The sequence below is a fragment of the Amblyraja radiata genome, chromosome 14, assembly GCF_010909765.2.
Source record: "Amblyraja radiata isolate CabotCenter1 chromosome 14, sAmbRad1.1.pri, whole genome shotgun sequence".
Lineage (NCBI taxonomy): Eukaryota > Metazoa > Chordata > Chondrichthyes > Rajiformes > Rajidae > Amblyraja > Amblyraja radiata.
Window position 1 is genome coordinate 19,759,002 of NC_045969.1, and position 144,179 is coordinate 19,903,180.

A 144,179-nucleotide genomic window follows, 5' to 3' on the forward strand; every position below is an offset into this window, starting at 1 on the left:
TGAGGACTGGAGTGATGTGATGCCAGGATTTGGTGTGGGTGATGAGTCGGGCGGCTGCGTTCTGGACCAGTTGGAGTCGGTTGATGTAGCTGGAGCTGATGCCAAGGAGAAGTGAGTTGCAGTAGTCCAGTCGGGAGGAGATGAAGGCATGGATGAGTCTTTCAGCAGTGTGAGAGAGGGCCTGATTTTGGCGATGTTGTGGAGGTGAAAGAAGGAGATTTTAATGACATGGCGGATGTGAGGCTCAAGGGAGAGGGTGGAATCAAAGATCATGCCAAGGTTGCGGACCTGGGGAGATGTGGAGAGTGACAATTAGATACAGAGTGAGGTGCCAGAGAACTGGAGAGTGACAATTTTACTTCGGAGTCACGTGAGTGACTACGTGAAGAACCCGCTTCCAACGCATGCGTGCCATATCGCTACACGCATTGCACGAGTCAACAGAAGGGTGGAGGACATCCCCCAGTAACGGGAGAAGGAAAAAAGGACCAGCAAAAGGCAGGTAAGGACTCTGCATTTTTATTCACAGAAAAATGGACAGAGTGAAAAGGAAGCGGTCTGCAAAAAAGCTGCCCGAGAAACGCGTTGTAAACGTGGATGAACGGCAGAGACAGCAGCCGTCGGCTCTAGAGGCCTCGGTAGAGGAATCAGCTGTGCCAGAAATCATTCTGGCACCGACGAAACTTACTCACCGGCCGGGAGGCAAAGTTCAAACAAAAACGCACCATCTAGCAGAGCCCGACTTGGAGCAGCAGCGGGCGACCAGCCCGTATCAATATCGGACCAGGGCTGAACGGGTGCGGCAGACGGAACAAACCCGTTATGAGTGGCTGCATATGGAGCAGCCAGGAGAAACAGACGTGGACCGACAGTCAGGACCGGTGTGGCCAGCGGCGGGACGAGGAAAGCCCGCAAACCAGCACCCGTGAGTACCGGGGACGGGAACAGCTGGGATACAAAGAGCAGCACACTGCTGAAAGGCTGCAGGAATGGGAGCAGCCAAAAATAGCAAGTGCAGCTCACCGTCTAAAGGAGCTGCTGGAGGAGCTCCTTCACAGTGGCAGTCCCATGAATGTGGAGACTAGCCACAGTGGGCAGACAAGCCCCATATGGGTACCCCGTGAGGGACCCCCTGAAATCTCGACCTCTTCGGAGGAGAGTGGGCAGGACCCTGATGGGCCAGACCCTGATCACACAGCTTCCCATGATCCTGAATCTGCAGAAAAACATACACTGCTGGACATGGTGGCTGATTACTTCAAACCAAGTCAAACAGGGGCAGACTTGGATTCCAGGATGGCAGCCAGTATTAACTACATGTCTGGCCATCAACTCCAACAACAAATATTCACAGAGACACTGGCCAGACATCTGCCACCTGGTAACTGTGATGTATTACAAATCCCCAGTGTCAACCAATGCATTTGGAAGCATATGGGGAAGGAAATCAGGAACCATGATCTCAAAATCCAGAAAGCCTTAAAGGGGCTTACGGCAGGGATCACAGCTTACATCCGCACCCTGGACAAAACAGAGCAAACTAAAGGCCACCAAGACGCACTAGCCCTGTTCTGTAATGTACAATATGAGCTGAATAGCATGCGGAGGGCGGCTATTCAGCCAGCACTGGATCCTAAATATGCAACAATTTGCAAACAAAGAGCCGTTAAAACCCCAACCCTTTTGTTTGGGGAAGCCAAGACACTGGGGCTCATCAAAACCAGCGCAAAGGCTTATTTTGGATCACGGTACCAGCCACATGGAAGACCGAAAAGTGTGGCTTATATCAGTGGCAGTGCCAGAACCCAATATAACCCGCAGCAGCCTTCTTTTAGGGTATGGCCAGGGACGGCCACCCTGCAAGATGCGGAAGCCTAAACCTCCAGTACAACCACGAACACGAATAAAAACAAAACCCCCTTTTTTCAAAAAACAAAGAAAATAATACAACCACCAGTAACCATGGAGGTAGGTGGGTGTGGTTCTTTTGTAAAAAAGGGACCCACGACGGTGGGAGGGAGGTTGCAATACTACAGTGACGAATGGTGTAAAATCACTACAGACTCGTATGTTCTAAGCAGTATTCAGGGTTATCTGATAGAATTTACTCATCCCAATAACCATCCAGTACAACATACACCAGAAAGGCATTTCGTCCTTACAAAAACCGAACAATCTAAAGCCCACATGGAGCTACAACGATTGTATACAAAAGGTGTGATTGAGCATACTACTCATGAACAATTAAAATTTGTATCAAACATATTTATTAAAAATAAAAAAGATGGGGGTTGCAGGATTATCATTGACCTTTCAACCCTAAACACATTCGTACAATATGTTCATTTTAAGATGGATACCTTTATCACTGCTAAAGAATTAGTATCAGCTGGTTTCTATATGACAAGCATTGACTTAAAAGATGCATACTATACAGTACCCATCAAAGGGGAACACAGACGGTAGTTAAGTGTAAATTGATACCAGAAACGAATATGGATTATCTAGGATTCACCATTAACACGGTCAATATGTTAGTAACTTTACCAATAAATAAAGCCGCAGCCCTACAGGAGGATTGCAGCGAGCTTCTTAACACCAACAGACCCTCCATTAGACGGGTAGGCCGGATAATTGGGAAGATTGTGGCTACATTCCCGGCCACACATTTTGGGCCATTACATTATAAAAATTTGCAAAGAGCAAAAATTAGAGCACTCAAATTTAACAAAGGTCATTTTGATAGACCTATGGAGCTGCCTACGGAAGCTATAATTGAACTACAGTGGTGGGAACAAAGCATTAGGTATTGCTCCAACCCCATCATTATTGACAACTCGTCTATGGTATTACAAAATGGTGTATCCAAAGAAACATTTGGATATCGGCAACATAAAGGTAAGCTAAATTCAGTGGCAGACACCAGGTCATGCAAATTTAATGAAAACACGGAATGGATGTTAAATAAAATGTATTTGCTGAAATTACAGCAAAATATGGTAGACCAGATATTGATAATTTTGCGTCCAGGTTGAATCACCAATTACCAAGGTATGTGTCCTGGGAACCAGACCCTGGGGTAGAAGCTACAGATGCTTTCTCACTGCATTGGGGGAAATGGCGTTTTTTATGCTTTTCCCCCATTCTGCATCATCAATCGGGTACAAAGGAAAATTCAACAATATTCGGCATCTGGGATTCTCATAGTACCCGATTGGCCTACTCAACCGTGGTATTCGGTCATACAGGGGATGGTGTTAGAACCATGTTCCATTATTGGACATAGCCCGAATTTATTAATTCATCCAGTAACTGGAGGGGGGCAGTCACCCATGCCATAAGACTATGGATTTGTTGATTTGTAGAGTCTGAAAGATCCACTACACGGCATGGGGCTGTCAGACAGGACGATGAATCTCATCACATCCGCACAAAGACTGTCAACACGGAAGCAGTACCTCGGACACATCAAGAAATGGGGCATATACTGCTTTGACAACAACCTAGACCAAAGGGCCAAGAATATTCCGGCCGTATTGGAATTCTTAACAAACCTCCATTATGATAAACGATTGGGCTACAGTGCCATCAATAGTGCCAGAAGTGCACTCTCCAATTACCTATCACAAGGAACGGAGCGGCACACGGTGGGAACGCACCCCCTGGTAACAAAACTTATGAGGGGCATATTCAATGCAAATCCCCCTAAAACCAGGTACTCCAAAATCTGGGATGTGGGTGTCGTTTTAAACATGCTGAGGAGCTGGTAGCCCATAAACAGCATTATCACTGCAGAAACTGACCATGAAGATGGTTATGCTCATGGCGTTAGTTACTGCACAACGAGTCCAGTCATTAAGCAAACTGAGCCTGGACTCCTTGATCATCTCACGAGAGAAACTGGTGTTTGTCATACATGAGTTAATAAAACAAACAGACCAGGTTCATCGGGTCAAGTGATTGAATTTATGGCATATCCATATGACGAACGTCTGTGTATAGCAAGACATATCCAATTATACATGGAATATACTAAGAGCATTCGAGGTCAGGAAATGGCTTTGTTAATTTCTTACAAGAAACCGCACAAAAGGGTCACGACCCAAACTATCTCAAGGTGGCTCAAATGTGTCCTAAAGATGGCAGGAATAAACACTAATGGTTTTAAATCTCATTCCACCAGGGCTGCAGCAAAATCCGCAGCAAAAATTCTGAGGTACCCACGGACCAAATCCTCAGAATAGCAGGATGGTCATCCGAAAGGACTTTCCAAAGGTTTTATAATAAACCAGTTTTTTGGAGCCATCATCATTTTCGGAAAGCATTTTACGTTCAATATTATAATTTGCCCGAAGGGTTACAGGGCTATGATTTCAATTAATAAATGTATTTTCTCGTTATATCACACAAGTCTTTGTATAAGTGTGTCTAAAATTGCTAATGATACTCTCTCCCGATACCCAAGGCAGTTGTGAAGCATGGACTCGTTCCACGGCATGAGGTCACAGAGCTTTGAAATCTTCACGTAGTCACTCACGTGACTCCGAAGTAAAATAGTAAGATTAAACGAGAACTTACCAGTTTGAAGTTTGATCTGTATTTTATGAGGAGGAACGTTGAGGGAATACGTGCCCTCCGCTCCCACCCTCCTATGATCATATCAAAACTGGTATCTCTTTGATAATCTTACTATGTTAGGTCATTATAGTTTCTGTGACCTCACACCGCTGCTTTGAAGAATGGCACGCATGCGTTGGAAGCGGGTTCTTCACGTATTCCCTCAACGTTCCTCCTCATAAAATACAGATCAAACTTCAAACTGGTAAGTTCTCGTTTAATCTTACTATTTTCACTCTGTTGTTCAAAGGATACGACCAACAACTACAGACCAGTCAGTTTACTCTGTGAGGTGGGAAAGTTTGTCGAAATATTGAGGTCACTTAGAGGTAACAGTCACTGAGATGAAAATGGATAAATTATGGCAAGGCAGCTTGGACTTGTTAAGGCCAAATCACATTTAATTAATTTAATGTCCCGTTTTGATGAGCTGATGGACAGAGTGAATGGATATAGTCTGGTACTGGGAATTTCAGGAGGTTTTAGATGAGGTACAGCAAGACTCACTGATCAGCAATCTTCAAGCTCTGGCATAATTTATGACATGAATCAAAAGTTGGCGAAGTAACAGACCACAGAGAGATGTAGTGAGTGGATTTCTTTCAGGCTGGACAAAAATGAATTCTGGCATTCTCCAGGGATCAGTATTAAGGTTATTGCTTTTCTTGATCTATATTAATAACCAAGGCTTGGGGTATAAGCCACAATTTCTGTATAGGAACATTGTGAGCTGAAAAGAGAACAATTATACTGCACATTGCCACATGATATAATGAAGCTGATGGAAGGGCAGACATGTGGCAGCTGAAGTTTTATGTGGATAAATGTGAGGTGATCTACTTTGGTAAGAAGATTGAGCAAAGCCAAGTAGAACAAAGGGGCTGTTCTAAAATGTGTGCTGGAGCAAACATACCATGGCAATTGAAATTGGTAGGGCAGGATGAGAAATTGGTTGATAGCCATATATTATCCTGGACTTTATAACAGAGACATGGAGTATGAAGGTAGGGAAATCATGCTGAACCTTTTTAAAGGATGACTGGAATATTGTGTTTAATTCTGGTCTGCTCATTGTGGGAGGGATGTGGAGGCATTAGAGAGTGTTCAGAGGAGATTTAAGAAAATGTTTTCTGACATGAAGGATTACAGATGTCCATTATTGTTTCCATTATGGTGTTCAGTTTAGTTTATTCAGTTCAGTTCAGAAAAGAATTGCAGGGTTGTGACAGAGTGGGACCAGAGGAGTGGAACTACTGAGTTGCTCTGATGGAGAGATAGTATGGACACCCATGGGCTGAATGGTCTCTTTCAGTGCTGTTAATTTACCAGGGCTTCTTCAAAAGCACTTTCCAAATCTGGAGCCTCTACCGTCGATAAAGAACAGCCAGCATGAGGTTTCAGAACACCACCATATTTAACTGCCCATCAAGGTATGAAGGTATGAAATCATTTTTTACGCAGAGAGTGGTGAATCTGTGGAATTCTCTGCCACAGAAGGTAGTTGAGGCCAGTTCATTGGCTATATTTAAGAGGGAGTTAGATGTGACCCTTGTGGCTAAAGGGATCAGGGGGTATGGAGAGAAGGCAGGGATGGGATACTGAGTTGGATGATCAGCCATGATCATATTGAATGGCGGTGCAGGCTCAAAGGGCCGAATGGCCTACTCCTGCACCTATTTTCTATGTTTCTATGTTCCTATGAACTATATATAATTGTTTCTGGGTTGGTATCCAAGAGATGCATCTCCAACCTCACAGTGTAATTCCCTTCACCAGATGGATTGCATCATTCAAGAGGGCAGCATATAAAGTCCTTCCCAAGGGCAATAGAGATGTTTCCCCATGGCAATGTAAATACTGGCCTTTCTAGCAACACCCACATAAGAATGAATTAAAGAAAATAAACTTCATAAACGTTTGTCTAAATCTATGCCCTATAAGAAAATGGACATTCTTTTAACCTTGTTACTTTTATTGGATTGAAAACTATATTCTTCATCTACAATTACTTAAAAATGTCAATGAGGAAATAAAAGGATGATGGGAGAAGAAGGCTAATGAATAGAATTTAATCCAATGTACTTTGCATATTGTTTGTGTTTTAGATGATTTTAATTACAATTTGAATTAAACATCCCTCCTGATTTTAGGCTAGTTTAATTTGTTATTGCAGAGAGTGGGTGTAGATGGCTTTCGGCTTTGTAGTGAGGTAATGTTCTTGCTTCTGTAAATTAACAGTTCTGTGCTTTCCATATTTCCTAAGGATCCTCTAACTCTGTGCTTGGTAGGAATGAATCAGAAAACGCAACAGACATTGCACTAGCTCTCAGTGCATCAGCTGGAAGCAGGGTTGGCTTCATGAGCAAACCCAGGTAGGGATCCAATTGCTTATTTGGATCCTGAAACATTATCACTGAGCTGCTCAGCGGTAGCCCAGTCAGATATAAAATCGAAGGAATACAGCTTTGCAAACTGACAGAAGCTGCATAAATGAAGCTCTGACCTTGCTGGAGTCCAGCCATTAGAACATGTGCTGTTTTTCTTTCCCATTTCTGCTCACCATGAACGTTTACAAGACTGATGCAGCTCCTCCTGAATCTCCTCTTTAGGATACCAGCTTTAGGACGTCAGAGGGACTGATCTGTTTAATCTGTTTCGGAATGGGATTGTTGTTTGTACTTTACTACGGGTACCTCAGAACAGCAAAAAACAAACTGAAGGTTTGCCTTGTGTACCCGTGATGTACTCCAACCCCAGAGCCCCACCTCTCACCAATGGCAGAAGTGAACTTGTGGAAGCCATATACTCAATGTAAGGAAAAGGAATATAGATGTTGGTTTATACCAAAGATAGATTCTAAATGCTGCAGCAACTCGGTAGGTCAGGCAGCATCTCTGGAGAAAATAGATAGGTGAAGTTTTGGGTCATATTTCATCTTTCCCATCCTGAAACATCACAAATCCATTTTCTCCAGAGATGCTGCCTGACCCATTGAGTTGCTCCAGCATTTTGTGTCTATCTTTAGTATAAACCAGCATCTGCAGTTCCTTTTTAATATATTTCAATCTTCTCAAGGTAGGCCTACTTTAAAGATGTTTTTTTCCTCTCTGCGATGGGAGTTCTGCAAGACCCTTCTCTCACTGCTCCCTCTCTGTAATTCCTGCTGATCTCCGGCTCTACGACCACTTTTTAACCCGGACTTACTACCACAGCCACATGATTTCCTTGGCGCGTTTGCCTGGACCTCCACCTTGTGCCTCGTGGTTTCCAACTCCGGTTCCAGACCTCCCAGTATGGGCCTAACCTGGATTACAGGTACCGATGGTCAATCCACCGCTTCTCACAACAGTTCTCCTTCCATGCCCTGTGTTCCACACTGGCCGTCATATGCTGGCACCAGCAGGCCTTCGCTCTAACTCTCCCGCAGCTCCGGGCCTCACTCACGCACACTGTAATGGACCCCAACTTTACTCCATGACAGATCCACACCTTCAATAAATGCTTCCTCACCTACCTGGACTCCACTAAGTATCAACATTTTATCTAAAAGAAGAAGGGTTCCAACCCAAAACGTCATCTATCCATTTTTTCCACAGATGCTGCCGGACACACTGAGTTATTCCAGCATTTTGCATCTCTCCATATACTCTCTTTCTCCAGATGCATCAGGCAGCAGCGCTACCTTAGTGGATGTCATGGCAATAGAGGATTACAGTTTGTCATCAACCCTCTGTCAATAGCTGCATACGGCTACTTTGGAAAAACCCAGGAACAGATTGACAAGTGGTGACTCAGTCCTCTCCTCAGTAAATGCCCGAAGATTAGGAATGTGGAGCTGGAGAATATCCAGAACTTGAGAAGCAACCTCATCAAGTAAGTGGAACACAGATTCTCCAAGGCTGCAAAAATGGCACACAACATGGAGGACCATGAACGTGCATGGGGTTACTTTGTGCACCACTCTCCCATCCAAGGTGGTGGATTTCCATGTAGAAAGACCTCAACTCAGCTCTTTAGCTAATGGAATCCAGAAAGGTCCCTTGGATACAGCACCAGACCCAGTGGCATCAAATCTTAAAAAAAACAACCCACTAACCATTTTCTGATTCCTTCTCCAAGTCAATTTGTATCCAATTTGTTAGCTCAACCTGGATTCAATGTTATCTGGCCTTCTGGACCAGCCAACCACAAAGGACCTTGTCAAAGGCCATGTAGACAATGTCTATTGACCTGCCCTTGTCAAGTCTCTTGGTCATCTCTTTTAAAAACTTAATCAAATTCATGAGAATCATTAGTAAAGAAGTAAGAAGTGATGATTGTTATGATATTGATAAATTGAGCATTCATATTAGAAATAAAATGTAAAGTTGCAGAGTTGGAGGGTTAGTTATTTGATTATTAACTAAAGTCCAACATGGACAGGAGTTTTATATTGTCAGTATGAAATGCTTAGTGGAGATTAAGGATTAGCAACCCTTAATGAGAAAGGATTTAGGAGTAATAAAAACAAATATGTTCTAAAATGAGATGGGATGTAAATCTATTTCAAATGGAAATAACCCATTGAGATCAAGATGAGGACAGAGGTATTACTGATGGAAAGCCAAGGATAAACACTGGGAAATAAACTTATTTGGAAACTAGGACCGACCCAAGACAGGAGTTTCCCACAAAGGCTGACCACTGATCAAATGTAAGATCTATAAATGAATTTAGAAATGTTCTGTAATTTTACAAACTAAATATTACTGAATAGTAGCATATAGAATAGGGAGGAGGCAGGCAGTGAAATAACTCTTATCCCTGGAGGAGAAAACCTTTCCCGTTTGGACAGGAATAGAGAGAAAAGGGCAGCTCAAGGACAAGCAAGATAGATAGGCACTTTTGGATACAATCAGAGTGTGGTTGATGCCATGTGGGGTACAGGAAAATAAGTTGGGGAATGGGATTGGCAGGAATGGTCTGAGACCAAGCATGGATTTGAAGGGCTGAGTACCCTCTTTCTATGGAGTAATGAAATATAATATGAAATGTCATATTGGAAGAGAGAATGTGTAGCAGTGGCAGTAAAATGCAGACAACAAACTGAAGTGTAATCTGAAATATGACATTGATATATGTTGAGAGTAAGAGGCAGGACCTCGACCTGAAATGTTGTTTCTATTTGGACTTTAGACTTTAGACTTAAGAGATACAGCGTGGAAACAGGCTCTTCGGCCCAATGAGTCCACGCCGACTGGCGATCGCTAGCACTAGTACACTATTACTATCCTACCCACTAGGGACCATTTTCAACGTTACTGAAGCCAATTAACCTGCAAATCTGTACGCCTTTGGAATGTGGGAGGAAACCAGAACACCTGGAGAAAACCCACGCGATCACAGGGAGAATGTACAAACTCCATACAGATAGCACCCGTGGTAAGAATCGGACTCGGGTCTCTGGAGCTGTAAAGCAGCAACTCTACCACTGTGCCATTTAGCTGCCCTTACAATAAAGGAACAATTTATCTCAATATCCTTGAGGTATTCCATATTGATTTTATGCTTGCAGATAAAACATACTATCTGTTAAGGTAAAAAAAGCAGAGCTGCACAATATGTACAGCTGGGTCCCCCATGTAGCCACCCTTTGATCCAATGAGGGGCTCATGGATTGAAGGCACATCAGATGGTTGGATGAGCCATAAGTGAAGTTATATGAAGGACTGGCGTATCGTAGAAGGTATTTTTCCCATTAATTATGGATGTAGTTCAGTGAAGGTTTACTGGACTGACATCTGGAATAGGCAGGTTGACATAACAAAAGATTGAATGGATTAGATTTGTATCCGTTGGAGAATAGAAAAGTGAAATGAGAGGATTAAAACATGTAAGATGCTGGCGTGTCTTGATAGGGTAGATGTGGAGAGAATATGGCAGAATCTAGAAGCAGGTAATGAAAGCAGAAATTTCAGATCCATAAATCTGAAAGAAAATCAGAAAATGATGGAGACACTCAGTAGGACAGATGAAATATCATAAATCTAAATTGATAACTGTTTCGCTCTCCAGAGAGACTGCCTGATTTGTTGCTTATCTCAAGTACTTTCTGATTTTAGAACTGGGAGTCACTGCTAAAAATAAGTGTTCATCCATTTAAAATAGAGATAGAGGATTTTATTTTTTCTCTCAGACATCACGAGCCTTTTGAAAGCTAATTCTTAAAGACAACATAAACCAAGTCTGAATATTTCTCAAGGCAGAGATTAACAGATTCTGATAAATAATGGGACAAAATGTTTATGGGGGCGGGGCAGAGGGGGGGGGGGGGTGAAAATCACAATCACAGAGCTTGGAAACGAAGCTCCCACTGATCATCAAGCATTGTTTCATACTCATCCTGTACCAGTCCCATTGCATTCTTCCCACCTTCCCATCAACAGCCCATTTGTGCCCCACTCCAGATTGCACCAGTCCATTAAGCACTAGAGGCTGATTGCTGTGACCAATCTGGCCTACTAACACATAGCTTAGTTTGTGTTTTGATCACTGCAAAACAACTGGTGCAAACTTTAATAATTCTCTTTGGAAGAAATGAAAAAAAAGAATCAACAATTTCTCAACAGCGGTTATAATTACTCTGAGAATGAATTATATTCAGTGTTGTACACTGGCACAAAATCAAAACATTACACTTTGTTTCTGCAAAATAGCAAAATTAGCTTTGAATATTGATAAATTATTCTTGAATGTGTATTAACCAAGAAAACAGTGCAGTAGAGGCACAATTCCTTTTTATTAATATGTTTACCAGTTATCTTCAGACTCAGGAAGTAGAAGATAGTATATATAAATATAAATATATAACTAGTTAAAAAAAATCAAGGCTGCGGAGAAAATTATGGGAGATGGAAATAGATAGCTGTTCTTGTAGAGGGCCGGAATGGGAATGATGGGCTCAATGGCCTGTACTATTAGCGTTCTATGTTTCAATTATAGTTTTTGCCACCAACCCAGCATGAACACAATGGAAGGTACACAAAAATGCTGGAGAAACTCAGCGGGTGCAGCAGCATCTATGGAGCGAAGGAAATAGGCGGCGTTTCGGGCCGAAACCCTTCTTGAACACAATGGAACCTTGTATACAAAGTCATGGATCCAAGGATGAATTGAAATTGAACTTCATTTGAATAATTAAGAGAAACCAGGAGTTTCAAATCTTTCAATGGCATCTTGCCCACTTTGAATGGCACAAATGATCACCAGCCCTCAGGCACATGCAGGATAGGAGGTAGTGACAGAACATAGAACATAGCACAAGAAGAGGTCATTTGGCCAACAATGCCTATGTCGAACATGATGCCAAGACCATCTCTTACCTACATGCACATAAACCATACCCCTCCAATCCCTCCATATGCCTATCCTAAAGTCTCTAAAATCCAATCGGATCTGACTGAACCACCAAACTCAGCAACATGTTCCAGGCATTCAGTACCCTCCTTGTAAAAAGGTTGACCTGTATACCTCCTTTAAACTTTGCCCTTCTCACCTTAATGCCTTCTTTCTTTCTCTGTCCTTGACGTTCTAAATGCCAACTCTTTTAAAGCAACACTTTGCACAACACTTAAAGAGACATCTTTGTGGACATCTTACACTGTCAACCCTACACATCTTTGCATCCTCTCCAGTGCAATCGTTCTTTCTATAGCGTGGTGAGCAGGACTGCACATAGTATTCCAGATGTGGCATAACCAAATGTTTATTAAAATTGTATCATGACCTCCCTGCTCTTATTTACTTTGTCACAGCTAATGACAGCCACTATCTTGCATGAGTGGTGGATGGAGATGTGTGACCATTTTGCAAGGTGTCCTTTACAGACGACCTCAGCCAGAGTCCAATGCGAAAGGCAAACTTGCCTTTCAAGTCAGGTCCCATTAGATATAGTCTGGCCTCAAGTAACCTTCTATCCAGAATAATTTCACTTATTCGGTTAAAATAATTAGACTTCAAGAAAATAATTCATTAAGTGAAGAAAGAAACAAAATGGTGGAGTAACCCAGCGGGTCAGGCAGCATCTCTGGAGAACATGGATAGGTGACATTTCAGGTTGGGACCCTTCATCAGACTAATTGCAGGGGGTGGGGAAAGAAAGCTGGAAGAGAGAAGAGGCAAGATAGAGCATGGCCGGTAATAGGTGAACACAGATAATGTTTTTTTCTCTATTAAGTGACCTGATTCCGGGTTCCCTGCATGGAAACAGTTCTGGCTGATCTATCTGAACAACTCCGCATTCTCTTGTTACATCCTATGATCAGGAAATGAAAGTAATATGTGCCAATTTTGATGTTCATTATGATTAATCTGGAGGGTTATTTTGGAAGTTTAAAGCAGTGCAGTGCCTTATCCCAAATGGCTTTTCAATGAAAGTAAATTACAATCCACTCTGCCTGCTTCATTTTTCAGAATGTCAAAACGATACTGGACAGCTGAAGATGAGAAAGCCAAGCGAGGACATCCTAATTTGCTTTTTGTTTTAGCAAAATTAGACGCAGATTACTGGCATGTGTGTGGACAGCGAAAAAATATTCACTGTTAGTTAATATCAGATGGGATAAAAAACATGAAATTGCTCTGACTGTGAAAGAATAATGATTTATTAATAGTGTGCCGTTGTGATTAAATTTCCAAGAAATAATGGAGTGAATCATGCCGATTCATGTGTTTTGCCATAATTTTTTGGCACATTCACCCCACAGTCAACTTCTGTGATAATTTTTCTTCATTATCTCTTCTCTGCCAATAATTTGTGAGGTATTGCTGCATTTACCAATTTATTGGACTGGCATCCATTCCAAGCATCTATCATAGATCAGTGAATTAAGCCAGAGTATTGAACTTAAACACCACGCTCAATTAACGATCTGCACTACCAAATATATTTGAAAGGAGTATTTTTCAATGGGAATTATTTTCCATACATGTGATTTTATTTTTTAGTGATGTGTATTAGCGATGAATGCGATGCTGTTACTATGATGTATGTTCGTCAAATATTCAGTGTCAACAATTAATTGCAGTAAATCTAAATCAAGGATAAATTTCAGTTTAGATGGGTGGAGAGTAAAATACCGTCTTGAGAAGAATAGTCAAAGTTCTGGTTACTTTAAATATTCTGTACATGTCATTTTCATAGTTTAATGCCCAGTGAGTTTGATGGTGTTTTAATAGCCTAAGTTGCAAAGGGACCCATTTACCCTTCTCAAGTAAAGGACTTCACATAGCAACTCATAATCTATTCCAGTAAGCGTGCGTATGGGGGAAAGGTTATCTGTGTGGTTTTGTGTTTATCTTCAGATGGGGGCTAAGAAGGATGTATCTAGAGAATATGAGGCTGAATTACAGGAATAGCCAGAGCACTTAAGTCCAGGGAGAATATATAGTGCAAAATATTTTGTAAAATGTATTTCTTATTCTTTTTTCAGTATCTACACACTGTAGGCATTATTACCAATTCTTAGTCGCTCTTAAGAAAGTGATGATGACCTGTCTTTTTGAACCACTGCTGTCTTCTTGTTAAGGTATTTTCACATTCCCTGTGTGAAGTGAGTTCCAAGATTTAGACCCAACAACAATGATAGACCCGCGATATATTTCTAAGTCTGGATGTGATTCGGATGGGATCTGGCATCCATCCACTTGCTGCTCTTGCCCTTCATGGTGGCAGCATTTGCAGGTTTGCGAGGTGTGTCAGAGTAACCTAGGCTGGCAAATGTAATGCATTTTGCTAATGCTACATACTGCAGCAGCTTCACATTAATGATGGATAAAAGGAATATTTGAGTGGCTACACTAAATGCCAACCATGCAGGCTGCTTTAGTTTGGATGGTATGAACTTAGTCATAGTCATAAAGTGATACATTGTGGAAACAGGCCCTTCGGCCCAACTTTCCCACACCATCCAACATGTCCCAGCTATACTAGTCCCAACTGCCATCATTTAGTCCATATCCCTCCAAACCTGTCCTATCCATGTACCTGTCTAACTGCTTCTTAAATGTTGGGATAGTCCCTGCCTCAACTACCTCCTCTGGCAGCTTGTTCCATACATCCACCACCCTTTGCGTGAACTCCTGAGAGCTGTTGGAACTGCATGTATTCAGGCAAGTGAAGAGTACTCCCCCACACTCCTGCTTTTGGAGCATCAGGAGGTGAGTCACTCACCACAGGATACCCACTCTCTGACCTGCACTTGTTTTGGTGGGGTCTCAACAATGCCTTTGGATGTCAAGATATTTTGTTGGAATCACTCTTGTTGGAGAGATCATTGTGGCATGGCATTTTTGTGGCATTAATGTTATTTGCCTCTCATCAGGTCATGCCTGAATGTTGTCTAAGTCTTGTTATGTGAGGCATGAACTGCAATTGTGGAAACATAAGTAGACATCTCCACTTCTGACCCTATGATGGAAAGAAGATTGTAGATGAAACAGATAAAGATAGTTAAGCCTAAAACAACTACCTGCTGTAATCAGCTGGTGCTGGGATGCTTGGCCTCTGACAACTAAATATGCTTTCCTTTGTGCGATGTATAATCCAACCATAAGAATATTTTCCCTTTGATGCCTATTGACGAGTTTTACCAAGATCTGTTGACCTATTTATACCTGTCTGAAGAAGGGTCTCAACCCGAAACGTCACCCATTCCTTTTCTCCAGAGATGCTGCCTGACCCGCTGAGTTACTCCAGCATTTTGTGTCAACCCGTTTACACCAATTATATATATTATCCCACTTTCATCTCCTCCCTAAGCACTCAGGACAATTTACAGAGGCCAATTAACCTACAAGCCCACATGTCTTTGAGATGTGGGAGGAAACTAGAAACCCACATGGCCACAGAGAGAATGTGCAAACTCCACACAGACAGCACCAGAGGTCAGGATTGAACCCAGGTCTCTGGGGCTGTAAGGCAACATCTCTAGCAACTGCATCACTGTGCCGTCCTTGTATGTATGGGACTGTACGGGATAGATTGTAATGAGACTAATTTAAGGCAAAAACAAAATGGAACTTAGTGGCTGTGTAAAATAGTTTGCACTGTATTTCTAAATCTGCTAAATATTTTAAAATCAATCCTAGGATGCTTCATAACAAATGGCTGAACAAACAGAATTAAATCTGTTCCTGGTGTCAGTTTGTGAAGTTGAAAACATGCAAAATAAATAGACTTGTACATTTAATGCACTCAGCAAAATGTGTTTTTTTGTACAATAGACATTGTGCCATCTGTGCAAAGCTATTTATGATCTTCATAACATGAAGGAATGTAGCTGATGCTCTATTTAATGTACATTTATTTCCACCCAGGTTTGATTTTAATTATACACTTTGGTTTTAACATGCACTATATGATCCAGATATCCTACAAAGCTTTTGCAAGTCTTATTTATTTCCACATCCCACACAATAGTGCTTGGGTGCTAGGGGGTAGAGACAGATTATGAAAATGTGTAATATAATTGCCACGGGGAATATGCAGTCAACAATGGGTTGCTCAAACTTTCAGCTCATAAATTCAGACATACATGAGGGATGATCCCAGTGGGAATTTCTGAAAATCATTGGGAAGAATTCTTTGTGACAAAGCCATGCAAGCTAAAAGGGGCATGCAGGTTGCAATAGAATCGCCTGGAGAGACCAAAGCAAGGCGAGGAAAATGTTTGTGTGTCAGCCAAGCGACACCCCCTTACTGGTAATCAAATCTGTCAAGTATTTAAAAGACTAAATATCTCTGAATGTCTATGTCAACATTTAACAATTTGGAGGAAACAACTCTGAACTTAACTCAAAAAAACTCTTAAGGGCCTGTTCCACTTAGGCAATTTTTTAGGCGATTGTCATAGTCATAGCAGGTCGCCGAAAAACCGCGACTGGACCTCCCACGACAATGTCTACGACAATGACTACGACAATGTCTACGACAAGCCACAACAACCTACCACCTAGTCGATGCCAAGCTACGGCAAGCTAACCACAACCCATTAGGACATCCACCTATGACCACACCTACGACAACCTACCACCACATAGGCAACAACCTACATCAACCGAAGTCAACCTATGTTCACCCGCAACAAGCTACGAAAAGCTACGACCCTGTCGGCGACAACTGAAGACAATTCAGTCGCCCGTACCTGTCGCCGGTTGACGTAGGTTGACGTAGGTAGTCGCCAATGGAATTCACCGAAGCCAGCGCTGGCGACAACCTACGTCACCTGGCGACAACCTACGACAGCACCTACATCAGGAGAAGTCAAGCTACGCTCATTGGCGTCAACCCACTGTCGCCAACTGTCGCCAACATTTTTTGAATATGTTGAAAAACCAGCGGTGACCAGAAAGACGCTACGACTCTTTGGGCGACTGAGGAGACTTCTCACGACCAAACAGGCGACACCCCAGCGACCATGCGGCGACCTGTAGTCTCCTAAAAAATAGCCTAAGTAGGACAGGCCTTTCAGACTTCTAAATACTATTCGTCATCTTTTAAGAATCTGTTATTATTCTAATAGAGGTCTTATGAATATTGGAAAGAGCAAAAAAGAGATTGTATATTGAAAACCTAAAAATAATCTAATATTGCAAAAAAACACATTTGCTGCACAGTTTGAAAAATAGAAATCTTTCCACTGCAACATTATCGATTTCCAGTTTTATTTGTTGAAAACATTTGCAAGAATTAAACTTCCTAACCTCAACAAAAACCAAAAGGATTATAACTAGTGGATTCCCACAAGCAACAAGGACGGACTGTCAGGTTTTTATAGTCTATATTTATGAGTTAGTTGAAAATACTTTAAGTTTGCTGATGATGTAAAGCTGAGTGGGAAAGTAAACAGTGAGGACACATGATGATTATAAAATGTTGAGGCAGGGAATAGAAGTTGAAACTAATATGATAAGTTATTACGTTTTGTGGGAAGGATATATAATAGTAAGATTAAACGAGAACTTACCAGTTTGAAGTTTGATCTGTATTTTATGAGGAGTTACGATGAGGGATTACGTGAAGAACCCGCTCAGCACGCATGCGCGGCATACTTCAAAGCAGCGGTGTGGAATCACAGATAGACACAGTTATTGAAGTAAACATAGATCCAAGATGGCGGCGCGCACAGTCGCAGCGGCTCGAAGCTCTCCCTTTCGGTGCTTTTTTTGTATGTCTGTTTGACAATGTTACGTTTTGTCGTGCGAATCTCACCTTCAGCCGACAGGATCTTCTGATTATCGGATTACAGTGTAAACAGGCAGTTAAGTGTGTTTTTCTGCATTCACGCAAAATACCTGAGGAGATAGCCAGGACACCGGGCTCTCCGTGGATTGTTGTCGGCCCCAGCAAACGCCGGAGACGGAGGAGGCACAGGAAGCAAAAGCGTGGTCGCCGGTCCGGACTACTCGCTAGGCTAAGGCAACAACCACATAAACCACCGCTAACCAGCATCATTCTCACCAACGCCAGATCTATCACCAACAAAATGGACGAACTAAGACTACAGGTCGCCGCAAATAAATTCATCGCGGACAGTTGCATTCTGCTAATAACAGAGTCGTGGCTACACGCACTTGTACCGGATGGAGCCATTGAGCTAGCAGGCCGCACAACATTTCGCTGGGATAGAAACAAAGACTCCGGTAAGAGCAAAGGACGGGGGTTATGCATCTACGTTCACAACAACTGGTGCACAAATACCACAATCATTGACAGACACTGTTCTGCTGGTTTGGAGTACCTGATAGTTAGATGCAGGCCTTTCTACCTTCCACGTGAGTTTACCGTGGTCATAGTTACAGCTGTGTATATCCCACCGGATGCTAATGCTAGCATAGCCCTAGGCTACCTCCATAGCGCTATCAGCAAACAAGAGAACACCTACCCCAAAGCAGCCCATATCATAGCTGGTGATTTCAATCACGCAGATTTAAAATCAGTTCTCCCCAAGTTTGAACAACACATCAAATGTGCAACCAGGGGAGAAAATACATTAGACAAGGCCTACTCAAACATCAAGAAGGGGTTTAGAGCCACACCACTACCACACTTAGGCCAGTCGGATCACCTATCCATTCACTTAGCACCAGCATACACCCCCCTCAGGAGAAAAGCTCAACCCACCACCAGGACTGTTAAAACTTGGCCTGAAGGAGCTTCCTCACAGCTACAGGACTGCTTTGAAAGGACAAACTGGGACATTTTTGGAAATCAGGACTTGGAGGAGTACACATCCACGGTACTCTTTTACATCCAGAACTGTGTTGACAACGTCACCGTCGACAAACTCATCCGGGTGTACCCCAACCAGAAGCCGTGGATGACAAAAGAGGTCCAAACTCTCCTCAAGGACCGCAACACCGTCTTCAGGTCTGGCGACAGAGCCCTGTAGAGCGCTGCTAGAGCCAACCTGAAGAAAGGCATCAGGGATGCTAAAGCGGCCCACAAGAGGAAGATAGAGGACCACTGTAACAACAACGATCCACGGCGGGTGTGGCAGGGCATCCAGCACATCACCAACTACAAGCCCAGCAACAGCACGATGGCCAACGGCGACGCCTCACTGGCAGAGGAGCTGAACTGCTTCTTTGCTCGCTTCGAGGCAGAACCAGAAGAGCTCGTCACCATTCTCCCACCAGCCCCTAACAACAACAACTACACCCTCACTGTGCAGGAGCATGAAGTGAGGCGGGTGCTCAGGGCAGTGAATCCGAGGAAGGCTGCCGGCCTGGATGGCGTGACAGGAAGGGTTCTGAAGGAATGTGCAGACCAGCTCTCCGACTTCTTCACGAAAATCTTCAACCTGTCCCTGTCCAAATCCATCATCCCACCGTGCCTGAAGTCTGCCACAATCATCCCACTACCAAAAAAGCCTGTTATCAGCGGCCTTAACGACTACCGACCGGTCGCTCTCACACCAGTCATCATGAAGTGTTTCGAGAGGCTGGTCCAGCAGCACATCAAAGCCAGCCTCCCGCCCACCTTCGATCCACACCAGTTTGCCTACAGAGCAAATAGGTCCACTGACGATGCCATCGCCACTGCTCTTCACACTGCACTGACCCACCTCGAACACCAGGGGAGCTATGTGAGGATGCTTTTTATTGACTTTAGCTCCGCCTTCAATACCATCATCCCCAGCAGACTGGTCACCAAACTCATGGATTTAGGACTCTCCCAACCCATCTGCCTCTGGATCAAGGACTTTCTGTCTAACCGCCCCCAGACCGTCAGACTGGACCATCACCTCTCCACCCCCATCACACTCAGCACCGGCTCCCCACAGGGCTGTGTGTTGAGCCCCCTCCTCTACGCCCTCTACACCCACGATTGTGCCCCCGCCCACTCCACCAACACCATCGTCAAGTTTGCGGACGACACGACTGTGGTTGGACGTATCTCAGGAGGAGATGAGACAGCCTACAGGGAGGAAGTCCAAAGACTGGCAGCATGGTGTTCAGACAGTCACACAGCAGTCATCCTAAACACCACAAAAACAAAGGAAATTATTATAGACTTCCGTAAGAACAGTGCAGCCCCCAAACCCCTATTCATCAATGGGGACTGTGTGGAAAGGGTCTCAGACTTCAGATTCCTGGGCACACAAATTACGGAGGATCTCTCCTGGACTACAAACACCACCACAGCAGTCAAGAAGGCCCAGCAGCGACTCTACTTTCTGAGGATCCTCAGGAAAAACAACCTGGAGGAGAAGCTGCTGGTGTCCTTCTACTGCTGCTCCATCGAGAGTGTGCTGGCGTACTATATAACCACATGGTATGCCAGCTTCTCTGCAGCGGACAGGAGAGCCCTTCAAAGGGTCATCAACACCGCACAAAAAATCACTGGCTGCCCACTGCCCTCCCTGAAGGACATCTTCAGCTCTCGCTGCCTTGGCAGGGCAGCCAACATCCTGAAGGACCCTTCCCACCCTGGACACAACCTGTTCCACCCGCTGCCCTCTGGCAGACGGTACAGGTCTTTCAAAACTCACACAAACAGACTCAGAGACAGCTTCTACCCCATAGCCATACGTGAACTTAACAATGCAAAATAAGAAATAACACTCACATTCAACTGAATGGTTCTACCTCAGCTGCTATTGTTATTTATCTGTAATTTTTTTTTTTTATATGTATATATTTCTACCTTTTCTTATATATTTAAAATTGCTCTTGTGAATCGCACCGTGGGATTGACTTTTAAATTTCATTGTACCATGTGCAATGACAATAAAGAGATTCATTCATTCATAGTAAAGGCAAGGAGACATCAGTTTATGAATTTGACCCATATTATTGAGGGTGGGAGCAGAGGGCACGTAATCCCTCATCGTAACACCTCATAAAATACAGATCAAACTTCAAACTGGTAAGTTCTCGTTTAATCTTACTATTTTACTTCGGAGTCACGTGAGTGACTACGTGAAGATTTCAAAGCTCTGTGATTTCAAACCGTGTAACAGTTATTACTACATCACTGCCGAAGTCTTTGAGGAAGTGTGTTATCGTACCAATGAATCTATTTATGAAAAACAAAACGGTATTTATTAATAATAACAACAAAAAAGAAAATTGCTCCCCCGGGCTTAAATTAAATATTTGCAGACTGTAAAATTGTTTCTGCATATAACACAGGTTTTGCCAACAGCTTGTGATAAAAAGTCCTGAACGTGGTTTCCCTTGCCCATCCTGCTGTAGCCAGGATGTGGTCCATCGGCACGTTCATTCTTTCCACCGTTGACGTGGATGCTGCCCTGGTGGAGTGAGATTTATACAAGTTAGTGTCAATCCCGGCAGCTTTTAGCACCTGCTTGAGCCATCTCGAAATGGTTTGGCTCGTCACCCGACCATGAGGTGTTTTATGACTGACCCACAAGGTGTTTTCACTCCCTCGAATATTGTTAGTTGTGTCTATATAAGATAGTAGGTGGGTCATGACACATAACCGTGGTTCTGGTGGGTAAGCCCGGAATACCACGACTGGACTTGGCGTTCCTGGCCTGCTCTGTTTGATCAGTCCCTGGATCATAAACGAGATCTGGTCTGGAGCTGTAATCATGTTGTCCAGTCGTAACCGATGTAGAGACTGGACCCTCTGTGCGGATACAAGTGCCATTAACATGAGCGTTTTGAGTGTCAATTGTTCCAGGCTGAGGGATCTGGCTGGTGGCCATCCCCTGAGGTAAGTCAGGACCTCACTGACATCCCATATATGGGTGTACCTTGGTCTAGGGGGGTTGGTATTGTAAATGCCTTTCATTAATTTTACCACCAGCGGGTGAGATCCCATGGCCTGTTGTCCTGGTGCTAGTGTTAAGTAGGCAGACAGGGCACTTCTCGCTGTGTTGATGGCACTGTAGCTGAGTCCTTCTTCATAGTGAAGTTTGGCCAGGAATTCCAGTACGTTGGTGACTGATGCAGTTGTGTAGGTGGTTCCTGTATCCAGTACTTTTCCCATTTTTTAATATCGGTCAAGTACTGTTTTTTTAGTGGATGTTCGGAGGGATGCTGACATGGTGTCGACAGTTTGTTCTGATAATCCCAGTCCCAGCAACCCAGAATCTGCAACCCAGGAGTTTGATTTTTTTCATGGCATGGATGGCTTATGCCTGACACTGGGTGTTTTAATAATTCTGGGTCACTGGGAAATGTCATCGGAGTTCCAACAACTATGTCATGGAGTATCGGGAACCATGGCTGCGTAGGCCAGTCAGGTACTATCAAAATACCTGAAGCAGAGTCCATTTGTATTTTGCGTAATGAGGCAGAAGGGAGGAAATGCATAGAAGAAGAAATTTCCCCAATCCAGCGCGAACGCATCTACCGCTGCTGCCTCAGGGTCTGGTTCCCAGGCGACATACATAGGTACCTGGTGATTTAGCCTTGATGCGAATAAATCGATATCTGGCGTGCCATATTGCTTGACAATTTTTGCAAATATTTTGGGGTTTAACATCCATTCGATGTTGTCATTAAATTTACGTGACCTGGTGTCTGCCACTGTATTTAGCTTACCTGGTAGGTAAGTTACTGATAGCCAAATATGTCTTTCGACACACCATTGCCAAATTGTGTTAACCAACTTGTCGCATGATAACGATTTTATGCCGCCCATATGGTTAATGTAGGCCACCACCGTAGTATTATCTATTTGTAACCGAACATGCAAGTGATGCATATTTGATGCATATGCTTTTAAACCATAGAAGGCACCCAACATCTCTAGATAATTTATGCCCAGTGTAAGTAGTAATGACGACTCAGGGTTAGTCCATCTACCACCTGTGCTGGATATGGCGTTAGTTGCTCCCCAGCCTTGAGCACTGGCATCTGTTTGGATAACTAGCATAGGGTTAGTGATGATAATAGGGCTGAAACTATGCCAAACGTTTTTTGCCCACCACTGTAGTTCTGATATTGCTTCAGTGGGTAACTTCATGACACGATCATAATGACCTGCATGTCGTTTTAGTGCCTGTACCTTTGCTCTTTGTAAGTTTTGATAGTGCAAAGGTCCGAATTGCGTAGCCGGAAATGCTGCTACCATTTTCCCAATTACTCTTGCTACTTGTCGAATAGTTGGTCGTTCGTTGACCATTAGATTGTTGCATGATTGTGCCAATGCAACTGTTTTGTCTCTTGGCAAAGTTACAGTCATATGGACTGAATTAATTGTGAAGCCCAAGTAGTCCATAGTTGTGGATAGCTTCAACTTAGATTTATCTGGATGTAAGACAAATCCCAAGGTTTCGAACAACTGTTTGGTAGCTGATACAGCTGACATAGTCAATTCCATGGTTTTGCCTACTATTAAGATATCATCAAGATATGCCATGACAATATGTTTTTGTCTTCTTAATATTGCCAAGGCTTGTTTTAGTATCTTGGTGAATAATCTTGGGGCTGATGTTAATCCATTGGGTAACGCTTTAAACTGCCATTATTGCCCCATCCAGGTAAACTTCAAGTATCTGCGCTGATCCTTGTGAATAGGTACTGAATAGTAAGCATCTTTAAGATCAATGCTTGTCATGTAGTATCCTTTGGAAATTAGTTGTTTGGCAGTAACAAACGTTTCCATTTTGAAATGTATATACTTAACAAACATATTTAGTGATGTTAAGTCAATGATGATGCGACATCCATCTTTTTTGGTTTTAGTGAATATATTTGATACAAATTCCAAGGGTTCATGTTTTGTTTTTTCAATGATACCCTTTGTAATTAGTCTCATCAGTTCAACTTGCCCCTCTCATTTTTCTTTCACTGAGAGGGAAAATACCCTTTGGGGTAAATGTTGAACTGGTGGCAATTTACCTGTTATGAATTGTATTTTGTATCCACTAATGCCATTGAGTATATACTGATCACTTGTGATAGACTCCCATGCTTCTTTAAACTGGTGTAATCTCCCCCCTGTTAGTATTAAGCCCCTTCTTTCTATATGCTGGTAGGAACCAGATCCACCTACCTCCATGGTTATGGTTATTTCCTCTGGTTCCCGCCTGTCCCACGAGGCTTGCGTGTTGTCTGATGTGGCGTTGACGTTGGGGGGTGGCGCATTTTCCATGGGATCCGCTCTGGGCCCTGGTCTAAAAAAGACTTACGGTGATAGAATGCGGACCCCGAGCTTTCATCAGTCCTATATGGTGGACGTCGACTGGTGGACGCGACGGGGTGCTGCCACTTGGTGTTTATTGCTCTAGGTTTGCTCGTCCCGTGCCCTGCCTTCATGAGACCGAAAGTTTTTGAGGCCTCGGCCATATCCTTCATTCGCTTAGGGAGGTCATTGCCAAAGAGCAGTATGTCTGGCTCAGAGGCACAACCCCGCAAATTTAGGATTGATGGCAGGTTTTATTATTTCTTTACGCAGGTTGTTAATCTCAATTTGCGTATTACACAACAGCGCGAGAGTATCCTGTTGAGTGGTGGTCATCTTGGTGTTGTCCACGGAACGAGCAAACGAAGTGATGGCTGACGTCAGGAGCCTGAGGATCCGCTGCAGTTTTAGCTCGTGGTGTCGGATGTTTGTCCCAACGTGCCCCCAGATTTGGCTGTTCACAGCTGGCACTTTGAGGGACTCACAGTTCTCAGGCGCTATATATGTTTCTAAAGCATCATTGACCACCTGCTCCTGTGGAGCCCTGTTGGAAAGGTGGTTGATGCTGGCCGCTAGTTTGGCTTCTAACGGTCTTCCTGCACGTGGGGTTGCCACGTAGTGGTCCACTACACCAAGCAGCTCTTCCTGTTCCTGCACCCCTTGCATACTCCCGAGATCTTCAGCCATCGTCCCCTCTTCTTAACCAGCCCAGTCCTGGTCACCAAAGCTACCCTCGGGTAAGGAGGAAGCAATGGACAGTGCACAAGGCACTGTGGAGGGAGTGCCTGACCTCCCTCTGCGAGAGCGCCCCTCCTGGGGCGCACCTTGCTGGAGCACCTGCTCCAGGAGCCGCTCCATGCGGCTCACGCGGCTGTCTCTCCCCCGCCCAGGTGGAGAGACGTCCCCAGTCCGACGTGTCGGAAACCACCGGCCGGGCGCTTTTCCTGGTAGCTTTACCTCCAGCCCGCTGCTCAGGCGCTAGCGGGGCTGGGCTCGGCACGGTGTCGGGGATAGCGGAGCGCTCGGTTAGCGTTCCTACCGCCAGTTGCTGCCCCCCCCTGATGGAACGCTCGTCTGGTGGAGTCGAACGGGGGACAGATTTCTTTGAGTGCCTTGTCTTTGGTGTACTCATTCTGAAAGAGAAATCAGACGGCTCTTCTTTGGTAAGTAAAGCCGACCTCAGTCCACTTACCTGACGGTCCGTCTTTTAAATTGCAGCCGGAGCGCCTGACTCCCGCTGTAGCCGCTTGTTGCACTGCTGGCGTAATGCCGCGCATGCGTGCTGAGCGGGTTCTTCACTTAGTCACTCACGTGACTCCGAAGTAAAATTGAATTATTTTAACTTGTGAGGAGCTAGCAAATTTGGATGTCTGGAGGAATTTGACCGTACAGAGAAGCTAAGGAAAGGTTCCCAATAAGGTTGGCAATTATCATGTTGGTCTTTATTGTAATAGGGTGGAGTACAAGAGCAAGGCAGAATTAAAGGATGTTGTGAGACCTCATCTGGAATACCGTGCAGTTTCGGTCTCTGAGCCTTAGAGAGGACATAGTTTCCTTGAAGACCACACAGGAAATCAATTAAGTTGAGATGGGGGGTTGGTCCCGTGGGAAGACGGATTCAAGATTGAAAGTGGGTGTCATTTCTTTACTTAGAAAGTTGTGCACTTTGGATTATCTAACCCAGAGGATGGTAGATACTAAATCATTAAGTATATTCATGACTGAGGTAGATAGATTTTTGGAATCGATGGATATAGCGATCAGGCTGAAAAGTAAATGAGGTCCTGATAATAAATCCTGATAGGAAAGAGGAACAAATGATGTACTATATGTAGGTACACAAAAATGCTGGAGAAACTCAGCGGGTGCAGCAGCATCTATGGAGCGAAGGAAATAGGCAACATTTTGGGCCGAAACCCTTCTTCAGACTGATGGGGGGTTGCGGGGAGAAGAAAGGAAAAAGGAGGAGGAGGAGCCCGAGGGCTGAGGGATGGGAGGAGACAGCCCGAGGGCTGAGGAAGGGGAGGAGACAGCAAGGCTATCAAAATTGGGAGAATTCAATGTTCATGCCCGCAGGATGCAGACTCCCCAAGCGGAATATGAGGTGCTGTTCCTCCAATTTCCGGTGTTTCTCACTCTGGCCATGGAGGAGACCCAGGACAGAGAGGTCGGACGGGAGAGTTGAAGTGCTGAGCCACTGGGAGGTCAGGTAGGTTCTTGCGGACCGAGCGGAGGTGTTCGGCGAAACGATCGCCCAGCCTTCGCTTAGACTCACGGATGAAGATCAGCTGACATCTAGATGAGGTTGGAGGAGATACAGGTGAACCTCTGTCGCACACGGAATGACTGCTTGGGTCCTTGAATGGAGTCGAGGGGGGAGGTAAAGGGACAGATGTTGCATCTCTTGCGGTTGCAACGGAAAGTGCCCGGGGAGGGGGTTGTACGGGAGGGAAGGGAAGAATTGACAAGGGAGTTACGGAGGGAGCGGTCTTTGTGGAAGGCAGACATGGGGGGAGATGGGAAGATGTGGCGAGTGGTGGGGTCACGTTGGAGGTGGCGAAACTGACGGAGGATTACTTGTTGTATGTGACGGCTGGTGGGGTGAAAGGTGAGGACTAGGGGGACTCTGCCCTTGTTGCGTGTGCGGGGATGGGGAGAGAGAGCAGTGTTGCGGGGTATGGAAGAGACCCTGGTGCGATCCTCATCTCTCACCCCCAATCAGTCTGAAGAAGGGTTTCGGCCCGAAACGTTGCTTATTTCCTTCGCTCCATAGATGCTGCTGCACCCGCTGAGTTTCTCCAGCATTTTTGTGTACCTTCGATTTTCCAGCATCTGCAGTTCCTTCTTAAACACGATGTACTATATGTGATGGGCTTATAGTGTGATGATATAATGTTCAATGACAGTTCACAGAAGCACCATCAAACAAACTCTGATGCCAAGTCACATAGGAAATAAAAGTTTGTTCAAAAATATGGATTTGAAGGAGCACCTTAAAAAAAAAGAAGCAGAGAGGCATAGATATTCAGAAATGGATATGAAACTTTGGTGGCAGATGGCTCAGCTCAGGTGATGATCAAGAGGCCAAAATCAGAGGAACACAGATCTTTGAATATTTAGCAAGAGGAAGCTACAAAGGCAGAGCAGGCATGGTGGAAATGAATACAAGAATGAGAATCTTAAACTGGGGTGCTGCTGAAACAAAAGTCAATATAGGCCAGCAAGCACAATGTTGATGGATGAGTGGCATTCACAGAAGGCTAGTACACATGTATGAGATAAATGGCCTCACAGTTATTAAAGGCCAAAGACAGTTGTCTGGCAAGCGATGGAATTGTGAAACCTTGAGGTAGCAAAGGCATGGAAAAGTGTTCCAACAACAGATAAAGTGGTGCTAAGGGACTGGGAGGCAAAGTTAGGGAGGTGGAAGGAAACAGTGCATAAATAGTACTGCTAGTGTGGTTCAAAGTTGAAATCAAGGTCAAAAAACACATCAGGGTTGAAAACAAGAACAGCTTCACAGTTGCCAGGGAGAAAGATGGAGTGAATAGCTAGGGAACAGAGTCTGCGAAACCACAGCAAAGCTGGTCTTACATCATGTGTCAACAATCAAGTCCTGATCCTGCAAGCTGAATATCTCCAGCAATTCCCAAACCGTGCTCTAAAGTTAAACTCCACATAGAATTCAAAAGCCCAGTACAAACACAGCAATACCTCAGCTTGGAAACTTTGCCAGCTGAAATTCAATCACGTTGATTTGTGCACAAGTAGAGGGAGGTGCAAGTACAATGGAAATTGTACTTGCAACAGCATCACAGGCACATAAATGCAGATAACATGCAAAAACATAAATCATATATAAATTACACATAAATTCTACATGCCAGTGAAAAGAAAAAAAAGAATGTGCAAAGACAAAAAAGACAATAGTGCAAAATACAATTGGAAAACAAGTCCATGGTGGTACAAGAGATTTAGTTTTCTTTTGTTTATTGTCACATGTACCAAGATACAGTGATAGCTTTTTGTTGTGTGCTTTGCACTTAGCGAAAAGACTGCACATGATTACAATCGAGCCATCCACAGTGTACAGATACAGAATAAAGGAAATAATGTTTGGTGTAAGATAAAGTCCAGTAAAGTTTGATTACTGATGAGGGGCTGCCCCACTGCGGCGACCTAATCCGCGAGCTCAGAAGAGTGTCTTCGACCTTCAAGCTCGAGGGCACTCGCCTGAAAAACCTTGAGCTTGATCGACTGTCAGCGGTGAAACCGCGAGCTGGATCGAACGACTGCACACACACACACACACACACACACACACACACACATCGCAAAGGCGGGAGCCACGGAAAGCAGGGGAGCGCTGTCTGAAATTCACACCCACGATGAAGAGGAAGATAAGTCCTTTAGAGAGCGCGGGGGGGGGGATAGAAGGGGAGAGAGGGGGAGAGAGAAGGAGTGGTGACACTTTTAAGAAGTATAATAAAGTTTAGCGGGCATTTAACATTACCGGTTGGTTTTCCTTGGTCCTGAAAACTCCAATGAGCCAATTAAAATGCCCAGTCAGCGAAGGAGATTGCCTACGACTGCCCTCGACTGCCTGAAACTAAATAGTGACCCCACTCCACTGCACTACGAGTTAAAAAGAACCATGACAACCAATTTTTTTTCGCAGAAAAATTTTCAACATGCTGAAAATTTTCCGCGACCTAGCTGCAGTGGGACAGCCCCTATAGTCCATGGGTCTCCAATGAGGTAGGTCCATACGACTACAAGAGGTGTGCAAATGTGCCCCCCCCCCCCCCCACAGGCAGAGATAGTAACATATGTAAAAGGGAATAGGGAAATAGCAAAGACATTGTTTCTACCCGCAGACGCTGTTTAACAAGTTGAGTTCTTCCAGCAAAACACAAAGTGCTGGAATAGCTCAGCAAGTCGCCCTGTCACTGAGCTATTGAGTTACTCCAGCACTTTGCCTTCAGCTCAAGATTCCAACATCTGCAGTTCATTGTATCTCCAACAAGTTTTTTTCAGCTCAGATTCCAACATCTGCATTCTCTTACAGATCCATCGGTAACATGTTTCTGCTTTATTTATCACCTGCATTTAACACTGACCACTCCTCGTTTTCTTTTTAGAATGCAACTGGAGATGGAAAGCTCCACATTTATCGAGGAAACTGAAAATAAATAAACTCTAAGATGCTGGAAATTCGAATAAATGAATGAAGTTCCTTCTGATGACCTGAGCCGTGAACTTGACGTCCTTTTCGACAGGGGCTGTCGGATTCCGCTAAGTGTTAGACACAAAATGCTGGAGTAACTCAGCGGGTCAGGCAGTAGAAAGGATGGGTAGGAAGGAACTGCAGGTGCTGGTTCAAACCGAAGATAGACACAAAATGCTGGAGTTGCTCAGCGGAATAGGCAGCATCTCTGGAGAGAAGTAATGGGCGACGTTTCGGGTCCAGACCCTTCTTCAGACTATCAGGGGAGAGGGAGATCCAGAGATAAAGAAGTGTAAGGTGTGGAAACGAGACAAAGGAGATGGCAAATGTAGAATAGATCGTTGTTAGCTAGGAGAAGGTAACAACAAAGCAAAATGATAGGGTGACGTTTTGGGTCGAAACCCTTCTTCAGACTAGAATCCAGCATGTTTTGTCTATCTTCGGTGTAAGCCAGCATTTGCGTTTCCTTCCTTCCCGTTCCGCTGAGTGTTGCCCGCATTGGCCGCTGGCAGGGATGGGTGTGTGTGTGGAAGGGGCGGCGGGTTTCTCCAGCAGGTGGCCGTGTGTCCGGGTGTTACCAGCGGCAGTGGCTGCTGTTGGAGCAGCCTATGTGTGGGTGCGCGCTGCGAGTGACGCCAGTGCGGGGACGCACGCTGAGAGCTCGCACTTTAAATGTTGCCGCGGCCGCAGCTGGATGGCAGCGCAGCAGAGAGGCGATGGGACCGAGTCCAACGGGCCCTCGGGGGAGCCCGCTTTAAAGTAGGGGGACACCCCACATGGGCGGGTGGCAGGGAGCGGCAGCCATCTCTCAGCCCGCGGCAGCATGAGCGCGGGCGACCTGTCCACATCGGACTGGGAGTTGCTGGAGTTCAACCAGTCGTACAACGAGAGCTGGCCAGCGGCCGAGCCCGGCTTCCCGTTCCTCTACGCCATCCCGGCCGTGTACGGGCTCATCATCCTGGTGGGGCTAGTCGGAAATGTGACCCTCATCAAGATCTTCTGCACGGTGAAGTCCATGAGGAACGTGCCCAACATCTTCATCACCAGCCTGGCGCTGGGTGACCTGCTGCTTTTGCTCACCTGCGCTCCCGTGGACGCCAGCAAGTACATTAGCGCCGAGTGGCTGTTCGGCCGGGTGGGTTGCAAACTCATCGCCTTCATCCAGCTGACCTCGGTCGGGGTGTCGGTCTTTACACTGACGGCGCTCAGTGCGGACAGGTTAGTGCCAGCGCACCTTATCTATTCTCCCCCCTCCCCCTCCCCCCTCCCTCCTCTCTTTCCACTCCGGGTGTGGTTTGAGTCAGGGGCAAGTCAAAGGGTTATCTGCCCGCGTCCGTCCCGGTTCCTCTGTCTGCGCTCAGCGCCGGATCCAAGCACACTGTGCTGTAGTAACTCAGCGGGTCAGGCAGCATTTGTGGAGGGAATGGACAGGGACGGACAGCGTTTCGGATCGGGACCCTTCTACTCAAGACTCCAGCATCTGCCGTTCCCCTCGTCTTTGTTCTGGATGTCTGTTGCACATGAACCCATCTGCATTGTACTTCTCGTTGAGTGTGATATGTGTGCATGCTTTAAATTTGTTTTGCTGACTTCGCGCGTTACAATATAAGAGACAAGTGGTTGGCAAACTCACCGTGACTATCCAAGTCTTATTAAATCTTGTAAGGAGCCCAGGCGGTGAGGCGCAAGGAGGTGCTGTTGTAGAAGGGGGTGGTAAATATGTTACAAAACTCGGACTGTGACCACTAATAGCCCTCGGTGACAGAGGCGAGGGCAGAAGCGGCGACAGCCGTTCAGATCATACTTTCGCCTCTTTAAAAATATATATTACAATCCAGTATCACAGCGCGTTATCTTCGCATGTCAGATGGGAGAGTTTAACTGCGCCGCGAGAGTTTTAGCGTTACGCCGTCTCTCTCCTGGTACGTGTGTTCCACTCTTTAAAAAACTCCAGAGTCGTTTTTCATCCACTCCCGCCATGAATGTCTTTTTAACGAGTCGTGCGCGCCCGCTGCAGTCCCGAATAGGAGCGAAATGCAACCGATGTAAAACGTATTGTGACCCCCCCCCCCCCCCCCTCCCCCCCTCGATGACCAAAGAAAGGTGCCCACCTTTCTCAGCCTGTCCGCCAGCCGGCTCGTTTTATTTCATACTGTTTGTGCTGGGAACACACCGTCCCGTCAGCTAACAAGAGAAAAAAACACAGCCGCAGTCTGCCGGTCTGTCTCACTGTAACTGCGCGAATCTACGGTCTCAATTCTATCAACCTGGATATATTAGAACTGTCAATGGCAGGACTTTCATATGAAGAAAGACTGGATAGACTCGGCTTGTACTCGCTAGAATTTAGAAGATTGAGGGGGGATCTTATAGATACTTACAAAATTCTTAAGGGGTTGGACAGGCTAGATGCAAGAAGATTGTTCCCGATGTTGGGGAAGTCCAGAACAAGGGGTCACAGTTTAAGGATAAGGGGGAAGTCTTTTTGGACCGAGATGAGAAAAAAAATTCACACAGAGAGTGGTGAATCTGTGGAATTCTCTGCCACAGAAAGTAGTTGAGGCCAGTTCATTGGCTATATTTAAGAGGGAGTTAGATGTGTCCCTTGTGGCTAAAGGGATCAGGGGGTATGGAGAGAAGGCAGGTACAGGATACTGAGTTGGATGATCAGCCATGATCATATTGAATGGCGGTGCAGGCTCGAAGGGCCGAATGGCCTACTCCTGCACCTATTTTCTATGTTTCAACCATATGACACGCTGGATATCTTTGGGTGAGCTTCGTGAACATGTTTAAGTGATTACTTTGTGGCCGCACGGAACAGGCTCATGCAGCTTAAACTTGTGTTTTGATTCTGTCAATGAACCTCGCAGTGTACTGTTATATTAGCAAAGATTCCCATCTGTTAGCCATCTAGCAACAGATGGGGAAAGAGCCCTTGGTCAGGTTGGTAAAGTGAAGGCTCCTGCAGGGGTTCCTGCTGTGGCATCGGGGAATTAGTGGGGGCGTCTGCTGCTGTTGGGATCTCCGTGAGAACCGGATCGAAATATGGTGGACATACATTAATTCTCCAGATAGTAAGCTCTCGTCCCGGCTGAAAACGACGTGGGAAACGTGGTGGAAATAGCCGTGGAATCATAGTCATGCAGGACGCTAACAGGTCCTTCGGCCCATCTCGTCCGTGCCGATATAGATGGCCATCCAAGCTGGTCCCATTCGCCCGCGTTTGACCCATATTTCTCCAAACCTCACACTAAATCCTATTTACTGCCGGGGTGGCGATGAAGGCAGAGACGACAATTGCGTTCAATAGACTTTTAGATAGGTACAGGGTAGTGCGGGAAGATTTATGGGTCGTGTACAGGTAGATGCGATCACTTTGACTCGGCATCGTGTTCGGCACAAACATTGTGGGCCGAAGGGCCCGTTCCGTTGCTATACTGTTCTCTATTCGATGTTCTATGTACCCATGTTGCTACCCTTTTTTTTTTAACGCCCTTTACCTCTTCCTGGTTGAGAAAGAATACGGTGACATTAGCAATGTTGGAAGAAATCACAGATCTGAATTACAAAAGCAAGATTATTTTTTACCGCGAGACAACTTTTGCGAAGTACTCTCTGTCATCAAGAACACAAAGTACTGGTGTAACTCAGCGGGTCAGGCAGCATCTGTGGAGTGAAATGGACAGGCGGCATTTCGGGTAGGGACCGGTCTTCAAACCCCAAACATCGCCTATCTATTCCCTCCGCAGATGCTGCCTGACCCGCGGAGTTTCTCCAGCACTTTGTGTTTTGTTCAAGTTTCCAGCATCTGCAGTTCCTTGTGTCCCTGTGATTAGGTGTTGTTGATGGTGATCTCGGTAGAAATTAAAATGGAGCAGGCGGGGAACTCAGTCTGTTTTTGCACCATTGCGCAAAGGCAAGATTTGCACCCAAGTGTCTCATGTAGAAAAGAAAACACACATTGATATAACGCGCCGAGTTTATTTCATCATCGTTAGTGTGTTCGCCTTCTTCCTCTAATAATCCGCTGCTATCTGTGTTCGAGAGCAAAAACTTGCAAAGGGCAGGCACGGTTCCTCGCCAGCGGAGATGGACACAGAATGCTGGAGTAACTCAGCGGGACAGGCAGCATCTCTGGAGAGAAGGAATGGGTGACGTTTCGGGTCGTGCCCCATTCCTTCTCTCCGGAGATACGGCAACAGCACAGCACAAAACCAGTCTGAAGAAGGGTCTCGACCCGAAACGTCACCAATTCCTTTTCTCCAGAGATGCTGTCTGCCCCGCTGAGTTACTCCAGCATTTTGTGTCTATCTCCCATGGCTTATAATGTCACCTCACATTGTAAAATCATTATCTGAAGAAATGTCTCCTCGCTGGCTCAAACATACTCTTAGGTTTAAGCACAGAATGCACATGGTCGTACGCTGGTAAAACGTGTGTGTGAAGCGTATGCAACTGTGGTTGATAGTCTGATAGCCCTCGGAGATATTCATCTCACTATAGATCCCAGGTCAACCAACAGGTATGGGAGTAATACACTTCCTTTCAGAATTGATAAGCAGTTTTAAGTAATACATTTCCTTTCTTGCTGCTGGTAAAGCGGTCACTGCCATCTGTGGTCTATTATATTAACACTGAAAATAACTCACTGCCTCTCTTCACTTGCTGGCAACAAGTTCCTTGTTGTTCACTCCGCCTGAGATACACTGTGAAAATTATGTTCATCGTCTGTCTCTGAACGGACAGAACACGCTGGAAGGAATCAGCGGGGTCGGTTCGCTTCCAGTTTCAGATTGCCAATGTTTGAAGCATTGTTGAGTTTGTAATTTATCTTCATTGATCGTACAAGCAGTTTGCATCAAATGTCAGCGCGGTGCGACAGTGGGACTATGACGTATTCATTGATTAAGAATGCAGGATGTTTAAAACTGAAACATGCGAAAACTGTATCTCATGTAAAACGCTGTTGCTTTGTGCTCGCTCAGTTGCTCAACATAAGCAACAGATGTGTAATTATCCTGTACTGGATGATCTTATACTTCCCGGAGTATGAACGGACTGCAGTATAAACCCTCGCACATTTCTCAAACGGTTTCTTCATTGCTTTAACCATTATCCGGTAACATTAAACAAGGTCTCGAACCGAAGCATCACCCATTATTGCTTCTCTCCAGAGAGTTGCTCCAGCATTTTGTGTTTATCTTCAACATTAAAAATCAGTTCATCGGAAGGCATCGTGCGACTCAAGTTAACCAGGCAATTTTTGATCATGTTTGACTGAGCAACGCGCCACTTCAGCGTGGCATATCCCTCACGAATTATGAGATTTAAAACTGGCCTCTTTATTTTATTTGCGAGTGGAATACAGTTGATAGAATAAACGATGGCAGATTTTTTGCATTGATATGCACTTCACGTCGGACAGCTGCCCTCTTAATTTGCATATGGCCTCGCATTGCAGAATCCTGGGATATTTTCCACATGGCAGTTATCTTATTTATTAAGTTTATTGTGGAGATACTTGGGGCCAAAGTTTATCATTCATTATAAAGAGTGTTAGCTCACGCCTTGAATAACCCGCACAACTCCCTCATGCATCATAATCGGAGCAAACCAACTCCAAGCAGCGTTTTTCAATGTACATGTGCAGACGAAGTTAACTCCTGCTGCTCGCCATATGTACAATCGCGAGGCATCTGCACACAGAGACATCCCTTGTGGAGCTGTAGATATGAACATTTAACCTCTGATAAATATAAGATAATTTCCTTTGTTTTGGGAATCCTGGAGCACTTTTAACAGAGATGGAGTTCAGTGCCACGAAGATGCACCCTTGGTTGAATCTGTTATTGTTGATTCAAGAGCCTTTATGGTGGAATGAAGATTGTTAGTTGTGGTTCTTCAGCTTCACTGTAATGTCTTTTGGAGGTCAGAATACATTGAGCACACATGCCTCTCAGTTGAAAGTAAAAGCTCCTTGGCACCCTGCCTGCACCAAAGCAACCGGTTTTGTAGAAAGGCAGTGAGCCACGAACGCAAACAGCATTCGGCCCATCAAATGGCACCAGCCACCCATTTACACAAAACTGTCATTCACGTTTTCATTTCCCCACAATCACAACACACCGGGGTGGGAGATTGCAACCTTCACGTGGTCCACCCTGTTTTGACGAATGCAATTAACCTGGCGTGCACAGTGACCAATTAACCCACCAACTTGCATGTTTCTGACGTGGGAGAAATCCAGAACAACCAGCGAAAACCCACATTGTCAAACAGAATATGCAATTTTCACACAGACAGCACCCCAAGGTCAAGATTGAACCCAGATCCCTGGCACGATGGGGCAGTGACTCCACTGTGCCATTACACTACCCTCACTTTCAGCCCAGACTTTGTTGACCTTTATCCCTGAACCAAAATTGAAAAACAATTTACCTGACCATTATCTGGAGCTGTTTGTGGAATCTTGCTGTGCAAAGTTGACTCCTGCAATTCCTACATTACAATTGTGGCTATACATTCAGAGTTTTCTATTAGCCGTCAAATGTTTTGGGACATACTGAGGTTGGGCAAGGCACTATACAAATGCAGAATGTAAAATGTGGTAAATTGTCTTCCAGTAACTTAAGAACCACTCCGTAGAATTTGATCATGTAAACCTTCGGACTCTTTGACTTCTAAACTTCCTATTTCAGTGATGCTTCATTGGGGATATACAAACATCCCTCTTGAAGCTGAGTGGCTTTGCTTTAAGTGGAATATTCAAGTTATTAGCATGCCACGGCAATACATGTATCCATATAAGGGAAGGTATATTGGAAGTCTACTATTGCTTCCAGTAAGAATTCCCAGATGTATCTGGTAGTTAGCAGCAATGCGTCCTAAAAGATTTCTCTGACCAGAGGAACGGAATTATTTCAGGGTGATGGTCGATTTTACATAGTAACTTTATCAACCAAAACCTACTGCAATGTACGTCATGTGAAGTACAGATCCAGGGCCCCATATTCTGTGATTTACACAGCATCTACTAATTTCAAACCAAACTGCATGTGCAGCCAGCCTACAGTTTTATACTGAATCATTAGTGGAGAGAGTTAAGAGCTTCAAATTTTGAGGAGTTAACATCTTGGATGACTTGTCCTGGGCCCAGCACATAGATGTAATCAGGAAGAAGGCATGCCAGTGTTTCTACTTTTTTTGAAGGCTAAAGAGATTTGGCATGTCACCAAGTACTCTTAATAAACTTCTAGACTCACACTGTAGAAAGTAAACTGACTGGTTGCATCATGGCCTGGTATGGCAATTCCAATACACATGAACGCAAGATGCAGTGGTGGATGGTAGACAGCCAGGTCCATCACAGACACAGATTTCCACACTATCAAAAGCCAAAATAAAATACAAGGATGGGTGAATCAGACGTTCAAAAAGATGGATTTAAAGGGGAATTCTAAAAGGCAGGAATGAGATGAAATGGTTTAGGAAGGGAATAGCAGAGTTTCTGACTATGTAGGCTGAGCGAGGAATGCATCGCTTTCAGAAGCTTACAGGACTGCAGGAGGTTGCAAAGACAGGGAGGAGCAGGCCATGAAGTAAGCTGGAGGTACCAGGTTATGGGAGTCACTGATTGGTGAGTCAGTGATGGCAAAGTCATTAAGGGCTGCAGCCATGGTCTGAGTGTGAATACTATCAAGTATTCCAGAGGGGAGGTGAGAGTGACTGCCCTTGGCATCTAGATGGCTTGCCACTGATTGCAGAAACCCCAACAGAACTGAAGACAACGGGGGGTCTCCAGCAGCTGACAAAATGTGTAGGAAGATGCTGGCTTAAATCAAAGAGAGACACAAAATGCTGGAGTATCTCAGCAGGACAGGCAGCATCCCTGGAGAGATGCCGGTCTCGACCCAAAACGTCACCCATTCCTTCTGTCCAGAGATGCTGCCTGTCCCGCTGAGTTACTCGAGCATTTTGTGTCTAACCAGCAGCTGGCAGTTCATTATGGTTATTAGGTGGCACAATAGTCCAGCTTGTGGAGCTGCTGCCTCACAACCAGTGACCTGGGTTCAGTCCTGATCTCCAATGCTGTGTGTGTGTTTGCACCTTCTCCCAATGACATTGTGGTTCCTTGCTGCACCCAAAATATATGTTGGTTAATAGGCCACTTTAAGTAGCCCCTATTACGTATATAAAAAATGGAATTTGGGGGCATTTAATGGAGGTGTTAGCCGAATAAAAATAGGATGTGTGAATGGGTGCTCGACCTGAAATGTTCTTGTTTCCCTATCCCCGGACTCTCAGTCTGAAGAAGGGTCTCAACCCAACGGATCATCTCTTCCTTTTCTCCAGTGATGCTGTCTGACCTGCTGAGTTGCTCCAGCATTTTGTGTCTATCTTTGGTTTAAACCAGCATCCGCAGTTCCTTCATACACAATGGGTGCTTGATGGTTGACATGAATTTAGTGGGCTGACGCAGAGAGCAGTGCTGAACTACTATCTACCTCTTTGGTGACCCTCAGACTGTCCTTGTTCGGACTTTGCTGGCTTTACTTTGGACTAAACATTATCCCCTTTTCATCCAGCTAAATGGATCTATTGTAATAATGTATTGTCTTTCTGCTGACTGGTTAGCACACAACAAAAGCTTTTCCCTGTACCTCAGTACACGTGACAATGAACTCAACTGACGGACTGCTTCCTGACTGTAAAACTCTATAACCTTTATCTTAATGGCAGGGCACAGCCACAGGGAAGATGTCTCTTCCCAACTGGCGACAAAATGCTGGAGTAACGCCTCTTCCCAGCTATCTTCAGTTATTTTATTACTGAACTTCTTTCACTCTGCCTTAAAAATACAACTACTAACTTAATCACCGTGTTATGTAGCCCTTCTTTATGTAGTTGGGCCATAGTGTAGCCAATCAATCAATTAAGCCTTGCATCCCAGGAACGGATACGGCAAATGGGATTAGCTGACATTTTGCACCAGGATGTTAAGTATATTTTCCATCAAATGGAGCTTTTATCATGACTAATCCTTGATCAAAGAGTAAGCATGACAATAAATTAGATAAATTGTCTCCAACAAGTACTTTGAGGAAAATCAGTTGAACACACTTCAGAGAGTAGATCACCCTGTCTTAGTCTATAATGCTGGCACAGTTTGTTTCTGGCATAATTGCAACAAGACAATATTTATAACCTACAAAAAAGGAGTGCATTGAAGGTGACAATTTATTCATTTGTTTCAGACAATATTGATAAATTGTTTAGGTTTTTTAATGCTCTATGACATGATCCATTCACTGAAACATAATGCATTAACTCAGTCCAAGTAGTTGACAGGTCTTTGCAGTGAAAGCTTGCCTTAAATATAGTCGTCGAATGATAATTCAAAGGCTGCACATCATTACACTCACTTTGAAGTTTGTAAAATGATGACTGGGACAATCAGCTGTCTGAGCTTTCTCAGCACTGTGCAAAATACCTCTGCTTTCATTCTCCATCATCTACCTGTTTTGCATGACATTGTAACATTGCACAGCATACTGTGGGAGGAAAATTGATTGTCAAAGTAACTATCATTTGAACGATGCATGCAGTTCACGTTGCCTACTCTGTTAGTGGAGATGTTTACATTGCTTATCATGTTAATAGGGAAAGCAAATTAATATACGTATGTGCTAATATTGCACAGTGTGATCCCAAGACCCAAAACATTTGCTGAGGGGAAAATATCCGTCACCTTGAAGGAAAGGAAGCATGGATGGCCATTTTACCTTCCTCGTATTAAACAAACAGACATATAGAAGCAAGAGGAGGGCGTTTTAACCACTTAACTCTGTTCTGTTGTTTAGTGAGGTCCACGGACAGCAATGGCTGGAGGCGCGCAGCAGTCTGGGACTTGTCTGGAACGGGCAACGCTCATAACAACTAGAGCGCCTGCTGGACTTTGAGAATGGCACCAAAACATGGCACCTCTTGCATGCGGGATCAGTGGACTATTTCTGTACCCTTGCTAATTGGGGATGTGCTTGGTTATGACAATACTCTACTGGCCTGTTTGTAAGAAAATAATTTATCTGTACATTTGCACTTCGCACATGTGATAATAAAAGCACCGTCATGGCTGACCTGTGACATTGTCCAATCTTCCCTAACATCTTTGGCTAACAATATTAAATACAGACACAATGTCTTTATTTCATTCTCCTCTTACTTCTTCTGTTTGTTTGAAAGTTATCCCTCAGTTTACATTTTCTCCTTGAGATTTCACCCAATAAAAATTTCTCAATGCAAATTCTTCCTGTTCCTTCAAACTGGCTGTCCCGTTTGCCTATATTATAAATACTTTAGTGGTCCTTCATTAGCTGTGAGCTGATTTGGGGAAATCCAGAATTGTGAAACATTACCTTTAAATACAACATTTTTGTTTTTACTCACAAAGCAGCTTGATGTTCCAGTGTAATCAAAATGGTAAAAATTATAGACTTTAAACTACTTCTACATGTGCCTTTCTTTGATTTCTCGCTCTGTAACTGTCCTCATTAATCTTTCATCTTTGTCACCATTGCAAATATGGCCTCACATATTCAAGGATATATACTGTATACCCTTTATCCAAACCATTACTCCCTCTGTACCTTAAAACGAAGTTATTTTATTTTCCTTTTCCAGTTCTGATGAAAGGATTTGAACCAAATATGTTAACACGATTATTCTTTCCATGAATGCTGCCTGAGCCACTAAACTTTCCAGTGTTTACTGTTTTTGTTTCAGATTTCTATCATCTGCAATGTTTTGATTGATGCTGATTTGCTTGATAAACCCAGATGTTCACCATGGAGATGGTGGATATGGTGCAAGTGGAATATCTATTGATGTACATGAAACTTTGCAAAACTCTGTTCAGTGTTTAAGATCCTACAGGGTGTTGAGAGGATGAAGGCTGAGGTGATAGTTCCTTATAATGAAGATAGACACAAAAAGCTGGAGTAAGTCAACGGGTCTCTTGAGAAAAAAGCATCTCTTGAGAAAAAAGAAATGTGATGTTTTGGGTCGAGACCCTTCATCAGATTGAGAGTCAGGGAGGGGGACACTAGAGGTATGGGAAGGTACAGAACAAAGCAGAGCATGCATCAATGATTCAGAAAAGGTGGAGCCCACAATGGTCCATTATTGGCTGAGGTGATAATGAAGGAATACAAATGATGAAATTAGCAAGAGAACAAAAGTGAGGGGAGAATGTAGAAATCCATTGGCTACTGATTGAAAATAGGAAATTGTCCATTTAAAACAAACATTAATTGCTAGTTGAAGCGGAAACATTTCAATGTTTAAGAATATGTTCTTAATAAAAGAGACATAAAGAAGTATGAGAACAAAGTCCAGTTTTAACTTCAATATAATCTTGTTAGTCACAATTGTTTTTACTGTTCAAATACTTAATTGTTTGGGTTCATAATGGTCTACTTCAGTTCATTTAGCAGAAATAATTCTCATCAAATCCTCAGCATTGCAATGGAATTCAGTTAAATGTTCAAGGCAGAGGTTATTTTTAATTAGCTCCATCATTTTGTTATTAAAAATCATAAAACCAAACTGTAGCAGCTGGAAACATAAGGCACAACAGAAAATACTCGAAATACCAAGGCTACATATGTGGGAAGATAAACACAGTCAATATTTCAGTTTGGAGACCCTTCTTCAGACCCGAAAAGGAGACTAGAGAGACACACAAAATGCTGGAGTAACTCAGCGGGACAGGCAGCATCTCTGGGTAGAAGGAATGGGTGACATTTCATGGGTCGAGACACAAAACGTCACAGATTCCTTCCATCCAGAGATGCTGCCTGTCCCGCTGAGTTACTTCAGCATTTTGTATCTATCTTCGGTTTAATCCAGCATCTGCAGTTGCTTCCTACAACAGGAGACTATAGAGACATGTCAAGCTGCAGAGAGAGTGATGGTGATGGGTGCCTGTGTTAGGTTAAAGCCAGGATAAGCAGGGAAGGTTATCTGGTCCACAAGTAAATGGGAACAGTTAGAGGTTGAGAACATGGACAAAAGAAGACAGCGACACAAGTAACTGCAGTTGCTGGAATCTTGAGCAAAACACAACATGCTTGAGTAACTCAGTGGGTCAGGCAGCATCTGTAGAGGGAATAGACAGGCGATGTTTCAAGTCGGGACCCTGCAGATTCATGTGGTAGTTATGAAATGCAGAACAGGAGGACAAAGCCAACAAGTTATAATGGGCCGAACTCCACTCCAAGAGAGTGAGAAAAAAAGGAAGGAGAAAAACAAGCTGAGTTGATATCATAAACGGACAACAGATAGAGACCAAGCAACCAAGTTACCTGAAGCTGTAACATTCCATATTGAGTCTAGAAAGCTGCATTTAGCTCAAATGCACAGTGATATGTTGTTGCCCCAAGGTTGCATTGGGCCTTACTGTGAGAGTACAGGAGGCAAAAGATCAATAGGTCAAAGTGAGAGTGGGATGGGGAATTAAAAGGGAAGCTCAGGGTCATTCCTGTGGAGTGAACACAGATGCACCATACAGGACCACTTCATCTGCATTTGCTTTTTTCCAATGCAGTCCCCTCTACACATGAGTTCTGGAGAAGGGTCTCCAAAATGAAACATTGACCCCATTTTTCTTCCCACGTTTGAGGCCTGACTCGCTGAGTACTTCCAACATTTTTATTCTGTTATAATTTAATACTTTATTGCCTACAATCTCACCCCCTCAAAAGATGCATGTCATAAAGAGAAAGTAATGAATCAATTGTCTGCTTAATGGATTCTGTGACATACAACACAAATGTAGTTAAGGATTGCAGAATAATGTTTCACATTAATTCTATTTCATTGTTAATATTGTAACATTTGAAGGTGGACAAAAATGCTTGAGGAACTCAGCGGGTGAAGCAGCATCTATGGAGAGAAGGAATAGGCGATGTTTTGGGTCCAACCTCACCTACTGCATCCGCTGTTCCAGGTGTCAACTTCTCTACATCGGCGAGACCAAGCGCAGGCTCGGCAATCGCTTTTCTTAAACAACTTGTAACATTTGAATGTTTGTTTCACAGTGCCTGTATATTATACTAATGGCCAGTCCTGAAATAATGAATGAGACATATCTGCATCATTCGTTTATCTATTTTAAGATATGGAATGCAGATGATTTTCCATTTTGATTTCCTAGTGTTTTGGGCCTCTGGCAGTTTCATAATCTTTAGAAGCCAGGATTCAATAAATGCAACATCCTTTCTAACAGTTTTGAGACAAAAGTCGATGCTTTATCAAACCTTTTTTTCTTGCAAAGTATTTTGTTGCATTCAATATTTCTACTTTTTTCAAATGCGTCACAAAGCATCACAGGAATTGTTATACTTGTCCCATGTGCACTTTAAATATTAATGAGAAGTAGTTGTAGTTCACAGTAACTCATGCATTTGTTCCATTGTTTCTCCAATACCCCCTTTTTTTTTAAAGTCGTTGCGGGTTCAGGATACATCTCTTGAAATATTTGTTAGACTGACAGTCGTGTAATCACATAGCACCTATTCAGGCTATTTAGACCAATCCATCTGTGCTGATTCATTTAATGTAATGATGGGTTATGTTAATCTCCATTTAGACTGGTCAAACCAAATTAGCAATAATACTGTGCAGCATGAACTTTTGGAATATAAATGGATGGAGTTTTGACCAGTATGTTGAGGAGCCAGCTGATAAATTGGTTATCCTAGGTTGGTGCTGTGCAATGAGAGAAGTTAGTTCATAATTTTGTCGTGGGCGGTGCTTTCGGGAACAGCGGTGGCAACATGATAGAATTTTTCATTAACTTGGAAAACAAAGCAATTCAATCCAAAACAGTGGTCACAAAGCTTAACAGGGGAATTATGAAGGAATGATGAGTGAGCTGGTCCTGATAGATTGAGCAGCGTCATTGAACGACATGACTGTGGATATGCAATGGATAACATTAAAGAACCAAATACAACAGTTAAACACTTATTTTTTATGCAAAAATATAAATTGAAAAATAACCTAACATAATAATTGTTAAATCAAAGAGGAGTCATACAGTGTTTAGAAAAACTAGTCGTCTTACAGATTCGGACTTCATTGGAGACCTTCGGAATATCTATGATCGGACTTGACTGGACTTTATCTTGCACTAAATGTTATTTATGTTTTTCCCTTTATTATGTACCTGTACACTGCGGATGGCTTGATTGTAATCGTGTATCGTCTTTCCACTAGTTATCATGCAACAAAAGCTTTCCACTGTACCTCGGTACATGTGTTACTGACAGGCAGGCTCAAAGCACTAAGTCATGCTCCTACTTTCCAAAGTTTCCACTTCTATTCCAAGAACCATACAATCACCTAGCTCTCTTCTTCTACTTCTGCAATGTTTTCCCCTTCAGGTCTTTATCTACAGACATTTTGATGGTCAGTATTCTGTACATTTCTCTCATTCCTCTCCTTCCTTTACTTCCTCAGAAGGCTAAGGAAATTTGGCATGTCTCCAATGTCTCTTACCAATTTCTATAAATGCACCAGAGGAAGCACCCCATTGGGTATGATAACTGCTCTGCTGAAGACTTCAAGAAAATGCAGAGAATGGTGAACGTAGCACGTTATTGACTCCATCTATATTTCACATTGTCGTGGGTAGCTGCATAATTAAGGACCTCTCACTCCGTCGTTATTCCCTCTTCTCACCTCACCCGTCAGGCAGAAGATACAAAAGTTTGAAAGTACGCTCCACCAGATTCAGGAAAAGCTTCTTCCCTGCTGTTATTTCATTTTTGATCTGCACTTTCCCTGCAGCTGTAACACTAAATATACACTGAATGCACTCTGCTCATTATCATTTTTGCGCTACCTGCTCATATATGATATGATCTTCCTAGATAACATGCAAACCCAAGTTTTTCATTGCACATGAAAACAATAAACCCGTATCAATACTAGTTTGGTTTAGTTTATTGTCACGTGTACCAAGGTACAGTGAAAAGCTTTTGTTGTGTGCTAACCAGTCAGCAGAAAGACAATGTGTAAGAAGGAGCTGCAGATGCTGGTTTAAACCAAAGAGAGACACAAAAAGCTGGAGTAACTCAGCAGGACAGGCAGCATCTCTGGAGAGAAGGAATTGGTGACCCTTTGGGTACGTCACACATTCCTTCTCTCCAGAGATGCTGCCTGTTCCACTGAGTTATTCCAGATTTTTGTGTCTCTAGCAGACAGGCAATACATGATTACAGTCGAGTTATCCATGGTGTACAGATACATGATATAGGGAATAACGAATAACGTGAGTAATGTTTAGTGCTAGATAAAGTCCAATAAACTCCGATCAAGATAGTCCAAGTGTCTTCAATGAGGCAGATTGTAGCTCAGGACTGCTCTCTAGTTGTTGGTAGAATGGTTCAGTTGGCTGATTACAGCTGGGAAGAAACTGTCCTTGAATCCGGAGGTTTGCATTTTCACACATCTATACCTCTTGCCTGATTGTAGAGGGGAGAAAAGGAAGCACCTCATCCTTGATTATGCCGGTAGTCTTGCTGAGCCAGAGTGTGGTATAAATGGAGTCAATAGAAGGGAATTGTGTGATGGACCACAATTCCCTGTAATTTCTTGCAGGCTTGGATGAAGCTGATTCCCAAACCAAACTAATACCAATACCAATTCTTTCTGGCAGTATATGATTGGCGGTGCTGGCTCAAAGAGCCGAATGGCCGCCTCCTGCACCTATTTTCTATGTTTCTATGTATACTCCAGGTTATAACAACTCAATTTGCAAAGGAAATTCTGTTCCTTTCCTTGAGTAGCACAGTGGTCAGTGGTCGAGATTGTGCCTTACAGCACCAGAGACCCGGGTTTGACCCTGACTTTGAGTGCTGTCTGTACAGAGTTTGTACGTTCTCCCAGTGACTGTGTGGGTTCTCTCTGGGTGGTTCTGTTTCCACCCACATTCAAAAAACGTGCAGGTTTATATGTTAATTGACCTCTGTAAATTGCCCCCAGTGTGTAAGATAGAACTAGTGAATGGGTGATTGCTGGTCGGCGTGGACTCAGTAGGCTGAAGGGCCTGTTTCGCGCTGTATTTCTAAAACTAAAACTGAATCTCTCTGCATCTGGTACCAATTACCTGCGACTTGCACTCAGTGGTTACCGAGACTCCTGCCAGTGAAAGCAGATTTGTCTTATTTATTTCATCAAAATCCCATATAAATTTTAATCTCCACTTAATCATCTCTTCTCTGAGAATGATTCCAGGTTCTCTCTAGTCTTTCCACAAATGGGTTGCTAATTAAAGTGCAGATGTGACGCATACTAACAATTGATGCAAAAGCTATGTAACGGTGAGCCAAGCTGCCCTGGAGCCAGCAACAGTGCATTCATATTTTGTGCAGACAACGGCATGAAGGCAACAACCAAAACCAAAATAGCATGTGACCTGGAGGGGAAGGGACAGTGATGGGTGGCTTCAGACCTTGGACAAGAATCAGAGATTACACAGCATGGAAAGCTGTTCGAGTAATGCTTTGTGTAGCTGTCTGAGTTTCAAGTGGGATCAGTAAACCAGGAGGGCAGTTATCGAATCAGTTACCTGCACAACCTAAAGGACCCAGCCTGCTACCTACTTGTGATTCAAAACAACACACGGTGGCAACATTTTGAACCAACTGCATGATGCACTCCAGCAACTCGCTCAAGACGCCTTAGACATTACCTTCCAAACCCATGACGACTACCAGCCAGAAAGATAAGTGCAGCAAAATCAAGGGAAAGCACCACCTGGAAGTTGCTCTTCGAGCCACACGCCATCATGACTTGGAAATATATCAGCGTTCCTTCACCTGGGTCTCCACTCTGGATGTTTCCACTGGTGGGAGAGTCTAGGACCATGGGTCATAGCCTCAGAATTAAAGGGCAATCTTTTAGAAAGGAGGTGAGTAGGAACTTCTTTTGTCACAGGGTAGTTAATCTGTGGAACTCATTGCCTCAGAGGGCTGTAGAGGCAGCATCAGTGGATATTTTTAAGGTAGACAAATTCTTGAATGGCCTAATTCTATTCCTATAACTTGTGAACCTGGATCAAGATCCTCAAAATCCCTTCTTAACAGTATCATGGGGAGACCCACACATCAAGAAGTGTCATAGAGTGTCATAGAGTGATACAGCATGGAAACAGGCCCTTCAGCCCAATTTGTCCACATGGAACAACATGTCACATCTACACTAGTCTCCCCTGCCTGTGTTTGGCCCATTTTTCTATAAAAATGTCCAATTCATGCACCTATTTAATTGTTTCTTAAACATTGCAATAGTCCCTACCTCAACTACCTCCTCTGGCAGCTCATTCCAAACAACCACCACGCTTTCTGTGAAAAAGTTACCCCTCAGAATCCTATAAATCTTTCCCCCTTCACCTTAAACCTATGTCCTCCGGTTCTCAATTCCCCAACTCTGGGCAAAAGACACTGTGTGTCAACCCGATCTCAAGTCAAGTCAAGTCAAATTTATTCATCACATACACATACGAGATGTGCAGTAAAATGAAAAGTGGCAATGCTTGTGGATTGTGCAAAAAAACTACAAAACAGAATGGAACAGAATCACATATTCACATATTACATATTTGTGGGAGGAAAAAAAAGAAAAAACTGCAATTTTAAAAAGACACCACACAACAATAAATTGGTACAGTAAGTCAGTCCCTGGTGAGATAGGAGTTTACAGTTCTAATGGCCTCTTGGAAGAAACTCCTGCTCATCCTCTCCATTTTCACAGCATGGCAATGGAGGCGTTTGCCTGACCGTAGCAGCTGGAACAGTCTGTTGCTGGGGTGGAAGGGGTCTCCCCTGATCTTGTTGGCTCTGGAGTTGCACCTCCTGATGTATAGCTCCTGCAGGGGGGCGAGTGAAGTTCCCATAGTGCGTTCGGCTGAACGCACTACTCTCTGCAGAACCTTCTTGTCCTGGGCAGAGTTATGCATTACCCAAGCCTGTGAACCCCATAAATCTGGAATAATTTAAAAAATATTAGTTGTTACTGGATATCCTTTCTTAAAGGCAATGATAAGAGACATCTTTGGGGGCAGCTGCTTTGCTTGCACTTGTACTGGATCTCTGATCAATTGTCAGGAAAATGGACGGTGCCAATGAAGATATGGGGTAAGATTCCATGGTGGATGGAGTGACTGGGATTGAGAGAGGGGAATTCCAGGGCAGTAGGGCTGAAGGCTTGAGGATACAACACTGAATTAAAGGGATGGTTGGTTTTTAAACAAAGAATTATTCATGCTTCAGTATTACCCAAGGACCTGTTGGTGGCTTGTGCTAAAACTACCTGCAGCAACTCTGCTGTGAAACAAACATGTTGTGCTCCAGAGCAGCCAGATTTAACCACCATTCTTGTTCATTCCAATTAGTTAACAATTTGCAAGTGGGTCAGTCCAATTATCGCCATGTTTCAACAGGTTAATCAGTCTTCCAGCGATTAAAAGATTATCACACAAAAGTGTGATAAAACCACTCTGTATTAACGCAAACATTGTGTGCAAATATCACGTTGTTCTGATAATGTTATTTAACTGAACTTTCAGTTGTAACACCAGAGCATTAATAATGCTGCAAAGAACAGCTTATCACAATGGTATTGCATTGCATCAATACCAAAGCCCTGCAGGCCCTTTTATAAGGCTGTCTTCGAAGGTTGCAGAGAATGTGAAGCTGTAAATGTTTGATTCACCCTAACTACGTAAATACGAGTTGTAGGATCGTGAATCATAGATAACAGTCATAGATAATCTTGTGGCTAGATTTGCTGGGCATTAAAGGGTACATTGCAGGTCAGTGGAGAGTGTACTTTTCTGCTTATGATGTTGTTTCAGAGAATTGCACCCTCCACCCACTTCTTTATTGACATTTTGTATCATTGTTATATTCATAATTTAAAGGGGCAGCTGTAGGAATGACAGCAGAACATTGTAGGTTCTAAAAACATTTGGGAGAAATCCCATTGGTGTTAGGTAAATCGATCACTTCGGAATCTTTCCATGGTTTTTCCCAAGAATAATATGCATTATAAGTAGCTAGCTTCACTGTCGTTCTGGTGAGTTTCATTGTCTGCATAACTCGTTTTTATACAGCCCGCAACTAACAATGAACCATTTCCTTCATCATCGTTACTTTTTTGCATGTCTTTCATTCATTTGTTTTATCTATGTTACTAAAAGTCTGATCTTGACCACTTCCTGTTGTTCTGTATATTGATTTTAGAAAAAACGCTGCCACTTACGGCTGTGGTTTTTGGCCATCTTACTCAGAGTCCCCCTCCGCTGCGCAGGACAAGAGGATTTTTCCCATCGATGAAAAATAAAACAGTTATTAGTGTTTTATAAATGTTGAGATTCTCTCTCCTGAAGGCCACGCCCCTTCCGGAGGGACTATAAAACCTGGAAGTGTTGAGTGCCTCAGTCAATCTCTGCAGGATGGGGGAAGCGATAGGGTCACGTTTCTCAGTCTTAGCTGTGAATAACACTGAACACATGTCACTAAACTGTGAGTGGTTTTACTGACCTGTCAGTGCCTTTAATGTGGTTTGAAAATATAGTTTGGAAATGCTAAAGCTGCGTTGCCTTTGGTTTGGAAATGCTAAAGCTTTGTTGCCTTTGGTTTGGAAATGCTAAAGCTGTGTTGCCTTTGGTTTGGGAATGCTAAAGCTGTGTTGCCTTTGGTTTGGAAAAGCTAAAGCTGTGTTGCCTTTGGTTGGGAAATGCTAAAGCTGTGTTGCCTTTGGTTTGGAAATGCTAAAGCTGTGTTGCCTTTGGTTTGGAAATGCTAAAGCTGTGTTGCCTTTGGTTTGGAAATGCTAAAGCTGTGTTGCCTAATTAAAGTTGCCTTGCCTAATTAAAGTTGCCTTGCCTAATTAAAGTTGCCTTGCCTAATGTTGCCTTGCCTTCTATATAATTAAAAGTCTAACCTTGACCACTCCATGTTTGTGCTTTATATTGATTTTAGAAAAAAACGCTATCACGTACGGCTGTGATTTTTGGCCATCTTACACAGAGTCCCCCTCCATTCATCAAGTGCCGAAGACTTTTCCCATCGATGAAAAATAAAAGAGTTATTAGTGTTTAAAAAATGTTGAGATTCTCTCTCCTGTCAATCACGCCATGAAGGCCACGCCCCTTCTGGTGGGAGGGGGGAGGGACTATAAAACCCAGAACTGTGGGCGTAGCTCAGTCTTTGCAAGATGGAGGAGGGAGAAGTCACGACTCGCTGTCTTTTGTGTCCTTGCACCCTGCTTGAAGTGGTATGAAACTGCACTTGAATTTGGTGGCTTTGCACCCTGCTTGAAGTGGTAAGAAACTGCACTTGAATTTGGTGGCCTTGCACCCTGCTTGAAATGGAATTTCAAGGAATAGCCGTGGGTCAACTGCCAGCCCACCAGCCGTGAGTGAGTGAGCTGCCAGCACAATAGGCTTGAGTGACTGAGCCGCCAGCCCAAGAATCCATTCGGCCCACAATGTTCATACGAGCCCTCTGGAAATTAGTCCTTTCAGCCCACAATACCCATACTAGCGCTCCAGAAAGCCCCCCCCCCCCCCCCCCCCCACTGGCCACCAATATTGGAATTGGTGGAGAGGTGGAATATTGCATTGGGGGACCAGCCACCAGTGCGATGCTGGGACCCAACAGGTCCCACTTAGTCTAGTATCTCTCTATAATCACCGTCTATATCTCTTGTTTCCCCTTTCCTTGACTCTCAGTCTGACGAAGGGTCTTGGCCTGAAACATCACCTATTCCTTTTCTCCAGAGATGCTGTTTGACCGGCTGAGTTACTCCAGGCTTTTTGCATCTATCTTCGGTTTATAGCAGCATTTGCTTCCTACACATAAGTAGCTTTTAATTCTCTGCCACAGAAGGCAGTGGAGGTCAATTCACTGGATGTTTTCAAGAAAGAGTTAGATATATCTCTTAGGGCTAACGGAATCAAGGGACATGTGAAAAAAGTGGGAAAGGGGTACTGATTTTGGATGAGCAGCCATAATCAAATTGAATGGTGGTGCTGGCTCGAAGGGCCGAATGGCCTACTCCTGCCTATTTTCTATGTATCTATGTTTAATTCATATTAGGAATGTGGGTACATGATCTAATTATTACCCAAGTGCTGAGAAGCTGGAGAGGTTCCCTCTTCTTTGAGCCCCGCAATGAGTGCATTGTAATCTATTTCTTTGTAATCATTTGATCTAAATGGCACCATTTAGAATAGTTACATACTGTCCATTTATTCCTTTTGCAGGTACAAAGCTATAGTCAGACCGATGGATATCCAAACCACCAATGCTCTGATGAAGATTTGTGTGAAGGCGGCTCTCATCTGGGTGTTTTCAATGCTGCTGGCTGTTCCCGATGCTGTGTATTCCGACCTGCATCCTTTCGATGACCCACATATCAATAAAACTTTTAAGGCATGTGCCCCGTACCCGCACGGCAATGAGTTGCATCCTAAAATCCACTCCACGGCATCCTTCCTGATCCTCTACGTCATCCCACTCTTCATTATCTCCGTGTATTATTTCCACATTGCCAAGAACTTGATCAGGAGTGCTTACAACATTCCAGCAGAGGGCAATCAGCACATATTGAGACAGGTAAGCCCACAGATTTCAGGCTGCTCAGCTTCAGAGGTGATGCCACTGCATCAGTACAAAATGAAGGCCATTTTCAGTCGAGACTGACAGCACAGAAATCTGCTTGAAATCAAGCAGTTCACTTGGAGAAATCAATTTCCATTCACTCTAAAGATCACAGTAAGTACAAAGCCTGCATACAATTAACATTTTGGCCTGTACTTGTGGGCCTAGATTATTTGCGTGACCTTTAAAAGCTCTTCTTCTCCTGGTACTCTTGTCTAATATTATCTGATATTCATTCAGTATGATGCAGCATGATATGATCGTCAGCATCTTATTTCACTGACGCCTGATAGCAGAACTCCACTGCTCACAGCTGTCGGAGAGGTCTAGTGATGATAAGGTCGTAAGTGATAGGAGCAGAATTAGGCCATTCAGCCCATGAAGTCTACTCCGCTATTCAATCATGGCTGATCTATCCCTCCCTGCAAACCCCATTCTCCTGCCTTCTCCCCATAACCCCTGACACCTGGACTAAACAATAATCTATCTATCTCTGCTTTAAAAATATCATTGACTTGGCCACTACAGCTTTCCTGGCAAAGAATTCCACAGATTCACCACCTTCTGACTAAAGAAATTATTTCTTATCTCCTTCGTAAAGGAAGTCCTTTAATTCAGAGGCTATAACCTCTAGTCCTAGCCCTCCCACTAATGGCAACATCCTCTCCACATCCACTCTATCCAAGCCTTTCACTATTCGGTACATTTCAATGAGGTCCCCCCTCATTCTTCAAAACTCCAGCGAGTACAGGCCCTGTGCAAATGCTCATCATCAGTTAACCCATGCATTTCTGGGATCATTCTTGTAAACGTGCGCATGTAAACATTCTTGTAAACATGTGCTCAAGAGTTCCTGGGGAGTTCCTTGCACTCTACGTAAACCTGGAAAAGCTCACATCATCTCTTGTCTAACAGCTAACAAGTGATTGTTGTCTAATAGGTGGGGGTAATAGGCAAGATCTCTTATAATTGAAGTGAGTCTGTGAAGGCTTTTGACAATGGATTTGCTCATCAGGTACCTTAGTCCAACTGGTCTGCAAGCTTTTGAAACTGGTTTTGCTCAACTAGGTAGTAATAGCCTTGATTTGACACAAGAAGCAGAAGTGGGAGTAGGCCATTTGATCCTGTGTGATCATGATTGATCTTTGACTTCAGCATCACTGTCCTGCACTAACCCCATATTCACTTTGTATCTAAAAATCCATCAAGCTCTGTGTTGAATACAAGCAGCAACTGAGCCTCCACTATCTTCAAGGAGGAGGAATTTCAACCATTCACTACTCTCTGACTGAAGAAACGTCTTCTCATCTCATTCCTGAAAAGCCAGCCTCTAATTTTGAGACTAGATCTTCTGTTGTTGGATGCCTCAGACACAGAAATCTTCCTTTATCCTTTTGAGCCCTATAAGAATAAGGTAATTAAATCACTTCTTATCTTCCAACTTCAGAAGAGTACAGGCCTAGTCTGCTCAAGCTCATCTTGTAATACACCCGCTAGATTCAATCGGGTAAACCTTTGCTGTAGTTATCCTAGTTTGCAGAGAAATATTGGGTACTGTTTCTTGTGCACCTGATGTAACTGAGGAAGTTATGTGTGTATATATTTATATCATGGTATATGGACACATTTATCTGTTTTGTAGTAAATGCCTACTATTTTCTGTGTGCTTAAGCAAAGCAAGAATTTCATTGTCCTATACAGGGACACATGACAATAAACTCACTTGAACTTGAACTTGAGTTATAAATTCCGGTCCTGGAGTTCAGCATGGGACCAGGATGTTACAGCAAGGAAACGCCTTGCACAAAGAGGTTGTTTTAAATGGAGAGCTGAGCTAAGTGTTAGCATTGTTGATTGTTATTTTTAACTATGTAAATGTTCTAGTCATAGAGCTACAAAGACTGGAAACAAGACCTTCAGCCCAACACATCCATGTTGATCAAATTGCCCCATTCGTGCTAATTCTATTTACCAGCATTTGCTTCATACACCTCTAAACCTTTCCTATCCATGCACCTGTTCAAATATTTTTAAATGGTGTTTTTGTACCTGCCTTAACCACTTCCTCTGATAGCTTGTTCCATATATGTACCATATATCTGTGTGAAAAAGTTGCCCTTGGGGTTCATATTAATTCTTTCCCTCCTCAACTTAAACCTATGCTCCCTAGTTTTTGAATTCCCAACCATGGGAAACATACTCTATGCATTCACCCTATCTATGCCCCTCTTTATTTATATGCCTCTATATCACACCTCAGTCTATTAAGTTCCAAGCCTGCCCAATCTCATCTTATAACTCAATTTAGGTGTTTATTTTTTAACTGAATAATTAAAAATAACTAATGGTTTTTGATTAGTTTGGAATATTTACAACAGGTTTGATATTTAACTAAACCTAGGTGGTGGGAACCTGGCTTAGCCAGCTAGCATTTTGGTCTACTGCTTTGTGAGTGGAGTTTGTATCATACAACTCCACTCCCAGATGACGTTATTCACAGGAAGGCCATCTCCCCTTGAGCTTCCCATGGACATCTGCACATAGAGTGCCCTGTGTTGATCCGTTCTGACCAGCATACACCAGCACTATCCTACATTCTAGTGGTAATTTACAATTTTTACCAAAGCCAATTAACCAAATAACTGTGCGTCATTGCAGTGTGGGAGGTAACCGGAGTACCTGTGGAAAACCCATGCCAGAGAGAACGTACAAACTCTGTACAGACAGCATCTATGGTCAGGATCAAACCCGGGTCTCTGGCGCTGTAAGGCAGCAAATCTACCACGGCACCACCGTTCTGCCCTTGCATTAATATCCATAGATGAGCCATGCCTCCCCCAAAGTCTATTATGAAAATTAGTTCACATACATAACACCATGATTCAATGCACTTTGAAATTAATTTTCATTGTAAACTCAGTCGCAAAGGCAATTGAGAACCTATTGCAAGTTGCACTGTCCATGGCTTTCCTTCCAGTTCCTCCATGCATGGGATATGTTAATGCATGGAGCATCCTGGTCAACTGCCAAGGCAACGAGACTGAGTGAAGAAATATGTATGAAACAGAGACTGCTGCAATGGTCATGGGAACATTCCTGCAGAAGCAGATCTTCATGCCATTTATGAGACCCGTTGCATAGGGCAGCTGGTCAAAATGCCTGGCTCTGAGACCCCATTCCTTGGGTGTTCCTCTGAAAGTGATCTAATTACCTGGCTCTCCCAAAGGATCGTCTCCTCTTGCAACATCTCTGCATTATCACCAGCCTCCTCATTCACCACCTTGTTCTCAGCGAGCCGACTGACAACCAATCACCCAATATCCTTCCACTCCCACTGGCTATCCCCAACTAACTTCCCTATCAAACTAGCTGACCCCAACTGTCTCCAAAACTCAACCAAGCAGTTCCAATGACTGCTATCGATCCTGACCTGATGATCATTCTCGCCATTGTAGACACAAACTGCTGGAGTAACTCAGCGGGACAGGCAGCATCTCTGGAGAGAAGGAATGTGTGACGTTTCGGGTCGTGACTCTTCATCAGACTTATATCAGGGGTGTGGGCGGTACAAAGATAAAATGTAGTCAGAGACAGAACAGATTATACTCGCCATTGTGCCCTGCTGCCCTCCCCTTGTGATCTCTGACTATCAGTCCATGTATCACCAACCATAGGCATCTCTCACACCTGGTTCCTCCACCCTTCTGTATAGGTAGGAAAGACGATATTAATTCAATAACTGAATTTCTGAAACGGAGACTGCTGCAATCGCCTGGCATTGATGAGTACTAAGCTCACTGACATAGAAATATTTATTAGCTTGTTACCATAACACAAAATAAACAGTCAAGTTTAAACTAAATCCCAAAGATGACCAATGTGGTGTAGGAACCAAGTTGTAAAATGCGGACGCTTTAATGTGTTTATATGGAAGTCTTTTACTTGTTGTTGTAGATAAAGCTTTGCTTTATTTATAACAAGTGGGACCATGTGTTGTTAAAATAGCCCACAAAAAAATTTCTGCAGGCTTTTTAATATTTTCTGAGTAACACCCAATGTACTCTCAATCCACTCATTTCTTTAACAAAAACACTTATGAGACATGATATTAAAATGTAGCCAGGTTTCAATTAATCTTTCTTCTTCTGTATAAATTATACTGAAAAAGAAATCAAAGCACTTTCAGAGTATTTCTTGTTTCACGCCTGTATCTGAGATATATAATTGAAAGTAAAGAGTTCAGCATTTAACTTTAAGAGGATTCTTATTGTGATGCCACAACCTTTATGCCCAGCTCGCTAGAACTGACAGGAGTTATGTACAACCATATGGATTAAGCTGGGGTACTATGACAGTACTTAATGCAGCTGATGGTGACAGGAAGACTTGTTTATAGTGGGCAATAAAACAAACCAAATATTCTTACATCTCTGCTCTGAGTCGAGAATATAATACTTGAGCTATATACTAAGATGTCATAAAGCAGCAATTACCCTCATTTTCAGCACGGAGAATTATAATGGCTGTTAAAAAAATTCTGACATTATTGTATCACATGATCAGCATACTGTTTAGGCTGAATACCTCAGTTTAATGAGCATATTCTGCTGTGCGAGAAAGCTCTGTGCAGTGAGAAATACAATAATCCCCAAGCCAGAGTTCACAGAGCAAAGATCTAATGCACAGAGATCTGCTCCCCAATCTCAACCACCACCCCAATAGCCCAGTAATAGGAGCAAGTTTAGAAGGAGAAATTTCAAGATTAGAAGCCATTAACTACCTAAGCTTAAAACAATAGCGGAGAATTAAATAAAGTCTGGGGCATGCAGTGAACAAATAGATGGAGCACTTTGTTTTTCTGAGATGACTGCAAAAGGCAATGCAAAGAAGAAAGGTTATTAATCTGTAAAACTGACCTTTTTGAAATATGGTACTAGACTAAGTGGGACCCGTTGGATCCCATGTTCACACGGGAGGGCTGGTCCCCCAACGCAATATTGTATCTCTCCACCAATTCCAATATTGGTGGTCAGTGGGGGGGGGGGGCTTTCTGGAGCACTATTATGGGTGTTGTGGGCTCAAGGGACTGGTTTCCAGATGGCTAGTATGGACATTGTGGGCTGAATGGATTCTTGGGCTGGCAGCTCAGTCACTCAGGCCTGGTGGGCTGGCAGCTCAGTCACTCAGGCCTGGTGGGCTGGCAGATCAGTCACTCAGGGCTGGTGGGCTGACAGATCAGTCACTCATGGCTCCAAACTCAATTTCACAGCATTTCAAGCAGAGTGCAGGCCACCAAATTGCCAAACAACTAATTGCATTGTTATTAAGGGCTAACAAATCATTTATTGCAAGAACATTGCAGACTCACAGTTCAGTTGATTCACAGCTTAGAATCACAGTTGTGGACTCTCCCTCGCGATCTTCCAGAGTGACTGACTCACGTCCAGGCATCCGGGATTTCATAGTCCTCCCCCCCCCCCCCCCCCGGAAGGGGCGTTACCTTCATCGTGGTGATTGACAGGTGAGAGGACCAATCAGCTGATCTCAAGATTTTTTAAACACTCATAATGTTTGTTTTTTTTTTCATCGATCAGAAAAATCCTCGGGGCTGCCTCAGCGGAGGAGGACTGTGAGTAAGATAGCCAAAAATTATAGCGATATATGGTAGCATTTTTTCTAAAATCAATATACAGCCCAGACAGGAAGTGGTCAAGATGAGACTTTTAGTTATATCGATGCAAAGTTAAGCAATATGGGGATTAAAGCAAATCTTGCATTTCTGTAGCACCTTATCAGGTCTCCCAGTTGCATTCAATGCTGCAGTGGTGCTAAATGAAAATAAAATGTTTTTAACAGTGATCCAAAGTACCACAATATAAGACCATAAGATCATAAAACATAGGAGCAAATTAGACCATTCGGCTCATCAAGGCAGCACATTGGTGCAGCGGTAGAGTTGCTGTCTTACAGCGACAGAGGCGTGGGTTCGATCCTGTTTAAGGGTGTTGTCTGTAAAGAGTTTGTACAGTCTCCCTGTGAGCTGTGTGGGTTTTCTCCAGGTAATTAAGCAGTTGAAGTCAGATTAAGCTTCTGTGTCTGTGTAACGTATTACTAATGGGAAGGTTGTGAAATATGCCTCGTGGGCCTGACTATAGAAATAAATAATACTGGACTCATTATAGGAGTCACCAGGAGAAAGGATGTTTCATAGCAAGGGACATCCTCCTAGGTAAATCACTTTAGACTGGATAAGAATTGGGAGGAGGAAATGAAGCAGAGAAGCAAATAAAGTCAGACCACAGCAGCACGAGAGCAGGACAGGAGAGCAAGATAGGTTCCTTCTCTTTTTTGAAGATAGACACATAAAGCTGGAGTAACTTAGCGGGTCAGGCAGCATCTCTGGAGAGATGGAATATGTGACATTTCAGGTCGAGACTCTTCCTCAGACATCTTCTCTTCTTTATTGCACTTCATCCAACAGAATCTCAATGCCATGTCTGAGGACCTCTTTGTTTTCTCACTTGATCCATGAGCACTGCAACCAGTACACTCTACACCTTCAGTGAAGGGAATGTGTGAAACACAAAGACTGTGTTGAATCCTAGTTTGAATGCTAAAGTTGCAGGTGCCTATATTTGAAGCTCTGGCCAAGCTCATCTAATCAGCACTACACCAATTCAGCATCCTTTAGCCAATTATCCAGTTCCCCATACCCCCACAATCTGCACAGTAGTACATGTTTGTGCTGAAATGACAATTCTACCGAATAAAGTGTGAAAATGTCTTCTGTTACGCGTCTACAACGCTGCAAGACAATATGAAGTAGAAAAAGTTCCTACGTTTCCATGCCTCGTGATCCTGAGGCCTTTTGCAAGACCCTGCTACCACTATGGCTGAACTCAGCTGACAAGGAATGCATTGCTTTATATAGATGGATATCTCAGTGCGTGTAATTTATCCATTCAGAAATTAGAGCTTCATAATTATTTATCCACTTTCCCTATTTTCCCTGTGCCATGTTAAAAGCAAGGCTTTCATTTCCACGGTTCCTTTCATGAACACAGAGCCTTACAGCCAATTTAACATTTTGAAAAAATGTAGCTGCTCACTAATGCCGGAAACATAAAAGTTAATTTTAATGTAGCGTGCACTCACAAAAAGCAATGCAAATGTGACCAGATAATCACTTCTTGTTTAATGACATAGCTTGAGAGAAACATATTGGACTTCTTTAAAATAATTCTGAAGCTTCTTTAACATCTGCTTGAGAGAATAGTTATGGCCTTTCTTTAATGTTCCATCAAATGGCTGGATTTAAATGCCTTGGATTTGCCCAAAGGAACATAATAGACTATTTACCCTAAGGAACTTAATAGACTATCTTGTTACAACGTTCTAACTGCTCCCTTTTAATTCTGCCAAGTGTACGGTCAGATTATTTTATTTTATGCCAAGAGGCTGCAGTTTGTGAATCATTGTGGTGCTTTGATTATTTACACCAGATCTGTAAGATTTATTGAGTTATAAAAGTCCAACGTCCAGAATTATAATTCAAGAACATGATTTGAAAAGCAGCATGTTTTCATAGCAGCCTATGCCAGAGATGGTCAGAAAAAGAGATGGAAAACAAATAAAATTTTCTGCGTGTTCACAACATCTCCTTTTCAAGCTATTTCTACCATTCTGCAATAGTCAGGGCCAGCTGCTGATAATATATTCACCCTTCAGATGTAACATGATGTAGTGGATTTACTTTATGTGAGCACATGGCCTACAGTGTAAATACTGCCTGATACTGAAGTTAATAGGTGTGTTGCTTCTGGAGCGAAGGAAAGACTTGCATGTATAGGGGGAGGGGGGGGGGCTTCCACACAGTCACTGAAAAGCAAAAAACTGCACATGCCTGAAATTTGAAAAATCAAAAAACACTGGAAACACAGCAGGTCAGACAACATCTGTGGAAGGTGAAACCGAATTAACATTTCGGTTTGAAGACCCAGGGAAATTAATAATTAAACTATGCTTGTTCCTACACTTTTTCGGTTCTGGCAAAAGGCCACTTACCTGAAACATTAACATAATCCTTCCACAGATGCTGCATGACCTGCTGAGTGTCTCTGGCATTTTCTCTTTTAACTATAACATTCACTCATCATTGCACCATTGTCCTCAAGACTCCGGAGTCAGACTTAATTCCACAATTTACAGACTCAGGGACTTAAAATGATCACAATTAAGCTATTACCATGTAAGAGAACTAGAACTGCTAAATCTTCTTAACACCTCTCAGTTATTTCAAACTTGGACGTCCATCCTTACGCACATGCATTCAACTTTAGAACAAGAAAAAGGCTTTGCTTTGGCTTTTAAACTCATAAAACCAAAACCAGACACGTTTTAATTTAGACATACGTCAATGAGTATCGGAGAATCATTTCAAAATACTGCATGGAAGCAGGCCCTTCAGCCCATTGAGTATATACTAATCATCGAGCACTCATTACATTGAATACATACAGGACACTTTGAAGTATAAAAAGTTCTCTCCCACTCCTTGCCTCGTGATCCGGAGGCCTTTTGAAAAACCCTGCCTGCCACCACTATGGCTGACCTCAGCTCCAGCAATACATTGATCCCAATTTATTCTCCCCACATTCCCATCAACTCCCCCCCCCCAGATTCTATCATTCACCTGTATCCCGGTGTCTTCATTATGATAGGATTAATAACGCAGGGATCCTTGACAAACAATGCAGTGAGAATGCCTCACCAACCACACATAGAGTAGCAGTCATCTTCTCATAATCCACCCAGTCTGGGCAATAAATCCTATCTTTGCCAGTTTGTCATCTAATCCAGACATTTTAGAAAATGCTCTGAATTTAACTGTAAATGCAGGTTAAATAAAAATGGCCGAGCCTACATCAATTGGACCAACATGTTCCAACCAAAGGAAACAAACCATCAGTTAATTATATCTTAAGAAGAATATTAGTTAATTGAGCGAGGAAATATCGATTCCAACTGATCTAACAGTGAGTTAAAGATGTTACTGGGCAAATGAACTACTTACAGAAAATAATATTGTGGAGCACTCATGAATGGGCTATAATATAGCTCAAAGGAACTGAGCTGTTTTTAATCTTTGAGCATAGCTCACACATGCATGAGTTGTCATATTTTGGCGGCATTTACAAAGGTCCAAGGTCCTGTCCATGTCCTCAATGTACTGGAGCAGCTCCCGATCCAGGTAAGCCCCAGTCCACTGCAGGGACTCCTCTAGGGGGTGACGGTAGAGCAGCCTGGGGCTCACCTGGATTGGGAGCCTCTCCAGTACATCAAGCATGTGGACTGGACCTTGGAGCTTGGACCTTTATAAATGCTGCCAAAATATGGTGACTTGTGTATGTGTGAGCTATGCACAAAGAATTTTTATGTACAGTGCATACGTGACAATAAAGAACCATTTAAGCAATTGGGCGGCATGGTAGAACAATGGTAGAGTTGCTGCCTTACAGCGCTTACAGGTTCGATCCAGGTTCGATCCCGACCACGGGTGCTGTCTGTATGGATGTTTTACATTCTCCCCGTGACAGTGTGTGTTTCCTCTGAGACCTTCTGTTTCCTCCCACACTCCAAAGACGTACAGGTTTGTACGTAAATTGGCTTTGTATCAATGTAAAATTGCCCCTAGTGTATGTAGGATAGTGTTAATGTGTGGGGATCACTGGTCGGTGCGGACTCAGTAGGCCAAAGGGCCTGTTTCTGTTCTGTATATCTAAACTATTTCATTGAAAGAACCTAAAGTTCGGGAACAAAGAAGAAGGACTATTGGGTGACTTCAGTTCTAAGAATAAAAATTAATGACATCAATGAAATTGAAAACTGGTGGAGAGATTATCAATCCATAAATCAAGTTCTACACCCAAGTGATGCTAAAAGTGATGCAAGTTTTAATAAGAGCCCAGGTCCTCCAATAGGTTGATAAGTGATTCCAAAAAATATCAGCACAACTCGAATGCACTGCTGGGGAGCTGAGAACCAGGGAAAACATCCACAGATAATAGGGAGTGGGAACCAGGAAGAATATCCCAGTCAGGGTGCTCGCTGGGAATATCTACCATGTAGGAAATCTTAAAAACGTTAACAATATTCATCGCTTTAATGACAGCTCACAGATCTTGAAAAGCCAAATACTGCAGATGCTGGAAATCTGAAATAACAAAAAATGCTGGAAATACACAGCAGTTCGGGTAGCATGTGTGGAGAGAGAGAATCAGAGTTAAGGGCCTGTCCCACTAACGCGACCGTTTCGGCGACTGCCGGCACCCGTCATAGGTCGCCGAAAATTTTCAACATGTTGAAAATTCAGCAGCGACCAGAAAGATGCTACGACTCTTTGGGTGACTAAGAGGCCTCTCACGACCATACAGGTGACCCCCTGGCAACATGCCACCTGGTAACACCCCGCGACTCCCGCGACATGTCGCCAGGGGTCACCTGTATGGTCGTGAGAGGTCTCCTAGTCGTAGTGTCTTTCTGGTCGCCGCTGAATTTTTAACATGTTGAAAATTTTCGCCGACCTATGACGGGTGCCGGCAGTCGCCGAAAAATGTCGGTGACCTATGAGGGACCATGGCCTTCAAGGGAATTCATGCCCAGGGTATAAATAGGAGAAATTAAAATAAGAGAAAAGTTTTTAATAAGGACACTGGGAAGTGCATGAGATTGTGCTGCTTTTGATTTATCCCTCCATTGACTTTTCTTTCCTTCACATGGCTCATTGCAGTTATTGTAGATGAGTCAGCTGTGATAAGATTTTGTGAGAACAGCATGCACAACTATTACGAACCAAATGCACTATTTAATTAATTGCATCAAAAAATCCAGGCGTTGGAAATCCAAAAGAAGGTCATCGGGCACCCGTGTGGTGACTAACAGAGTCAATGTTTTAGGTGAAGGAACTTCATCAAGCATGTTTGACTTCTCACATTTCTAATCCTAATGAAGGTTCATTGGCATGAAACAGCATAGAAATGTGAAAACATAAAAAATAAGTGCAGGAAAAGGCCATTCGGCTCTTCAAGCCAGCACCGTCATTCAATATGATCATGGCTGAGTGATCATCCTAAATCAGTACCCCGTGATGCTTTCTCCCATTATCCCGTTGGCCTCCACTGCCTTCTGTGGCAGAGAATTTCACAGATTCACAACTCTAGCTGAAAAGTTTTTCCTCATCTCAGTTCTGCTGCAGCAAGTAAGAATTTAATTTTCCCATGCGGGACATGACAATAAAACACTCTTGACTGTTAAATTGCCTCTTATTCTTAAACTGTGATCCCTGGTTCTGGATCCCCACTGATCCTTTTAAAATTCCAGTGAATATAAGCCCAGTCGATCCATTCTTCATCATATGTCAGTCCCGCCATCCTTGGAATTAACCTGGGATGGAAACTTTGCTTCCCCCTTCACAGTGGCCGTCCGGCCTATTGGGTTCTACCAACCTTTGCCACTGTTGTTTGGTGGGGCGATGGTGAGACACAGCAATGGGACAGAGTGTTAGATCTGAGGGTTGCAGAAAAGAAATGTACAAATTTTAACAGATGATAGTACAGCTGAAATAAGTCTACAGAGCTTTGGCTTTCTCAAGAGGGGATCGTAATTCAAAACAAGGAGCTGACAGTACAAATCCACAACTCACAGGCAAGGCCCCCACTGGGCACCAGACTTTGAGCAGGATGCTGTGCCTGAGGAGAACGTAGTTAGATATTCATTGGGAAGTCATCAGGGAGGCATAACTTTCTCTATATGTAGAGATTGGAGAAGCTCTGCCACTAACAATAAAGTTTCAAAAAACACACAAGAGGGTCAGGGGACACTTGAAAAGGAACAAAAACAAAAACAATAACAAACAACGTTAAAAGAACGAGATTATCAAGGAGTTATCTCTGCAGATAGACCGCTGTGCTTCCTTCAGTACAACCGTATCTAACATTTAAATAACATTTCATGGACTGCAGCTTTTGGGGTGTTCTTGGTCATGAAATGTGCTAAGTAACTTCACAATCTTTCATTGTATAACGAAAATGATTGGAGCTGTGCAGAATGATATGCTGTGTGTATGATTATCTTGGCCATAGCTGTCATAGCCTATTATGCAGAGCCTTTAGATTTAGCCCTCATTGTGACATGCTCATGTAAATTTTCTGAGTCAGTATAGCTGTGAATACAGAAAATGAGTTACTCCAGCATTTTAGAAACATAGAAAATAGGTGCAGGAGTAGGCCATTTGATCCAGCACTGCTATTCAATATGATCTTGGCTGATCATCCAAAATCAGTACCCTGTTCAATAGACAATAGACAATAGGTGCAGGAGTAGGCCATTCGGCCCTTCGAGCCAGCACCACCATTCAATGTGATCATGGTTGATCATCCCCAATCAGTACCCCGTTCCTGCTTACTCCCCATATCCCCTGACTCCGCTATCTTTAAGAGTCGTATCTAGCTCTCTCTTGAAAGTATCCAGAGAACCGGCCTCCACCGCCCTCTGAGGCAGAGAATTCCACAGACTCACAACTCTCTATGAGAAAAAGTGATTCCTCGTCTCCGTTCTAAATGGCTTACCCCTTATTCTTAAACTGCGGCCCCTGGTTTTGGACTCCCCCAACATCGGGAACATGTTTCCTGCCTCTAGCGTGTCCAAACCCTTAATAATCTTATATGTTTCAATAAGAGCCCTCTCATCCTTCTAAATTCCAGAGTATACAAGCCCAGCCGCTCCATTATCTCAGCATATGACAGTCTCGCCATCCCGGGAATCAACCTTGTAAACCTACGCTGCACTCCCTCAATAGCAAGACGTCCTTCCTCAAATTAGGGGACCAAAACTGCACACAATACTCCAGGTGTGGTCTCCCTAGGGTCTTATACAACTGCAGAAGGACCTCTTTGTTCCCCTTATCCCTTGATTCCGTTAACCCTAAGAGCTATATTTAACTCTCTCTTGGAAACATCTGAGTGAATCGGCCTCCACTGTCTTCTGTGGCAAAGAATTCCACAGATTCACAACTCTCTGGGTGAAAATTTAGTTTGTATCTTCTGTTTAAACCAGCATCTGCAGTTCCTTCCTACACATTTCATCTGTCCCACTAGGAAGGTTTATTGTTGAGTGCCAGGGTCAGATGAAGTCTCAGCTTCAGAAGTCTCTGCAAGATTTGTTTTCTTTTTCTTGTGGCATCTGAGCATTGATTGCCCATCTCCAATTGACCTTGAGAAGGTGGTGGTGAGCTACCTTCTTGAAACACTGCAGACAATTACTGCAGTTCTAGGCTTTTGGCCTGGTGTGAAGTTACTACATGTTGTTTCATTATTTTTTTTGAAAAAATGGTTGAAGCTGCTTAAAATGGTCTGCTGGAACTCAGTACCTAATGATACACAGAGACGGCGGGGGGGGGGGTGTATGGAACCAACTGCTGGAGGAGGTAGTTGAGGTAGGTAGTTTTGCAATGTTTAACAAACATTTGGACAGGTACATGGATAGGACAGGTTTAGAGGGATATGGGCCAAACGCAGGCAGGTAGGACTAGTGTAGATAGGACATGTTGGTCAGTAGGGGCAAGTTGAACCGAAGGGCCTGTTTCACACTGTATGACTATAGCTCTAAACAGTGCATTGTTTCAAAAAGGAAAATACCTACACCCTCTCAGTGGTAATTAGAGATGGCCAATGAAGGTTGAGGATGCCACAAACACTAAGAACCTAGTGCTAGTGAAGAACAGAGGTATATTTCCAAGTCAGACTAATGCAGTGTTTGGAACACAGCTTATTCCTCTGGGTAGACGCTTTACAGGTTTCTCATGTGTTGTCAAATAAATTGCTCCAGTGAATTTTGTACACGTCTTACATAGAAACAGGGAAACATAGAAAATAGGTGCAGGAGTAGGCCATTTGGCCCTTCGAGCCTGCACCGCCATTCAATATGATCATGGCTGATCATCCAACTCAGTATCCTGTACCATACAATACACTTACAATACACTACAAACTCCAACTAAACTCCGAACTACGAACTGCATTAGCACCAAGGACTTTGGGCTTTCTTTTGTTTTTGCACTATATTGTATTTTTTAATTTATTAAGCATCTTTTATTGTTTGCCTGTTGTGTTATCGATTGAGTGCTGCGTTTACAAACCTACTGCGCTGCCACAGCAAGTAAGAATTTAATTGTTCCATTTCAGGGCGTACATTGATAAAACACTCTCGACTATAGTGGTGTTCTGGTAATGGAAGGAGTGAATGTTTTAGGTGCTGCTTGAAATAGCATTCGTGGATTGCTTTGCCTTGGATAATATAAAGTTGCTTGAGTTAAGCCTACTTTGCTGCCCCAGTGCCAAGTTATAATTTAAATCAGCACATTATCACCACGGACCCTATTCATCAATCTTAAGTGTGCCAAGAGGATCAGAGAGTTGTTAACAACTGAGACTCCTATGCCCAGTCAGTAGCAAGGACTACACTCGACAGTAGCAATGGTGCATTGTGTTCAGCCCCTCAGCTCAGTTGTATTGCCTTGAGTTGAATGCAACCTTGTAATGAGGGAATATAGGTTTCCAAGAAGGAGGAGCAAGTGAAGCATTGAATGAAACTTTTTCCGCAAGGCAGGGTGTGATGGGTGATGTTCCTCATGTACCTGCATTTGTGCCCTTCACTTAAAAAAAAAAAGCTGTGTATGGATGAGTTCCATGTCCAAATAGGTTTGTAGGTTTGTAGGTTAATTGGCTTCGGAAAGGAGGAATGAAGATACAGTAGGAACTGTGAGGTATGTGGAGGAGCCACAGTGGTGGGTGTTTTTGTCAATTTTTATGTCGATGTGTGTCTTGTTGCTTTTTTTTTGTTATGACTGTATGGCAAACCAAATTCCTCGTATGTTACAAAACATACTTGGCTAATAAATTATGATTATGATTATGATTACTGCCGGGGGAGATGGCCGCCCTGCCGGCAATGTTAGTTTTTTCATCTATCATTGGTAACTTCTAACAAAAAGATTAGGTAAATTGAACATTAACGTTATTTCCCCCCCCCCCCCGACAGCAAGGTCCGTAGACCAGAGGGATAGCAGTGTGTGTCTCTCTACTCACCCAGTATGTCCGTCAGAGCAGCCGTCCCACCGTCGCGACTTAAACTCTATAAAAAGCAGTGGCTCAAAACATTGCTGTTTGGGCAGATCTTCCCAAAAAACACCCTTTTCACACTCACCCCAGCCCTGGGAAACAAAGTTTTCAGAGCACTACAGTCACCCCAGCCCGCCCGCGAACCTCTGAATGAAAGACAAAGCTCAAACTCTGCACCGAGGTCAGGATCGAACCCGGGTCTCTGGTGCTGCCAGGATGATAAAAAATTATCAATTAAAAGAATTGAAAGCAAAAGCTACTGATGATAAAATTTTATCAGTTAATAAACAGCCGAAGCAACTTGAGAAAGTTTAATTGATAAAAAATGTCCTGTCTGAATTGGTTTAAATCTGGTATTTTTACCCATCTTTGGTGTGTGCATAATGAGGTGTGGAAGGGACAGCTCTGACCTTTAGTCGCTCTTGTTATGCACTCAACATGCAGGACTATTTGGTTCTTTTTTAATCTTTATCCTGAGATAGAAGAAATAAACAAAAAGATTGATGTTGACATGCTCTGAGTCGTCATCTATCCATGCAGAAATTACCACGCGGTTAATATAATTGTTAGTGGCAGCTTTTTAAATCCTTCTTCCCCATTTTGTCACAATAACCATTTTAATTTTGCGCATTGTTATTCTTGTTACCTTGGATAAAATATTTTTATCCCATAAATAAGAACCAATAATAGTGAGGTGCTTGCTTCCGATTCTTCTGTTCCTCTGATTCTCTCTCCTGTCATCCTCTCTGCTCTCCCTTCTCCCCCTCCCTCTCTCCCCCTCCCTCTCTCCCCCTCCCTCTTTCCCCCTCCCCCTCCCTCTCTCCACCTCCCTCTCACCCCTCTCCCCATCCCCCTGCCTCTCCCCTCTCCCCCTCCCTCTATCCCCTCTCCCCTCCCCCCTCTACCTCTCCCCCCTCTCCCCCTCCCCCTCTCCCCCTCCCCCTCTCCCCCTCCCTCTCTCCCTCTCTCTCCCATCACCCTCACTCCTCTCGTCCCCCTCCCTCTCTCCCTCCCTCTCCCCCTCCCTCTCTCCCCTCTCCCCTCTCTCCCTCTCCCTCTCTTTCCCACTCTCTCTCTGTACCATAGTTTGTAACATAAAGTGTGTATAAATTACGCTAATCTATGCACCATGGCTGTAGGGTACACCCTGGCTTGCTCAGAGAGCCTGTTTACTCCAGTAATGGTGACGTGACCTGTTGCAGTGAGAACATTAAGAACGCAGGCTGTACAGGCAGCCAACACTGAGGGGGCCGATCGATGGCTTATCATTTCAATGATATAGTGAGAGAGAGCACGGGTTAAAGCTAACTCGGATGACTTGCAGCATGGTGCACTTTGAGGCAGTGGGGAGGGGGGGGGGGGGTGGGGTGACTTAGTACGGGAGACAAGTGTAGGAGAGGTGTACTGACTGTGTGGGCAGACACTTTGGTAGTGATTGCCCAAGGGGTTCACTGTTGAGGATGTCATAATGCAGAGAGCATTATAAACAGTTGCCGCAAGAAAAGATTTTGTGTGGATCTGGTATATCTGGGTATTGAAGGCGCTTCTGGTCTGCAGTGTGCAATAGTCACCAAAATTCATTGCATCTTTAGAAAGGAAAATACAAAACATGTCAATCCCACTGGATAGGCCTTAGTCATGGTGCTGTACAACATGGAAACAGGTCCTTCGGCGCAGCTTGGCCATGCCGTCCAAGTTGGCGTCTTGGGATAGTCCTATTTGCCTGCATGTGGCTCATAGCCCTCTAAACCCTTCCCATCCATTTATCTGTTGTTAATAACCTCAAGAAAATATTAAGTCTACGTGAGTCTGCTTCAGTTTCCTGGGTCCAACTCAGAGAGAAGTCTCCCCCCTGTCCAGAGTTAATCGCTCCACTGTTTATAATGCTCTCTGCATTATGAAGTCCTCGAGAGTGAACCCCATGGCCAATCACTACCAAAGTGTCTGCCCACACAGTCAGTACACCTCTCCTACACTTGTATCCCGTACTAAGTCACCTCAACCTCCCCCCCCCCCCCCCACTCCCTTCCCCTCCACCCTTCCACCCTACCCCCCCCCCCCCCCCCCCACCTTTCCCTCCCAACTCCAGTCCCGTCCCGACCCCCTGGGAAACTGAAGGGAGCGATACTCAACTGCCACGGATACAAATAATGTCATACACAAGAAAGGGCAGATGCTGTTTGACAAAAAGTGTAACACAAAGACGCAGCAGAATTTTGGAAACGTCATCCCGTCACCCATTCATTCACTCCAGAGATGCTGCCTGTCCCGCTGAGTTAAAGAGTGCCCACGGTAGACTCACGAGTCACTACGGTAAACTCACGGGCTACTTACGTTCTTACAACGAGTTTAAAAGTTTAAAATTATTTACTTCAAGAGTAAATTTGACTCGTGGAAATCTTTCATCATGTTGAAAGATTTTCACGAGTTAACAAGCCGTTAGCGTTATGCGTGGCTAAGTTATGTCCACGAGTTCCGACGTTCCCGCTACGTTAATTCTACGTGATTACCACGAGTTTGATTTGTTTTAAACTTGGGATCACTCTTGGGTGGACTCGCACCGTGAGACAGGGGTTTAAAGCAGTGGGAAAACAAATCAATATAGCCCAGGTGCAACATATAATCGCAAAGGTCCATGGACCATTAGACACTACCTGCAAGAGGTTGGAATTCCTTGCTAGGGAACCTGGAACCTGCTCCTGGAAAAACTGGGATGCTGAGACACTTGCTATTATCGAGACAAAAATTGATAGATTTGTTTTTCCTTATGGGTGGGGAAAGGAATTAGAATACAACTAGATTAATGGAATTGACTGAGAGAGACTGAGTTGAATGGTGGAACATGCTAAAGTGACTGAGTGTCCAGCTGCTGTTCTTATGTCCTGGCGAGACCTCCCTTCCCTTAGCTTGCAAACATAATTCTGTTTTACATTTCTCCACCATTCCTCAAACAACTCTATTGACAACCAGGAGAAAAGTGAAAACCTACGAGGTTTAAAAAAATACATTGACATGTGACTGAAATGTGCATCAGCTTGGATTGACAGAATGTTGTGAATGTCATGGAATAAAAGCAAAAGGCGATTTCATGAACCTGGTGGAGAGGTTAACTGTAATTGTACTGAATAACTAGTTTAGGTGGTGGTAACACCCTGCAGATTAACATTTTAATAATCAAAGTGCAATATGTATTGCAAAATTCTGCATCGTGGAAGATGTTATTATGCTTGTAACAAAATTAATTGAAAGATATATCAAATATAATTTTTCTTCAGACTTAATGCAAATACTACATATTTACAACTGTTTTTAATATTTAATGTTAAATAAAATACTATATCAATTCTCCAGCAAGGATAGATCTGCCCTTTATTCTGAATGTAAGGGCTTTGGCCTTTCTTGCATCTTCAATACTTGCTTGGCAAGTGCATCTTTAAACTGCAGCTCCCTCAGTGAAGATGGCTTCAGCCTACTCTACACAGCACACAGCCTTCCAGGTATAGATGGCATCACATGGAGGAACTAGGTTAAGCCCAAAGAAATGCTTTGACAAACTGGCTAAATCAGCCATCAGAAGTGAAAAAACATCAAGTGCTGGAGTAACTCAGCAGGTCAGTCAGCATCTCTGGAAAACTTAGATAGGCGACGTTTTGGGCCGGGACTCTTCTTTAGACCTGAACCGGTCCCGATCCAAAACATCATCTTTCCATATTCTCCAGAGATGCTGTCCAACCCTCTGAGTTACTTCACCACTTTGTGTCCTTTTGTGTAAGCCAGCATCTGCACTTCCTTGTTTCAGCGTCAAAGCTGTAAAGTGCCATGAGGGCACAACAAACTGCTTTACTTGTTTCTGAAAGTCATTGATTCAAAAACATTAAAACCTGTTAAGAATTAATCAAATTAATAAAACAATTAAACCTCCTTAAAAATTAAAACACTTCAAATGATTTTAAATCAATGTTGACTCAACTCATTCAATAAATTGTTAATTATGCAGGGAGTTATCCTTGCCCCGAGCAGCTATATGTTTCCATTGATTTGAGTGGAGTTGCTTAATCTGTTGCATGGGTTCACTAAGCAGTTTCCCCAGCGTGACTGGTGAGGAATTGCAGGAAGCTGGGAGTCTGCCATTGGGGGATGTAGATCAAGGGAATACTGGAAGATTAATATCTTCCAGAATACAGTATTCATGACTTCTAATTTTGTGCACAGAAGTCTTGAGACTGCAGACATTTACAGAGGGAAGCTCTGGCAGTCCCAAGTGATATTTGTCAGGAACATCCAATGTTGAATCAACAAAGGGCGGAATCTGACAAAATATTGAAAGGGCAGATTCCCTGACCAGCACTTTTGACAGAAGGCTATCTGTTTGTAGGTTTGCTCCAATGGATTGTGCATTTGCACGTTGGCATTGCGGGTTAGTTGCTGCCTTATAGCCCCTGAGACTTGGTTTTGATCCTGCTTACGGGTGCTGTCTGTACGGAGTTTGTACGTTCTCCCTGTGACCGCATAGCTTTTCCCCAGATGCTCTGGTTTCCTCCCACATTCCAAAAATGAACAGGCTTCAGAAAAAAATTGTCAATTGTCCCTAGTGTGTTGGATAGTGTTAGTGTGTGGGGATCGATGGTTGGCAGGGACTCAGTGGGCTGAAGGGCCTGTTTCTGTGCTGTGTCTCTAAATGAAACTAAACTAATCTGGTGCTTGTGATCTTCTGGTAATTTAAGTAAAGAAAAAGATGTCCAGGACTTCCTGAATTGTTTTAGAGTCAGAGTGTTATACTACATTTTTGCCTATCTACACTAATCCCATTTACCCACATTAAGACCATGAATATTCCTTTCCATTGCCCTAACATGCTTCATTGGGTCAATCAGGAAGATTGCATGGCAGCATCAGTAATTTCTGATCTTTTTCCCCTTAAGCCTCTGTTAAAGTAATCTGCCCAATAAATCCAGTGTTCTGTTACTGTAGCTTCCAGACACACTGCCATATAAACCTACAATGATGCAAGGCATTGGTAAGTTCATACCTGGAGTACAGTACGCAATTTTGGTCTCCTTACTGAAAAACGTATACTCGTCCTAGTGGGACTGCTGGAAAGATTCACAAGACTGGTTTCTGAGATGGGATATCTATTAAACTGAGTGGCCGAGAACCCTTCTCTCAAGTTAAGAAGAACAAGAGGTGACCTCACTGAAAGGTAGAAACGGCTAGAGGCTCCAATGGGTCAACGTAGCCAGTTCTCTTCCCTCGTCTGCGTTAAAACTATTATTTTAATGAATATTTACATTTTGGTGCACAAAAAAATACGGGAGCCTGAAACGGTAGCTTAATGGCACCTTTACACGGGGCGACTTGACGCAAGAGTTAACCAGAGTTCAACATCGTGGGAACCTCGTGCGATAACAGTGCGGCATTCGTGGACCACCGTGGACCACCGTAGCGCTAACGGCAGGTCATCGTGTAACTTGGTCACTCGGGAGAAAATTCAAGAAAATTTGAATTTCTCCAAGAGTGACTTGTACACTTGTGGTTGAGTATTGCAACATTATATGAACGTAGTGGCCAGTGCGATATCCGTGCGATATCCGTAATAACTCTTGCGGGTACCGTGGGAACTCCTGCGAACGGTGAACCCGGAAGCTGGACAGAGGGGACAGAAGGTGATTACAAATTATCTTCAGTGGGATTGAATTTAAAAAATAAATAAAAATAAAGATTTACATCCGCATATGGACATCAACTTATTCATGAGTTATGTCAATGAGATTCAAGAAAATAACTATAATCTTTAAAAGGGACTTTAAAAGGGACTTTACTGAAAGGTTACGCATTTTTATGGTCCGTGAGATATTTTTCACATGTACTTCTTTGAGAGATACAGGTCGGAGTCCTCGGGTCCAGGGGTCCGGAACGCTACCAATCAATGTTGTGCAGAGACCCGTGTAAGGAGTGAACTGCACATGCTGGTTTAAACCGAAGACAGACACAAAAAGCTGGAGTAACTCAGCGAGTCAAGCAGCATCTCTGGAGAAAAAAAGCTGATGTTTCGGGACGAGACACATCTTCAGACTCAATTCCGATTAGGATGTCTGAAGAAGGGCTCCGATTCGAATCGTCACCTATTCTTTTTCTCCAGAGATGATGCCTGACCCGCTGACTTACTCCAGCTTTTTATGCTTTTCTTCCCAGATCTGACTTACCTGCTGAGTTACACCAACATTTTGTGTCCTTCTGTGCATATTAACCAGCATTAACCAGCGTCTGCAGTTCCTTTAGACATTACATAACTTCAGATTTTAGAGATATAGCGCGTGGGAACTCCTGCGAACGGTAAACCCGGAAGCTGGACAGAGGGGACAGAGGGTGACTAAAAAAGGTGGTCTCAAAAGGACACATGGGAACATGTGTCCTTCGAGGACGTCCCACCTAATTGTCATTGTTGGATAATCTTTTTAACAGGAACACTTGCAGAGATGGCTCCCAGAAAATCTCAAAGGAAGGGGGTAAAGCGGGTCAGAGATGTTTTTGCCATGCAGGAGAATGAGGAGGAGACGCAGCAAGAGAGACAGGTGGAGAGGCAACAGGAGATGCCACAGATAACACTGCCTGTGGGCTCCTTGGAGCAGGGAGAGGGTGAGCAAGGTGCAATTCAGATTGCCTCCCCAGTAGCCGTTGTAAGAATAGCCTCTACAGACGTAGAGGGAAGATGGCAGAAGGTAAAGTCATATAACTTCACCAGGGAACAAGAGGGGGAACTTGTAGAATGGTTCCAATTTAACGAGATTCTGTACGATAAATCCAGAGAGGATTATAGAAACAGGGAGAGAAAAAGGAACCTGCTGGAGACGAAGGCTGCCGAGTTTCCCGAGTGCTCATGTGAGTTTATATAACGATATATAAGTTCATCAAGAGGAGAACCATTTAATGTTATCCAAGATTTAAAAACATACATTGCTATTGATGTAAAAGTGCTGTGTTTGCAGTTAACTTAAACTTCTCTTATAAGACTGTCTGTGCCCTGCAGCTGCAAAGTAAAAAAGTCGCAGACAGCGCGTCAATGAAAAAAACCACCATTCTGTACTCGAAATTATTTCGTAAAGGCATGTCTCCAAATGAGCCGATTCAACCAAGGGAGGATATATATAGTGTGTGAAAAAAAAAGTTACATCATTTGTGTCACGTGTAGTTCACGATGTTCATTCAAGATTTAACGCGACAGCTCGGGAAACGGCCAAGTCACTCGCACGAATAACATAAATGCCGAGTACCGTGGGAACTCTTTATCTACTGCCGTTATATCGTGCGAGACTCGTGCTGGACCACGACCTCTTCACTCTGGTGACATCTTGCGTCAACTCGCCCCGTGAAAAGGCCCTTTAAATAATTGAAGCAAAATCCTCCATCTTGGGGGCTCGCAGTTTCTAATGGGTAGGCCATTTCAACAAGAAATGTCAAAGGTTGGTGAATCATTGGAATCAGACACTGCTTACATTCAGAACTGAGACTGAGAGATTTATGATACTGGAGGAAACAATGTGAAAGGAGTTGATGTGTAGGATCAGTCATGATCTTGCTGAAAGGGAACAAGTATCCAAGGGGCTAAATGATCTACTCCTGTGATTATTTCTCACTTATTTGAGGAATGAAAATATGGCCTAATGCAGCGTTTTCTACATTCAGGATCTAGATGAACTTTTAAAATAGGGCAGAAACAACTTGATGTTGAATTTAACTTTTTGAACCATCATGAGTACATGATGCTATTGCCAAAAGAAAGTAGGATATCTCGTGGTCAGCAGAAAATGTTGTTCTTTGAGCATGAGAAACCTAGATATGTGGGTTCATTAATACATGAGTCATACATCATGGAAACAGTCCCTTTGGCTCAACTTGCCCACACTGACCAACATGTACCAGCTATACTAGACCCACCTGCCTGCATTTGGACCATATCCCTCTAAACGAGTACCTGTATAAATGTCTCTTAAACGTTGCAATAGTTCCTGTGGTATTAGGAACTAAACTTGCAATATTCCAGGTGCAGACTGAAAGTAAATCTTTTAGAGACACATGAAACTGCAGATGCTAGTTGACAAAAAATGACACAAAGTGCTGGAGTAACTCAGCAGTTCAGGCAGTATCTCTGGAGAACATGGATAAGTGACGTTTCAGGTCAGGACCTTTCTTCAGATTCACAATATTTAGTTATAATATCCTGTGGAGTAAGTGCATACTAAAGATTGCTCTGGTATTAGGAATTAAACTAGCAGCTTTCCAGATGCAGATGGAAAGTTAACCCAAAGCAATTTCACTGTAAATTAATATCCCACAAAGTTCATTTTTTGGGGCTTGTTCTTATTTGTTGAGGATTCTTTAGTTTAAAATATTGATTACTTACTTACTTACTTGCTTTTTATTCCAGACTCAAGGTCCAGATAAAAGACAAGATATTACATAGAATAAATTGCATACAAAAGCACAATAAATGGTTTAAGATCAAGAATAAACAAAAATAGAAAGATTAAACGAGAACTTACCGTTTGAAGTTTGATCTTTATTTTATGAGAAGTTGAAGTGAGGGACTACGTGAAGAGCCCGCCAGTGCGTAAATCTATAGAGCAGCTGTATGAAACCACAGACTAGTTCCTGAACTTAAGCTATAGAAAGATTAAAGACCTTAGAATTACCAAATTATCTTTATGAGAAGTAGGGTTGGGAGTGGAGGCCACATATTCCCTCACTTTAACTTCTCATAAAATAAAGATCAAACTTCAAACGGTAAGTTCTCGTTTAATCTTTCTATTTTATTTCGAAGTCACGTGAGTGACTAAGTGAAGACTTCAAAGCTCTGTGGTTTCATGCAGTAATCCAATCTGTGTGTGAAACACTTAAACAGATAAACCATTAATGGTAGAAAAACATGGGTTATTAATGTACCTTGCATACATGGCCATTGTTCTTAACCGTACCATAGTCCCAATTCACTTTGAGTTAGACAATAATTCATGCAACACTGTGCAGAATTCTATCTGCAATATCCAGACATATTCAACCAAATGTTATAATTTATTAACACGCACTATGTAAGCCTCTTGCTGTATGATGAAAGGGAACTATCCATTCTATTGGCCGCTAATGAGCCATCAGCATTATCTTGAGACTATTGAATTACAATAAAGAAACTATCTTTCATCTCATAGGTACTAGCAAGCTCAGTGCACTTGTATACCTAATGACACCCCCAATCTCTGCTCTGGTGGGTATGCTGTCAACTTCAAATGTACGCAATCATGCTCATTTTGCTTATGAGATCATTCCCATAACAAGCTACCCTAATGTCAGTTAGGACCCAGAGACTGAGCCAGAGATTGAGTAAAGACTGTGTTCTTTGTGCTGAGATCAGTTGCTGAAAGCATAATCATCTTAAAAATACTGCTCCCATTAGGAATACAGTAGAAGAATATTTGCATAATAATTTACTGATATAACCATATAACCATATAACCATATAACAATTACAGCACGGAAACAGGCCATCTCGGCCCTACAAGTCCGTGCCGAACAACTTTTTACCCTTAGTCCCACCTGCCTGCACTCATACCATAACCTTCCATTCCCTTCTCATCCATATGCCTATCCAATTTATTTATAAATGATACCAACGAACCTGCCGCTACCACTTCCACTGGAAGCTCATTCCACACCGCTACCACTCTCTGAGTAAAGAAGTTCCCCCTCATGTTACCCCTAAACTTCTGTCCCTTAATTCTGAAGTCATGTCCTCTTGTTTGAATCTTCCCTATTCTCAAAGGGAAAAGCTTGATCACATCAACTCTGTCTATCCCTCTCATCATTTTAAAGACCTCTATCAAGTCCCCCCTTAACCTTCTGCGCTCCAGAGAATAAAGACCTAACTTATTCAACCTATCTCTGTAACTTAGTTGTTGAAACCCAGGCAACATTCTAGTAAATCTCCTCTGTACTCTTTCTATTTTGTTGACATCCTTCCTATAATTGGGCGACCAAAATTGTACACCATACTCCAGATTTGGTCTCACCAATGCCTTGTACAATTTTAACATTACGTCCCAGCTTCTATACTCAATGCTCTGATTTATAAAGGCTAGCATACCAAAAGCTTTCTTTACCACCCTATCTATATGAGATTCCACCTTCAAGGAACTATGCACGGTTATTCCCAGATCCCTCTGTTCAACTGTATTCTTCAATTCCCTACCATTTATCATGTACGTCCTATTTTGATTTGTCCTGCCAAGGTGTAACACCTCACATTTATCAGCATTAAACTCCATCTGCCATCTTTCAGCCCATTTTTCCAAATGGCCTAAATCACTCTGTAGACTTTGGAAATCCTCTTCATTATCCACAACACCCCCTATCTTGGTATCATCTGCATACTTACTAATCCAATTTACCACCCCTTCATCCAGATCATTGATGTACATGACAAACAACAAAGGACCCAACACAGATCCCTGAGGCACCCCACTAGTCACCTGCCTCCAACCCGACAAACAGCCATCCACCATTACCCTCTAGCTTCTCCCATTCAGCCACTGCTGAATCCATCTTGCTATTCCTGCATTTATACCCAACAGTTTAACCTTCTTAACCAACCTTCCATGAGGAACCTTGTCAAAGGCCTTACTAAAGTCCATATAGACAACATCCACTGCTTAACCTCGTCAATTTCCCTAGTAACCTCTTCAAAAAATTCAAGAAGATTAGTCAAACAAAATATACATCGCACACTACAATGAGTGTAGGTTTTTAGAATGGTCATATAAAAGACACCCTGCATAACGTTAGTGAACAGCGGGTGAATAACCAATCATTTATTGTCCACCTTATGGTACTACAGAGTATGACAAAGCAGCACAAGCAGTGGTGATTGTGCTATCACATAAATGCTTCTCTAGGCTCAAACTGAAAGCCACACAAACCTCTGTTATTTCCATTTAAAAGTAACACATATTTCGTTCACAAACTTCCCATACAACCGTGCAGAGCTAGCTGCCCGAGAAGACAGGCTGCCCCAGCCATCACTTGTGGCTGAGCCAACGCATCACCAGTTCCTCGCTCCCCTCCATTGAGTCTGTCCAAAGCAAGCGTTGTCTGCGAAGGGCACTCAGCATCGCCAAGGACTGCTGTCACCCCAACCATGGACTGTTTACCCTCCTACCATCCGGGAGGCGCTACAGGTCTCTCCGTTGCTGGACCAGCAGGTCCAGGAACAGCTTCTTCCCTGTGGCTGTCACACTACTCAACACTGTACCTCGGTGACTGCCAATCACCCCCCCCCCCCCCCCCCCCCCCCCCCCGCCGGCCACTACTCCCACAGGAAAAACACTATGACTGTATGCATGTAAATAGATTTATTTATTGAAATCATATTCTATGTCGCTCTTCCAGGGAGATGCTAACTGCATTTCATTGTCTCTGTACTGTACACTGACAATGACAATTAAAGTTGAATCTGAATCTGAATCTGAATCTGAAATAGGAGTTGCTTCAGCCGCCTTACCATGACCTGAATGAATAGGCAAAATTGGCACTATTAAATTTCATGTTGCCTCATTCTTAATATCGCAAAAGGTATCTTACTGATAACCCCTAAGTTTTATCAGCTGCAAATTTTGCATATTATCTAAAACTCGATGACACAATGCCCTTTGATCTGAGTAGGGCAGCATTAGCTTCCACCACTGGCTTTGTTATCAAAAACACCAGATAATCGGTGCCTCATGTGCATAGAAATGGCAAAGTATGCATCTTCAAGATCGATTCTCTGAATCAGTTAAATTGCTGAAAGCCAATCATCCATCTTAAACTGGGTAACTAAACACATGATCAGATTAGCCAAATCCTAACCTGATTCGGCATGCTCCATGTTTCTGTAATCTTGAGAAGTATCAGAAATATACCCTTCTTGTTCTTGGGCAGAGCACTCAGCCTCCATGAGATGTCACTGATTCCATTGGGAACCACCGTTCCTCTATTGACCATATGGACAGAATTTTTTTTGGCTTCTCTTGCCATGGAAGATGCATTATCGAGTTATTCATACATTTTGCTGATAACATATAATCAGAACCTTACGACTAGAGCTGAAAACACAGTCTCCCCTTAATGTGGGAATACAAGTTCACTGTCAACTCTTTACTATAAGAGTCACCACGAATTCTCAGCGTTCTTCCTCAGTGGAATTTAGCATAATGCTTCGCAGTCTGAAACTGTCTGACTGAAACCACTTGTCTGAGTCGGCAGAGTGCGCAACACAATCTCTTCGACCAGCCACTCAATTAGGAATACTGGTATTGAGAGCCTATGGATATTATAAATACATTATTGATTCACAACATGAACCTGCAGGTCAGATAAAAATATTATATGCCAGACCAGCTTCCTGCTGGTAGCTACCTATCCCAGAGAGGATGGCAATGATGTTTCCAATGAACTGGCAACTCCACTAACTGAGCAGAAATTTAAACATGTGTTGAGGGAGACTTCAACTACTTCATTCTACTGAGCAGCCTGATAACCTCAATCACAGATGTTGAGGCAGTGCTTCCCTGGTCAATATGCCCCATATGGCCAGCCAGTTCCATGATGGTGTACCCTGAACCAGGGTAACCAAGCTGTTCCTACTTTTGAACTTACAGAGGTTACTATGCAAGGCACCCTGCCAATGTCTCTGCATCAACCTAATCTTTCCCAGAGACAGTGAAAATATACTAGACAGCCCATGCTGCCAGTAAACCCAAACCTGGGCCAACAGACTGCTCCATTTCGGAGTTTTACGGCGGTTAATAAAGAGACCTTACCTGCCAGCGTCTCTGAACCCGGGTCGATCTGCTTGTTGGAGTTTCAGCGAAGTTCCATTTGCAGACCCTGTCTGACCACATCTCCTTCAGCTGGTGTGATGTTAGGTCGCTGATGTCGCTGGCCAACTCCTCTTGTAGTAGCTTGCCCGTCCCCGAGGGAACAGCAAATTTAGAGGCAAGAGCAGGAGCCTCCATGGCGGCCTAAATCCGGCCGCCCCTGCTACTCCGGGCCCGCTGTACCACAGCGGCCCGCTGAAAACAAATTAACTTACCTGCCAGAGCATTTTCAAACTGCTCTGACTCGCGCGCCATGCGTCAACGTATTGACGCGCATGCGGCTGGCGGGCTCTTCACGTAGTTACTCACGTGACTTCGAAATAAAATTAGTATCCCACCACGAGACAACTAAACCAATGTCTCCACAGCTGGGATTGGTAGCATGTAATGCTAAACCTTATGTTTGATAAAACCAAGATGATTTCATTTTCAGTCATTAATCCGACAAATACATTTATACTTAAGATTTCTTAAGACAGTTTGTAAAGTATTGATTCCTGCAGCCACAAACATTTCACTTGCACTGCACCATCTAGGTATCTTAAGTAATATTCCCATGGCATTATTATAAGTTTCTCATGGCATCACTAAGTCTCTGTGAGCTTACTTTGACGTAGTTTGACCACAGGTGTGCAGTATAAAGTGGTGTACAATATGCTCTGAACAGAAACACCTTTATAATGATTGATAATTATTTCTGCAGAGCATCTTGGAATGTGCGATACATCAAATAATCTACATAATCAGTCTGAAACAGTAAGAATTTATGTTGACCAAAAATGTTGGCAATGGCATCGTTGACTCAATGGGTTAAATTCAGCGTAAAGCTGTTCCTGCCCTGTTCTGCCAGTCCTTGATCCTGAGTTAAGAACTTGCTCCATTAGGTCATATTTTCATTTCCGAAAACAGCTATTCCCGAATCAATTAGACGAATTGGAGAAATTAGTATGAAATTGTAAGAATTTTTAAGTCCTGTTCACACTGAGTAGTGCCCTGATTGCTTATGGTTAACTCACGGAGAACACAACAGAGTGAAACATTCAACGTTCTGTTCTGGGCTGCATTTTACCCTGGCTTACAAAACACCACCACTCTCCCTCCCCAAAGCCCCTCTTCCTGAATTCCCATTAGTGCAGCCTTCCCTCTGACAGCCTCGTGCTCTAGTTCACCAATTCTGGTTAGCTCATGTTAGAAAGTACAATACACTTCACCTTTAATCTGTACTGAAGCTGGGTCAGATGCCTGACTCGCAGACCTGTGGATTAACAATCTTCTCCTCAGAGTTTATAACTCTGCAGATTAAGTGGGCAAAGTACGGTCAAGGTGAAGCTTATGATGAATGCTTTGTAGGCATTTTGCCCTGGCTTACACTTCTGGGCCATATGTTCACCAACAAAAGCCAGAAAATTAATTTGTCAAAGCTCTCTAGAGTTCATTACTTCGCAACACAGATGTCATTTTGGGTCCACTCTAATCTAAAATTGGCTGATGTGAGATAAAGGTGCACAGCTGCACTGTTAAGAGCTATGAGTAAACCTTGTCTTGGTTGCAATTTTTAAGAATTAGTATTCCTGTCACAGATTTCTGTATGACACCAGCATCTTTTAGGGATTTGAATAAAGAGATCAGTATATCTAATTCACGTGCAACTTTATTTTTTATCGATTCATTTTTAATGAGAACAGGATGTGCACTGTGATTAGTATGTGTAGGACGGAACTTGGAGCGCAGGAGGATGAGGGGTGATCTTACAGAGGTGTACAAAATAATGACGAATAGATCGGGTAGATGCACAAAGTCTCTTGCCGAGAGTATGGGAATCGAGGACCAGAGGACATAGGTTCAAGGTGAAGGGGAAAATAGTTAACAGGAATCTGAGGGGTATCTTCCTTCTGCTTTTGAAGAATTGAAGCTGCTATTGTCAAAATATTCCCAGAGATGTGTTGAGCTGGGGGAAAGCGTATATCCTTATTCAGAGGGTGTGGGTGCATGGTTTACTCAGAGGGTGGTGGGTGTAAGGCACAAGCTGCCAGAAGAAGTAGCTAAGGCAGGTACTATAATAGCATTTAAAAGACACTTGGACAGGTGCATGGGTTTGAAAAGTTTGGTGGGATACGGGCCAAATGTAAGCTAATGAGACCATCATAGACGGGGGATCTTGGTCAATGTGGATGAATTGGGCGGAAGGGCCTGTTTCTGTGCTGTGTGACACTATGACTCTAGATTTCTAACACCAATGTTCAATAGTTTCATGTCATGTGCGAACACAGTTAAAACAATGGTTTAGGCAAGTGCATAAAAAACTGACCAATCAATTTCAATAGACTAGTAAATTGAAGCATAAATTCAAATCAATTTTATTTTTCTAGTGATTTATTATCAGCTAGTACATTACAGAACAAACAGATCCCACAGTACTGTAAGGGATTTGAGCATTTGAAATGTAACACGGAATGGGAATTCTGACACCCAGTCAAGATGCGGGAACGTGAACAAGATCACTCAATCAGAATGTAGATGTGGGAATGGAAACTGATATGTTCCTACAGGTTGTAGGAATGGGAGTTGTGTCCTAGGCCCAGGATGTGGGCAGGAAAACAGAGATATGGTCCCAGGAATGTGGGAATGGGAATTGTGACATTACCTGTGATGTGGGGATTGAAGCTGTGACAGTCAGGGGGGATAGGTAAACAGGAATCGTGGTGCTTTTTCTGATACTGGAAACTGTACTTGAATGATTTAATTTGAGATTAGAATAGAAATGAAGACAGAGCATTGAGGCAGTGGGTGATTGGAAGTGAGCAGAGAATGTTAACACAGGTCCCAGATTGGAAATAAAGATAAAAAGAAAGAATGAAGACATAAGGAAATGCAAATTCTGGAATCTGGTGTCGAGCACAAAGTGCTGGAGTAAACTTGGCGTGTGAAACATCAGTGGGGGACATGGATAGGTGACATTTCGGGTCAGGGAACGGTTCTTCATATTGATTGTAGAGGGGTAGATAGCTGGAAAAGATGTTAATACAGGACGAAGCCTGGCAAAGCCTCAAAAAGAGGAGTCCTGCTCCCAGCTTTCACCCCCTACTACAGTCACTATGTGTGGAAGGGTCCCAACCTGAAATGACGCCTAACCATGTCCTCCAGAGATGCTGCCTGACCCACTATTCCAGCATTTTGTGCTCTACAAAAGAATGACTTAGATTTATGTAACTTTAACCATGTCCTCAGGATGTCAAAACTGACAGAGCCAGTGCAGTACTTTTGAAATGTTTATTTTGTAAAGAACTTTACGGACAATCTGTGGATTAGTTTAGTTTAGTTTAGTTTAGAGATACAGCGCAGAAACAGGCCCTTCGGTCCACCGAGTCCATGTCGACCAGCGATCCCTGTATGCTTGCACTATCCTACACACTAGGGACAATTTACAATTTTTACCAAAGCCAATTAACCTACAAACCTATATAACTTTGGAGTGTGCAAAGTAACGGGAGCACCTGGAGAACTGTCACAGGGAAAATGTACAAACTCCATATGGACAGCAACCGTAATCAGGAATTAACCTGGGTCTCTGGCACTGTAAGGTGACAACTCTACCGCTGCGCCACTGTGCAGCCTTAAATGCATGGAAATTGATACCACTCTATTGTGTCAGCAAGGAAACTTTCCTTTTCACTTTGAAATTACTTTCTACAAATGCTAATCCATATCATAACAGCTGGGAACACTGGCTGGATGACAGGCCCATCTCCCATTAAATGTATAGTATTAATCAGAAGGCAACGGGCCAGCTGCTGTCTCTTGCTCTCCACTGAGAATCAAACCCTGTGCTAAATGTTCAGTATAAGTCACTTAGATTTATTCATTAAAATGGAGTGCAACTTAATTATACGATTAATCAAGAAATTACGAGTAATGGGATTTCACTGTGACAATGTTCTGGTCCTGCCACCAGTTGCCAACATTTCGCATGCTGGGAGTGATAGATGGCATAAACCAGTTGTCAATGAACAAAACAAAATTCATCACTCACTATGAGAATTTTCTTCAAGCTGAAAGTCATCTGCTGAACTGCAGTTCTCAGGCCTGGCCAGTGTCAGTGACTAACCGGCAGCACTCACCATTTAAAAAAAACGACAGGAGAAACTCAGCCGGACAAGCAGCATAAGCGGAGGCAAAGACATCATCAATGTTTCGGGTCAAGTCCCTGAATCAGTCCCTGAATCAGTCCTTTAGTTTACTTTAGTTTAGAGATGCAGTGCGGTAACAGACCCCTCAGCCCACCTGAGTCTGCACTGACCAGTGATCCCCATACACTAGCACTATCCTACACAAGTGACAATTTACAGTTTTTATCTAAAGCCATTTAACCTACAAACCTGTTTATCTTTGGAGTGTGGGAGGATACCGGAGTACCCGAGGAAAACCCATGCGGTCACGGGGAGAATGTAACATACAGACAGCACCCGAAGTCAGGATGGGACCTGGGTGTCTAGCGCTGTGAGGCAGTAGCTCTAATGTTGACCATTCCTTTGCCTCCACAAGTGATGCTCAACCTGCTGAGTTTTTCCAGCAGTTTGCTTTTTTGCTGCGGTTTCCAACATTTGCAGTCTCTTCCTTCCCCAGTCTACACTTACCACTGACATGCTAAAAAAGTTCCTACAATCTTGTGCAGAAACTTGCTTGAGGGAATAATCAGGATCCTTGCTGTTGTGAGGCAAATGAAACTTTACTCGTAATTTACTTAACTTTATTTAAGCTTTAAGCAACTTATATCTTCAATACGTAAACTGAGAAACATCTAGCAAACATGGCTGATTCCGCAGGCCTTTCCTGCCCGAAATACCCCGCATATGCGCACACTCTGGAAAAGCCCCGCACATACGCACACTTCATTCTCCCCTCCTATTTATAAGTTGAGACGGTCAGGAGGTTTATTACATCTTGATGACCGTCGCAGCACTGGAGCTTCAGGAGATAATGGTGTTTCAATGGCTGGTGGTACATATATTGCTTGGTCATCAACTTCACTCATATTGTTATTTAGATTTACAATTTTAGAATTTCTCATAGAAGTTTCCATAGGGGGTGGACTTCAGTCAACTGTCTCACTAGATGGAAATGTTGGAGGAAGTTCTCGATTAATGTTATCAAGAAGTGACGGAGCTGACGGAGAAGACGGACAAGGTGCTAGGTCACGAAGTGAGACAGTTGACTGAAGTCCATCCTGAAACTTGATAGTTGCATAAGAAGAGTTGACATCAGTCAGTTACACTGCATCAACAAAAGGCTCATTCTTATTTGATCGAATATAATGATGAAGCAACACAGGCCCAGGGCTAGTCAACCATGATGGCAGAGAAGTACCACTAGAAGAACGCCGTTTGAAGTTAAAGAACCGCTCATGTGGAGTAGTATTGGTTGCTGTTGACAGTAGAGATCTGATGGAGTGTAATGTATCTGGTAGAACACATTCCCACTGCTGATCTGGTATGTCATTTGACTTTAAAGCCAGTTTCACTGCTTTCCCAATGATTCCATTATTCCTCTCAACCTGACCATTTCCAATAGGATGATATGGTGTTGTTTTACTTGTTGCAATTCCTCTATTAGAAAGATAGTCTTTTAAATCTTTTGACATGTATGAGGTGCCCCTATCAGAATGTATATAACTTGGAAATCCACAGAATGAAAACAGTTGATCTAAACATTTGATAACCGTAGCAGCTGACACATTTGGACAAGGAAAGGCAAATGGAAACCTTGAATATTCATCAACTAAGTTAAGTATATAAACATTTCGAGGAGGTTGGTAAAGGCCCTTTGAAGTCAATACTCAAACGTTCCATAGGTTGAGTAGCTTTGATCAATCTTCCTTCTTCAGGACGGAAGCACCTTGGTTTTAATTCAGCACAGATTCTACATGAAGCACACATCATCTTCACATCTTCTGTAGAGAAAGGTACGTTTTTGGAACAAACATAGTGTAACAAACGAGTGACTCCAGGATGACACAGCCCATTGTGGAGATCAGTGAGTGCAGAAGAATGAACAGAGGCACAAAATGTTCGAGTTAATGTATCCGGAGCAACATCATCCTTACCAGGGCGGTACTCAGTTGAATAACTATATGCAGATAATTCAATCCTCCATTCATGAATTTTACTGTTTTTAATCTTCGTTCGTTTCCGATTATCCAGCATAAAACCTACTGAACGCTGATCTGTAATCAAAGTGAAGTACTGGCGAGCAAGGAAATGACTCAATTTTCTCACTACGTTAATAATTGTTCTAGCTTCCTTTTCGACGGGTGGGTAGTGCAATTCACTACGTTGGAGAGTACGAGACATGAAAGCCACTGGTCGTCCTCCTTGATTTAATGTTGCTGATACTGCTAAATCAGAGGCATTACATTCAACAACAAAGGGGAGATCCTCATCGATGGCGTGTAATGTCGCAGATTCCAATTGTTTCTTTAAAGAAGTAAAGGCATCAATTGCTGTAGTCAAGGGGGAAAGATTTTGCTCTAGTCAAAGGTTGAAATTTGACAGAAAAATTTGGTATCCATTTAGCATAATATGCAAACATCCCAAGAACCATTCATAGGGAGTTTAATGTAGCTGGAACAGGGATCTCTTAGAGTGGCCGAATCTTTCTGGACCAGGCTTGATTATATCATTTCCAACCCAATAACCAATTAATTGGTGACACTGATGTTATTGACAACCTCATTTGATGATAGATTTTTAGAATGTACAACATCTAAAAACCGTTGTACATTTTCATCGTGTTCAGCTTCGTCTTTTCCTGCAATAGTTATATTATCAAGATAAGGGAAAGTATCTTTAAGGTTTTCCTGTTCAACAAGTTTGTCCATCTCTCTCTGAAAAAAAGCCACACCATTAGTTACACCAAAAGGAACTCTGCAGTAGTGGTATAATTTCCCATTTGCTTCAAACGCAGTGTATTTCTTCTCTGATTCCTTCAAAGGAATTTGGTAGTAAGCACTTTTTAAGTCAAAAGTAGAGAATATATTATACTTAGCCAATATATTGATAATCTCTTCTATACGAGGTAATGGATACGAATCAAGCTCCGTGAACTGGTTTATAGTTTGAGAGTAATCAATGCATAGTCTCTTTCTATGTCTCTCCAAGGGGTCCTTAACCATGACAACTTGTGCCCTCCAAGGGGAAGAGCTGGGTTCTATGATACCTTCTTGTAAAAGATGAGTTACTTCTGTGTTGATAAAGTTCAAGAGTTCAAGTTCAAGAGAGTTCAAGAGAGAGTTTTATTGTCATGTGTCCCTTAAAGGACAATGACATTCTTGCTTTGCTTCAGCACAATAGAACATAGTAGGCACGAACACTGAACAGATCATTGTGTCCATATACCATTGCATAAATATATACACACATGAATAATTAAACTGATAAAGTTCAAATAAACAGATTATTGGCTATTAATGTTCAGAGTTTTGTCCGAGCCGAGTTTAATAGCCTGATGGCTGTGGGGAAGATCTATTCCTGAACCTGGTAATTGCAGTCTTCAGGCTCCTGTACCTTCTACCTGAAGGTAGTGGGGAGATGAGTGTATGGCCCGGATGGTTCTTGGTTCTTGGTTCTTGGTTTCTTGGTCCTCCAAAATATTCCAAATGGAATTTAAACTGGAGGTGGTGGGTCCTTGATGATACTGTCAGCCTTTTTGAGGCAGCGACTGTGATAGATCCCCTCGATGAACGGGAGGTCAGAGCCAATGATGGACTGGGCAGTGTTTACCACTTTTTGTAGTCTTTTCTGCTTCAGGGCGCTCAAGTTTCCGAACCAAGCCACGATGCAACCAGTTAGCATGCTCTCTACTGTGCACCTGTAGAAGTTAGAGAGTCCTCCTTGACATACCAGCTCTCCATAACCTTCTTAGGAAGTAGAAGTGCTGATGAGCTTTCTTTATGATTGCATCAGTGTTCTTGGACCAGGAGAGATTTTCAGAGATGTGCACAACCAGAAATTTGAAGCTCTTGACCCTCTCCACCATCGACCCGTTGATATAAACGGGACTGTGGGTCCCCATCCTCCCCCTTCCAAAGTCCACAATCAGTTCCTTGGTTTTGCTGGTGTTGAGGGGGAGGTTATTGTGCTGACACCATTTGGTCAGTCGGTCGATCTCACTTCTGTACTCTGACTCGTCCCCATCAGTGATACGTCCCACAACAGTGGTATCGTCAGCGAACTTGATGATGGAGTTCGCACTATGACCGGCTACGCAGTCATGAGTAAAGAGTGAGTACATCAGGGGGCTAAGCACGCAGCCTTGAGGTGCTCCCGTGCTGATTGTAATTGAGGCTGACACATTTCCACCAATACGAACTGACTGTGGTCTGTGAATGAGGAAGTCGAGAATCCAATTGCAGAGGGATGCGCTGAGACCCAGTTCTGCGAGTTTGGTAACCAGCTTGGAAAGGATGATTGTATTCAATGCTGAGCTGTAATCAATGAATAACAGCCTGACATATGAGTTCCTATCATCTTTACTAAAATGTCTTGATTTTGTAGCAATTGGCTTGCACTTAGAGGAAAAAATAGTGAATAATTAAGGACAGTCAACAGATGCAGCAGAAAAACCACACAATACTGGTGGTTTTGACAATACAAGATCAGGCATAGTTCCTTCATACATTATTTGAAGTGTTCTGTGCAGTTTCTGAAAATCCTGACCTAGAATTATATCGCTACACACATTTTTCAAAATACCAAGAGATACAGATTTATAGCTAGTTTTGTTCAGAATAAATTCTACAAAACAAGATCCAATAATTTGAGTATTGAGAATTGTCAGAGCCATCGAGATTTCTTTATTTGAAGGAATTATAGTTTGATTTAGTCGAGACACAACTTGTTCACTTATAAAACTTTCTGAACTGCCAGAATCAAGTGTATGACCATTGATGGATACCGTTGTAGCTGCATGAGACAAGCTCTGAGGAAATGCAGCTGGAATTGCACGTAAAGAAGGCGTGTACATGGCAGCAGTCACAATTTTACTAGTTACTTTGGACTTGCATATTCTAGAATAATGTCCCTTCTTGCCACAACTATTACAAGTTGCCTCTTGAGCAGGACATCTCTCTCTCTTATGAATATTACCCCCGCAAAAGTAACACTCCCTTTTTGAATAATTATATGCTGCAGAAAGGGCACCTTTATCAGTAGAAATTGTTTCAGCTTGGCCCATATTGGTACTTGGGTGAAATTCTTTTGTAGTAGTTGCAGCAGAATACACATTAGATGAGCCATAAGCATCTGAATTTTTCTGAGCCAAGTCTAATGAGTAAGCTTGATTGTAAGCTGACTGTAAATCCTAGGTTTTGTTTTCTAATAGTCTCTGCCTTATTAAAGGTGATGCCAAACCATTGATAAAAGAGTCTTGAATAAGTTCCTGTTGATATTGATCAGCCGTAACTGCTTTGAAGGCACAGTCTTTACTAAGTCTTTGAAGTTCTTGTAAAAAATTATCAAGTGACTCACCAGGTTTTTGTTTCCGAGTAGCAAGGAGGTGTCGAGCAAATATCACGTTTGGTGTCTTAACGAAGAGTCTGCTTAGTACATCAATAGCAGAATCATAAATTGTACATTCCTCTATGTAATCATATACATCAGAAGAGACGGAGCTTATTAATGTCTTGAGTCTATCTGGTGCATCATTGCCACACTCATCAAATAAGTTATTTAGTATACGGAGCCAGTGCTTCCAATCCTTTGCAGCAGCAGGTGAGTTGGGATCCAGATCCAAGCGCTGTGGTCTCAATAGTTTCTCCATCTCGATGTCGCACTGCTTGACTTCTAAGAATAAGTTGCTTAAATTGTTTTGAGACAAATGAAACTTTACACTACTCGTAATTTACATAACTTTATTTAAGCTTTAAGCAACTTATTTCTTTAATACATAAACTCAGAAACATCTGGCACACATGGCTGATTCCGCAGGCCTTTCCCGCCCGAAATACTCCGCACATGCGCCCACTCTGGAAAAGCCCCGCACATGCGCACACTCTAGAAGAGCCCCGCACATGCGCACATGCGCCTGCTTCATTTGCCGATGAGCCCTACATGGTGACAGATCCTTCCACCAACTTAATATCAAGAGACCTCAATAAACCGTCTCCACAAACAACAGAAAAAGTCATGCCCTTTTCTTAACCAGCTGAACCAGAAATGCAAAACTAGTCGAAACATACTATTAGTCAGAAGAGTGAATAGTCCAGAATAGTGAAAGGCTTGGATAGAGTGGATCAGGAGAGGATGTTTCCACTAGTGGGAGAGTCTAGGACTAGAGGTCATAGCCTCAGAATTAAAGGATGTTCTTTTAGGAAGGAGATGAGGAGAAATTTCTTTAGTGAGAGGGTGGTGAATCTGTGGATTTCTTTGCCACAGAAGGCTGTGGAGGCCAAGTCAGTGGATATTTTAAAGGCAGAGATAGATAGGTTCTTGTTTCGTACATGTGTCAGAGGTTATGGGGAGAATGCAGGAGAACGGGGTTAGGAGCGAGTAATAGATCAGCCATGATTGAATAGCGCAGTAGACTTGATGAGCGAATGGCCTAATTCTACTACTATTCCTTATGACCTTAAAACCCTCAGGAAAGCAGTCAACATAATCAAGGGCCATTTTCACCCCGGTGTGGAATGAGCTTCCAGTGAAGGTGGTGGAGGCAGGTTCGTTTTTATCATTTGAAAATAAATTGGATAGTTATATGGACGGGAAAGGAATGGAGGGTTATGGTCTGAGCGCAGGTATATGGGACTAGGGGAGAATACGTGTTCGGCACGGACTAGAAGGGTCGAGATGGCCTGTTTCCGTGTTGTAATTGTTATATGGTTATATGGTTATATTCTTCCCTCTCCTTTTGGGCAGAAAATGCAACAGCTTGAAAGTACATATCACCAAATTCAAGGATAGCTTCTTCCCTGCTGTTATCACATGACTGAATGGTCCTCCACACGCTTAGGTGTAGATCCTAACCTACATCATTGCAGACCTTTCACTTTGTCTCTGTAACTGAAATGCCGTACATCTGTAGCTTTGGTATTTGTATCTCTGCTCTCTCTGTTGTGCTGGGCATGGTTTGATTGTACTCATGTAGATTATGATTTTACTGGATAGCATGCAAAGCTTGTCATTGTATCTCGGAATACGTGAGATTAATAAACCAATACCAATACCTCGCGGAACACTTTCCCAAATTGGTCACAAGCACTCTACTACGCCCATCACTCATATGCGGCAGCTAAAAATAAAACTCTTGCCATATTGCTTGTAGCTACTTTGAGATACCGTTACATTTACAGTGACATTCTCCTTGATGTTTGATTCATATTTAACTCTGAAGAACAGATTCTCCATTCATTTCGTTTTATAAGTATAAACTTATTGCGAATAAATTGTCTGGTTAGCTGTGGTGCACCTGACATTACCCTTTGGAGTTGTAAGCTGTGAAAATCTCATGTTCCTAGTAAAAACGTGTTCTGAAAGAAAAAGGTTATTACAGCATTGAATTATATGCTGCAGTTATCTCCGTGAATTAAAATGAATTAAAGCTGAGCATTTTGAGACAAAATGTAAATCCCCAATGGATTATAAAGTACCAGTTAGACCCCTGATCGTATTGCTGTGGGTTCCATAGTTAGCCTTAATTAGATATAAAAACTTGTGGGGATTAGAACATCTATTTCAGAATATAGTGAGTTCTATTTTGCATTTATTTTATATTTAATGTGATACTGCAGCACAACAGAGACCATTCTCTTTAATGAGGTTGCACTGGTTTTATCAAAAAGCAAACCAGTTATTCCCATCCGCCTCATCTCCCCACATCTTCTCCCAAGCTTTATTCGCCAACCATTCATCCAAGTCTCGTTATAGGCTCTTATTGGATCCTGTACGCTCCATACTATGAAGTAGTGCATTCCAAATCTTAAAAGACAGATCCTAAAATTACTTGTCTTTGCATCTCCGTTTCATTTTGCCAGTCACCAGTGTGTATCAACTACTTCAGCCACTGAAGGCAGCTTTTCTTTACTTCATCTAACCCATTATGATTTCATTCCAATCTTACCATGCATTCCCTGTGCAATGTATATCAACCCCAGCTTCTCCTTTCCATCTGTGTAACCATAAACTCCTTCCCCCAGCTTGTCTTGCAACTTCCCAATGCTGTTTTAATTGCACATTTTTTTCTTTTATTCACATCTTTACTCTATTATTTGTCTCTGTTTAAAAATTCAGTTTAAACAATGTGAGCAGAATTTTGGCTCCTCAGAGCTCACCTCGGTTCCCACTGACCTTCACCTCTCTATAATAGTAACCCGCCCATAGTCTGTTGCACTAGAAATTGCTGTATAGCCACCCAATTTATTTATTTCCCTGCTGAACCAATTCCTGAAGGTCTGGATTTAAAAGAGAGTTTGTCTCAAATGTGTTTTTCAAATTGGGAACATAGTTCCAGCAGAGATGAGGAAAGAGTAGTATACAGTAAACCCTTGTTAATAACAGATCATGAGGGGAGGGGATGGTGTCCATTATTGACGATTGTCCTCTATAACCGAGAAAGAGATTACCGAATAACAGAGTATCATTGTATGAGTAGCAGAAACAAAGAATTGCAGATGCTAGTCAAAGTGGTGGAGTAACTCAGCAGGTCAGGCAGCATCTCTGGAGAACATGGACAGGTGACATTTTGGGTCGAGGTCCTTCTTCAGACTCTCGGTCTGGAACTGGGCCAGGAATCCAGGTGAGTTGACGGCCCTGGCCTGCTGGCAGCTGGGGGAGGAGCGAGGATTGGTGGAGTTATTGGTGGTGGCACATGGGCGGCCGGAGTACATGGAAAGGGCCAGTGATGGCACAATGGTGGGCATGGGCGGGAAGCAACCGATTAAGGTGTGTGGGCTGGTGGTGGCGACAGTAGTTCGGGCCTGGAAGTGGCCAGGGAGGCGGTGCAGGCCGGGGGTGGCGTCGGCAGCACAGACTGATGCTAAAGGTTGGTAGATCTTTCCGCTATAACCAAATTCCATTATTAAGAGGTCCGTAATAACAAGGGTTTACTGTATAAACTTTCAAAGCAAACTTATGTTGGAAAGGTTGGGCCATTTTAAATGTCAATGAGTGCAATCAAAAGCCGATACTTCATCTCCCTGTTCTGTGCCCTGCTCATAAGCAAATCATGGAATCATCAGCACAGAAAGAGGACCTTCAGCACACCAAGGCCACACTGACCATTAAGCACCCACTGATCCTCCACAAATCCTGTTCTACTCTCCCCATGTTCGCATTAGTTACCGTCAGCTTTGGTCAGTCACCTGCAAAATTTACCAGCCAATTAATCTACCCGTAATCCTGGACACCAGCACTAATCAAGAATCTATCAATCTCCACCTTCAAAATAGCAATTGATTTGGCCTCCTGTGGCAATGAATTCCACAGTTTCACCACCCACTGACTAAAGAAATTCCTCCTCATCTAATTTCTGGAGGTACATACTTTTATTCTGAGGCTTGGGCCTCTGGTCCTAGACTCTCCCACGAGAGGAAACATCCTCTCCACATCCACTCTATCCAGTTATATCTCTTTAGTTTCCTCCCTGCACAGTTGTTCCTTATGTAGTCTTCTTCTACAACTTTAATTGATAGAATCATGTTGAATGTTCACTATAGTCTTATGGTTTACACAAATTGCTAATTCTTTAGAAACTTTCAGTCTTTCAGATTCAGATTCAATTTTAATTGTCATTGTCAGTGTACAGTACAGAGACAACGAAATGCATTTAGCATCTCCCTGGAAGAGCGACATAGCAAATGATTTAAATAAATAATAATAAGTGATAATAAGTGTCCGGGGGGGGGGGGGGTGATTGGCAGTCACCGAGGTACGTTGTTGAGTAGAGTGACAGCCGCCGGGAAGAAGCTGTTCCTGGACCTGCTGGTTCGGCAACGGAGAGACCTGTAGCGCCTCCCGGATGGTAGGAGGGTAAACAGTCCATGGTTGGGGTGAGAGCAGTCCTTGGCGATGCTGAGCGCCCTCCGCAGATAACGCTTGCTTTGGACAGACTCAATGGAGGGGAGCGAGGAACCGGTGATGCGTTGGGCAATTTTCACCACCCTCTGCAATGCCTTCCGGTCGGAGACAGAGCAGTTGCCATACCATACTGTGATGCAGTTGGTAAGGATGCTCTCGATGGTGCAGCGGTAGAAGTTCACCAGGATCTGAGGAGACAGATGGACCTTCTTCAGTCTCCTCAGGAAGAAGAGACGCTGGTGAGCCTTCTTGATCAGAGTTGAGGTATTGTGGGTCCAAGAGAGGTCATCGGAGATGTTGACTCCCAGGAACCTGAAGCTAGAAACACGTTCCACCTCCGTCCCGTTAATGTGGATGGGGGTGTGCGTGCCGCCCCTGGACTTCCTGAAGTCTACAATGAGCTCCTTGGTCTTCTTGGAGTTAAGGGCCAGGTTGTTGTCAGCGCACCATGCTGCTAAGTGCTGGACCTCCTCCCTGTAGGCCGACTCATCGTTGTTGCTGATGAGGCCAATCACCGTTGTATCATCTGCATACTTGATGATGGTGTTAGTACCATGTACAGGTGTGCAGTCATAGGTGAAGAGGGAGTAGAGGAGGGGGCTCAGCACACAGCCCTGTGGAACGCCGGTGTTCAGGGTGAGGGTTGAAGAGGTGTGCTTGTCTAACCTAACAGACTGGGGTCTGTTGGTTAGAAAGTCCAGTATCCAGTTGCAGAGGGAGGGGTCGATGCCCAGGTTACCGAGTTTGGTGATCAGTTTTGATGGTATAATGGTGTTGAATGCTGAGCTGTAATCGATGAACAGCATTCTTACGTAAGTGTCTCTGTTGTCGAGGTGGGAGAGGGCGGAGTGAAGTGCCGTTGAGATGGCATCCTCCGTACTCCTGTTCTTGCGGTAGGCAAACTGATAGGGATCCAGTGTGGGGGGTAGGCAGCTTTTGAGGTGTGCCAGGACCAGCCTCTCGAAGCACTTGGTGATGATGGGGGTAAGTGCAACTGGGCGGAAGTCGTTGAGGCTTGCCGCAGTGGAGTGTTTTGGCACTGGCACGATGGAGGTGGATTTAAGGCACGTGGGGACAACTGCTTGGGCAAGTGACAGGTTGAAGATGTCAGTCCAGACGTCTGTCAGCTGCGCAGCACAGGCCCTGAGCACGCGCCCGGGGATGCCGTCAGGGCCAGCAGCTTTACGTGCATTAGTCCTACTCAGTGCCACGAATACGTCGTAGGGGGTGAGTGTGAGGGGTTGGTGATCGGCAGGTAGCACAGCCTTGATGGCTGTCTCTAGATTGTCCCTGTCGAAGCGGCCATAGAAGTGGTTAAGCTCCTCAAGGAAGGAGGCGTCGCTGGATGTGGGGGTGGTGTTGGAGGGTCTGTAGTCCGTGATGGCCTGGATGCCTTGCCACATGCGTCGGGGGTCGGAGTTGTTGTTGAAGTGCTCCTCAATCCTGAGCTTATGGCAGTGCTTGGCCTTCTTGATGCCCCTCTTCAGGTTAGCCCTGGCTGAACTGTAGGCTCGAGCATCGCCTGACCTGAAAGCGGTGTCCCGTGCTTTCAGCAGTAGCCTGACCTAATTTCTGACCTAATTTCTTTGATTAGGCTTTACATTGCACTAAACGTTATTCCCTTATCATGTATCTAGACACTGTGAATGGCTCGATTGTAATCATGTATTGTCTTTCCACTGACTGGTTAGCACACAACAAAAGCTTTTCCACTGTACCTCGGTATACGTGACAATAAACTCAACTGAAATATCTTTCCGTTTCATTTTATTCACAGATGGAATCCAGGAAAAGACTTGCAAAGACGGTGCTGGTATTTGTGGGCTTCTTTGCTGTAAGCTGGCTCCCCAGTCACATCATCTACCTGCACCGCTCCTACCACTACAAACAGGTGGACACCTCCATGGCGCACCTGATCGGCAGCATTTGTGCCAGAATTCTGGCGTTCAGCAACTCCTGCATCAACCCCTTTGCCCTCTACCTGCTGAGCAAGACCTTCAGAAAGCAGTTCAACAACAACTTGTTTTGCTGCAGGAGCCACCTGCTCATACGATCAACCAGCATGGGCAAGAGCACCACAGCTTCGCGGATGACCTCCCTCAAGAGCACCAACCACTCGGTGGGAAGCTTCAGTCTAATCAATGGGAACTTTGTTCACCAAGAAGGTTATGTATAGGGCTGCCAGGCAGCACCAAGAGACGATGTATGTGCTGCACTTTCAATCATTGTCATACCCAGGGATTGCCAGTCTCGGTGAAGTGAATGTTTAAAGAATCTTCGGGTCAGGTGGAGAATGTGAGGACTTGGTACAATAGGTTTCAGTCGAGTTTTTGCCAAATCAAAGGATATAATTCCGATTAAAACTATTTATTTTGAAATGTTGGGAGTAGTTTTGATATACGGCAGGTCCTCCCTATAAGCAGGGAAGCAATCAGGAAGCTAATGGTGTACCAAAGATATGCCACAAAAGTAGGCATTTGCCAGACCCTCTCTCAGGTCTCTGCACGTTGTGGGAGGCAATAAGCAACATTGTTACATTGTTACAGAAAAACTATTTTGGTACTGTTAAAGCAAGGACTAGATGCGGTATTTGTCAATATGAAAGATGGATACATGATGTGTAATGCTGTGGTATATCAGTCACGTGTATTATATTGGAAGGTACAATGGCACTCATCATTGAGTGATGAGATGCCACCCACACAGACTTCCTTATCTGAACTGTGTAGCAGTCAGGTCCAATTTATCTCATTAAACGTGCATTGTAGTAGATTATGTATTTATATTCTGTTTTTAGAAATTCAGTTCCATCCACATCAGTAGAATGACATTTCACTCATGGAGTGCAACAAATTTATATCATGCTTTTGGTGCACATACCGTAACTACAGACAGATCTCCATCCATAAATGTTGCACCAAAAAAACTAGAGAAAGGTAGAACATCTATGTTCGTGGTGAACTGTAGTGCTATTTTTCCAAGATAAGTGGAAGAGAAAAGTGATAAATAACATCATCAAGCGAGATTTTGTGTGCTCAGTTTAAATAAGAACCATTTTATAATACATGGCTGCAACACCTGATCATCATCCACCAACTTACATTTGTGAAAGTGCCTCACAGCACCAGAGGCCTGGGTTCGACCTGACCTTGGGTGCTGTCTGTGTGGAGCTTGCACATTCTCCTTGTGACCGTGCAAACCTCTGGGTGCTCCGGTTTAGAGTCATAGAGTAATACCGTGTGGAAACAGGCCTCTTGGCCCAACTCGCCCACGCTGGCCAACAATGTCCCATCTACCCTAGTCCCACTTGCCTGCGATTAGTCCATAACCCTCCAAACCTGTCCTTTCCACCTACATCCCAAAGATGTGTGGGTTTGTTGGGTAATTGGCCACTGTAGAATTGCCCTGAGTGTGTAGGGAGTGAATTAAAAAAGTGGGGTAATATAGAACAAGTGTGAATGGCTGATCGATGGTCAGAGTGGACTTAATGGGCCGAAAGGCCTGTTTCCATGCTGTATCTTTCCATCAATCAATGAGGAAAGGGCTCAACCATGAGGGCCCCAGAGTCAGGACCACACTGAGTCCCAGAGTTTTGTTCACCTGTGAAGGATGGGCAGCAATCAGGGTATCACTTGGGAGCAGACATGCAACAATATTAAACAACATTTTCCGATTTGAAGAGAGAAGCAGTTATAAAATTGGAAGGTAGTAGAATAGGTCATGGTCATTCAGGAAGCTGTTTTATTTTACTTGAATGATGTGGTACATTATGGAGATGTCTGGTGCTGAGGGTCAAGGACTTGCACGTGGTCTGTGCAGTGTGTCTCCAGAGTGACAAACAAAATGACAAAGATGCATTGAAGGTGAACTGGATTTTGCTTCCCAGGAATGAGCAGGTATGGTTTTGGTATTCGAGTAGGAATTGGCTTTTTGAATAAGAAGGCACATTGGATTGTGAAGGCTATGGGCATACATGTTAAGAAAACCTTTTCTTAAATGAAGCAGCTGAACTTTACTACTGGCAGCCAATAGAAAATGTAAATAGTTATCGCCACAAGTATTTTTCACTTGCAAAATGAAAACATAATTCAAATATTTAATCAATGTTAATACACAGTTTCCGATGGCAGATAGAAATATTCGGCATAGTGGGGCTATGACATCACTAAATCACTAATTTAATAAAAGGTATATATATATATATATATATATATCATGAGGATACCATTTCAAAGATACCTCTTGATGAAATGCTATTAATTGAATATCTTTGTTAGTTTAGCAAAAGGCAATGCTGTTTCTGCCATTTCACCCGGTGGATGATAACTGCAAGACTTTTCCAGATCCAAATTGAACCTGCTCCATCCCCCTGGATACAAACACAACCATGTTTTATTATGGAAGATGCTGTTAGTGCCAACAAAAACTCATGGTATTAAAAGCAAGAACGTGTTTGGATTCTCACTGCCATTGGATAATGCCAGAGTTTGGTTTGACTTGTAGTGATCAACCATTCATTTCAGTGTAATCTATGTTATTTTCAGGAAATTCTATCTCTTAAGTTATGCTGTTCGATATAGTCAATGAAATATTAAGTCTTCAACCTAGAGGTTATCTCCACTTACGTTAAATAAATAATGGCTCCACAAAATTGCAAGGAAGAAGAATTTGCATCCGTGTTCCTTTCCTTAGTCTGAAGAACAGTCTCGACCCGAACGTCACCTATTTCTTTTCTCCAGAGATGCTGTCTGACCCGTTGAGTTACTCCAGCATTTTTGTCTACCTTCGATTTTTCCAGCATCTGCAGTTCTTTCTTAAACGTTACTCTAGCTTTTTGTGTCTATCGTTGGTTTAAACGAGCAACGGCAGTTCCTTCCTACACATTACTTTCCCACAGCTGACTTGCTGTAACTATGAGATGCACTAGTAAACTGTTCTTCATATTGCTCTTTTTTTTTTTAAACCCAAAATGTCACTTATCCATGTTCTCCAGGGATGCTGCCTGACCTGCTGAGTTACTCCAGCACCTTGTGTCCTTTTGTTCACTTATTTTAACGTTACTTGCAAATATTTGATTTTCCCACGGTTCAATTGAAATTATCTTAATTTAATGTTTGTATAACCAGTAATCTGAATGAAGTAAACTAGACTTAAAATAAATAGATGGTAATATTATCAGCATAAATGAATATAACCCAGAATTAACTTCACAATTAATTTGTGTAGGAAGAAACTGCTGGTTTACACCGAAGATAGACACAAAAGGCTGGAGTAACTCAACGGGACAAGCAGCATCTCATAAGAGAAGGAACGGGTGACAGTTCGGGTCGAGACCCTTCTTCAGACTGAAGAAGGGTCTAAACCCGAAATGTCACCCATTCCTTCTCTCCGGAGATGCTTTGTGTCCCGTTGAGTTACTCCAGCATTTTGTGTCTATCGTCACATTTAATTTGTTAATTTGTTAATTGATTACGTTTACAAGTTAACAAGTTGTCAATATGGACATGTTTTTTCTCCCCATCAAATTAGTAGATTTACACTGAGGAAGTTGTCCCCATTCTCTGGCATTTGTTGGATTTTTCCCAATATTACTGAGCATCCTATGTCCTTTTAAAAAGCCAGGATAAACCTAACTGAAAGCACATCTGTGTATGTCAAACCAATTGTAAGCTCTCTTCTTAGATATCGATAGATCTGGAATTCAAAGGAACATTCAAAGCTTTTCTTCTTGGTAAGGAGTGCAGGTAACTCTGACAGATGCCAGATACATAACCCAAAGTAAAATTGAACCAGGCAGTTATTGAAATCACTACAGATATCAGAAATGAAAGATGATCAACTTTTTCCCAAGGGTTTATCGCTGGAAGGTTTGGAAGATATAAATATAGTCATTGCGTCACTCCTTGTAAACTTTACATTGTCATAAATTTATAAGCTCCAAAACCAAGCCTGCCAAACACACGGCGTACCATGTCTGTTTTTTAATACCTTGGTGTTATAAATGCACAATGCAAGCATGCTATGCTTGAGTGATAACATGAGAACCAACCCTGTAGATTCCATTCTAGTGCTGACCCCAGCATTTTCAAGGCATTCAGCCTTGTTATTGTGCTAGTGTTTCAATACACTTGAAGGCTCAACAATGGATTATCATCTGAAAATGGGTAATAGAGGCAATTCAAAGATCTTTTACATTTTTCTCCATTTACTTACATTTAGGCCATTATTCCTCTATTCCTCAATTTAATGTTTGGATGATACTGCATTGGCAAAAAAAAGTCCAATATTGGTTAGTACATGATTTCAGTATTGAGCAAATCAATTATTGATTATTCTGATACTTTGTGTTTTTGACAATACTTTGTTATTGATAGAATACAATATGATATCATTTTAATTTTAATTTTCAAATCTGAGCCTGATTAAGTGCATTGTTCCCTGTATGAAACTCTCAGCTGTGTGCAAGAACAATGATTAGCACGTTCAGTTCTCAACAATATGCTTCTTGAAGTAATGACAATCTATATGTTTGTTGCATCTGACTAATGTGGTAACTGTAAATAAATTGTGTGTGCACTTGACCGAAATACGTTTAGGAAATGATGCATTCAAGGAGATTGTGATGTCAATGTTTGTACGTTTGGTTTTGTTGGACCTAGCAACCACTAGCAACCAAAAACAAATGCTGTCATGATAGGAAGGTGCAATAGTGAAGGTAACAGTGACCCCCATCATTCTCCGTAGGTCTGATGTGCATAATCTGCACATTTCATGATGTAGAAAATGCAAACTGGGCAAATCTTTTTCAGAATTAAAGCAGGAGGTTTTTGATGACACAAAATATTGTGCAGTCCTCTCTCTGAATACTGAGGTGAAATGTTCCTTTTATTTCCATGGGTCTTTAATGAAATGGCTCAAGTCAATATTAGTCCCTGGTGGCTCCGCCCAGCTGTTACATTCATTTGTCCTCCAGGCATTTTCCAATTCCATCCGACTTGCCGGCCAACAGTGTCACCACAGGACTCTTGATTTAACATCCGCTTATTTCTGTTGAATCAGGCGTTCTCAAATCCTCTGCTTACAAACCTATCCTAAGCTTTACTAGTAATAACAAGGAACTGCTGATTCTGATTTAAACCAAAGATAGGCACAATGCTGGAGTAACTCACCGGATCAGGCATCATCTCTGGCGAACATGGATGGGTGATGTTTCAGGAAACATTACCTATCCACGTTCTCCAGAAGGTAGACAAAAATCACCGATGTAGAGCAACTGACATCTAGAGCACCGGATCCGCTGCTCTAGATGTCAGTTGCTCTACATCGGTGGGACCAAGCGCAGGCTTGGCGATCGCTTCGCCGAACACCTCCGCTCGGTTCGCAATAACCAATCTGATCTCCCTGTGGCTCAGCACTTCAACTCCCCCACCCATCCCGAATCCGAACTTTCTGTCCTGCACCTCCTCCATGGCCAGAGTGAGGACCACCATAAATTGGAGGAGCAGCACCTCATATTTCGCTTGGACAGTTTGCACCCCAGCTGTATGAACATTGACCTCTAATTTCAGGTAGTCCTTACTTTCTCCTCCCCTTCTCAGCTCTCCCTCAGCCCTCAGGCTCCACCTCTTCCTTTCAACCTCCACTCCCCCCCCCCCCACACACACACACCCTCACATCAGTCTGAAGAAGGGTTTTGACCAGAAATGTTGCCTATTTCCTTCGCTCCATAGATGCTGCCTCACGTGCTGAATTTCTCCAGCATTTTTGTCTACCTTCGATTTTCCAGCATCTGCAGTTCCTTCTGAAACACGTTCTCCAAAGTTAGCGCCTGACACACTGCGTTACTCCAGCATTTTGTGACTAACTTTTACTAAGGTAGGGTACCATCAATTTCCGTCAAATCTACTTACAAACATATTTTTAGTGTTGCTTCACCTCAACCTCATTATCTCAATTTCCTATTATTTTTTCTCTTTATTCTCTCCCATCTTCTGCCCTTCATGTTACACATCACATTCTCACACTCTCCTTTCGGGTACTTGGAATCCCCAAATTCTTACTCCAGAATTTCAATATGGGCCAATAAAGCATTGATTGTTTAAGAAGGAACTGCAGATGCTGGAAAATCGAAGGTAGACAAAAGTGCTGGAGATACTCAGCGGGTGCAGCAGCATCTGTGGGGCGAAGGAAATAGGCAACGTTTCGGGCCGAAACCATTCTTCAGACTGAAAACATTGATTGGATACTTTCTGAAAGGTGAGTAGCATTAAAGAGTAGAGCTCCAAATCCTTCGTGCTCAAGGATAAGAATGAAAAATAATCACAAAAGCTAATGAAATTCTGGCCTTCAAACCTAGGGCACTGGAGTACGTCACTCTACATCTATTACAAAACCCTAGTGGTGTGATGCCTGTTGAGAAGCTTATAAACAGCATACCTATGGAGGAAAAATTGACAAGTAGAAATGATACTTGAATCCCGTCTGAAGAAGGGCTTGACCTGAAATGTCACCTATTCCTTCTCTCCAGAGATGCTGCCTGTCTCGCTGAATTACTCCATCATTCGGTGCCTGTCTTGAATCCCAAGGAATAAGTTCCAGACAATTTGGTAAAATTTAAGGGGTTTTTCTTTGGCGTTCCCATCTTCCAACCTTCAGGACCGGAGACTCAATATTTTTAAGCTCGCTCATCAGATTTCCAATCCACTAATTGTTTTGCCCATTTCTATTTCCATAACATACTCCAGCCCATAATTCCAGAGAACTAAGTTTATCAATCCTTTCCTTATTTCCCTCCAATCTTCACCCATCATTAATGCCAGAGCTTGCAGCTTGGACATTTCTATCTAAATTTCTAGGTCTTTGCAATGCTACACAAAACATAGAACATAGAACAGTACACACAGGAACTGGTCCTTTGTCCCACAACGACTGTGCTGTACAGGATATCAAATTAAATTAATCTCCTTTGCCTGCATATGATCTGTATCACTCCATTTCTGCATATCCATATGCCTTTCTAAAAGTCTCTTAAATGCCACTATCGTATATCTGCCTCCACCTCCGCCCCTGGCAGTACATTTCAGGCACCCATCACTCCCTGTATAAAAAACACATCTATCACATCTCCGTTAAACTTTGCCCCTCTCACCTTAAAGCTATGCTGTCAAGTCTTTGTCATTTCCACCCAGTGAAGAATGTTCTGACTGTCTACCCAATCTGTGGTTCTCATCAGTTTATATACTTCTATCAAGCAACTAATCTAGCCCATGCACAATCCAGATGATATTTAGCATTGGGAGGTCATCCCCTGCTTTAACAAAAGGAAATGGGCTACTATTCTCCACTGTTAAAAGGCATGTTCACTGACTTGTAATAATGTGCAGCATTGGAGTTTGCAAGTCCTGAAAAAGTAATCAATTGCAAATGATAGAGCTGTTCTTCTACAGAAATGTTGACTTTCCCCCTACCCAATATTTTAATCTTCACAAAATTATAACTTTATAAAATTAAACAATGGCCTATATCTTAATATATTTTGTCTAAACTAAGTTCCTGTTCAAAAAACGACCAATGAAATTAACATTTTTCATGCCTAATCACAATAAGGCAGAGCTTCACTCATAAACGACAAACTATTTTATTTTGTTATTTATTCCAGATACTTTTTAACTATGGTCCGATGATTGTGACAAATGCATTCAATTATATTTTTTGTAAACAGGTAGTTTTATTCTGCAGTGAAAGCCTGAAGACCAAAGGAAGAAGATGGATGTTGTTTTGGGAAGTTAAATAATACAATGCTGGTTTGGGATTCAAAGGCTGATGCAAATGGATTTAATGAGCAGTATAGTGACGCAGCAAGTAGTGTAGTTGTGTCACAGCTCCAGTGTTCAAGGCTGGAGATAGATGTTCTTGGTGTGACCACATAGGTTTCCCCTAGTACTCTGGCTTCCTCCCACATCCCAAGCACAGGCTAGTTGGTCAGTTAATTTACTCTTATTGATCACCCCCAATATGGGAGGATGGTGGAAGAATCAGGGGAGTTAATGGGCATGTGATTGAGAACAGGTGACAGAGAAATAAATGGGGAATAGGACCAATGCAATTGGTCTGAGAGCCACCATAGACTTAATGGGCCAAATGATCTCCTTTCATATCATAAGAGAATAACATTTTTCCCACTGCATTTGTAAAGTTTACAATTCAGCTAATACTCAAAGAATTGTGGGCAGCGGATAAATTATTTCACGCCACATCTCAAGATACAAGATATAATTCTTTGGAAGGAAAGGTTGCTCACAGGACAGACAATAACTTTCCTTCCAGTTCTGTTAAACAGTATTCATATACATATTTCCAATAAACTTCATGTGTCTGCCACTTGCAACTCCTGATTCCACTCCCAGTTCATAGAACAACATGTTAACAGGCAAGGCTCCAATCACAAACTGAGCGCTCAACAACACAAACCACCTTTTGCCTATCATATACCACTGAAAAAGATTGAAAATCATGGCCAAATAATTGGGTTGTATTTTGTAACAAGGCCATCAGGATTTAAAGTGGTAAATTAAAGCAACATTAAATGTGGAAATCAAGCTTGTGGTGAGGCATTGCTCCTGACCTGTCTGTATACATGCAACACAGAGACTCATCGTCTGTGATTTATGACCTGCTTCTGTGTCTGCTTTACCTCTTCTTCTTTGTGGTTTAACACAGAGATCAATACGTAAGAATCTGTGGCTGTCCAATTGTCAAGTGAAGTAGCTTTGGAAAGCAAAAGCTACAATCACTAGCCGTCCTTTTCATGCATTTTTCTTCCAAAGAATTAAGCTTGTAAAATGCTAGAGATATTTTTTTTGCCAAAATATATTGAGAGATAGAGAGAGAGAGAGAGAGAGAGAGAGAGATAAGAATAGAAGAGAGAGAGAGTAAGTATGGAAGAGAGAGAGACGACTCTATAAGAGGAAGAGTCGATCGAGAACGGATATCATCTCTCGCTCAGCTACTCTTCTATCTCTCGCTACTCGTCTCTACTCTTCTCCTCTCCTCTCTCTCTCTGCTCTCCTCGTCTCTCTCTCTCTCTCGTCTCTCTCCTCGCTCTCTCTGCTCTCTCTCTCTCTCTCCCGTCTCTCGCTCCTCTCGCTCGCTCTCTCCTCTCTCTCTCCTCTCTTCTCTCTCTCTCCTCTCTCTCATGTTCTCTCTGCTAGCTCAGTCTCTCTCTCTCTCTAGTCTGCTCTCTCTCTCTCTCTCGTCTCTCTCTCTCCTTCCTCTCTCTCTCTTCTCTCTCTCTCTCTCTCTCTCTCTTCTCTCTCTCTCTATCTCTCTCTCTCTTCTCTCTCTCTCTCTCTCTCTTCATTCTCTCTGCTCTCTCTCTCTCTCTCTCTCTCTCTCTCTCTCTCAGCTCTTCTCTCTTCTCGCTCTCTCTCATCTCTTCTCTCTCTCATCTGCTCTTCTCTCCTCTCTCTCTTCTCTCTCTCTCTCTCTGCAGGATAAACGGTAGAGAGAAAGAGTCCTACAAACGCGGCAAAAGCGCTAAATCGCATGAGAAGGAAGACTCGCGTGAGAAGTCTATCACGCAATCTAGCTGTCTTAATGCCCATTAGGAGCTGAGACCGTCCGACTCTCTGAGCCTTCGGGGATGCCCTGACCTCTCTTCCTGCTTGCTCTCTCGCGCTCTCGTCGTCTCAATCATTGCGGGTACCTTTTAGGCTCCGGGTGCGAATAGTCGCTCTGAAACTTTGTCTGTCGGCTTCGTGATCTCACTCGGGCTCTCTCTCTCGTCTTGATCTCACTCTCAACTCTTATCTGACTCCTGCATTTTCGCTCAACCTCGCCATCTCGTCGTCTCCGAGTGTGAGAGCTGGCTCTCTCTCGTCTCGGGGACTATTCTGTTAGCTCGCTTCTCTCCTCTCTATCTCTCTCTCTCTCTCTCTTTCTCTCTACTCTCTCTCGATCTCTCTCTCTCCTCCCTCTCTCCTCCGAGAGAGAGAGATTAGTACCAACCAATTTTATTATTGGGAAAATAATGACAGAAGTATTAATTGTTTTGTACTTTCATGTACGTCTTGTAAGTGAGGTGACTATTGTCACACACAACAATGAATCAGAGGCACTGCATTTGATGTGTGCTTATTATTTTAGAAGTGTTTGCACTGAACGAATGCAGAATGCTTTGTGTGCTTTCTTGTTTATATTGTGCCTGCTGCTCAGCTTTTACAATAAAACAAAAGTGACGTGAAATAGCACTTGTGAGTCATTTCCGTCCTCTCCTACTGTTCTTATCTTTTCTGTTGAAACTTGGTTCCTTCCCCAATACAGAAAATGCCAGTACAATAATCCTACTGTGTTTCCAGGCTTTTCTTCTCATTATACATTCTTCTGAATTCACCAGTGGGAGCACATATTACATAATCATGGCCTTCTGAGTCCAAGCTGACATTGTTTCTCTGTTATCCTCTTGGCAGGTTTAAACCTAAGATAGACACAAAATGCTGGAGTAACTCAGTGGGACAGGCAGCATCTCTGGATAGAAGGAATAGGTGACCCGAAACGTCACCCAGTCCTTCTCTCCAGGGATTGTGCCTGTCACTCTTAAATTTAAATTTAAATTTCTTATTTATATAGCACATTTTTAGTCAACTTGCATTGACCCCAAAGTGCTTCACATAATTACATCCACACACACAGGCAAAGGTGGGTGAAGTATCTTGCCCAAGGACACACACAGGCAAAGGTGGGTGAAGTGTCTTGCCCAAGGACACAACGACAGTATGCACTCCAAGCGGGATTCGAACCAGCTACCTTCCGGTTGCCAGCCGAACACTTAGCCCATTGTGCCATCTGTCGTCCCATAACTCTTGAGTTACTCCAGCATTTTGTGTCTATCCATGACTTCTTATCCCATTGCCAAATTAATATGAAGAGAGCATGCCAGTTCATTAAAGGGACTTAAAAATGGGTCCCACTGTCCCACTCCCTTCATTGTCCCACAAATACATATTCTTGCAAATCTGCTTGTATCAATCTTTCAGAGAATTCATTACATTTAATAATTCGCTGTCTAAAATAATTCCTCATCTTCTAGTTCTTCTACCAATTATTGTAAAGCAGCGTCACCTGATTATGTTGGCCTCTGACAATATGAATAGTTTCTCCCCATCTCCTCTATTAAAGCCAACTCAAGGAAGTCCTTAAGCATGCATGATACTTTTGTCCATCATCTGCAGTCAACGGATACCACTCGCTCTGCTATGGTCCATCATAACGAAGGTTCACTGTAAATGGACCATCGTGATATCCAATATTGGGGGGATATTAGGGGAGGGGAGGGAGGGGGGGGAGGGAGGAGGGGGGTGGGCGTGGGGATGGAGAGGGGGAGGGGGGAAAGGGCGGGGGGAAGATACCAACTGGACAGTGCGACGGGAGATGCAGGTGGCGATGGTCAAGTGCGGAGCAGATAAAACCACTGCAGACAACAAAAAACAGCAGCAGGTGAGAGGGGCTCACTGGCGCACCTTGCGAGTTGGGGGTGGGATCGGAAGTCGGAGCTCTAAACGGCTGGGGAGATGGGGATGGCTCAGCAGGTTATTCCACTCACATTCAGTTTACATTTTATATTTGTAGGAAGGAACTGCAGAGGCTGGTTTAAACCGAAGATAGGCACAAAAAGTTGGAGTAACTCAGTGGGACAGGCAGCATCTCTGGAGAAAAGGAATGGGTGACGTTTCGGGTCGAGCCTGAAGAAGGGTCTTGACCCGAAATATCACCCATTCCTTCTCTCCATAGACGCTGCCTGCCCCGCTGAGTTACTCCAGCTTTTTGTGTCAATCTATTTTGTATTTTTGTATTTTGTTAAGTTTCTGGCACTCCATGGTGTTTTAGAGACATGGGAGGGGTACCATTAGTGGGCCAGGGTGTATTATCATTCCATTATCGTGACCTCTGTTGGGCCGAAAAAACAGAAAATCCAGAAAGGCTCTGGAACTGAGGATGCCGGAAAATCAGCGTTCAATCTGTATTCCCCACCCACTTGTCCTGCACATCTCCTTTAAATGTCGCCCCTCTCTCCTTAAAGCTATGCCCTCTAGTATTTGATATATCCACCCCGGGGAAAAGGTTTTGACTGTCTACCCTATCAATGCCTCTCATCATTTTACATGGTTCTATCAGGTCACCCCGCAACCTCTGACATCCCAGGAAAAGCAATTTGTGTGTCTATTCTCTCCCTGTAGTTAATACTCTCGAATCCAGGAATCATACTGGTAAACATCCTCTGCACCCTTTCCAAAGCTTTCACATTCTTCCTGTATTGGGCGATACACAGTTTTAAAACTTTCCCTTCTTCACCAAATCTGACCCAAGGAAAACAATTTCAGTTTACTTATCTTCTATCTGAAGCCCTCCTACTCTGCTGACAGCTAAGCACTCTGAAATAAAATTAAACTTACCTTTACTGTTAGGCACATTGGTTCTAATTTTAAAATGCACCACTTTAATTCTGAAAGCAAATCCAAATGTAGAGCTGGGTTTATAAATAGATCCTCAGATCACATCAGATCAGGTGGCGACTCCTTGCTCTTCCTGCTGACCAAGGTCCCTTAACCCTCTTGCCTCTGGATCCATCCAAGGGTCTTTGAGGACATGTCCACCATCTGCCAGCAGGTTGCCCCTAAGGGCACACAACTGGCCTTAACTCCTCCATTCTCTCCACTATTGTGGAGAGTGCATTTGGTGTACATATTCTGTTGTGCTGCTGCAAGTAAAAGAATAGAATAGAATAGAATAGAATATGTTTATTGTCATTGCACAAAACTGAGCAACGAAATTCCATTTGCTTCTCCTCCGTTAAAAGAAATACAACACAACAACCAATACACATATGTACAGTTAATAGTAAAATAATAGATACATTTTTTAAAAGTTTAAAAGAATTTAGCGGTATTCCTCGAAGCTACTTCTTGCTTCCCAGTGTTCACTATTGGAGTTAAGCTCTTTTACCGCACATGGGTAGAAACTATTTTTTAGTCTACCGGTGCGAGCCTGCAGAGACCTGAGTCGCCTCCCCGAGGGTAGCAGAGTAAAAAGGTGGTTGGCAGGGTGGGATGTGTCCTTCTTGATATTTATGGCCCTGCGCAAGCATCGGGCCTTGTATATGTCATCCAAGGAGGGCAGGTTAGCGTTTGTAATGCGCTGCGCAGTTTTTATAATTCCCTGCAGCGCCCTCCTCTCAGCCACAGTACAGCTGGCAAACCACACCAGGATTCCATAGGTGAGGATACTTTCCACGGCGCATCGATAGAAGGACAGCAGCAGCGGCTGTGAGACGTTAGCTCTCCGTAGAGACCTCAGGAAATACAGCCGCTGATGAGACTTCTTCAAGAGAGTGACGGTGTTCATTTGCCATTTGAGGTCCTGGGAGATGTTTATTCCCAGGAACCTAAAGTCGTTGACTCTCTCCACCATGTCTCCTTTGATGTATAAGGGAGCAGGTTCCTCTCTCCTCTTCCTCCTGAAGTCAACGACAAGTTCTTTTGTCTTTGATGGGTTTAGTACCAGGTTGTTTTTGGTACACCAGACGGTCAGTTTTTGGACTTCATCCCTGTAGGCAGACTCGTCATCGTTGTTTATCAGTCCCACCACAGTCGTGTCGTCCGCAAACTTGATGATCCTGTTTGTACTGTGTGTTGGTATACAGTCGTAAGTGTATATTGTATACAAGATTGGACTCAGCACACATCCTTGTGGCGCACCTGTGCTAAGCGTCAGGACTGGGGAGTAATTGGACCCCATCCTGACAGTCTGTGGGCGGTCTGTTAAAAAGTCCTTAATCCATCCACATGTGTTTGCATTAACACCTAGATCAGACAGTTTGTCCACCATTCTGCCGGGGATGATAGTATTAAATGCAGAACTAAAATCTACAAATAACATCCTCACATATGAGCCAGGACGCTCCAGATGTGCCAGTGCAGAATGTAGAGCTATGTTGACGGCATCTTCCGTTGACCTATTAGCTCTATACGCAAATTGATGCTGATCCAGGGTGGGTGGGAGTGAGGATTTAATGTGGGCCAGGACCAGCCGTTCAAAACATTTCATCACGGTCGAAGTGAGAGCAACAGGTCTATAGTTATTCAAGCTCGTAATGAATGTTTTTTTGGGTACAGGTACGATGGTAGCAGTCTTAAAGCATTTAGGGACAGTGCACGTTAACAGAGAGAGGTTAAAGATTTTACTAAAAACCTCCGCCAACTGGTCTGCGCAGTCCTGCAATACTCTCCCTGGGATGCCATCTGGTCCAGCAGCCTTCCTGGGGTTGACCCTGCGGAGTGTTCTTCTGACGTCCTCCGTACTCACAGCGAGTGGCGGGTTGTCAGTGCTGGGTGCGGCTGCAGGTGCAGGCTCTGCCTCATTCAGCTCAAACCGGGCGAATTTCATTGTTTCATATCTGGAACATATGACAATAAAACACTCCTAACTATTGACTTGGCAGCTTGGCAGTCAGTAACTGATGAAGCTGGCATTCAATAGATGGGGGAAGTGCATTCAATAAGAATGACTTTGCTGTAGATTAATAAAGATTGGGGTGGGTGGCGGTAGAGAGTTTTACATGATTGCATTATCCCTTATTGGACACAGTGTAAAAGCACCAGAAAATCGGACCAAGCTTTGGATGATAGATGAACTTCTAAATGTCCAGGTTGGAGGAGGGGTTGGCACCAAGTTAACCCATTGCTTTGAATGTCTGTATGATTCGAACTACCTTGGATTATTCCAGCCAGTCCCTGTGAGTGCACTGTTTGCTTTGTTGATGCACTCGCTACCTTGACAATTATTAAGATGAAGGCAGCTTATGTGTGGGAAGGATAGAATTGTGTACGTACAGCTCAGATGTTAAATGAGCAGTTTTATAATTTGTTTAATTGCAACAATTAATTTTGGCCTTTGTGTTTCACATCTCTGAGCTGTAGACGGAGGTGTGATGGCATAATGGCAGCTGTGGAATGACTGGCAAATAGAATTAAGAGATATTTCACAACTATCGTCGACGACCATTTGGTGGTGTGGGGGAATGGTTTAAAGACTGTTCATGCAGGTTGCTTTCCCCAGCAAGGGTTGCAGGAAAGGAGTTGATCTTGGCAAGGGGGCTTGATTATTGGAAGGGGAGAAAGTGGAAAATAAGTAGGAAGATAGTGTTCAGTACTTGGATTCCTACAGAGAAATGGTTTAGTGATTTAACTGGCTTGGGAAAAGTTAATATTAGTACCAATTAAAAAACATTCTGCAATTTAAATCGCTCCCATCATTTATTCTCTCCTGACGTTGATAGAAATCTGTGTGCACACATATGAGCTTACTGACAAACCTTTAGGGTATTATCTCAAGTACCTGAGATATTTCTGAGAGGATACAGTGATGCTTACATTTCCATCTGAACACTTGCTTCTAATTCTTTGTCAGTTTTGTGACCAGACAAAGTTAAACTGAGAGACTCTGATAAAAGTTAAACTGGAATGCAACTAAAAATAAAACACAAAAGTCTCATCTATGTCATTTGAGGGTGTTAAATAACCAATTTGTACTTGATTGTCGAGTAGTTCAATGGCTACAGGATTTCTTGCCAACATGCAAATTTAACCAAGAGGTGGGAGTGTTGAAAGTAGTTTGCACCGATCAAAAATATCAAAACATTTAATCTTTTCACCCACACTTGGAGATTAAATTAATCTCACGTTTTCAATTGTTTAAAATTTGTTTCTCTGGAGCATGTCATTGCTGGCATCCTAATTACGCTTGAGAAGATGATGGTGGGTCATCGTCTTGAACTGGTACAGTCCTGGTGAGAATAAAACTGGAGGAAATAGATTCAGAATAAATGGCAGCAGATTTAGTGGTAACATGAGGAGGATCTTTTTTACCCAGAGAGTGGTGGTAGAAGCAGAGTTACTGACGGACTGATTGATGGTTGGCGCAGATTCGGTGGGCCGAATGGCCTGTTTCCACACTGTATCTCTAAACTAAACTAAGCGAGCATTTAAGAAATGTGTAGATGAGCACTTGAAACATACTGTAGAAGGCTATGGGCCAATGCTGGAAGATGCAGTTAATAACGGATGGGTCCCCATTATTTGGGTGGAAGTGGTGGGTTGAATGGCCTTTTCCCATGCTCTATGACGCAATGACTCTATGACTCTTTGAAATACTCTCACGATGCTGATGGGTTGAGAGTTCCAGGATTTAGACCTAGCAATGATGACGGACTCACAACAATTTTCCAAGTCTGACTGATGTGCAAATTGTTTAGATACCTGCAGGCAGACAGTTCTGGTTCAATATTGTTTAAAGCAGCATCTAACAGTAATGATAAGGTGTAGCCAATATTCTTAGAAGTACATCAAATCTTATCAAACTGAATGAAAATGGATGTGTGAAATTGAATAGTTCTTTCGGCACCATAATGCAGGTTAGTTTGGGCAGTCAGTGGAAAATGAGTGATAAACTAACACATCCTGCAGCAAAAATTGAACATTCCTACAATTCAGAAACTCCAACCCAACTTTTCAACAATACCTCAGTTTTCAGCCTAGCTCTGATGATTAAAAGGAAAAGTTCATCAAATGCACTGTGATGTAATGACAAGTTTAGTATACTTTGATTCATTTCTAGAGATTATTTTACAGTCCTTCATCTGTTATCTCTAACAGTCTGAAGACATTGGGATTAATTTCTCATCTCATTACCTTTGCTACAGACTCATAATCTTCCCACAAGACAATGATGAGATTATCTGCTGCAACATAATAGCTAGAAAGGCAGGGCCTTTCTGAAGAAGGGTCTCGACCCGAAACGTCGCCATTTCCTTCTCTCCATAGATGCTGCCTCACCCGCTGAGTTTCTCCAGCATTTTAGTCTACCTTCGATTTTACCAGCATCTGCAGTTCTTTCTTAAACATTAAGCCTTTTGGTGAGTTTACAAGGTTTTGGACCTGGGTATCCTTATACAAGAATTATTTTAAAATAATATTCAAATACTGCAAACAATTAGGAAGTAAGTTGGCCATTATTACAAGAGCGCATGAGTGTAGCTGCAATGGGTGGCAGAGCTGCACTGCTAGAAGATCTGTTCTCCCACAGCTTCAGTGATGCACATTCAGTTCTGACTTTGGGTGCTGTCTGTGTGTGCACATTGTCCCTTTGACTGTGTGACTGTCTGCCCAGTGCTTTGCTTTCTTCCACATCCCACAGACATGAGGATTGATAGGTAAATTGGCTTCAATAAATTGCCCCGAGTAAATAGGTGAGTGATAGAATCTGAGGGAAGTTTATTTAATGTTAGGAAATAAAATGGGATAAGTATAAGTAAAAATGGGTGTTTTTTTTTACCACCATGGTTGACATGGATTCAGTGTTATAGAGACATTTGGTCCAGGGGACCAATCCTTACTTATAAAAATGTGCATATAGCTGGTATCTCTGCTTAATGAAGAATATAATAGCAAGAGAATAAGTGCAGCAAAGGATCACCAAATTGATATTGGGATGGGAAGTTTGTTGTACAAGCGAAAGCCTAACAGTGGAGGACAGTACCAGGGGTAGCAAGGTTTCAAAGGGATATGGGCAAGGTTCCAACAAATGAAACTAGATTGGACGGGGCATCTTTGTCAGCATGAATGGGTTAGACAGAAGCGTCTGTATCTGTGCTGTATGACTCTATGACTCTATGACCTGCTCTTTCGTGATTTGAATAGAATGAAAGCTGATACATTGGAATGGACAAAATTCTTATGGGTTTGCTCGGACAGATACAGAATGATGGTTTCCTTTATACAGGGATAGGAAAACAAGGATAGGGGTGTGTAAAACCAGGTATTACAGACTAAAAATAAGGACAGAAATAGGAAGACATTGCTTCACTCAAAGGGTAAACACTCTTTGGAATACTCTATCCAAGAGGGCAGTTTAGGCTCAGTCCGTGAGTATGTTCAAGATAAGAGACCAAGAGATAATGAGGGAATGAAGGAATGGAGTGAGATAAGGAAAGTTGTACCAAGGCATAAGATTGGATGTGATTTAATTGAATGATGGAGCACGAATGAGTAACTGGTGGCATTTCTTGCATTCTAATGAAATGTTATTCTTGTCCAGAACCCGATGAGCAATAAAAGTCTCCCTTCTTGACATGTGCACTTTGTGCAACCCATTAGTTCCAGTTGTTTTGTTCCCTTTAAACAGCCAGGAAATTAACCAGATGGTACCTTTGACTTCACTGTTTCACAACCTTCACCTTTGCCAAGCTGGCCTCGGTAAATGTCCTCTGAAGTACCAGATATTTTATTGCCTCGTCAACTCTTGAATCTCTGCAAGTCCCGGGCACTTCCAAAAATGTGAACGTTTCCCATTTTGGGGGAACTTCTGCTAGAATTTCTTCTGTACTCTAAAGTATTTGTTCTTTCATTCCCTTCGACCATCTATCCATATTCCCCTCATGATAATTTTCTGCCTCTGTTATGTTCTGCATTCAGGAATCTACTGTCCTTCCTTTTCCCTTCTTAAATCCAAATAAATTCTCAGTATTTTTATTTGTCTTGCTCAGTGTCCTGAAGCTGATATTTATGAGGCCATCAGGATGCTCTCTGTCTTTTTCAGTACGTCAGGCTTGTTGATCTCTTTTCCTTCTTCACAATGATAACGTTTTTCTTCACTTTCCTGTGCTTTTATGACCTGCTGTCTTTGAGTTTGAGTTTAGTTTGTTGTTAAGTGTGCCGAGGTAAAGTGACAAGCTTCTGTTATGTGCTAACCAGTCAGCACAAAGGCAATACATTCTTTCTCTGTGGGTCATGACTGCTTACTAATATGTTAAAAATATTCCCCTCCTCAATATAAAGATAAGAAATAGGTTCAGAAGTAGACCATGCAGCCTTTACACATGAGGGAAGCTAAGGCTGCAAGCCTGCCCTGCCATTAAATATGATTAATAATAATAATAATAACAATAATAATATCTTTTATTGTCATTGCACGTCAGTGCAACGAGATTTAGTATGCAGCTCCAACCGATGAAAAAGAAAAGTAAAATAAATAAATAGGCTGTGTGTCGTGGCCATCCGAGGGAGACAGTCCAGTGGGGGGGGGCACTAAGCAGGGCCGGTTCAGAGCCGCTATAGCTCTTGGAATAAAGCTGTTTCTGAGTCTGGAGGTTCGGGCGAAGAAGGCCTTGTAACGTCTGCCAGAGGGAAGTAGTTCGAACAGTCCGTTACAGGGGTGTGATGAGCCTTTATGGATGCTGACGGCCTTCCTGAGGCACCGTGTGTGGTAGATGCCCTCCAAGGCTGGTACCTGCTGCTTACTGATGGTGCAGCTGTGCTAGTGCTAGGTTAGCATTAGCCTGCGGTGGGATGTATATGGCCATGATGATAACCACAGTAAACTCCCGAGGCAGGTAAAACGGCCTACATTTAAGCAGTAGGTATTCCAGGTCTGGGGAACAGTAGTTCTCTACTGCAGTGTGGTTGGTGCACCAGTCATTGTTGATGTAGATGCAGAGCCCGCCACCCTTGCTCTTACCGGAGTCCTTTGTTCTATCAGCACGATGCAGTTGGTTAGGTCCACAGCCCCATCGGGAACCAGCGCGCTGAGCCAGGTCTCTGTGAAGATCAGCACACAGCAGTCTTTCAGGGATCGCTGGGTGTTGATTTAGAGCCTTACCTCATCCAGCTTGTTGGTGAGTGACCGGACATTCGCAAGAAAGATGCTTGGGAGCGATGGTCTTTGTGGAGCCCTCCGTAGCCTGTCCTGCACCCCCGCTCGCTTTCCACGCTTCTGCTTTCGCTCCCGGCGCTTGCTCCGTCTCCTACCCTCTGGAGTGGTGATCCAGGGGGCTGTTCTGCCCAGCTCCATCGGGATTTTGGTAAGGGTACTGTAGTACTCACACGCCAGTTTCTCGCAGCCACGTCCGATGTTGAGCAGTTCCGTGCGGCTCCATGTGCGACCCGTCGGGATTGCGATGTGGGTCCTGGATTTCCTCGTCCTGTAGGTGAGTTTCTTCCAATGGTTTCTGGGGTTACTGGGGTTTCTAAGGGTTCTAAGGGTTCTAAGGGTTCTGAGGTCTTTAATTACCTTACTTTCACAGCCGCGTTCGGTGCCGGGCTGCTCCAAGTTAACTCGGACTTGTGAGCGCAAAGCCGCTGCGTCTGAACGCGCCGCCATGTTGAGATTGTGTTTGATCTGCCCCATGCTTCAGCTTTCTTCTGTGCCAGTTCCAAGTAACCATTAATTCCCCGATCTTTCAAACAATTACTCCCATCTCTTTAAAACCCTCCAGTGAACTAGTGTCCACAATCTTCTAAGGTAGAGAATTCCAAAGATTCCCCACCCATTGCAGACAGTGGTACATATTTCCCAGTCCACCTTAGGGATCTAGAGCAAGAAGGCAGCTAATATCATCAAAGATCCACATCATCCTGGACACGGTCTTATCTCACTGCTACCATTGTGAAGAAAGTAAACATAGAAAGGGCCCTGAGAACCATTAGCTCCAGGTTCCAAGGGTACATGGTTTCTCTTTGAAGCAGGTTCCTGCCAGATGAAGGTTTCTGCTGCCATTGGTTTAGGCTAAGTTTGGGTTTGTGTTTATTGTTAGGTGTACTGAGGTACAGTGAAAAGTATTGTTTTGCATGCAATCCTATCGGATCAGATAATAACATACATAGATATAATCAAGCAAATTCAAGTGAAATAGATAGAGCAAAGACACAGAATGTAAAATATAGTTCTCAGCATCATAACACACCAGTTCCAAAGATAAAATCCAATGTCCTCAATAGGGTAGAGGTAAATCGGTCAGTACCCTTGCATATGGAAGGACCGTTCAGAAGCCTGATAACAGAAGGAAATCTGTTACTGAGTACGGTGGTGCGTGCTTTCAACCTTTGGTATCGGGGTGATAGGTGGCCTGTTCTTCTCAGCTTGTGAGGACAATATCTGATTTTTCACTATGTCTTCGATGTGCCTTTGTAGTATTCAGTTTCATTAGCTTGTGATCAATAGACTTGTTCGAACAGGCAGCATTAAACTTATCTTCGACTGACAATATTGATCCTTGTGATCATTACATCTGTCAGTGATATTGGCTTAGGTGAAGACACGGTTGTTCATGCAATGAAAATGAGAAATGCTGGAAACACTCATCATGTCAGGCAGCATCTGAGATTTAAAAAAAGGGAAGCATATTGTTTCATGTCCACGATCTCTTCATCGGAGTCTCAGCTGCAAGGAACTTCAAAATAACTGTGTCAACTGTGAAGTACATTCAGACTAAGGTTTTATATAAATGCAAGCTTGCGGTTTCTTTCTTCAGCTGAGATGCAGAATTCCACCAATTCCAAGAACAAAGAGAATCAATCACAAATGTTTCACATTTGCTTCTAGTAACTCAACTGAACCAGAATTTAACCCACTGAAGGTGCTTGCTGACATCTTCTGATGTTATAAGCAGAATGAATTTGACTGTATCACATTTATTTTAAGTGGTAATTAATCTGTTACATCCAATCTGCTCTTATTAAGTTTGTCTTTGCAATATCATTTAAGAAAGCCAGGCACTTATTATGTAATTCTGCTACACTGTTGCTTAATGTAGGATAAATTTAAGCGGGCTGCTCTGATCTGATAAATGGCCTATGAAAAATTGTCGACTTTTGAATATTCTTGAATGCATTTAAACTTCCTATTCATCACAGATGTGACATTCAGTCCTTTACAATAACTGCTTTTGCATTTCTAAATGCAAATTTACTAAATCCAAAGTACTTGTAATCTTGAAAACCTCAATCATTTGTCCTTCACTCTCTCAATCTAGCTTGCATTTTACCACATTGAATAACTCTTTGTTCCTAGTAAATAGACGAATGAGCTGTTTAGTTATGCTTATTGTTGATCTCCACTGCACAAGCACTCCAACACTGAATGTAGGAGTAAAGCTGAGCAGAATGGTGATGATCCAGCATCAAGCATTAATGATTTAAATTGCAAACCAAAAGGACAAAGCTACAGGAGATGACAATATATACATTTTCCTTTGCTTTGTTAGATTTGCCACTCCCATTGCCTACTTTATGGACATTGATTGTAGAGGTTTAGCAGAATATTGGAAGGGGAACAATTCTATTTATCAAATGTGCGATATGGTAAAGAAATGTTATTTGTCAAAAAGTGACAGAAGGCCGCTGAATACTGTGGAAAATAGGGCTGACAAGTAGAACATAATGGCTTAGAAATTTCTATGTGCCATTTGGAGCCATAAAGTCATATAACACAGAAATAGACACTTCGGCCCACTGAGTCTGTACTGGCCATGAAGGATTCGGTTTGGCACAGTGGCACAACGATCAAGTTGCTGCATCACAGTGCCAGAGACCCGGGTTCGATCCAGACTGTGTGTGCCATCTGTACAGAGTTTGTACGTTGTTCCAGTGACCATGTAGATTTTCCCCGGGTGCTCCGGTTTCCTCCCACGCTCCAAAGATGTACAGGTTTGTGGGCTAATTGACTTCAGTAAAGATTGTAAATTGTCCCTAGTGTGTAGGATAGTGCTAGTGTATGGGGATCGGGGGTCGAAGGGCTTGTTTCCGCACTGTATTTCTAAACTAAGCTAAACTAAACTAAACCAATTTACACTAACCTCATTTATTCTCCTTGCAATCCCATCAACTGCACCTAGATTCTACTATTCAGCTACACACAAGGAGAAATTTACACTGGCCAATTGCCCTATCAACCTGCATGTCTTTGGGATGCAGGTGGAAAATGTAGGATCTGGAGGAAATACACATGGTTACAGGGAGGACATGCAAACTGCACACAAGATACTCAAGGATCATTAGGACTGTGAGGCAGCAGATCTACCAGCTGTTCCTAGCTATTGGCAACATTTACCTGTCAAAATGTTGCAAATCACCATAAAATGGTTTCGTTTAGTTTAGAGATAAGGGGCTGTCCCACTGTGGCGACCTAATCTGTGAGTTTAGAAGAGTTTGCCCTCGACTCAAACTCGCAGCATGGTTGACACGTGGTCCTAGGAGGTCCTAGGAGTTTCCGCATACTCGCGGCCTCATCTAGGTCGAGGAGGATTTTTCAGCATGTTGAAAATTTTTCCGCGAGTAAAAATTGGTCGGCATGGTTGTTTTTAACTCGTAGTGCAGTGGAGTGGGGTCGCTATTTAGTTACAGGCAGTTGAGGGCAGCCGTAGGCAATCTCCTTCACTGACCGGGCATTTTAATTGGATCATTGGAGTTTTCAGGACCAACGAAAATCGACCAGTAGGTAAAATGCCCGCTAAACGTTATTATACTTCTTAAAGGTGTCTCCACTCCTTCTCCCCCTTACTCCCCCCCTTCTCTCCCCCACTCTCCCCCCCCTCCCCCCCCTCTACCCCCCTCTCCCCCTCTCCGTGCTCTCTAAAGAACTTACCGTTACTGTGCAGCCATCTTTTACCTTCCTCTTCATCGCGGGTGTGAATTTCAGACAGCGCTCCCCCGCTTTCCCTGGCCCCCGCCTTTGCGATGTGTTTGTGTGTGTGGTTGGTTTCATTGCTGACGGTCGATCCAGCTCGAGGTTTTCCAGGCGAATGCCCTCGAGCTTGAAGACCGAAGACACTCTTCTGAATTTGCGGATTAGGTCGCCGCAGTGGGACAGCCCCTTTACAGTGCAGAAACAGGCCCTTCGGCCCACCAGGTCCCCGCCGACCAGCGATCCCCGCACACGTAAGGGCCTGTCCCACTGTACGAGGTAATTCAAGAGTTCTCCCGAGTTCTCCCCTGATTCGAGCGCGTGTAATGTATGTAGCGGGTATGGACGGGCTCGTACGAGTAAAAAGTAACCATTTTTTTCATCACAAGTATTTTTTTACTCGTGGACATTTTTCACAGTGTTGAAAAAACATCACGAGTTTACCGGATATCCCGAGAACCTACCGTTACTCGTACGAGCCGCTACGTGACATCCACGAGCTCCTACGTACTCGCTACGTACATTACACAAGCTCGAATCAGAGGAGAACTCGGGAGAACTCTCGAATTACCTCGTACAGTGGGACAGGCCCTTAACACAATCCTAGACACACTAGGGATCATTTTTACATTTATACCAAGCCAATTAACCTACACACCTGTACGTCTTTGTAGTGCGGTAGGAAACCAAAGATCTCAAAGAAATCCCACGCAGGTCACAGTGAGAACGTACAAACTCTGTACAGACAGCTCCCATAATCAGGATTGGACCCAGGTCTCCGGTGCTGCAGGTGCCGTAAGGCAGCAACTCTACCACTGCGCCACCATGCCGCCCAAGGTTGTAAAATTTTAAAAAAGACATTGTGATATTTAATTGTAACACTTAAAGAACTGCTTTGCTTGTTTTCATCACATACCATTTACAGTTTTTTTACAAAACATGGAATTTCATACAAATCTCCAGTTAAATTTTTCTTAGTACTTAGCCACACCGCTGCCACCTGATCAGTCAGCTCTTAAAGGTTCAAAGTCACATCATGTTTAGCACTCTCACCGCCACTGGAGACTGAAGCTTACTTGTAGATGACTGCACCAGTGATTCTTAAGGGCATGGCCCAGATTCAGCAAAAGAGTCCTGGAATGGTTAGTTGAATACTTCACCTGTGGGAGAAAGATTCTCTGTTCAAGTGAGGCATTGAGACCATCAAGGGGTTGCTACTGGTTACACAGAGGCCACTGATAGAATCAACAAGGTTGATCAAAGTGTAAATATGCTCCTAAAGCTTACCCTCCTTAGTCTAGTTCAGTAAAAAGGCTGAGTCAAGCAAGGGACCAACTGAATTTTATTTTTGAAGGAATAACAAATTCCCCTATATGAAACCTAAACCACCACGGGTTCAATCCTTGTCTCCGTCTGGCCAAGCCCTTCAGCCTTGTGCAAGCAGACACTACCAAAAGGACACACAGTCCCAAGCGCCCTTCCAGAAGATCGACTACGATCCAAGTGGGGGCTACCTTTTATAGGTCAACGAACCATGAGGGGCCGAACTACATAGGGGTGGCTCCCCTCACAAGCCAATCACATGTATCAATTATATTAGTATTATTGACAGTCTCCCAACCCAATTACAAAGAGTCCCAATACAATGTTTATCCAGAAGCTTCTGGAAGGAAGTCAGCTAACTGAATAATGCAACATTTACCCTGGCAGTACAAACAATACAGCCAGGGCTTCACACTTTGGCCAATCACCAAACAACAGGGCAACTCTCCTGCAACATTATTATCATTATTTACAATCCCTTTGCAGTAATCTAATCAAACCCATGCATCTACAACACCTTATAGTCTCTCTGCAAAGTCCTCATACATATTATCAATTGCGAGGACATCTGGACCTCACCTTATCTGATGTATTGATCTGGGACCTAGACTTCCTGGCACCAGCTTGCAGCTTGAGGCTTCTCACAGAAAAAGGCTAACATGCCTTCCAGAAGCATAAATCCTTTACTTTATTTTAGCTCTGTTTTGGCCAGGATTTACAAAGGCAAATCCACACAATTTAAGATTGTTTCTTTACTTCTCCAATTCCTGCCTCCAACCAAACACATGGATAGGTGACATTTTGGGTCGCGCCTTCGTCAGCCTGCCTGCTCTGGAGGACCGATAGAGAGCTTGATAATGTTAGGTCTTGACTAGAAAGCATAAGTGATCTCCCTGTTGCAGCAGAGATAAATAAGCTCTCATGAGAGCTTACTTATCTGTCCTGAGAAAGGGCAACTTTCTCCTCCAAAGAGTAATGACAAGAGCTTGGTTCCCTGGGTGGAAAGGTATAGGGACCTGAGCTCTTGCATGTCTCCGGTTACGCCATCTCTTTGGCTGTTTACGATGCTTGGGAGACATCTTTTGTGGATTCATATCATCACGTTAGCCTGGTCAATGAGCACTGGAAGGCAGTTATGATTGCAACAAAGTGCAATGTGCAGAGTGAGCATTGTGAGTGTAAAGTGGAATGACTACAACAGTCCATGTTATGAACACTCTAATTAACGTTGTTTTGCAGCTGTCACCCTTGATAAAAAACTGGTTCCCCTGTAAATGAGCAGCGACTACCACCTTTAGACCAATATGCTTGAAGGAATCGTTCATGATGAAATTTGGGAGTTGTACCGGTGGCGGAACAGTGGTGTAGTTGTTGCCTTACAGTGCTAGAGACCCAGGTTCAATCCTGACTACGAGTGCTGTCTGTGCAGAGTTTGTACGTTCTCCCTGTGACCTCATGAGTTTTCTCCAGGTGCTCCGGTTTCCTCCCACATCATAAAACATATGGGTTTGCGGGCTAATTGGCTTCTGTAAATTGTCCCTCGTGTGTAGCATAAAACTAGTGTGTGTGTGATCGTAGGTCATTTCCGCACTGTATCTCTAAACTAAAATAATCATGAATGACTTGGACAGGTTGAACTCCAGAAGGAACAGAACAAAGTTCTCAGCCAAAAATTAGTGTTGGAAGAGTTTGTGTATCTGTCCTGCACACTCAATTTAGGAGTCAGTCACCATCTTAATTACGGTTCAGATTGGGACAGCACAAAAAAAATCTCAGATAGACAGAAACTGCTGGAGTAACTCAGCGGTTCAGGTAGCATCTCTGGAGAGAAGGAATGGGTGACGTTTTGGGTCGAGACAATTCGTCAGACTCGTTCGATCGCTCGTGTGTCTGACGATGCAGCTCACTGTTGGCTTCTGTCGCCATCCAACATGTTGACAGAATTGTCGCCCAACGCGACACAGAGTGCATCGCGTCGTCGCTTCCAGGGATCGCCACGAGGAGGCTTCTGTCATGATCCCCAATGACTGATGTCAAGAGAGTGGATGGTGCATAGATAAGAAAGTGTATAGATAAGGAAGTGTATGGTGTGAAAACTGGAGAACAAAATCTCATGTCGCAGTGGCGAGTGTCTCCAACAAGTCAGTTTATTCGGACCATATCGTAGCATATATTGGAGAGGGTTTGTGACATCTAAAAATTATTCGACTGTTCCAAAATGTCTACTAGTATTTAGTAGTTTTTTTTTACCACAATAGTTACCATGCAACTTCCACCATTTCACCATAAATCATCACGATCCTGTTGTTAATTAGGCATTGTGATTATTAATTATTGATTAACGCAGGACTTGCTTGACAACAGTTCCCCATGCCTCTTGAGGGAACAATGACCCCTCCTCTGACCATCTGTGACAGAAAAAATTGTGGGTTTTCTTTCCTGCCCTTATCCTATCTTGCTTATGCTGTAAATAGCTCTTCATTTTAACACCCATGCATAGGTATCTTTGCTTTAATTAACTCTGCCTTGCAGACTAAGCATTTTTTCTTCTCTGATTACTGCACTGGATTTTTCTAATGTGACCTTTAAGATACCTTTTCTAAATTAGCCGAATTTCCCTTCATCCTTTTCCAGTATGTAAGGCTCTTGTCTTGAAGATACTACAAATCTCTCATATTTTCTGATAATTCCTGGAGATTCCTTCTTCAATGAGCAAATGATCACACCTGGAAACAAAATGACAGCGTTTCTAGTTAACACAATTTTCCATTTTATAATCCTGTTATTTTTGCACAAACACATTTTGAACCCAATATGTCTGAAGAATAATCCTGATCCCGAAACGTTACCGATCCCTTTTCTACAGGGATGCTGCTTTGCCCGCTGAGTTACTCCAGAACTTTGTGTCTATCTTTGAGCCTAATATCATTGCCAATCCTCTGGTGATCAATGGCCTCACATTCCATTGCATGGTGGAGATTTCTCTTTCTCCTTTTATGAAGGTTGTATGTATTCTCAATCGCAAACGACTGCCAAGATTAAGCAGGGGCAGTGTGAGACCTCATGTGAGCCTTAGAGTGTAGTAGCTATAAACAGTTACAAAGCTCAATTTAATAAAACCTAATACCAATATATCAATTACTTTGTTTAATTAAAACATGTTGTGGAGAGTAACCTTCTTCAAACCTATTATATATCAGGGAAGGAAGTGTGGAGATTTGCAGATAGTTTGTGAAGTAAGCTTATTGTTGTCTCATCACTATGACCAAGGTTTCCCTCTCCGTGATCCTGCACCTGACCACAGCTACACAATCCTTCATGCCTCGGAAGGGGAAAAGGCAGGCTCCTGGATTACCTTCCTGCCACACCTACTATATCAAGCTCATTCCTATGTGGATGGCCCAGACTTAGACCTTGGCTTCATTTGAGGACTTGTGGGGGCCTCATTCCAGTCTTCAGAGCAGTCAAGTTTGCCCACTAGTTATCAGTGTGACTCCAGCATTTCTTTCCCTGCGTGGGTTGGATCTGCCTTAATGTCATTGAGCCTGTTGTGCATAGGTAATGACCACTACCAACCTCAGAAGAGCAGATGTGGAAAGGCAACCAAAATACATCCTTTCCCTGATCCCAGAGAAGAAGGCCCAAGCCTTCATGTCCAAGTTACACTTTAAGAATTTCAATACAATGCATTCAAAAAGCATACTTCAGGTAGTAAACCCCAAAATAAGAAAAAATCACAAATGCTCAAAAAGTGAGGCAAAAGCATACATGGGTTACATAGCATATAGAACGACATAGGCCCTTCAGCAAACAGACACAATAACCATGGTCTCAAGATATTTTCAAGCAGAAAAAGTATTTCATTGTGGCCACATTGGATTCACACACTGTGAAGGTCCCTGTAGAGATACCATTGCCACTGCTGTCTATTTGGCCCAGAGGAGTAACAGCAGGTTTGGTTTTATTGCAATCTAATCTGTTAGCAGCAAGACATTTTGATTTAAAAGCAAAATTATAATAAAAATATGCCATTCCATGAGATAAAGCCAGAAAATTATGATACTTAGGGAAACTATATTGTTTTAAATATTATGTAAACAAGGTGGCCTTTGCATGCCACAATATATCTAAAAACATATTTAAATCAACTGTTGAGCCATAGGAATAACAGGTAATCACATCAGTAATAAAAGAGGGAAATGTAAAGTGTTTCTGATTCTGCACAGTTTACATTTCCTATAATTTAGTTTTAAATGATTTGCCAGCATTTGTATTCATTCTTCCACTCATAGTCATAGTCATAGTGATACAGTGTGGAAACATGCCTTTCGCCCCAACTCGCCCACAAAGGCCGACAATGTCCCAGTTACACTAGTCCCACCTGCCTACGCTTGGTTCATATCGCTCCAAACCTGTCCTATCCATGTATCTGTCTAACTGTTTCTTATACGATGGGATAGTCCCAGCTTCAACTACCTCCTCTGGCAGCTTGTTCCATACACCCACCACTCTTTGTGTTAAAAGTTACATCCTTGTAAATCTTTCCAATAACATGGTGCCCAGAACTGAACACAATATTCTAAATGTGGTCTCACCAACGTCTTATACTGTACAACTGCAACATGACCTCCCGACTTCTATACTCAATACTCTGACTGATGAAGGCCAAAGTGCCAAAAGCCTTTTTGACCACCTTATCTACCTGCGACTCGACCTTCAAGGAACCATACACCCGTACTCCTCGATCCCTCTGCTCTACAATACAACCCAGAGACCTACCATTTACTGTGTAGGTCCTGCCCTTGTTTGACATCCCAAAATGCAACACCTCACACTTCTCCACATTAAATTCTGTCAACCATTCCTCCACTCACCTGGCCAATCGATCCAGATCCTGCTGCAATCGTTCACTTGCAGTTTCTTTAAAATGGCAAATACTCAAGGTGTGAAACCAAACCATAAAAGAGTGGAAATCTAAAGCTTCAGTTCATTAAATGACACAAAGAGCTGGAGTAATTCAGCGGGCCAGGCAGCATCTCTGGAGAACATGGATAGGTGACGTATTGCGTCTTGAGCTCATTGACCTTCAATGAATCAAAAGAGTTGCACCAACAAGTAGAAGTCATTAATTCTGATTTTGGTAGTGGTTAGTTTATTGATACCCTTGGAGGGAGCAAGCAAGCAGTAGAGACTAAAAGTTAGGAAGGTGGGAAATTGAATCACTGTTCAGTCTTGTGCCCAGCCTGAAAAAGAATTGATCAAGTATTGAGTAAGAGTACAGGACCATCAACATTACCAACACTGCTGGAGATAGCAGTATTGACCACAGAGGTTGGTATTGCATTTCACACTCATCTCACCACAGGCTGACTGGGCTACTGCAATCTACACCCTTTGTTTGATATTTAGTATAGCACATAAGAAAGAAAATGTAATTATATCAACAATAAAGTGATTACAAATTTGGTTGGAGGAAACCTCAGAGAAACATCTTCATTTTGGAAGATATTATATCAGTTTGATTACTCATTACCCATTTCAAAGGACTTCATAAGTGGTGAATACCATACAAACTGTTCAAAGGGTTGCCGAGCAAATTTGCCTGCTTTGCACCATCCATCTAGGTTAGATCCGTGTCCCTGCCGAGTCTCAGGAAATGCAAAGGAACTTCAGGAATGTACACGGGGTGGTGAGAGACATGATTAAGACTGACACAAGAGAGAGGTGATTGAAGTAACCCAGTAGGAAGGTCTAGTCAGGGAACAAACTGCAACATCCTGTCCTGCATAAATCCAATGACAACACAGGAGTTATGAGGTTGATTCTTAATGTTGACCCTGAAGCATTTGGAAAGGCAAGAAAACTAGTGAGGAGAAATTCACCTTTGCTAGCTAACACTAAATACATGTGAGTATGTTGGCTACCAATAGTCCTTTGCTTTGATAGATCAATTCAATTGATTTCTTTGTTTCAAGATGTCTCCATATGGTGGCACAGTGGCACAGCTAGTTGAGCTGCTGCCTCACAGTGCCAGAGACCCAGGTTTAATCCTGACCTTGAGTGCACCAGTGTGGAGTTTGCACGTCTTACCTGTGACTGCATGGGTTTCCTTCGATTTCCACCCACGTCAGAAAGACATGCAGGTGGAATAACATAGAACTAGTGTGAATGGGTGATTGATGGTCGCCACGGACTTGATGGGCTTGAAGCACCTCTTTCAATGCTGTATCTGTAAAATAAACTCTAAACAAATGCTTCACAGCCAATGAGTTCCTTTAACATGCAGTCACCATTGTTTTATAAGCAGGACAGTGTAAGTGCAACAATAAAAGCACCAATTGGATAAGATAACACTCATGTCCATCCCTTCCCAAACCCTATGGGAACACAGGAGTAGAATGAAGATGACTTTAGACTATAGAGATACAGCACGGAAACAGGGCCTTCAGCCCACAGAGTCCGCACCGACCAGCGATCCCTGTACACTAATTAGGTATGTTGCAAAGCCAACCTGAAGCATCGTTGAAAATCTGCCGCTGCGGGTGTGCGCGATTTTGGCGCCGTTTAGAGGGGGCGGGTTTAAAACGCGATTTTCTCAAGGCTGTTCAAATCGAAGATGTTCAGCCTAGTTAATTATTAACGAAAAATCGCTGGAAGACCCCGTCGCAAAAGCTATTATTAGTTTTAAAGGCCTCGTATAATAGTTACAGTAGTTTAAAAATCAACCTCTAAACCCGCGAACACCAGCAACCGCAGGGTCTCATAAAGCAAATAGCAGAAGGTAGGCTGTATATTTTTACATTAAAAAGGGCTTCTAAAGATCCCTTTATACAAAGTTTAATATTGCGAGTAGCTCATTTTGGGCCCATTATATCCCGCAGTATTTTTCTGGGCATTTGAGGCACAAATCTACCGCAATGTGAACGTTCTAAACCAGCGCGTTCCACAGGGACCCACTAGAAAGCTGATTTAAAATGGACTTTAATTTACAGCAATTAAACACTAAATTTCTTCCATTTGGTCTATAAATTAATGTAAATGAGATTTAAAAATCATGTTTTATTGTGAATTATTTGTGAATATTATTTGGACATTTAGGCTATTTAAAAATGTTAATCATTTATTAAGAAATGGATAGATGTTTAGATCTAGTAATTGAAGTCTGAAATTAGCTACAATTAGGTAACTAACTAATTATATGCTTTAATTTCAGGTCATCCAAGTAAGATAATTTTATATTTGTTTCAGAATGCTTCAATCTATGATAACTGAAAATTTCATTCAGTTCTCTTAATTTTTAAGAAAGTTATGGGCTTTTGACTGTTCACGATCACAGCTTTTTTGTTATGTCCATAGAAAATCAATAGGGAACAAGATGCTCATTTCCCAGTATGAAAATGGCCATAACTTTTTAAATACTTGAGATATGAAAGTGAATTAGGTGTCAAATTAAACTTATTTTTATGCTTTATCTGATGGGATAAATTGCAGACTTGATTTTTAAAATCTCAAAATTTTGTAACATTGCTACACTAATACACCAGGGACAATTTACAATCTTTACCAAAGCCAATTAACCTACAAACCTGTACATCTTTGGAGTGTTGGAGGCAACTGTAGCACCTGGAAAAAACCCACGCAGTTACAGGAAGAACGTACAAACTCCATGCAGACAGCACCTGGAGTCGGGCTCGAACCCGGGTCTCTGGCAATTTAAACAGCAACTCTACCACTGTGCCACCCGCTGTGCTGATTTCACTATTTCTGCGACATTTACTTTGAAGTTGCCTCAGAAGAGTCTGAAGAAGGGTCTCAACCCGAAACGTCGCTTATTTCCTTTGCTCCATAGATGCTGCCTCACCCGCTGAGTTTCTCCAGCATTTTTGTCTACCTCAGAAGAGGTAATGGTAAGTTAACATCAGCATGACAAAAGTGTTAGCTTGCTGTTATGCCGAAGAGAGAGAACCAAACATTTCTCATGTCAATCAACCTGTTACGGATAATCTACGTCTAACAATTTATGGAATTAAGATTTAATGCTAATAGCAAAAACATGTTAACACATTCATAAGGCACCCCTCTGCCACTCAACTGCAGAAACTAATGCTTTTAAATTTTAAAAAAAAACACATTTAAATCTTAGCTTTTTCCTATGGTCTTTTAAAAGTGGTTTAGCCTGAGGCAAATGCAGATGGCCATTATGAAGAAATTATAGTGGCTGAATTAAGATCAAGGAACAGTGGGGAGGTTAGGATTTCCTATTCAATCCCCTATATCCATTTCAGAACACAGATTAAAGTCAATAGAATTGGTGTCGCACAAAAGTCATGCTTAGATGAGTTTCTTTCTTTAAAGTACCTTCAAGAACAAATTGGATTTCAACCATCAATTGGTGATGCCACGAGGTCACACTTCATAAATATAAAGCAGAGATTTCAATCTCCTTCTGATCTATTATCTGTGCTTAGAGGGGTTTAATATGTCAGTATGAAGTCGCAATAGCAACTAAATTTCCCTAATTTCCGTCGGAAGCGGCAAAAATTTCAGAGGATTATGTGTTGTAGGCGACGGCTGATGAGGTGAAAGGTAAGGATTAGGGAGACTCTGTCTCTGTTGCGACTAGGGGGAGGGGGAGCAAGGGCGGAGCTGCAGGGTACCGAGGAGACATGAGTGAGGGCTTCATCTATGATGGGAGAGGGGAACCCTCGTTCCCTAAAGAACGAGGACATCGCGGATGTTCTAGCATGGAACACCTCATCTTGGGCGCAGATGCTGCGTAGACAGAGGAATAGGGAGTAGGGAATAGAGTCTTTGCAGGAGATAGGCAAAAAAGGCTGGAGTAACTCAGCGGGATGGGCAGCATCTCTGGAGGGAAGGAATGGGTGACGTTTCTGTTCAAGACCCTTCTTCAGACTTTGCAGGAAGCAGGGTGGGAAGTGTAGCTGAGTTAGTTGTGGGAGTCAGTGGGTTTGTGATAGACGTCAGTCAATAGTCTTTTTCCAGTGTGAGATCAAGATAGGAGAGGGAGGTGTCGGAGATGGTCCAAGTAAATTTGAATGCAGGATGAAAATTGGTGGTGAAGTTGATGAAGTCCATGAGTTCTGTATCGGAGGCAGCGCCGATGCAGTCATCAATGTAACGGAGATAGAGTTCAGAGATGGTGCCAGTCTACGCCTGCAACAGGGATTGTTCAACGCACCCTACAAGAGGCAGGCATGCTGGGGCCCATGCGGGTGCCCATAGCTACGTCTTGGGTTTGGAGGAAGTTGGAGGAGTCAAAGGAGAAGTTGTTGAGGGTGAGGACCACCTCCGTTAGGCGAAAGTGTTAGTAGAGGGAAATTAGGTTCTGCGGTCGAGGAAAAAACAGAGGGCTTTAAGGCCTTCCTGGTGGGGGATGGAGGTGTTATGTGACTGAATGTCCATAGTAAAGATGAGGGAGTGAGGGCTCGGAAAGCCGGTCATTAAAGAGACAAAGGGCATGTGACATTGACATGTGACATTGACGAAGGGTATGTGACATTGACATGTGACATTGACGAAGGGCATGTGACATTGACGAAGGGCATTTGACATGGGTCGGGAGAGAGTGGGCCAGGGGGGATAGGATGGAGTCGATATGAGGAGATCATTCCCTTGGGACAGGAGCAGGCAGAAACAATGGGTCTGTCAGGGCAGTTGTGTTTGGGGATTTTGGGGAGAAGGTAAAAACGGCTGTGCAGGGCTGGGAAACGATAAGGTTGGAGGCTGTGGAAGGCAGACAACCAGAAGTGATGAAATCAGTAATGGTGTTTGAGATTAAGGCCTGGTGCTCATCTGTGGAATCATGGTCCAAGGATAAGTAGAAGGAGGTGTCTGAGAGTTGTCACCTGGCCTCAGTCCGGTAGAGATCAGCGCGGCAGACTACCAGGGCACCTCCCTTGTCAGCAGGTTTGATTATGATGCCAGGTTTGCTGCAGAGTGAGTGGAGGGCTGTACATTCTGAGGAGGTGAGGTTGGAATGGAAAAATAAGCTTTATCGCTGAAAATATATTCTATCACTTGCTTCACTTTTACTTGAACAATGTTTTTGGAATTGAATATTATCACAATCCTCTTGCACTTCATTTTACAAAATCTGTTTTACTGCATTATATTGTTAATAATTTGACCATCTAACAGATTATTTGAACTAAACTTTAAACGTTACATAATGAGGAGTTTTTGCACGAAGGATTTGCAATTAAACATTGCCTTTCATTAGAGAGCAAGCTCCTACAAACAGCAGGGAGATAGTAAACTGTAACCTGGTCCAGGGACACAAAGTGCAGGAGTCGTGTGTGGATGGACGTCGAAGGACGAGAAGCCGAAGCCAAGAAGTGGAAGCCAGGATAGCGAACGCACACGACGTCGAAAGGATACGAACTCGAACGGACACAATGCCGCAAAGACAAAACACAGAATGGACATGATGTCGAAAAGCCGCAAAACGGACATGACATCTCCGGGGACGGGAATTGTCCGAGACCGAGATTGGTCCAGACCCCCGCGTCCATCACATCACTGGCCGGGGGGGGAGCTTGAATTTGCATTTGTAAAATGGTGGCAGTGACTCCAAACTGCTGCGATTGCCACAGAGGCGGTGATGTGATGGACGCCGCGGGGGTCTGGACCAATCGCTGACCTTTGTCGATGACTGACAAGGTGTCGGACCAATCCCGTCCCCGGAGACGTACAAGGTACAATTTAACTATTTAAAAACGTAACAAGGTACAACAATTCTTGCAGCAAATATAGATTTTTTAAAGTGTTTCAATATTTCATAACTATTTATCATTTCGGCTTCATGTGCGTTCGGCATCAGATTGTTTTTCGGCTTAAAATCTGACGAGGACCGAACATGACGTCGAAAAGCCTCTGTGGCAATCGCAGCAGCTTGGGGTCACTGCCACCATTTTACAAATGCAAGCTCAAGCTGCCCCCCCCTCCCCGGCCAGTGGTGTGATGGACGCAGGGGGTCTGGACCAATCGCTGACCTTTGTCGATGACTGACAAGGTTTCGGCCCAATCCCATCCCCGGAGACTTCATGTCCTTTCGGTGGCTTTTTGACGTCATGTCCGTTCTGCGTCTTGTCCTTTCGGCGTGGTGTCCTTTTGGGATCATATCCTTTCGGCGTGATGTACTTTTGGTATCTTGGCTTTTCGGCGTGATGTACTTTTGGTATCTTGGCTTCGGCTTCTCGTCCTTCGATGTCCCATCCAGGCACTGCAGGAGCAACTCAACAGGTCAGGCGGTATCTCTGGAGGACATGGTGACGTTTGGGATCGAGGTCCTTCTACAGTTTAAAGAAGAGTGTCGACCCAAAACCTCACCTATCCATGTTCTTGAGAGATGCTACCTGACCTACTGAGTTACTCAAGCACCTTGCGTCCGTTTGTGTATTAACCGGCATCTATAGTTCTTTATTTCTACCACCTGATTCAGAGGGATGGTAATTGATGGACAAATATTGACCAGGTTACCAAGAAAAGTTCGAATGAAGAGTCTTTGATCTAAAACATTCACTTTGTTTTCTCTTTCCACAATTCAATTTCTAAGCTATAATATTCCTCCTGTGTTAACAAAAGTAATCAGTACAATGCTGAGCTGTCAGCTGAGTCTCCATATGTAGCTCACCCATCTTTGAGTCACAAAGCACGTGGACTTAGAACCGTACATGGACTCAGAAAGTAATTTAAGTTGACACATTGACACAATGAGAGGACATGCTCCTCTGCTAGGTGTGCCTCTTTGGAATCAAATGTCAAAACAAAATTCAGCTGCCTTCTCAAAAAGATGCAAAGGATCTCATACATGTATTACGGAGCAAGTTGTTTTTTTGTTCATAGTTTATCTTTTATTTTAGCAAAAACTAATTGCTTACGCTTTCCTCTGTGGCGTGGTTTTATTTTACCGTGTGGACTTTGTTATTTTCTTCAGCGTAGTGGTTCGATCATTCTTGTTATTATCATTTTGAATTAATTTAAGTCTGTTGCTCCATTCCTTTTATAAATTACTTTTAGTTTCATACCAAATCCACATTTGATAATGTTGAGAAGTAATTCTACATCCTAACGTTTATCCAGCCAAAGCTTAATCCCTTGATCATAAGATATCACATATTAATTAATAAAGGAGATAGAAACTGTACATTAGGTTCTTAACGGGCATGAAGGAGAAGCTTGCTCATTCAATACATTGAATCTTATCTGATTGTCGTAACAACTACGAAATACATTTCTAGGAATGGCTACAAATATTTACTTCTGACTGAATAGATTATTCAAATGTATATCCAAAATCACAGAACATTTAATCTCAAACCTGAATTTTTAAAACTGAATAAAGCAAAATGTGCTGTGAGCTGATGGTGGTAGATTGTGAAAATACATTAAAAGTTTTGACAGTTAGTGGCTGACTTGTAAAGAATTAATGCATTGTTTACGTATTGATCAGGAATACAGGTCAAGCCAATAGACAATAGGTACAGGAATAGGCCATTCGGCCCTTCGAGCCAAATGGCCTTTGCTATCAAGATCTTTTAAAGGTGGTGTTAGATCAAAGAAAAATACAAACAAAGCAACGATTCAAAGATTGGAGACATTTCTGAGCAGCAAAGGACCAAAACATTGATTGGCAAAGGGAGAGGAGAATACAAGAGTTGTCTAGAAAGACATATTAAAAAGATTGGAAGTCGCTTCTACGGGTATGCAAAAGGGAAAAGATTAACACAAGATGCTTACAGACTGAGACAACAGAAATTATATTGGGGAATAAGATAGGACGGAGAAATTGAACAGTTATTAGTTGTCCGCCTTCACAAAAGAAGACTTCTCAAAAATGGTCAAGAATTGCAAGTATGGAGTTATTGAAGAGCTCATAGAAATTAACATTAATTACAAGGTTTTTGAACCAATAAAGTGATAAGTTCCAAGGAGTGGATGAGGAGCACCCTAGAGTTTTAAAACATACTAGACCAAGTGCAGACCCGTTGGGTCTGTTTCCCCAACGGCGTTTTGCAGGGGGGGGGGGGGGGGGGGGGCTGCGGCATCAAACTCATATTAACCAACCCCCAAACACACAGGGGGGGGGGGGGGGGGGGATGTGAAGAGGGGAGGGAGGGGAGAGGAGGTGGAGGAAATGGGACAGATTTGGGAGGGAAAGGAGAGCGGGGTAGGGGGTGAGAGAGGGGGATGGGGAGAGAGATGTGGGGGAGGGGGAGGATGGGGAGGTAGGGGAGGAGGGAGGGAGGGGGAGAGGGGTGGGGGAGAGAGGGGAAAGAGTGGGGAGGGAGAGTGGAGGGGGAAGGGGGAGAGGTGGAAGAGTGGGGAGGGAGGTGGAGAGGGGGTAGGGGGAGTGATGGAAGAGGGACAGAGGGGTAGGAGGAAGGGGGTGGCGTAGAGAGGGAAGGGGGGTGGGGGAGAGAGGGATGGGTGGGAGAGGGGTGCGGAGAGGGAAAAATAGAACCATTGAAATTAAGTGCAGGAGTAGGCCATTCGGCCCTTCGAGCCTGCACCACCATTCAATATGATCGTGGCTGATCATCCAACTCAGTATCCTGTACCTGCCTTCTCTCCATACCCCCTGATCCCTTTAGCCACAAGGACCACATCTAACTCCCTCTTAAATACAGCCAATGAACAGGCCTCAACTACCTTCTGTGCCAGTGAATTCCAGAGATTCACCACTCTCTGTGTGAAAAATGTTTTTCTCATCTCAGTCCTAAAAGATTTACCTCTTATCCTTAAACTGTGACCCCTTGTTCTGGACTTCCCCAACATCTGGAACAATCTTCCTGCATCTAGCCTGTCCAACCCCTTAAGAATTTTGTAAGTTTCTATAAGATACCCCCTCAATCTTCTAAATTCTAGCATGTACAAGCCGAGTCTATCCAGTCTTTCGTCATATGAAAGTCCTGACAACCCAGGAATTAGTCTGGTGAACCTTCCCTGTACTCCCTCTATGGCAACAATGTATTTGAACATTGGGCATTGTGACATCACACAATGGAACGTTCACCAAGTGCTTGTGCTCCTGCAAAGGCATATGTAAATGGGTCCATTCCGATTGGACATCTGTGAGCATAGGGCATTGTGACATCACACGATGGAACGTTCACCAGGGGCTGGGGCTGGTGATGCTTCTATGGGTGAGAAGCCAGTTTATTTTTGAAATATTGGGGGGGGGGGTGAAGGATTTGATTAAAAACGTGCACTTAAACACGACGACCAATGGCAAACCCGTTGGGTCTGATCCCCCAACGCAGCCGTACCCTACCCGTAGCCCCCACTGGGGGGGGGGTGGGGGGCGGCATCACACACACTAACCACCCCCACACACAGAGTTGGAAAAGTGTATAAAGACCGTTCCCTACCTGTAGCCCCCAGGGGAGACGTGGTCGTCGAAGTCGGGTTCCGGCCGTCTTAAAATAGCGTATCTTGAAGTCGTCGAAGTCGGGTCCGTCTCGGCAACGCGGGGGGGGGGTGGTGGGGGGGTTTGCGGTGCGGCATCACACACACGAAGCTTCGACACACACAGAGCCTTAAAAGTGTAAATGCCCGACCTCTTTTCCGTTTTTCTCTAATTTAATTAAGATGTGCAGGTGGTGTTCTTATCGAGGTTCAGGGGTGAATGACGTAAATATTTTCACACAATATGGGAACATCTCATGTTGTCTTGAAGGCTCCTCGGCCCACATCTGACTCTCTGTACTGTCACTGGAACGTTCACCATTGGCTGGGGCTCCTGCATAGGCATATGTAAATGGGTCCATTCCGATTGGGCATCTGTGAGCATCGGGCATTGTGACATCACACGATGGAATGTTCTCCAATGGCTGGGGCTGGTGATGGCATATGTAAATGGATCCATTCCGATTGGTCATCTGTGAGCATTGGGCATTGTGACATCACACGATGGAATGTTCAGCAGGGGCTGGTGCTGGTGAGGCTTGTGTGGGTGAGAAGCCAGTTTAGTTGTGAGATTTTTGGGGGGGGGGGGGGGGGGGGGGGGGTGGGTAAGGTTTTGATTTAAAACGTGCGCTTAAACACGACGGAATGGAATGAGAAGCGCATACTTAGAAAGAAAAGCGAAATCTCTGCCGAAGTTGAAAAGACGCGGGCGGTCCTGCGTCCGGTTTTGGAGTTGCGGAGAATCAAAGGGAGCGCACCAGCAAAGGGAGTGGGCCAGGCTGCCGGACGGACGGCCGGACGGAGTTCCGTTTCGGAATCTGGGGCGAGAGTTTTATATAATAATAGATAGATAGATAGATGGCTATGGAGATTAGGAATGGCTGGTTAACATCTTGCCAAACTATAAAAATTCTAGAGCTGTTCCCACAGACTAGAAGTACCGAACCATAACTGCACAGTTTAAGAAAGGAGGGAGTGTTTTAAGTGGTCCCCAACCAGAAACCTTGGATAAACCAGGAGGCCCGTAATGTTCTGAGGACCAGATCTCACGCATTCCGGTCTGGTGATGCAGAGTCATATAAGAAGTCCAGATACAACCTCGATAAGGCCATCAAAATGCTAAAAGGGACTTCTGCTCTAAACTGGAGGAAGAGACAGATGGCAGGCAGCTGTAGAATGGCTTGCATGCCATCACTTCCTACAAAGCAAAATCAAGTGGCAGCTCAAACGACAGCGAACCATCACTCCCAAATAAGCTCAATGTATTTATGCACGCTTTGATAAGAGGAACACTGATGTGCCTTCTTGGGCCACTATAGATGGTGTTGCAATCTCAGTCACAAAGGCCAATGTCAGAAGATCCTTCAGGATGGTGAACACTCGGAAAGCACCTGGACCTGATGGTGTATCTGGTCATGGACCCAATTGTTTAAAGGATTAAGGAGCTTTGGGGAAAGTGGTACTAAAAAAACAGCTATGATCTTAACGAAGGGCGGTGGAGGCAGGTTCTCTGGATGCTTTCAAGAGAGAGCTAGATAGGGCTCTTAAAAATAGCGGAGTCAGGGGATATGGAGAGAAGGCAGGAACGGGGTACTGATTGGGAATGATCAGCCATGATCACATTGAATGGCAGTGCTGGCTCGAAGGGCCGAATGGCCTACTCCTGCACCTATTGTCTATTGTCTATTGTACATTGAATCACACTCATGAGTCCACTCCCTATAAACCCCAAATATATTCCATTCAGACTGTGCATTCTATTCATTTGCAACTGTAGATAATTATTTAGTATTAACCTTGATATAGTTTCTCAATCCCTTGATGTCTCTTGATTTCTCCAAATAGATGACAATTTCTTCTAAAGAGTCTTAGAGTAATACAGCATGGAAACAATCCCTTCTTCATTGAAGTCACCATAGAGCACCAGTCCACATTAATCCTGCACAAATCCTGTTTTATTCTTCCCACATTTCCATCGACTCACCGCAGATTCTACCACTCACCTTCTAGCTAGCAGTCATTTAAGTGGCCAATTAACCTACCAATCCGCACATCTTCACATTGTGGGAGGAAGCCAGAGTACCTCAATGGAACCAACACCATCACAGGGAGAACGTGCCATCTCCACTCAGACAATACCTGAGGTCAGGATTGAACCTGAGCCATTGGAGCTGTGAGGCAGCGGCTCTACTAGTTGTGCCATGCTGTACCAATAGAAAAAAAGACTGTTTAATATTAAAAATTTATATTCTGAGCTGAAAATTGTATCTTGAGCTGAAGATTGATTTTCCCAGGAGAAGAGTTTCTATTTTTTATTATGTTTATATTTTATTCCATTAATTATTCTCGAAACAATTATCATATATTATCCAGCTTAGTTTCTTAGTGAGCTTTTCAGTGGAAGTGTTTTGGATATCTTTAACATTAAAAAACAGCAGAGACTGAGTCTGTCCTTGAGCTAGGTTATTTATTTTCCTCAGCTTTTTGAATACATGTATTTGTAGGTAGGCGGGTTGGGGAAACTTTTTTTTATCTCTTTCCTCGACGGAGATGCAACTTTTTCCATGTCGTATCTCTGTCCGCACTGCGGCCTAACATAGAAACATAGAAAATAGGTGCAGGAGTAGGCCATTCGGCCCTTCGAGCCTGCACCGCCATTCAATATGATCATGACTGATCATCCAACTCAGTATCCTGTACCTGCCTTCTCTCCATACCCCCTGATCCCTTTAGCCACAAGGGCCACATCTAACTCCCTCTTACATATAGCCAATGAACTGGCCTCAACTACCTTCTGTGGCAGAGAATTCCAGAGATTCACCACTCTCTGTGTGAAAAATGTTTTCCTCATCTCGGTCCTAAAAGATTTCCCTCTTATCCTTAAACTGTGACCCCTTGTTCTGGACTTCCCCAACATCGGGAACAATCTTCCTGCAACTAGCCTGTCCAACCCCTTAAGAATTTTGTAAGTTTCTATAAGATCCCCCCTCAATCTTCTAAATTCTAGCGAGTACAAACCGAGTCTATCCAGTCTTTCTTCATATGAAAGTCCTGACATCCCAGGAATCAATCTGGTGAACCTTCTCTGTACTCCCTCTATGGCAAGAATGTCCTTCCTCAACATCGTGGAGTTGACGGCCTCTTGCTGGGACTTCTAGAGTTACAACCGCGGGAGCCTGCGGACTTTACCATCTTGGAGCAGGTGATCCCTTTTCCAGGGGTCGGCCTTTGGTGCTCCAACCTGCAGGATCTGTGGACTTTAACATCGTGAAGCTAATGGTTCCTGGTTCGGTACCGATTTCGGGTACTCCAAGCTGCAGGAGTTTCGACCATCCCAATGCGAGAGCTTAGACCACCCCGATGTGGGAGCTCGATCACCTGCTGTGGATGGTTCGACTCCCCTGACCACAGGAGGAATGGAGGAAAGAAGATAAGACTTTATTGCCTTCCATTACAGTGGGGAATCGCTGTGGTGGATGTTTATGTCAAGTTTTTATGTAGTTTGTGTCTTGTTGCTTTTTTGGTATGGTTGTATGGCAAACCAAATTCCTTGTATGTTGCAAAACATACTTGACTAATAAATTACGATTATGATTATGATTACTGCCGGGGGAGATGGCCGCCCTGCGGCAATGTTCGTTTTTTCATCTTTCATTGTTGAAAGTGTGTTTTAATGTTGCTCGGTTTGTTTTGTGTGGGGCGAGGGGAGAGGGGATAGGGGGAAACTTTTTTTCTGGTTCTTACCTTCCCGGAGGTGTGATAATTTATCAGATCACATTCTCCGGGCTCTGCGGCCTTCGATCGATGGAGCTGGAGGCCTCCTCGGACTGACGTGAGCCCCACCGCAGGGCACGGACTTACCATCGGAGCTGATCCCTTGCCTGGGATCGCTCCCACCGCGACCACTGCGGAATCAACACCAAGGGCTCGCAGTCTCGGGTGAGGCTAATCGGGAGCTCCAACGCCGCAGAAGGTTTGTCCAGCCCCAACGCGAGGTTCGATCGGCCGGCACGGGGAAGCTGACATCCCCTCGATGCGGGCTACGGGAGTCAAGACCGTCCCGTCAACGGGGGCTCGAGGCCCACGACCGAGGTAGAACTAAGGGAAAGGACTTTAACTTTATTTCGCCTTCCATCACAGTGAGGAGTCAGTGTGTTGGAAGTTCATGTTAAAATGTGTTTTGAGTGATCTGTTGCTTTTAATTGTATGACTGACCTGGCCAGTAAAATTCCTCGTATTTTGTAAAACATACTTGGCGAATTAAATCTGATTCTGATTCTGATGATTATTATGATTATGATGAAGCAGTCCTTGCAAAGCCTAACCAAATATTTTGTTCTCTATTGATGAACAAAATAGACACATAATAAGCCCCCAAAATGACCTACTGTTTTGGAGAACAACTGACAACCAAATACATTCAGCTTTACATATATTGCGATATTTCTTCCCTTCCTGCCAAGCTTAATTCAACATTATATAATATAATTTTTCTAATATGCTGGAGATCTTTTCGTCCTGGTGTGTCTGACATGTAAACATAATCATATTACACCTGATCCACATGCAACTTTTACATTCCACTGTCTGATTTGTACTTTTAGATGTTCGATTGACTGCACCTAGGTTTATATACCTTCACATGTAGTCATCTCCAGCATCAGTAACTTTGTGAGCCTTTCCAATATAATTCCCAGCTTTGTAAACAACAGTAAACTCATTTGCTCTCAAGGTCAGAACCCATCCTTGAACTCATGGGGAAACCACTTAAGGCACTAGCTTAATCAGATGGAACAGCGAACTCAGGTGTTAGCGATCTGTGAAATGTTCATAAATGTACTTTTGGAACCACTGCACTCCAAATATGACAGCTACACATTCTTTATCCAGCTGAGAGCGCCTTTTCTCTGCAACAATCAGTGTTCTGAACAGCACAGAATCATCCTCCATTCAATGGGAAAAAACAGATTCAACACTGTACAATACACCTATCATTTAGTCGACCAACATGTCAGCAGATGATAGCAGTTCTTTGGAGTGAACAAAAGGCCTTTCTTATACTTCTGCACCACATCTTTTCACATAATTTAGTGCAATGGAGCTAGAAGTGGAACTAAATTTGGCAAAAATGTATTAAAATTCATTAACAATCCCAACTGTGGTTTCAGTTCAGTTACATGAGTTGGGCACGTTGACTGGCAATGATTGTCCTCGTCACGTTAACTGGCAGCAATCCTTTATAGTCCACATGATGTCCTGCGTACTGTACTTCATTCATCAAGAAGGTTCACACGCTTCTCTATCAACTTGTGTCTGCCTTTTCCATTCTCCTAACTGCTTCTTCCAGATTCCAAAAGAGTTCATCTCTATAGCTTTCCATGGCCAGGACATCATTCAAGTGTACAGGATGCTTTGAGAATGCCGTGAAATAACCCATCCATGGTTATCAGAAAGCCATTAGAAAACTACCCGATTATCTGTGAACCAGCCCATGCACAGATGACAGAAATTTGAAATAGAATCAAATAACGCAGGAAACACCCAGGTCAGGCAGCATCTTGGCAAGAGAAGCAAAACTAATGTTAAGGCAGCACTGCAGCATAGCCAGTAGAACCACTGCATCACAGACCCAGATTCAATCCAGACTTCCAGTATTGTCTGTGTGGATTTTGTATGTTTCCTTTTATATCCGCAAAGTTGTACAGGTTGGAACGTTAATTAGCCACTGTAAATTTCCCCCAGTGTGTAGTTGCCTGATGGAAACTGAAGGGAGTTGAGGGAATATGAAGCCAATACAATGTGATACAATACAATGATCTTATTGAAACATATAAGATTGTTAAGGGTTTGGAAACGCTAGAGGCAGGAAACATGTTCCCGATGTTGGGGGAGTCCAGAACCAGGGGCCACAGTGTAAGAATAAGGGGTAAGCCATTTAGAACGGAGACGAGGAATCACTTTTTCTCACAGAGACTTGTGAGTCTGTGGAATTCTCTACCTCAGAGGGTGGTGGAGGCAGGTTCTCTGGATGCTTTCAAGAGAGAGCTAGATAGGGCTCTTAAAGATAGCCGAGTCAGGGGATATGGGGAGAAGGCAGGTACTGATTGGGGATGATCAGCCATGATCACATTGAATGGCAGTGCTGGCTCGAAGGACCGAATGGCCTACTCCTGCACCTATTGTCTATTGTCTATTATGTTGGTTTAAGACTCATGTTAGAAGGAGTGCCCAATGTAAGCACGATGGGTCTAAGGACCTGTTTCCCTGCTGCATGGCTTTAGGACCATATTTCTTCTTTTCTGTTAAAGGGTCTTGGATCTTTAATATTCATTCTCTTTTTCTTTCCATGGATGCTGTCCGACCTGCTAAGTATATCCATAATGTTTCTTGTAGCTTCATAGATTTATACTGTTCCTTGTAACTTCATGGGATCATATAGTGAAAGAACACAGAAACAAGCCCTTCTACCCACCTTGTCCAGGCTGATCAAGATATCCATCTGAGCTAATCCCATTGGCCCGTGTTTGGCCCCTATCTCTCTAAATCTTCCTATCCATAGCTGTACACATGTCTGTGAAAATCTTACTCTTCAGATCCACTTTAAATCTCTCTGTGCTCACCTTAATCCTATGCCCTCTAGATTTAGACTTGCCTAGGAAATCCTGGGAAAAAGACTGCGATGGTCTATCGATGTTCCTCATAATTTATAAACCTCTAATTAGGTCTATATAAGGTCTACAACCTCTATTTTACTTCGGAGTCAAGTGAGCGACTACGTGAAGAAGCCCGCCAGGATGCATGCGTGTAATTGCGCTACACGCATTGCAACTCGTCATTGTTGGGAGGAAGGACGTTCCTCCCAAACGGGAGAGTTTCGAACCTGCAACAGAAAGGTAAGGGAACGTCGTTATTTACTTACCTTTTCCTACAGGAAGGCTGTTGAAAGCTGGCAAGGGAGGAATCTGCAACAGCAGGTAGCCAGCAAACGGCCACTAGCACGACAGTCCCTTAGCGGGAGTTCGTGCGACTTCAGCTGGGGGGAAAAGAACGCAGACAGGAGTACCCTGGAGCCGTCAGCCCGACATCTCGGTAACAGCCCAAGGACCTACGCTACGGGGTCCGTGGGGCTGCGGGAGGAAGGACGTTCCTCCCAAACGGCAGGCTGAGAACCAGCACAGGTAAGAGAATTCTCCTTACCTTTTCTTTACAGACGTCGCTACCGTTTCTGAACAACAGCAGGCAGCAACTAATGTCGGCACCAGCATCTCCCATAAGGGAGCAAGTGCCAAAACTTCACCCCAAACGGGTAGAGGATCAGAGCCAACAACCCACAGAGACAGTGGGTTGTATTTATGTTCTGTCCCCTTTTTTTAAAACAAGGGGACATAGGAGAATAGAAGGCATGCTAACTCCCGTTATGGGAACAGCTGTGTCCAACTTTCTCCCGACTCGCTCCCACATCGGTCAGGGCGGGAGAGGGAGCAAAACTAATGTTTTTCCCCGCATGGGTCTTTACAGAAGGGGAAGCTGGACAAAGGAGTGTCCACAAGTGCTACTAGTGAAGCTGGCTGGGGAAGACAGCGGAATCGCAGGCAGCCAGCAGCAGCTGAAGGCACGTTTTATCTCCCGCTTTAGGAAGAGCAGTGCCGACTTTTGGTTTCCACTCCGGCCAGAACACCACGGCCGGGCAGGAGACCATTCATATTTACTTCAAGTTTACTTTTGACAGTCAAGTAAGGCAGCAGACGGGGTGGAACGACGTTCACCTGTAGCAATGATTTAACTTGGACCTGCAGGTAAGAGTTGCAGTCTTTTTGTATTTCCTTGCTAATTGCAGGTGCAGAAACAACGGGCTGCGGTAAAGCTGGTGGGCTAGATCAATGAAATCAGCTGTGCCAGATGTCCTCCACACGGGCCATATCCACTCCACGGAAGAACAGTAAGGCCAAAGCTCGAAACGGAGGACCGCGGAGCAGCGGGCAACCAGCAGCAGCCAGCGGCACTTGGATCACCCATAGTGGGATCAGCTGTGCTCAATGTCGCCTCCGCACCAGCCAGGTCCACGTGGCTAGGCGGGAAGGCTAGACACAAAACAAACAAGGTCGTGGACTCAGAGGAGTCTGACTTTGAATTACCGCAGGTGGCCAGCGCCCGAGAGCGCTGGAACGGAAGAAGCGGTGTATGGAGCTTTGCTCCAATATGACAGACTCTGGGAGATGGAGTCGGGTCACTGTGGGCCCTATGATAAACCCACAGCAGTACCTCTTTGAGGGCTGCACAATACTTCTACCTCGTCAGAGGGGAGCACTGCGGGTCAGTTCTGGGCTGACCTGGAAGAGGGGTCCGCAGAAGAAAAGATAAGCTCGAAGGACTGGTATCCAAAACATGAGTCTTTTAAAGGCCATGGCCCAGGCCGGCCCTTCCTGGAAGCTGCAGACCCCCATCGCCGAACAAAACCGAAAAATCCAGACTCCAGCGCTACAACAGCAGCGAAGAACCTACAAGAGGTAAACCTGCCACTAGAAACTGTGGAGGTAGGTGGGTCTGGTTCCCTACAATATACAATGGGAACGGAGATTGGGAAGAGTTTACACACTTTTTTCTGAATGCATGGAGCATGATTAAGCAGTATCCAGGGATATACAACAGAGTTTACACACTAGTACAGCCCTCCAGTTCAATATATACTGAACCGAATGTTCATGCTTTTGATAAGGGAATCAAAAGCGCAAGCTGAACTGAAGCGGGTTTTCACATGACAATGTAATTGAGAAACTCAACGCGAACTATTAGAATTCGTGTCCTATATATTTATCAAAGACAAAATAGATACCTTTGTTACTGCTTAACAATATAACCCAAAGGTTGCTTCAATGGACAGCATCGATTTAAAAGATGCTTACCATTCAGTGCCTATACGAGGTGACCACAGATGTTACTAAAAAATTCTACTGGATGGAACAACTCTGACAGTATTAAGCACTGCCAAATGGGTATCATCAGCCCAGGCTGTACATGGCATATTTAAATGACATACTCATTATGGGCAAAACTTTGGAATTGGCCAAACTGTAACAGCCACAAAAAAGTTATTTGGAAAACTGAGATTTATTTTCATCCAGTTAAATCTAAATTAACGTCTTCCACTACTATGGACTACCTGGGGTTCACCTTTGACTCAGTTCACATGTCGGTGACTCTGCCTAAGGGAAAGGCGAGAGATTTAATAGAGGTTGCAATAACCTCACTGACATCAGCAAACCATCCATCAGATTGGTAGCAAAGCAATTGGCATAACAATGGCTGCCTTTTTTCCAGGCACAATTTTGGACCTCACTACCAAAACAAACAGAGAGCAAAATACAAGCACTCTAAATTATGCAGATCACTTTGACAGATCTGTGAAACTACCAATCAAGCTAAAATGGAACTAAAATGGTGGATAGACAACATCTGGCCTTGTTCCTATCCAAGCATTGTCAGTAACCTTTCCCAGGTACTACAATCTGATGCCAGTGCACTTGGGTGGGGAGCCACCAATACCAATACCACCGTGGTA

The 144,179-nt window shown here is 43.4% G+C and overlaps 1 protein-coding gene and 1 long non-coding RNA gene across 2 annotated transcripts; one reads left to right on the plus strand and one right to left on the minus strand.

Annotated features, from left to right (window-relative positions):
- The first annotated feature begins 30,141 nt into the window (after positions 1-30,141).
- grpr (gastrin releasing peptide receptor) lies at positions 30,142-96,538 on the plus strand. The gene is made up of 3 exons (XM_033032719.1): positions 30,142-30,701; positions 50,821-51,172; positions 95,139-96,538. Exons 1-3 carry the CDS (start codon positions 30,307-30,309, stop codon positions 95,535-95,537), a joined length of 1,146 nt encoding a protein of 381 aa, XP_032888610.1. The 5' UTR covers positions 30,142-30,306; the 3' UTR covers positions 95,538-96,538.
- Positions 84,106-102,039, minus strand: LOC116980469. The gene is made up of 3 exons (XR_004413975.1): positions 102,027-102,039; positions 94,963-94,968; positions 84,106-84,192 (listed from the first exon to the last, which is right to left on the minus strand). It is a non-coding gene; the product is annotated as an uncharacterized LOC116980469 (long non-coding RNA).
- Positions 102,040-144,179: the final 42,140 nt, after the last annotated feature.

Coding starts and splice junctions, on each gene's coding strand:
- grpr (XM_033032719.1), top strand. CDS start 30,307: ATGAGCGCGGGCGACCTGTCCACATCGGACTGGGAGTTGCTGGAGTTC. Junction 30,702..50,820: donor ACGGCGCTCAGTGCGGACAG/GTTAGTGCCAGC, acceptor TTCCTTTTGCAG/GTACAAAGCTATAGTCAGAC. Junction 51,173..95,138: donor ATCAGCACATATTGAGACAG/GTAAGCCCACAG, acceptor TTTTATTCACAG/ATGGAATCCAGGAAAAGACT.